The sequence below is a fragment of the Bidens hawaiensis genome, unplaced genomic scaffold (assembly GCF_021521415.1).
Source record: "Bidens hawaiensis isolate Kalapana, Puna unplaced genomic scaffold, B.hawaiensis_p1.1 tig00001206_1, whole genome shotgun sequence".
NCBI lineage: Eukaryota > Viridiplantae > Streptophyta > Magnoliopsida > Asterales > Asteraceae > Bidens > Bidens hawaiensis.
The window spans coordinates 4036688-4161830 of record NW_027491069.1 but is presented as its reverse complement, the minus strand read 5'-3'; the positions used below and the strand labels follow the sequence as shown (position 1 = coordinate 4161830).

At 39.1% G+C, this 125143-nt stretch overlaps 7 protein-coding genes and 3 pseudogenes across 9 annotated transcripts; 8 read left to right on the top strand and 2 right to left on the bottom strand.

The window, feature by feature from the left end:
* Positions 1–15708: 15708 nt before the first annotated feature.
* On the top strand, positions 15709–25395 carry LOC143565658 (uncharacterized). The gene is made up of 15 exons (XM_077052562.1): positions 15709–16043; positions 21872–22129; positions 22213–22337; positions 22425–22641; positions 22718–22843; positions 22925–23181; positions 23260–23367; positions 23560–23701; positions 23793–23958; positions 24043–24200; positions 24276–24599; positions 24670–24744; positions 24825–24894; positions 24989–25146; positions 25238–25395. The coding sequence occupies exons 1-15, from the start codon at positions 15765–15767 to the stop codon at positions 25385–25387; spliced, it is 2613 nt and encodes an 870-aa protein (XP_076908677.1). The 5' UTR covers positions 15709–15764; the 3' UTR covers positions 25388–25395.
* A 4349-nt stretch (positions 25396–29744) lies between these two features.
* On the top strand, positions 29745–43412 carry LOC143565344 (EPD1-interacting receptor-like cytoplasmic serine/threonine-protein kinase 5A; annotated as a pseudogene). Its single transcript, XR_013141052.1, has 6 exons — positions 29745–29988; positions 42220–42316; positions 42424–42583; positions 42630–42742; positions 42833–42956; positions 43043–43412. The product of XR_013141052.1 is annotated as an EPD1-interacting receptor-like cytoplasmic serine/threonine-protein kinase 5A (transcript).
* Positions 43413–44834: 1422 nt separating this feature from the next.
* LOC143565334 (uncharacterized) lies at positions 44835–48461 on the top strand. The gene is made up of 12 exons (XM_077052331.1): positions 44835–45164; positions 45453–45617; positions 45719–45931; positions 46192–46308; positions 46372–46641; positions 46722–46887; positions 46975–47052; positions 47404–47495; positions 47579–47749; positions 47825–47899; positions 47986–48090; positions 48162–48461. Exons 1-12 carry the CDS (start codon positions 44880–44882, stop codon positions 48459–48461), a joined length of 2037 nt encoding a protein of 678 aa, XP_076908446.1. The 5' UTR covers positions 44835–44879.
* On the bottom strand, positions 48331–58844 carry LOC143565324 (protein LAZ1 homolog 2-like). The gene is made up of 9 exons (XM_077052323.1): positions 58812–58844; positions 50741–50973; positions 50609–50654; positions 50383–50491; positions 50137–50309; positions 49828–49919; positions 49489–49735; positions 49174–49407; positions 48331–49099 (listed from the first exon to the last, which is right to left on the bottom strand). The coding sequence occupies exons 1-9, from the start codon at positions 58842–58844 to the stop codon at positions 48656–48658; spliced, it is 1611 nt and encodes a 536-aa protein (XP_076908438.1). The 3' UTR covers positions 48331–48655.
* A 3793-nt stretch (positions 58845–62637) lies between these two features.
* Positions 62638–63617, top strand: LOC143565315 (uncharacterized). Its single transcript, XM_077052316.1, has 5 exons — positions 62638–62704; positions 62783–62909; positions 62980–63093; positions 63173–63371; positions 63494–63617. Exons 1-5 carry the CDS (start codon positions 62648–62650, stop codon positions 63615–63617), a joined length of 621 nt encoding a protein of 206 aa, XP_076908431.1. The 5' UTR covers positions 62638–62647.
* A 4953-nt stretch (positions 63618–68570) lies between these two features.
* Positions 68571–79194, bottom strand: LOC143565305 (uncharacterized; annotated as a pseudogene).
* Positions 79195–81855: 2661 nt separating this feature from the next.
* LOC143565296 (putative polygalacturonase) lies at positions 81856–84808 on the top strand (annotated as a pseudogene). The gene is made up of 5 exons (XR_013141038.1): positions 81856–82172; positions 82868–82988; positions 83064–83312; positions 83405–83558; positions 84191–84808. The product of XR_013141038.1 is annotated as a putative polygalacturonase (transcript).
* Positions 84809–96923: 12115 nt separating this feature from the next.
* Positions 96924–107486, top strand: LOC143565025 (protein TIFY 10A-like). The gene is made up of 5 exons (XM_077052133.1): positions 96924–97096; positions 97519–97608; positions 106600–106743; positions 106839–106896; positions 107217–107486. Exons 1-5 carry the CDS (start codon positions 96958–96960, stop codon positions 107305–107307), a joined length of 522 nt encoding a protein of 173 aa, XP_076908248.1. The 5' UTR covers positions 96924–96957; the 3' UTR covers positions 107308–107486.
* A 4201-nt stretch (positions 107487–111687) lies between these two features.
* On the top strand, positions 111688–114616 carry LOC143565012 (oligouridylate-binding protein 1-like). The gene is made up of 12 exons (XM_077052126.1): positions 111688–111770; positions 112603–112671; positions 112806–112908; positions 113006–113082; positions 113172–113233; positions 113325–113412; positions 113509–113584; positions 113671–113701; positions 113778–113894; positions 113971–114066; positions 114135–114298; positions 114386–114616. The coding sequence occupies exons 1-12, from the start codon at positions 111688–111690 to the stop codon at positions 114614–114616; spliced, it is 1197 nt and encodes a 398-aa protein (XP_076908241.1).
* A 4057-nt stretch (positions 114617–118673) lies between these two features.
* LOC143565276 (uncharacterized) lies at positions 118674–119189 on the top strand. The gene has a single exon (XM_077052293.1). It carries the CDS (start codon positions 118674–118676, stop codon positions 119187–119189), a length of 516 nt encoding a protein of 171 aa, XP_076908408.1.
* Positions 119190–125143: the final 5954 nt, after the last annotated feature.

The window sequence follows — 125143 nt, the reverse complement described above, 5'->3', positions numbered from 1 at the left end:
TCGGATCGGGGCAGATGTCACAGTCTCCCCTACTTTAAGAAATTTCGTCCCGAAATTTATCTCGAAGTAGGTTGCGCAGAGAACAGGTGCGGGTACTTGATCTTCATTTGATCTTCCCTTTCCCATGTAAACTCGGCTCCGCGCTTGGACTCCCAGCGAACTTTCACGATAGGGATACGACTGCGCTTGGTTTGCTTAACCTCGCGATCCATAATCTCAACAGGCTTCTCAATGAAATGCATGGATTCATCAACTTGAACTTCATCAAGTGGAATGTGAAGGTTCTCGTCGGCTAAACACTTCTTGAGATTGGATACATGGAACGTTGGATGCACATTACTGAGCGCGGGCGGCAGGTCAAGTCTGTAGGCAACTTTTCCCACACGCGCGAGAATCTTGAATGGACCAACATAACGAGGAGCAAGCTTACCTTTCTTCCCAAAGCGGACAACACCCTTCCAGGGCGACACTTTGAGGAGAACAAGATCACCAACTTGAAATTCGAGAGGCTTCCGTCTACGATCTGCGTAACTCTTCTGTCGGCTTCTGGCAGTCAGCAGATGATCACGGATCTTGGCGATTTTATCGGTTGTCTCTTGAACAAGTTCGGGTCCTGTGATTTGAGTTTCACCCACTTCGCTCCAACAAATCGGGGAGCGGCATTTACGACCGTAAAGTGCTTCAAATGGGGCCATACCGATACTGGAATGATAGCTGTTGTTATAAGAAAACTCGATCAAAGGCAGGTGTGAATCCCAATTACCTCCAAAATCAAGAACACAAGATCGGAGCATATCCTCAAGAGTTTGAATAGTTCGCTCAGACTGACCGTCAGTCTGAGGATGATATGCCGTACTCATGTCCAAGCGAGTTCCTAGCGCAGATTGGAGAGATTTCCAAAAGCGAGATATAAAACGGCCATCGCGATCGGATATGATGCTCAAAGGAGTACCATGGCGGCAGACGATTTCCTTGACATAAAGCTGCGCGAGATGCTCAACACGGTAGTTTTCACGAATGGGCAGAAAGTGAGCAGATTTAGTCAATCGATCCACTATTACCCAAATGCTATCATGTTTGCTTGCTGTCAAAGGTAACTTGGTAATAAAGTCCATCGCTATACCTTCCCATTTCCACGTAGGAATTTCTGGTTGTTCGAGCAAACCAGATGGGCGTTGGTGTTCAGCTTTCACTTTAGAACAAGTCAGACATCTAGCTACGAACACAGCAATATCCTTTTTCATACCGGGCCACCAATAAGTAATGCGCAAATCCTTGTACATCTTATCAGCGCCGGGATGAATAGAATACCGAGATTTATGCGCTTCACTCAGGATATCAGCGCGAAGATTCTCATCAAAGGGAATCCAGATGCGATTGAGATAGCAGAGAATTCCACTCAGATTAGGGACAAAATGCGCTTCCGCGCCACACGCTAACTCGGCGCGAAGGTTTCCATTACTGATGGATGCGCGCTGCGCGTCACGAATACGCGATTCAAGGTTGCTTTGAATCGGCGCGAAGTGAAGCTGGGTGCGCGGCAAGATACAGTTAAGTTGGCAGGGTTTTCGGCTGAGCGCATCGGCTACCACGTTAGCCTTACCAGGATGATACCGGATCTCACAATCGTAATCGCTGATGAGTTCGTTCCATCGGCGTTGCCTCATGTTAAGTTCCTTTTGATCAAAGATATGCTGAAGGCTTTTATGGTCAGTGTAGAGGATACACTTAGTACCATAAAGGTAGTGTCTCCAGATCTTCAAGGCAAAAACAACTGCACCAAGCTCGAGGTCGTGAGTTGTATAATTCTTTTCATGAACCTTGAGTTGCCTTGATGCGTAAGCGATAACCTTGCCTCGTTGCATAAGAACACAACCGAGACCTTGGTTGGATGCATCGCAATACACGACAAAATCATCATTACCCTCAGGTAGCGCAAGAACAGGAGCTTCACACAACAAACGCTTGAGCGTCAGAAAGGCTTCTTCTTGCTTCGAGCCCCAAATATATGGTTTACCTTTGTGCGTAAGAGCTGTTAAAGGCAAAGCGATCTTTGAGAAGTTCGAAATGAAACGCCGGTAATAACCAGCTAAGCCCAGAAAGGAACGGATCTCAGAAGGAGAGGATGGCGTAATCCAGTTCTTGATTGCTTCAATCTTGGATGGGTCGACATGAATACCCATCTTGTTTACAACATGACCAAGAAACTGTACTTCATCCGACCAAAATTCACACTTGGAAAGCTTAGCATAGAGTTGCTCGGTTTGAAGCTTCTGCAACACCAACCGGAGATGTTGCTCATGCTCGGCCTTGGTCTTAGAATACACCAGAACATCATCGATAAACACGATCACGAATTTATCCAAGAAAGGCCTACACACCCGATTCATAAGATCCATGAAAACGGCGGGTGCGTTGGTTAAACCGAAGGACATGACCAAGAATTCAAAATGGCCATAACGAGTACGAAAAGCAGTCTTCGGAATATCTTCATCGCGGATGCGCAACTGGTGATAGCCAGAGCGGAGATCAATCTTCGAGAAACAAGAGGCACCTTGGAGTTGATCAAAGAGGTCGTCAATACGCGGTAAGGGATACCGGTTTTTAATGGTGAGTTTGTTCAACTCGCGGTAATCAATACACATGCGGAACGATCCATCTTTCTTTTTAACGAACAACACCGGAGCACCCCAGGGCGAAGAGCTAGGGCGAATGAATCCTTTAGCAGTCAACTCTTGAAGTTGGCTGGCCAATTCTTGCATCTCAGCGGGTGCAAGACGGTAAGGAGATTTAGCCACGGGGGAAGCACCAGGGACAAGATCAATACGGAACTCGACTTCACGAGCGGGAGGGATACCAGGAAGATCATCAGGAAAAACTTCAGGGAAATCACGCACAACAGGGATATCGCGAAGCTTCTTTCCTTCATCGGGTTTAACCACATGGGCTAGAAATGCAATACACTTCTTCCGCATGAGTCTTTGGGCTTCGGCGCAAGACATAAGTTTAAGACCACTGGAGGGTTTTTCGCCGTAAATATGAAGATCACCATTTTCTCGAGGTATGCGAATCAATTTCTTGGCGCAAATAACTTCGGCGCGATTCTTCGAGAGCCAGTCCATACCAATGATAACATCAAAGCTTCCAAGAGGCATAGGGATGAGGTCGATCAGAAAATCGTTTTCGTTAAGGTTAAGCGTGCAATCTTTAATTACCGAGTTTATTAAAACAGTTTCGCCATTAGCCAATTCAACTGAAAAATCTTCTTTTAAGTTATCGCGCGGTCGCGCAAGCTTCCGCTCAAAGGCGCGAGAGATAAAACTTCTATTGGCGCCAGTATCAAAAAGCATAGATGCATAAAATCCGTTAAGCAAAAATGTACCATTAACTACGTCGTTATTCGCTTGCGCTTGGTGCGCGGTTATGTTAAAAGCTCGGCCACGCGTCACTTGGTTCGAAATTTGGTTCACCGGATTCGCTTGAGTAATCTGAACTTGTAGCCTTGGGCACGCGTTCCGGAAATGACTTGGATCACCGCAGTTAAAGCACGATCTGGGTCGTGGGTTTTGGTAAGTTGGCTGTGGGTTCTGCGGGTAGGCTGGTGGTGTTGGCGCAATCGGATTGGAGGGAGGGGTTCTACAGTACTCAACGGAGTGACCTACGCGGCCACATCGGTTACATTGTCGACACGGGACTTGAGGTGGGTGATGAAGTCTACAGGTTGGGCAAAAGGGTTGGTTTCCTGTGTAAGGTTTCTTAGTTGGCGGGGCAGGAAGTGCTGGATTGGTTAAGGCATAGTTGTGGACTACAGGAGGTGCTGGGTAGGTTGACAGTGGGTTAGGCGCGTAAACTGGAGGTTGGTAAGCGGGTTGCTGGACAATGGGCGGGTTGGTAAGCGCATAGGCTTGTCTGCGCCTACGTTTCTGGTTATGGTTTGAGGGTTCTGGTTTGGTTTCTGTTGGTTCAGGGACAGTCTTGGTGGGTTTGGTCTTCTCAGTTCCCCGCAGGAACAGGGTTCCTGCTCTGACATGGTTGTCGCTGAGCACAGCGGCCAATTCGATGGCGTCAGAGAGGGTAACTGGGTTTCTGGCCCATACAGAATCTTGAATTTCCATGGGGAGACCCCCAAGGAATTTCTCGATGGCTCGGCGGGAAGGGGTAACAAGGTGAGGGACCAGTAAGCTTAGCTCGTGGAAGCGCGTCGCGTACTCGCGCGCTTCACCGCTGTATTGCTTCAAGTTCCAGAATTCTTCCTCCAGGCGCTTAACTTCGTTGGGAGGGCAGAATTCTCGCGTAAGAATTTCCTTGAATTCCTCCCATGTCATGCTAGAAGCAGCCTCTGCGCCACGCGCATGAGCTACTCCATTCCACCATGTAAGCGCTCTGGATTCCAGGACACTGGAAGCATATAGGGTTCGTCTTTCTGAGGGGCATTGGGTATGGAGGAAAGCGTTTTCAATCTTCTCAAGCCATTGGAGCATCACGGTGGCTCCTTCAAGACCTGTGAACTTCGGAGGGTTACCCGCATTAAAGGACTTAATGTTATAACTGGAGGTATTAGCATTGTTTTGGCTCAAAGCTTGGGCTATTGCGGCGGCCATTTCCTGGGAACGTTGCTGTCTACGCACGCGCGAGGCTTCTCTTCTCTGAAATCGGCGAGATAGCGGAGGCATTCTATAAAAGTTTTAATTTTAGTTAATATCTTGGTTTTTATCGCAAAGTTTAACTTTATAAAGCTTGGTTTCACGGAGTTAGATACTATCAAAAGTTAAAGTAAAATAAATGATCCTAAATGCAGACTTAATAGAGGTAACAAATTCGAATCAAGAATCGACAATTCATGTATCACCATGACTTTCCGAATTCCCAATTTAAAATATACGGGCAAACGAGTATTGGAGATTGACGATTCATGTATCACCATGACTTTTCAATCCTCAATATAAAACATACAAGAAAATGAGTATTGGAGGTTGACAATTCATGTATCACCATGACTTTTCAAGTCTCCAACCTCAGAACATAATCGTAAATGGAAATTGAAAATCAACTATTCATGTATCACCATGACTTTTCGGATTTTCAATCCCAACAAACGAATATGTAAGTAAAATCAATAAAAATCGAAATTCACAAAAATCGAAATATCGCGGAATAAAATCATATACTGCGCAAGCGCGAGCATATTCATAAATAACGAGTAATTAACAATAAGCGCGCAAACATGAGATTTCTCTCATGCGCGAGAAGGGACTCTTAGGTATTCTAGGCCGTTACGTCTAACCACCTATCCTAAAGTCAACGAGCTCTGATACCAATCTGTAACACCCCGACCAAAGGCGGATTATACATCGGGGCGCCACATATTGCTTCATTACTCGCGACACTATTGGTGTCAATATTTATTAATACACATTTTATCGCGCACAGCGCAGCGGGGAAAATAAAGAACATAAATCAAACATAAATCAATATATTATAAATTATAACATTCAAACAACATTAACTTGTCTTGATACATTTTAATTCTAGGTCCAAAAGTAAAAACGTCCTACGTGTCCACAAGCTCCAAAACAGCTACTGCAAACCTGAACATGTGTTAAAATAAACGTCAAACACTTGCGTGTTGGTGAGAAATCAAGTTTAATAGATAATCATAGATAATCATAGTAAATCTGCGCGCAACACGTGTATGTCTAGAGTTTAACAAGGGTGTAATCAGATTGTGATCAAGCCTAAGATAGTTCATAGATCATAGTTCAATCCATGCTCCCAATTGAGCATAAAAACGAGAAAACATCTGTGCAAGTGTAAACAAAGAAAACCGTAAACGATAGGTCTCCCGTGTTCAACTAATGGTACCAACGGAACTGCGGAATAGGCCGAACAAAGCGGTTAATGATACACACATACAAATAAACAGCCAAGTAAACGTCCTCAACACATGGGATACTGCGCGACTAAAGTTCATAAACAAGTTTAAGACTCAAGTTTTGTATGAACACATGAACATCCCAAAGCATTTAAAATAAAAAGGGATTAGATACGAGATAACTCACATGATAAACGATGCGGTGATAGATAAAGCAAGAACCAACTTTAAACAAGCACAAGTTAACCTATAAATAAGATTATTGTTTTAATGATTTGTTTTAAGTCTTGATTATAAGTTAGCATAATTAATAAGTAAATTATAATATATATTACCGGAAAAGCAGGAAGAACAAGGAGGAAGACGGAGGCAGAGAGGAAGACGGCAGAGAGCAAGGAGCAAGAGAACAGGAGAGATTAAGTGTTTTGTGTGTGATGTGCTATGAAATATTATTATTATTTATAGAAAAACCCTAGGAGACATAATCCCTAGAAAAGGGGAAAAGATCTCAAAAAGCAAAAGATTCCAAAAGCAAAAGATATCAAAAGATATGGCAGCTGCAGGGGGCAAGATAAAGCTGTCAGGGAACAGTAAAAAGCATGGGCGGATCAGATAAAGGTACTGGTCAAGCATGGCAAAAGCAGATCTCAAAAGATAATGTCAGTCACTTTTTCTACCAACCAATGGGGGTTGGTATGCATGCTGCGCCGAAAGTAACTATTCAGACATTAGATAGGTTAGGTCAACAGCACAACAGATAAGACAACACAAAAGCAAACGGCTAGATTAAACAGAAGAAAACTCAAAGGTTTAGCGCGAGAAGGCTGAGTGCGCGAGCGCGAAGGCTGGCACAAAAATCCTTAGCGCACTGCGGGAAGAATCACAAATCCTTAGCGTGCTGCGTGAAGAACAAGAATTCTAAGCGCATCGCGGGAGGAACATACATTCTTAGCGCATTGCGGGAAGAACATGCATTCTTAGCGCGCTGCGAGAAGAGCTCTCTTCACGCATCGCAGGAACAAGATGTCTTCACGCAGGCTTCCATATAAGGAGTCTGGCGCGTGGAGCTGCAGACATCCTTAGGCGGGAAGAACCAAAGGACAAGCAAAGAGGAGGGAAACAAGGCGTAAGGGCGGGACGGCGACAAGAGGGAAAAGAAGGCGGAAAGAGAGAAGGAAGAGGGACGGGACGGCGGAAAGAAAGAGAGAGAGAGAGGCGGGAAGGAAAATATATAGTATTATTAAAAGTAAAATATAAGTATAAATATTAAATAATAAAAGAGAGATCGGGTCAGAGAAACGGGTACCTGGGTCGGGTCGGATCGGGGCAGATGTCACATTGTGGGAGGGGTGAAATGGGCAAGGTAAAAGGGACAAATCATGACACGTAAGCGAAGAAATGGTAAAGGAGTTTTCACTTTTCACCTTTGACACTCACTAGAGGGTGTTGTACTGTTGTGGAAGGGGTGAGTGAAAGGGGCAATATATAATTGGGTGTGGTGAGTTGCAGATGTATTGTTAGTTAATAATTAATTTAAAATTAAAAGAATATTAAAAATATCAAAGGGAGGGGCGGTGTCCGTTAGCAGCACAACGGCCATAGGGACAACACCCTTTCACCTTGGATGTGTAATGTTGGACGCTAAAGTTGATGACCTGGCTAGTTTCACGTCATGTTTAGAGCCACATAAGTCCATCATAACACATGGTTTAATGATGATTATCTTTTAAGCTTCAAGTATGATAGTTTTAAGTAGGTATGATCCCCACATATAAGTTCAAATTGTAGTAAAAATTGGGGGGGGGGGGGGGGGGGGGGAACCACATGTGAATTTCAGGAAATTTATGATGCTTAGTATATTCAATAGCTTAAAAACATCGTGTTAAATGATTAGGACATGTTCGGTAGGTTTGACTTTGGATATGTATTATAACCAATAATTTCAATATAAGTGTTCTTAGTGGCTTTTGATCAATTCTAACCACTGTACATTGTTTGAAATGATTAGTTATAGTTCCACAAGTGTTTTTTGGACAAGAAATTCAAATTAATAGTGATTAAAGTGAACTTTGTAATTAACAGGTCGTTTTGGTTGAAGTTTAGTGAGTCCAACTCAAATCCACTATTAGAGTATTAGGTGTTAAATTTTTATTATTTATTGAATGACAAATTTATGTTATTTGGGAGAGCTGAGCTAAATACCTTCCAGCCCCTTAGTGTTTTAAAAGCTTTGCCTTTGCCAATGGATCACTGATTGCATTTGTAGGTGTTAAACATTATTGAATGACATTTATAGTTGGTTTAGAATAATTAAAATTAAAATTGGTTATTTGCTCTGGGTTGACTTGTGGATGGTTAACTGTTAGTGGGTAAGGATTACGAATTTGAGATACTCTTAATTTATATCACAATGTTAATTCTAACTCAAACCATTTTACAATGCATATTATATGAAAGTGTATATAAAAAAAATCTCATGATAGAAGTTTTAGTGTAAAGTAACAAAAATAACACAACACGAACCCATCAATCTTTGAATCATTTAGCATAAATAGTTAAATACTACATGGTGGAGGTGGATAAGAAGAAACTATGTGTCACGTCCAAATTTGCTAATCATATTCTCTTCACCTCAAAAGAAATGCCAAATATCACCAAGGCAATATGTAGGGATTAATATCATCGTCTGGACTAATTGTTTTCGAACTTTAACACACATTTATTATCTCACATCAAGACGGAAAGCAGTCTAGTTCGAAACATGCCACTTAAAAGTATTAATCTTGCTTGTGTTAGAACGAGTTCGAGCTAAAATAAGTTCAATTTAAAAAAAAAAAAACTTACATCAAATTTAAAAAAAAAAAGGTATTTATATAATAACTTAAACTCATAAAAAACTTCAAACCAAGTTTCAATAATTCTTGTTAAAATTTGCTATTGAGAATTTAACAATGGCGGGTTGCTATGAGAGACCTTCTGTCACCTTACACAAAATCATAAAATACTATATATTTTATAACTGAAAAAACAATAATAAAAGTTACAAACAACACATGGGAGATAGATGTTAGGGCCTAATCTGGTCCTACTACAACTCATTCATTTGTCGGAGTTAAATATGTTCTCTTTGTGTTACAGTTCATCTCAGACTCCAAAAGGACTAGATGTGGTCCATATGCCTGCTTCAACACATGACTTATAGATTCTAAAAACCACATTGACCTATAATAAGTTATTTATTTATTCCAACATTTAATCAGATAAGGTGGGTTAAGGGTAGTCATAGTGTCACACCCCAACCTAAGGCGGAAATACCAGGGCGTGATCCGATTGCTCACAGCTCGAAGATACTATCATAAATATAAATGACAATATCTAATTAATTATTTTGTTTAAATAATACACACAATAATCAAATACAACCAAACAATTCAAATAAATAAATACAACATGTTAAATTCATGGATGTCTTCCTTATAACCCTAAAGTCTTTCTAAGTGTCCATACTTTAACTTCAAGCAACCTGCATATGCGTAGAAAACAGAGTTTGTCAACAACACATGTTGAGTGAGTTTATCACCAGTTTTGTAATAAAATAAGGTTAATATAATAAATAAGCAAAACATAATAAATGCAGTAATGAAATCAAACCATAAGCAACTAAGTTGTTGACTAAACCATTGCCAAGCGAATCGGGCACCAGTAAATCAACTATGAGCAAATAAATAGAATAAGACCGTTGCCAAGCGAATCGGGCGGTGGTCAATAGAATGAGAACCCAATACATGGGGATATGCGGGACCTCTCCGAGCACGAATGCTCACATAAACAAGTAAGCACATAACAAGTAGATTTGATTAATCACACACAATTACACGTTTGCTATTTTTGATATGTATGTATATATAGATATGTATGTATAGTATGATATACGCATATGTCCCCAAAACGTTTGTGAAAATTGAGTAAAATAGGGAATGATAAAACTCACCTGATCGAATAAGCCAAACGAGAATGAACACGACAAGAAACGATAATCAAACTCCTTAAGAATTACCGACAATAATCCTAATTAAATAATGTTATGAGTGAGATATAATACGTATAACGAATTTAGGGTTTCGGTATGATTTGAGTTATATTTATAATTGGTACATTATGGATTGAACGATTGCCCTCTAAAGATTATTATTATTATTATTATTATTATTCAATTATAAAATTCATTGTTTGTCCAAAAATCGGGTTTTACGAATAATTAGTTTAAATAAATATGAATTGAGACATGTTATAATAATAAACGTTTAAATATATAATTATCATAAATTTTATATTTTAGAATCCTTAACAAAATGTGATGATAAAAATATAATTAACACGTTAAAAACGTTTATTATGATTTTGTTTTAAACAAATAATATATATATATATATATATATATGAAAACTCGTAACGAGATTATTTGACACGCAACGTTTAACTTTAGGATGTCGGTTTAAATAAATTATTGTTTATTTATTATTTAATATTAATTATAATATACTATAAACCATTTAAAATAGTTAAAACAATGAAAATAAAATAAAAATATCAAAACAGCATGGCAGGGACTCGAACCCAAGTGGGAGCCGGTCCAGGATCTTAACACACACACCCTAGCCATCTGTGCTAGGGTGTCAGTCGGTTAAGAGTTGAAAACAATTTAATTTATACAATACTGATTAGAAACCAATTTGAAACAAGAACCCTAATCCTGAAATCGATCAATCCGTTAACCGTTTGTTTAATTACTGTTAGGGCTATTGTAGAGCAGATTAAAACGATCTTATACATATAAATCATTACCTAATTGGATGTTTAAGCACGGTTCAATTGCGAAGTGATGTGTTGTAAAACACACTTATTTTCCGCACCTTTTATCTACGTTATTATATTATATTTTATGTATTTTAATTTGTTTTATATAAGTTTTACATAGTTTTAATTATCTTGTAGGTTATGGGTTAAAGAATGAAAAAACCGGACTTTTTGAGGAGCTTACGGGCCTTTTACGCATACGATTTCAAGACAAAGCTCAAAGCCTGGCCCATTTACATCATGGACAAGCCCAAGCCTTACATGTATTATAATTTAAAAAAATAAATAAAACCCTAAGCCACCAAGAACCTGCGATCGGCAGTTTTGGAGCAAGAAGAAAAAAAAAGAAAAGGCTAGGGTTTGGAGGTGGTGGCGGCTAAAGAAGGAAGAAGGAGTCAAGAACAAGTCTCGGGATCATTCACCATCAGTTTTTACAGCCAAGAGCAGCCCCAGTTCATCCATATCCTTTCTTTCATAACATTGTTCATCAAACTTTAATTTTCTTGTTCAATTGTTAATTTGTTTTGCAATTGCTTAAGGGATTGACTTGTTTATGAGTAGAATTGATTGTTGAATGATTGTTATGATAATTGGTATGAAGTATGTGATGCTTTTATTAATCAATAGCTGCTGTCCAAAAATTATGCTAGGCTAATTTTGTCGGTTCTACCTAGGAAAGATGATTATTGTTAGTGTTTGATGGGTTTATTGGATTGTTTGATTGATAGACTTGAATTGTTATTGTAAAGTTTGATTTAGACATGAAATAGGTTATGTTTAAGGGCTGGAAATTATATTAATTCATTGCTTAAACCTCTTGCGTTGGTTAATTAGTTTTGTATTGATTGATCGGTGCTTGTTTAATTCTAGACTTTGTGTTTAAGGTTTGTTTGTGACAGGTACAACCGTAGGATTTTGTTGCATTAATTGGTGGTTAAAGTACGGCGGTTAAACACCTTCTTAGAGACCGAGAGGTGATAAGAAGTTAGGGTTGTCTCATTGCCTTTGCATGCTAGAATTAGAATTGCGCGAGAGCAAGTTCGTTTCTTGTCCGGTTTAGGTGTTTTGAGCGACTAGTTGATCTATTTGGTTTAAGTTGAATTGTTCCTCTATCCTTGGTTGTGTAGTATTCATTACCACTAGGGTCGAGTGTTGGTGAGACCGAGAGGTGAGTCAACATTAGAACACGTTAACAATTGTTTTTCCGGTTTGGTCGTTTTAGCCGATTAAAAGTAGTTAAGGTTTATTGAGTGAGATCGAGAGGTAATCTAGTGAGCCTAAGCGATCCTTAGTCGTGTCATCTTTAGGAACCGGTGTCTTGATATCATCCAATCCATTTGCTTGTTAGACCTACAATTTGATTAAAACCTAGGTAGACGTTTTTCTCCATCCAAAGTCAACATAGTCAGTCTTCCGTTAAGTTTTCTATTTTAGGTAGCTTTTGTCGGTCAGTCCAGTTAGGCCATTAAATTATTTTATAAAAAGAAAAACCAAAAGTAAAGTCAATTAAATTTTATTCTTAGGTAGGTCTTTCTAGGGTTAGTGATCATTAGTGTCCTTACGTGTCCTCGTGTTCGATACTACTTGCGATCGGTACACTTGCCGGTTGCGTGTAGTTAGGATTTTCGTTTTACATTTAAAGCTTAGTTGTGAGGATCATTCTTTTAGACATATCCGACGCACATCACGAAGTGACAGTGTCGGCATAGATAACCACGAACAGGGTATTACAGGCTTCAACAACTCAATTAATCATAGGGTTTTGGTAGGCGCTGATATGAGGGGTGTACAGACGCGTTTAATTGAATTATAATCACCCTATATTATATATTTGATTCTAGGTTAAAGACGGTTTGCAGATCTCAATATAGGTTTGATTTGATCTTGTTTCTTAATTAAAGCAGTTGGTTAGGCCGATAATGGCAATAATAATCATAAACACAATTCAATTCTAAGTTTAGGACGAAAATTGTGGTTCAAGCAAGATAAACGGGTCATGGTTACGGGCATTCGGGTATAGATCATGGGTTACGGGTAAATGGTTTATAAAGGTAATATACAAAATTTGCAATTTAATCCTTATAGATTAAAGATGGAAACATTAGTGGGTTAAAGTTTAGCTTCGGGTTAAAAACAAACATTTTCTAAAGTTAAACATATATTAAATAAGTATGTAAATTTTATATTAATGTCTCGATAAACGTTCTTACTTTTTGTTGTTAAAATTTTCCGAGCATAAAACGGGTTGAGTAACGGGTTTGAATCAGTATGTGGAAAACTGAGTTGTTACACATAGACTGTCGAAACCAACCGAATCGGCCCAGACAAAGAAAGTTGGCTGGTTTGGTAGTTCGAAATATAAATTGCCGATTTCACGGTCTGACTTTAATTGTTTACACTTTAACACTTGGAACCAGTTGGGTTAACCTAACCGGCCGTTTAACTTCATATTTTTTTTAGAACGGCGACTTTCTTATATTTAGGCTACCGCACCCTCCAAATTTGGAGAGCCCCGATGCCCTACTCTGGCCAGACTAAAATAAACTAATGGACCAAAATTGATAATTTGAATAAACCACAGGGACCAAAATCGAAGTTCTCTCTTATTATTATTATTATTTTAGGAATATAAATTACTTATATATACTAATACTAGCTTTAGAAACCCGTGTATTACACGACATAAGTTAATGTATAAATTACAATGAATAATCTAAAACAAATAAAATAAAAGATAATTAAGTCTCTTTATATTATGGAAAAAATGTAGTACAAATATAGTCGCTTTATATGTCTATGATTTTTAAGACTTATTAAATATTGAATATTTGTAAAAAGTAAACAAAATATTACAATTTTCTTCAATATGAAGATGTCTCAAAAATTAAATGTTAGTGCACTCTTTAAACATAGTCTCTTTTATATACATTTTAATTTTAAAGAAAATATCTTTTGGCACGTAATTATTATATATATTAATATTTTTTTATATTAAAAATGTTTACAATATAATTTATAGTACTAACAATTCAATCAATGGAGATTGACCAATTAAAAAGGTATACTGAAATTATAATCAATACTATATTTAGAACCAATATTTTTTTTTCTTTTCCATCAATAGAAGATAAGTGATTTGGGTGGAAATTTGATAGTGAGAATTAATCTCAGAATTCATGTGTCCAGAATTATTTTCTTTTATTAGTACATAGGTAGATAGATAGGTAGATTCTGCTATTTAAAAAAAATTAATACAAAATTATGTTTTTGATTTTTTTTTATTTAAAACTATGAAAATAGACCAATTCCACTCGACGACCCAACCAACCAAAGTTTTAGTTGGGGGGGGGGGGTTTCCATTAAAACTGTACTTTTAACAAAAGGTGCAAATCCTAACCGGATAACCAAACTGAAACCGGTTAATAACTGATATAATACAAATTAGTTTGTAACTGATATTAACCGTAAGTTAGGAAACCAGTTAAAGATTTTCACATAGGAACCGACTAACCAGTAATAAAGTAATCAAGTTATTGTTAATAAGGTAATTTCAATAGGTTAATAAGGTTAACCAATTTTTAATTGAACCGAACCGGTTATATAGGTTAGGGGTTCTCCACTCAACAACCAGTTTGAAGCTAAGCCAATAACCAATCTGACCGTTTGACCAATAATCGTCATAGTTTCTAATCGATATTCCAAAAACCGGTATTTTAAAATGGGAAATTGGTTTTAAATAATCAAAAATATGCCTTATCAGCAAATGGCAGCCCAGATTGGTGGCGGTCCCAACCAAAGATGTACTTATCTACAATGGTCTACGATAACCCTAACGCCGTTAGTTGCATGTCGCCGGGAAAACTCACATTTTTCGTTGGAAAACTCAACCTGAACACCACCACCAACTGACTCACCACCAACCAATTGCAACCACCACTTGAGCACCACCAATCGACTCAAACGGTGATCTTAGGGTTTCGACGACCTCAATAACTAAGTCTTTTACTAGAAAATGTTTATAAATGTCTGATCTAATGTTATAAAGAAGTTGCGGTCTAAAAGATTGAGTTCCCAGTAAAACATTTTTCTGGTGACTTGCAACTAACGACGTTAGGGTTCTGTTAGTCGTGGACTGCTATAAACAAATACACCTTTAGTTAGGCCACCGCTAACCAAGTTTTAAGTTGGGACTGAGACTGCTATTTGCCAAAAAGGCATAATTGCAGGACTGTTCAAAGGGTAAGAACCTACCTTTTTACCTAATACCCTACCCATACCCTTTACCCTTTTAGGAAGAAATGTGAACCCGAGACCCTACCCTCTAAACAATAAAAGGGTCAGGTATAAATAAGGGTTTCAAGGGTCCAACCCTTTACCCTTTAAAGAAGTAATCGTAGCTCATTTTCTGCATTTACTAGTTGCATATCTCATATATAACTTTAATATATGAATCCTATAACAATTATACTTTCATTTAATAACACAGTAAACTATAACTTTGAAAGTTTATCAACCATTTGAACCGATGCAAATAATATTCACATTCACAAATTACATGTAGAGAACAATTCCGTGATTTTCACATATATATGTTTCCAATGAGTAGTACGGCCTTTTATTTTTATTAGTAGTTGAGAAATTTATGATTAATCATATATAAAATACAAACCTCTCATACATTTAAATTAATCGTGAATTTGATGTATATCTATCAAGAAACTAGTAAACGGGTAAAGGGTTTGAAAAATGGTCGGACCCTTGAAACCCTTTTACCATTTAAGATGAAATTTAAATACCTTTTACCTGACCCATATTATATAATCTGGTCTAATTAAGGGTTTTACGAGTCGGGTAAAAGGGTTTCAAGGGTGTGAATAATTGAGATAATTTAGAAACAATTATCCTTTCAAAATGAGACACAATTTAATTGCAGGCTTAAATATTAAGCCCAAATAGGTAATCCAACCCAATCATTTTTACGCCGGAAAAACCTTGTCTTAAACCCTGGCCGGCACACCGAATCACACAACACGAAATGGCCAACGCCGGAACTATCCAAACCTTTGAAGACTTCGTGAAGGTTCACGGCCTGCTACTGGCAGCTGCCGGTATACCGCCGTCACTCCACCGGAAACTCTTCGAAAAACTGTCATCTGAATCCTTCGACGGCGGAAACTACATCCAGGTGGAGCCCGTCGACGATGGCCGTCAACGGCGACTTGTTTTCACTGCGTCCGATTCCATGGCAAAGGAATCGAATATTTTTTTAGTTGATCATGCGGTGTCGTTTCGTCTATCGGATGCACCCAAACAGGTTCATTATTGAAAATTTTATTAGTTAATTATTATTATGCTCATACTGCTAGTTAAGGTTATATTATATAAGTTAAATTTGCAGTATATATATGTAAGCGACACTGATGTGATTCTATTCTACATTTGTGTAATTCATGTAGGGGTGCAATTCATACTTATTTTACAAGTGCTTGCTTGACCTTGGCTTGTTTTTACTTCTTTTTTCTAAACCTCGGGCTCAGCTTGTCTATTATTTATTAGTTAATTTATTATATATTTTGAACTGATTATTATATATAACAAATGGAAAGGCGCCGCATGGCCATGATTGGTCCATGTGGCGCCATTTGATTGGATCAAACTATTTTTTGTTTTCTTTTTAAATTTGATAACTAAACAGTTATTCATGTTGATTCGCCGTTGTATTGTCCGGGGCCGACAACGTTCGGGGTTTACCAACGACCGGGTTTTACCGACTTTTTTGTTTTAGTTTCGGTACAGTTGTGAACTGTAATCGAAATCGACTGAAATCGCATAGACTCACCGTGTTTTGTTTTAGTTCCGATACAACTAAAACCGACTAGATGCCCATTTTTTTAAAGTTATATTATCCTCACAAACGTGATGCAAACCGACAGAATTTGCGTAGACTCACCGCCTCAACGCCGAAATCAACAATGGTCGGTTTTACCAGCACTCTAATTTTACCGACCGACACCACCCCCATTGGTCCATCTCAATTTTTATAATTTTTTTGTATTATAACGCACGTAACTGAAATTGACCGAATTCGCGTCGACGTACCGCTTCAACGCTTGACCGACAACTCTTGACTTTTACCACCGTCCGAGTTTTACTGACCTGCTCCAGCGCAACGCGCCGGGCAAAACACTAGTTCTATATAATTTGAGAAAAAATTTAAATGAGCCTAAGCTCGGCTCTTTCTTTTCTAACTTTCGAGAGCTCGATCTTGGCTCGTTTGAGCTCTTTTTTCTAAAGCTCGGCTCGTGATTCGTTTTTTCAAACTTGGGCTTAGCGCGCCTATTATGTATTAGTTAATTTATATACGATTTTAACTCTTTTTATAAGTTGAACAAAGTAATTGTACGTGTATTGTATTATGATATTATGATGATTACATGGGATATATATAGAATTCATATTTACACTTTGTATCCATCTAATATTCAGTTATGTCATTAACTGTCTAATATTCCCCCGCAAGCTAAGGCCGGGTAACGACCTGTAGCTTGGAACGTAACTCGGAAAATCGTTGTGACGACAACGGCTTGGTAAAGATGTCTGCAATCTGGTCATGTGTGTAAATGAATTGCACGAGTTATCACACCATAGAACTGGAGCCGATGACCTAGGAACCTTAAGTTCTCGAAGAAAAGCCTCAAGCCAGGTGAGCTCGGCTACGGTATCAACTAAGGCTTTGTACTCAGATTCTGTTGATGACTGAGAGACAGTTTGTTGTTTCTTGGCTGACCATGAAATAAGATCGGAACCAAGATAGATTGCAAATCCCCCGGTGGATCGTCAGTCATCAGGACAACTAGCCCAGTCCGCATCCGAGAAGGCATTTAGAGAGGAATTATGATCATCAATATAGGCATGAAGAGTGGAACCTGAGGCTTGTTGGATAAGGAGACCATAATCAACCGTTCCTTAGAGATACCGAAGAATTCTTTTGACTGTGGACCAATGGTTTTCAGTTGGAGCATGCATAAATTGACAAACCTTATTAACTGCAAAAGTAATGTCCGGGCGAGACAAGGGAACATATTGTAGGCACCGACAATCTGACGATAGCGAACGGGATTGTCAAACAAAGGGCTGTCACCAAGAGACAAATTAGCAGTGGGAGTAATCGGGGGTGTGACTGGTCTTGCCTGTGAAAGACCGGCCCGATGCAGTAATTCCAAAATGTATTTCTTTTGAGATAGAATCATATTTGAACCCCGAGGAACAACTTCAATCCCCAAAAATATGAAAGATATCCCAAATCCTGTATGGCAAATGTTTGGCCCAAACATTGAATGACCTGATTAATCACATCAGGATTGTTGCTCGTAAGAATTATGTCATCAACGTAAACCAACATGTATAAGAGAGTTCCATGAGAGGAATAAATAAAAAGAGAGGGATCTGTTTTAGATCCTCTGAACCCAAGAAAATCTAAGGCCCGGGTTAGACGATTGAACCATGCACGCGGAGCCTGCTTGAGTCCATAAAGGGCTTTATGAAGCAGACAAACATGATTCGGTCTCTGTGGATCAATAAAGCCTTGTGGCTGTCTTAAATAAACTGGCTCAGTAAGGTCTCCTTGCAAAAATGCATTTTGAACATCCAATTGTCGAAGTGTCCACCGTTGTGTCACGGAAAGAGATAGAACCGTGCGAATGGTAGTGAACTTGACAATTGGACTAAATGTTTCATGATAGTCCACTCGTTGTTTAAACCCTTTGGCTACTAGACGTGCTTTGTGACGAGTAAAGGCACCTGTTTGATCCCGTTTGAGTTTGTTAACCCATTTTACAATCAACCACATTTGCATTAGAAACAGGTGGAACAAGGGACCATGTGGCATTCCTAATCAAGGCTGCATATTCTTCAGCCATGGCAGCCCGCCACCGAGGAGATTTGTTGGCAGCAGCAAAGGTGGTGGGTTCAATGCCGGAAGGAGTGGTAGAGGCAGTGTATGCTGATGGATTAAAGGGAACCTGCTTTTTAGGATTCTGGCGAAGATTGGCAGGTCGAGTACGTGGCGGGGAGGATGGGTCAGCAGCTGAGTCAGCCATTGTTGGTGGAGCTGAGTCGGCCACGGTTGGAGCAGGAGCTGGAGCAACCATTGAAGCAGGTGTGGTCTGGGCAGGTTGTGTGGGACGACGGCTATAGGTTCTAAGAGGAGGTGCGGGTTGATCGGTAACAGGAACATGTGTAGGAGATGGGGGAATTGGGGGTGAGGTAGCTTAGAGGGTCGATGGGTATAGTGGCCTAGTGGGTGAGGGATAGCTGGTGATATAAGGTTCTGGTGTGGGAGGGGAAGGTTATGGAGAGGATATTTGTAGAAAAGGAAAGTGAAGCTCGTTAAAACATACATGACGAGCGATATAGATGCGGTCAGTTTTCGGGTCAAAACATCGATACCCGTAGTGGATGGGGCTGTACCCGAGAAATACACATGAGAGGGAACGAAATTCCATTTTGTGTTTATTGTACGGACGTATGTGAGGGTAACATTGACAACCAAAAACACGCAGAAAGGAGAAATCGGGCTTGTGAGAAAAAACATGTTCAAATTGAGAAATTTGGGAGGAGGTACGAGAGGGCATTCGGTTGATAAGGTAAACAACCGTATCGAACGCAAAATGCCAAAAACAAGATGGAACATCGGATTGGGCAAGCAAGGTGAGGCCGGTTTCTACCACATGTCTATGACGGCGTTCAACGAAACCGTTTTGCTCACTAGTGTGTGGACATGAGCGTCGATGGATTATGCCAAGTTGAGAGAAGAAATTGGACAGGTTCCTAAATTCTCCACCCCAATCCGTTTGGACAGACATAAGTTTTGTTGTAAATTGCCATTCAACCATAGCAACAAATTGTGTAAAATTTGCAAATACATCTGATTTTCGTTTTAAAGGGAAAATCCACATAAAACGTGTAAAATGGTCATCACACAATAAAAAATAATTATGTCCATCATAAGAAGTAATAGGAGCCGGTCCCCAAACATCACAAAAAACCTAATCCAAGATAGAAGTGCTTTTGAAATTAGAGGATGACAGAGAGTTTCGATGATTTCCCGATATGACAAGCATTACAAGGAGTACTCGAACTTTTATTCAAAACAGGAAGACAATACTTAGATAACATGGAATGCAAAAGCTGTGGATGAGGGTGACCCAGTCGTTGATGCCAAGTGTGGACAGGAGCACGAACAACAGTGAAAGCAACTTTGGAGACCTGTTGAATTTGAGGAAGACGGATGGAATAGAGCCCATGCTCACTTGGACCCGTGAGGAGGGTAATGCGTGTAACCTTGTCCTTCACAGCAAAAAAAGAATCATGAAATTCAAAGAAAACATGATTATCGTGACAAAATTTTTGAACAGAAAGAAGATTTTTTTTTAATTTGTGGAACTTGAAGGACATTTAACAAGGAAAAGGTTTTGTTAGGTGAATAAAAGCGAGTGGAACCAACATGTAAAATAGGTAAACCCTCACCATTGCCAACATGAAGAGCATCCTCGCCATAGTACGGTTCAGCAGTACCAAGGCTAGAAAGGTCTGGGGTTACATGGCTATTAGAACCAGTGTTGGGAAGCCAAGAGGATGCTTGAGAACGATAGTCAGCGTGATTTGCCGAGGGCTGCTGCCTGGACCGAATGGTAGCAAGGTCACGATTAGGACAATCTGATGGTAAATGTCCAATTCCACACCGGTTGCACATGCCATATACTGTATGTTGGTTGGATGCCCAGCTGAACTGACTTCGGTTTCCCCCAGAACCAGAGTAACGATTGTTCGAACCACGACCACGGCCACGATTGTTGGTGGTATGATTTTGCCCACGGCTGTTCTGATTGTAGGAAGTAAAGAATGCCTGTGATTGCTGAGTTGTGGGTTGTAATTGAAAACCAAGTTGTCCAAGTTGTGAAGCAAGCTGAGTAAGAGCCTGCAAGGAATCCTGTTGTAAGGGTCCTGTTGCAAGAGGTGTTCTTGTGGCAGCTGTGACAAAAGCCTGTGGGGGTGGCACAACTGGTGCAGATTATTTGACCATGTAATCATGGTCCGAGAGCAGGCTATGGAGCTCGTTAAAGGCTGTGGGAACCTGTCGACGAAGAATAGTGGATTTGAATCCATTATACTCATCACGCAAGCCGGAAATCACAAACATAACGAGGTCTTTTTCTTTAAAAGGTTCACCAATATTAGCAAGGGCATCAGCATGTTCTTTTGCCCGGTTGAGATATGCAGAAGGGGTTTCATCACCCTTCTTCTGGAGCCATTGTTCAGCCAAACAGAAAAAAAAATTCGAAGATGTGAGGTTGTAAGAGTTGGCGGCAGTTAGGGTTAGGGTGGAACCTGGCTTTGATACGAAGTTGAACAAAGTAATTGTACGTGTATTGTATTATGATATTATGATGATTACATGGGATATATATAGAATACATATTTACACTTTGTATCCATCTAATATTAAGTTATGCCATTAACTGTCTAATATTATATGTTTTGACTTTTGAGAAAAAACATAAACGATTCAAATAGCTCTTTTTTCCAAAGCTTGGCTTGTGGGTCTTTTTTTTATGCTCGGGCTTAGCTCATTTATTATTTATTAGTTTATTTATATATGTTTTTAATTATTATTATTATTATATATTTTACCGGAAGCAGCCTCTCTATCCCTATGGGGTAGAGGTAAGGCTGCCTACATCTTACCCTCCTCAGACCCTACCATAGCTTTGCTATTGGTGGGATATACCGAGTACGATGATGATGATGATGATGATGATTTTGCGAAAAACTTTATACTAGCCTAAGCTCGCGTAGTACCTTAAACGAGCAAAAGCTCAGCTATAGTGTGAAATTAATACATTGAAGTTCAAAAGAGGTAAAATTTTAAATTACATAAGGCTCATTAAAGCTGGACGAGCCTAAACGAGCTTTCCATACAAGGCTCGAGTTTGGGCTTGATATCCAAACAACCTTTATTTCAGGACCGGATTGAGCTCGATAAAGCTTGGTTCGTTTTGAGCTATTTATTCACCAGCGACTTGGTTTGTTTACACCCTACTTGATCTACATTGAGTTGAACTATATTCATTGCTTTAACAGCTGCAAGAAGTTCCAGGATTGGTAGAGAGAATGGCTGCATTGATGTGTGTGGATATTGATTTGAATTCAGACCTAGAAGATGCAGATAGCACTGGCTCTGAATTGAAGGATAACAAATTAGGTGCTATAGAAATTGTGGAAAAAGAAGCACAGAAGGCTAAAGAAGAGGGCCATGGGGCGGTGGTGTGGCTGGAACTTGAAGATCTTGACATTGATGATGATGTGCTTCTATCACTCGATTTGCCTACTAAATTTCCTGTATGTAATCATCCCACAAATGCCAGTTTCTTTCTTATTTCATAATAGCATGCGGTTTGATTGGAAGCTCATAAATTTTCTAGGACTTGATTGCGCTTAGTCTGTGTGACAACAAGCTTAAATCCACTGAGACTGTAGTTAATGAAATTGTGAAGTTTAAGCATCTTAAAGCTTTCTGGTTAAACAATAATCCAATTGTACAGAACTTGTAAGCTTCTTTGTTGCATAAGTTGGCATTTTTATTAATTCATAGCTGTAAGAGTAACAGAGATGAACTGAAGTATTCTGTATACAGTGATGATTCTGTTGCAGATGTTATTATTAATAAATGCCCGAGTCTGGAAATTCTGAACTCCTCTTTTACATGTAAATACACGGGCTGGGCTTTGGGTTTCTGTGGAGGAATTTTTGACAAAGAAAATCCGGGCTGTGGACTAGAGATTGACCGGTCTTTGCAGGGTTTGACCTCTCTCGACCTTTCAAATAGGCGTATCCAAAGCTTACAAAACAAGGTATGATAATATGATCTGTTCATCTTTACGTTTGTTGTGTTTAAAATGGTTTAGTAACATATTATTATCTTTTTAGGGATTTACACCTGAAGCTATGCCATCTCTTTCCTATTTAAATCTTCGAGGCAATCCGCTAAACGATCACTCTGTTTCCGACTTACGGGAGCTTTTAAAAGTCTTTACCAGCTTACATGAACTAGAGGTATCCTTACTCAGAAAGCTTTTTTTTTTCTAATTTTGGTCGACAGATATTATTGATTTTATATTATTCCTTATGTGACAGGTGGATATCCCTGGTCCTCTTGGAGATAGCGCAGTTGAGATTGCTGAATCTATTCCTACTCTTTCTTTATTAAATGGTGTAAATACCACAAAGATTCTGGAATCTGGAAAGGATGTGATCGATTCACCGCTGCTTCCCCGGCTTCCTGAATGGACCTCTGGTGAACCCTTGATTGATCGTGTCTTGAATGCCATGTGGTTATACTTAATGTCTTATAGATTAGCAGATGAAGAGAAGATCGATGAGACGTCAATATGGTATGTGCTTCTGTTCACACACACACTCACTCTCTCTCTTCTGGAAATAACTTATTTTTTCTAATGCATTTTGTGTAGGTATGTGATGGATGAATTGGGCTCAGCACTGCGACACAGTGATGAGCCAAATTTCAGAGTATCACCATTCCTGTACATGCCTCAAGGAACACTGGAGTCAGCTGTGAGGTCCTCTATTCTTATCTTTCTGTTTTCCTATGCCTTTTGGTTACATAAGTATATGTATAAGCTGTGCTATATCATATTAAACAGATCATATAGTTAACTGTTATAGAACAGTAGATAGTGTTTGGACATGCTTCTATTCCTTATCTTTGTTTGTGATTAGCATGTGTATAAATAACTAAATTATAATTTCAGCTTTACAATTCTATGGCCTACCAAAAATATCGAATATGGTGACGAGTGTACTCGTGATTATCTATTTGGCATCGGAGAGGATAAACAACGTTCTGCCCGACTTACTGCTTGGTTTCACACCTCACAGCAGTACTTCATAAGAGTACGCTTGCTAACTTAACATAGCCTTTATAAGATCTTGAATTAGAATTACATCTACACCCTTTTTTGCTCAAATGTCATCAATTTTACAGGCATATGAAAAACATTGGCAGAATTTGAGGTCAGCAAGTTCTTCCTTAGTTAACAAGGCATCTGCTACATGTAGTAGTCTAGCACGTAGTGACGGGCATCCACTGCGTGTTTATACAGATATTCCATCAGTTGAAGAATTTTTGAGCCGCCCAGGATTCATAATCAGTATGTGCTGATATTGAGATCTTTAGTTTAGCTCTTCCTTGTTCATATCTCTAAGTCTTTCTTTCATGTTATATGGTTAAACAGCAACTGACCCGAAGGAAGCAGATATAATTTGGTCAAGTATGCAGGTGGATGATGAAGCAAAGAAGGCTATAGGGTTAAACGATAGACAATACATAAATCAGTTCCCTTTTGAAGCTTGTATTGTCATGAAACATCATTTGGCAGAAACAGTTCAAAAGGTAATATAATCATCTTTCAATTCCTTAATGTGTTTTCTGTTGTGATTTTGCTTAAATATGTTGTTACTTTTTCAGGCTTATGGATCTCCAGAATGGTTTCAGCCCACCTATAATCTTGAAACACAACTAACTCAATTTATTGGCGACTATTATGTACGCGAGAACAATAAAACCGACAATTTATGGATCTTGAAACCTTGGAATATGGCTAGAACCATAGATACAACAGTTACTGGAAATTTATCTGCAATCATACGCCTCATGGAAACTGGCCCCAAAATATGTCAAAAATATATTGAACAGCCAGCTTTATTCCAGGGGAGGAAATTTGATATTCGGTACATTGTCCTAGTTCGCAGTATTAGCCCATTGGAGTTATTCATCACCGATATTTTCTGGGTATGTAGAATAAACTCAAAAGTTTGTATTCATATTCTTTTATTTCCTCAACGGTTTCATACTATTTCAGGTTAGGCTGGCTAATAATACATACACTTTGGATAAGAAAAGTTTGTACGAGTATGAGACGCACTTCACTGTTATGGTAATCTTTTTGTCTTTTTAAGCAGTTAAAATATAATCAATCTTTATATAGTTACAATTACTGTTTTTTCAAAATATCAGAACTATAGGGGAACACTGAATCACATGAACACACCCGAGTTTGTTAAGGAGTTTGAGAAGGAGCATCAAGGTTTGTTTTGTTTGTTTGTTTTTAACATTTTTCGCATCTTGACATATTTTTGGCACGTGATTTGTAACATGGTGACTGTTTTTGAGAATTGCAGTTAAATGGTTGGAAATTCATTCGAGGGTAAAACAGATGATCCGAAAGGTTTTTGAGTCGGCTGCATTAGTTCATCCAGAGATGCACAGTTCAACGGCTAGGGCTATGTATGGTGTTGATGTCATGCTTGATAGTGATTTTAAACCCAAGTTATTGGAGGTATTTTGACTCGAGATTCGTTTTTATTTAGCACACATGCAGGCTAGACACATAGTTGTTTTTTATCGATATTTTATCTATGTAATTGCAGGTTACCTATTGTCCTGATTGCACCAGAGCCTGTAAATATGATATGGAAGCTGTTGTGGGTGGCGGAGAAATCGTCAAAGCACGAGATTTCTATAACTATGTTTTTGGTTGCCTGTTTTTGAATGAAACAGCACATGTATCCCCACTGTGAAATGGAACTATGATTATAGATTAGATATTTGATGTTTGTATTTGTATCAGTAGCTATGATGTGCTTAGCATATTTTTTTTAGCATTTCACAAGTATTACACTGAAGTCACATTTTTTCTGTTTGAACTCTTCTAAGTTCAATCAACTTGAAAAAATCTTCTAATTTCAATTTTCATGTTTCAACCATATCCAATCTCATGTTCTATTTTTCATGATTCCTGCCATTTGTATCATCATTCTATACCAATATTATTACATATGTATTTTATAGTGTGATCAGTCTAATATTCTGATTTTTTATATTACTATTTTTTTGAAGTAGTAGTACGTTTGTGAAGAAAAAAAGTGGTTTTTAGGTTACTGACATTGGGTTAAACGAATTTTAGATGTCCAGCCATTTTCTCTCTTCTAGTGGCGTTTCATGTAAGCGAAGACGTGGAATCTCGTGGCTGGATCAAGCTATCTCAGAAAGCTAGATCCAAGTTTATTCCCTTCAACACCACTCCGTCACGTGGTAACACAAGATATATTTCCAATCATTCCTAGCTAACGGGTCTCCTCTGAAGAGTTTTCTTTGAAGATGCAAATAGGATTTGAAAGCATGCCGTGTAAACAGTTGATGAAATGAAACATTTTAAACACTATACTCACTAGTAGACGTGCACAAATCGTGTATTTTTTGAATCCGGAACCGGGTACAAACTGAACCGGTTCTCGTCAGGAACCGAGTAGGAACCGGCCCGACCCGATAGGAAAGAATCAAACCCAGTGGAGCCGGGTAGGGTAGGAACCAGGTACGGGTTTTACCCGAAAACCAGGTACACCGGGTTTTTCCATTTTTAAACCTTTTTGGACCGCTGGGAACCGGTTTCAACTGCCATACATCTTTGTTGTGGTTATTGCGATGACCCGTACAACCTCAGGGGTCATCTTCAACACGGATTGGGTCAATAAAAACGGATGCATTCTTTTTGCCTTTGTTTTTGCTTGCCATAACAATGGTGGTGGTGGTGGTGGAAGTGAAAAAAAAATTGGAGGAGTAGGAAGTTGGGAGTGTAAAACGAGCATAAACTAAGAAGTTTTTTTGGTGTTCTTGACTTGGGTACTCAAAATATTGCTCAAGACCAATGTTATATAGTTGTAGGACCTCAAAAACCGGTTTCAACGATCGTAAAACCACTATAATGCCGTTGGAACTGGTTCCAACGACAAGATCTCAAATCTGAAGCTCATTTAATGCAATACCCGGTGGAACCGGTTATTCCGGGTACGAACCGGAACAGGGTAGGAACCGATTTCTAAAATAAAAGAGAGAAGCGAGTAGGGTTTTCAGGGTATAACTAACAGAAACCGGGTATTTATGTGTGTTATTTGAGAGGAAAAGAAAAATAAATAATATGTGTGCGTGTGTGATGATAGGGCTGGCCAAGAGAGGGGAGAGATTTTGTCAATCATAATATACCTAATTTACCTAGACAAAATTAGCTCATTAATTGCCACTGATTCACCATTGATTCTCCATAAATAAAATTTGACATTTATTAACTTATGATAACATATATTTAAATAAGAATGTGACATGGAACATGTATAATATTTATTTATAAGCATACCAAGTAACATCGACATGTTACAGGTCAAGTAACATGTAGCATGTAACATATGTAACAATGCTTATAATAAAACTATATTTAATTGCATTTCACTTTTTATTATTTTTAAATTATGTTCGTGTTAGGTCACCAACGTACGGAGATAGGCTCATGTGTGTCCTCGCGTGACAAGCATGCGTGTTTTCTAACGGAGTTAAAGAAAGAAACCAAGTTTAGTTAACAGAGTTAACCTAAAAATTGACAGTTGTCACATATGTGACACAGACAAAAGAGTTTGCGTAGATCTTTTAAAAAAAACAAACAACATCTCAAATATCATGGAAAAAATTCAAGAGTGTTTAGGAAATCTATAGAAGCAAAAAATTGTTTTCTTATAGATGATGTTAGGATTCAGTGGTAAGATATTTATAAAGATTTATGAAATGTTTTCTTTTGATTGATTTAAATATTTTTAAAAGGTTTTAATTTGAATAAATATATAAAAAAAAAAACAAATCAATTGCTCCAATTTACGGGAAACAGAGTCCAAAAAGTCAAACCTATTTGACATTCCAATTCAAATTGTAAAATAACTAACAATACAAGTCAATGTCAAAGGTGTGAAACCTCCATATATGTCTACACTCTTCTTTAGTAAGTCGCTATTCTAGACACAATATGTATACGTGTGTAGATGCATGCAATATACGTGTCTATATTTGTACATGAACGTGTATGCGTATTATTTAATACTTTCACGTTGACGAGTTCCATTTATGCATTATAGGTAAACATATATTCATTTCATGACTAGTTTTAAATACAATTTTAACAAATATTATTGGTGCATCACATATAACAAGAGAAAAGTGGCACCTTAAAAACCGTCATATGCATTGCACTTTGATATAAATAAACGTATAGGTAAAAGATCTAATACAATGATGTCTTATCATATATTACATACAAGACAACCTATGTCCGTGAAATCACATCACATAATCTCGAAATCGTCAATTTATATCCAATTAATCACCAGTTCATCCAAACAAACAGATTGGGATCCTCAATCGATCAACTTTTGACTTACTCTTAATGAAAAACTTTTTTGAGCGTAGGATTTGAGCGTGTAATTATGAAAAACAGATCCGGATTTGAGCATAATTGGATTTTAACCTTGAATGTAATTCACATACGTAATAGTAATAAACGATAATTGTAAAGTCACCGTCCCCTAATTGTGTATATGATTCTTACATTTTTCTATTTAAAATTGTTTATATGATTCTTACATATTTTCAGGTAAGTTTTTTATTCTTTTTTGTTTTTCTTAATTTAGAAAATTCAAATGTACCATCAAGTCATATTCATTACTTTTTGTAAAGCGTTGTTTTGTAATTTTTTGGGTTCTTAAAGTCTTTCAACATATGATTAGAAAAGAAAGGAAATTATGTCAAATAAGTGATTCTGAAACGTGCCAGCCTTCCTCCTTTGGACAACCTTCCAGACGCACCTATTTTTTAAAGTCGGCCAGTGAACGTGAAGAAATCTAAAGTTTTACAATTAAACAGCTTTCATAACTCTAAATTTAACTAATATATACTTATAAATATATCAATTAATTTTTTTAACTAGCACATGAAAACATTCATATACCAAAAGCACTTACAATCCAATGATATCATCCAAAGTAAGTGAGGGCTTAAGTACAACTGCGACCAATGTGATATAGTTTAGGAGTAAACTAGTTTGTGATGATAATAATAATAATAATAACAATAATAATAATAATAGTAATAATAATAATAATAATAATAATAATAATAATAATAATAATAATAATAATAATATAAACAGCCATGTATACACTAAAAAGCAAAACAGGTCCAACATGTGTCTGGATCATGAACAAACAAAGAAAGCCTAAAAGAAGACAGATTTAATGTTCGTTTGGAAACTATAGTTTAGCTTGTTATAAAAACTTTTGAAAAGAATAAAGCCAATATTTTTTAAGAGTTATAACATGTGTACTTAAACTCGTGTGCCTATCTTTATTTTATTAAGTATTTGCTTAAAATTACATTGTGCTCGAGAACAATCGCGTATATCAGTTTTTATCGAGTTCACGTTCGAACTTAAACATAAGAGCTTGAAATATAAATGGATCTAACTCAAGTGTGTAAAGCATGCATCGAGCTCCTATCAAGCTTTTTAAGACTTGTGTTAATGTATATTTATATTCAAGCTTGTAGAATATTTTTGATAATTGCCCAATAATATTATTGTAAGAATTTATTATTTGTAAATTCCTCTGAATAGGTTTAAACTTATAGTCTAGTCAGTTGCCATCGTTTATGCTTTCACAAATAGTCAAATGTACATGAAATTACTTCTCTTATTGACATTGACAACAATCATTCTACAAATACGGTAGCTTTTTGAGCCGATACTATTTTTTCGAGCGAAACATTTTAGCTTGTAACCAGCTAGAAAACTAGAGCAAATTAATTGTAGCTAATTTAAAAGATAGGTTAGAGCGCATTTATATTTATATAAATAGTAACCAAAACATCTACAAACAGGAAAAGCAAACGGCTCAACATGTGAATGTGTCACAAAATTATTCTAACATATAAAGGTTCATAAATATTAAAATAATAAAAAACTTTTAGTTACTTTTGTTGACGTTGACTATTCCAAAATCCTGATAATATATCCACCCACCCCCAAACCATTTCTTCATATTAATTTCAAACTCAAAATTTCAATCACCATCATGAGAATTAAGAAATCATCAAAATATTCCTGGTTGAACTGTTTCAAGAACCAAGAACCGGTTCAACCGAAAACGAGGAAGCCCGATGAACCCTTTTCGCCCGAGGACTTATCGAAGTCATTACCGGGATCAAACCTCTATGTTTTCACCCTAGCAGAGCTTAAACTCATCACACAGTCTTTTTCTTCATGCAACTTCTTGGGTCAAGGTGGGTTTGGACCGGTTCACAAAGGGTTCTGAAGAGGTAGGTCCCAGCAGAGCCCAGTTGGACCCGCAAGACTCACTTTGAACAGGGACGTCTGCGCAACGACCAACTGCTTCCGCAGGACCCACCATGCTCAGAGAAGACCTTACGCGCAGTACGCCAGCTGTACCCGCAGGGAAAGCCTCCCAATGGTGAAGTACCCCGCTTGTTCCCGCAGTTGCGGATACAAGCCATCAGGGAAGGCTACCCGCACTGATAGCAAGGCTACACGCACAAGGCACTAACTCTTGCTACTTCAGTAGTCACCTGAAGGAATGAGCAAGGCGGGAATACTCCCGCCCAAATGAGTCAGTCCGTATGCTTCTGGAAGATCTTTTGTACTATATCTACCAAGGTATGGGCAAAACAGACGATCTGACCAGAGCAGCCCATGAACCAATCACAGGGTGACAGCTCACCGACAACAGTACGAGGAGGAGCACCCTCTAGTACTGTGTGTCACTATTAGCCGCTGCCTACTCACTAACCCTTACTATGGGACGTGCGCAGCCTACAGTTGGTGGAACAGTGCATAGCCGGCAGTAAAGGAACAGTATACAGCCGACCTTGTCACTGTCGGCCGCAGCCTATCCACCAACCAGCATGGCTTGTGCGTAGCCCACTGTTGGTAGAACAGGAATACTATTCAGCCGGCTGTACCTTCTAGGAAACCTACCTTCGGTTATAAATACTCCAACACCTTGGAATGGTAAGGACATCATCGGATATCTCATTATCTTATCTTCTCTAGCAATCTCTTAATATACACTTATATTCAGAGCAATCTAGTCTGATTCTCACGCCGGAGGGTGGTCACAAGGAGGAACCCCCCCCCCTTCTCAGTGACGAGCTTACGGTGTCTGTTTTGCAGGTCCCCTGAAGAACAACTTTCTTTGCTGGATCTCATCCTCGTGGGAAACATTACTTAACCCCCAGATTATCTGTAATCTGCCTAGGGTCACTTAGTGTTTCTTCATTGGCGCCATCCGTGCATAAAAGCTAGAACTAATTCTTAGTTTTTTCAAAATTTCTGAAGAAATGGTTAACGTTACTCCGGTCCCAAGGCCAGTAAGTGACCAAGAAACCCCGGTGACCACAACCCCAGCAACTGGGAACACCGGCGGTTATACAAATTTTACGAACACTACCCCGGTTACTCAAGCCGGGACAATTGCAGTAAACAATATTTCACTGGGGTTCACTGATGCCCAGTTGGAGAAACGAACGAGGGTCCCTCGCCAAACACTAGATCAAGTTAAGGCGTGGGCCGAAGCACGTCAGAAAGAGTTCCAAGCTGAGTTGGATGAACGCTTGCGTTCACTTCAACAGGCTGAAGAATTCGGCAGTACTCGCCAACATCTCAACATGAACAGTGAGTGCGAGTACTCAGACGACGAGCGGGAAGAATCCGATACCGACGCAAACCCTCGCCATAAGGCAAAAGGGAAGCGTAAGGAAACGGACTTCCAACCGACAAGGAATTTTGGAGAAACCTTTAAACCAACGAACGCGGGGAGAAACCCGCGTGACTTCTCCAAAACCTTTAGACCAACTGCTGCAAATGCAGGAAAGTCTAAGTTTGCAAGGGACATTGCGGAAGCAATCGCCCCAAGAAGTGCCAAACAAATGTCCAACATCGGCACTTATGATGGTCTATCCGACCCAGACGACCACTTGAACAGATTCATTGCGGGGGCAACCGTCAGTAACTGGACGGAACCCACGTGGTGTTATATGTTCCAGATGACTCTGGTTGGAGCGGCCAGGGCATGGTTCGATCGTTTACCGGTCCACCACATCTATGATTGGGCGGACTTTCAGAACAAGTTCAGCCAACACTTCAGCCAACAAATGAAATATACTGAAGAACAGTGGACGATCCTCAACTGCGTTAGAGAGGAGGATGAATCTTTACTAGACTTCATCACTCGCTTCAACTCCAAAAAGCTAAGTCTGGGCAACATAAGTGAAGATCTTGTTCGCGCCGCTTTCATCCAGGGCGCCGAATACCCAGAGCTTATCCGCACATTGACGGGTAAGGACGGCATGCCATCCACATGGGATGCCATCATGACGGCGGCCAAGCGCTTTGCCGAGACGGAGAAGCAACTGGGAAGGGATCTTCCCCAGAGTACACACCTCTACACGCAAAGGACTAGAGAAAACAATGTTCGGATCGCCCGGCAGAACAAAAAGAGGAAGCTAGGTATTTGGCAGTCAAGGGTAAACTTTGACACCTCATCCAGCTCTCACCCTCTTGTTGGCGGAAGAGATAACACACACCCTTCAAGCCGAAAACACCGGTGGACGCCACTCACCAAAAGCGTCACGTAGATATTTGCCACCGAAAAACTACCATGGCCAAAAGCTCCAATGATCCGGCAGCGACCTAATGCGGATCAAAGCAAATCCTGTGACTTCCACGGGACAAAAGGTCATAGTACGGAGGAGTGTACATCCTTGAAGGATATTGTTGAAACATTCGTCAAGGATGGAAGACTTGCACACCTTGTGGCATCAATCAAGAAGGGAGGAAGGAATGATAACCGGTACAGAGGCAACGGACGAAAGCCCGTTGACATCAGCATCAACATGGTTCATGGTAAGATCAGAGGAAGAAAAAGGCGAGCGACAGAACCATGCGCTTGGAAGGAAGCTGAGGTGCGCTTCCCGCGAGTGCCAGGAGGACCCAGCAAAGAAGGCCCTATCGTCATCAAAAGCCAGCTGGGGCACTACATCACTTCTCGCACTCTTGCTGACAACGGCGCCTCGTCAACGGTGATGTACAGGCAGTTCTTCGACAAGTTAGATGACGAAGACAAGGAACGCCTGGAAACGATCTACGCCTCGATGGAAGGGTTCGACGGCAGCACAAACACCCCCCTGGGTATCCTATCTTTCCCCGTCACTCTTACGGACGGGAATCACTCACGCACAGAAGACGTGGATTTTGTCGTGATGAGGAAGCCACACCACACATACGACATTCTCTTCGGAAGAGACGGGATGGCAAGATTCAACGCCGTGGTATCTTCAGTCCACGGCATGATGGGATGGCCAACAGCTGAGGGTGTAGCGATGATCACCGGCATTCCCCAGGTATGCATCACATCTGTCTCATCTAAACCCAAACCAAAGATGGCTAAACCAACCATCACCGAACCGGAAAGATGGGCCTTCAACGGCAAATACCCTGACCAGGCCGTTTCCATTGGCCCAACAGTTGTTGATCCCACACGCACCTTACTCAAACGCTTATTACAGAAAAACGCTGACATCTTCGCGTGGACACCAGCTGACATGACTGGTGTACCCCGAAGTAAGGCAGAGCATAAGCTCAAGTGCGATCCGGCTGTTACGCCAGTCGTACAAAAGCGTAGAGTAATGGGGCCAGAACAAACTAACGCGTGTAGAACCCAAGTCAAGGAACTCCTTGACGCAGGCATCGTACGCGTTAGTAGATATCAAACATGGGTTGCAAATCCCGTTATGGTACCGAAGAATAACAAACAACGGCGCATGTGCATAGATTTCAAGGACTTAAACAAAGCATGCCCCAAAGATTGTTATCCGTTACCCGAAATTGATCTTAAGGTGGATTCGTTAGCACCGTTTCGCCTTAAATGCTTCCTGGATGCGTATAAGGGGTACCATCAAATCCACATGGCCGTTGATGATCAGGACAAAACCGCTTTTCGGACGCCCGATGGTACATTTTGTTACCAAATGATGCCATTTGGACTTAAGAATGCCGGGTCCACATACCAACGCCTGATGGACAACCAGTTTCATGCCCAAATTGGGAGGAACTAGGAAGTCTACATGGATGACTTGGTCATCAAAAGCCCTGACGCAGAAGCGATGTTGAAAGACATCGAAGAAACTTTCAACACGCTTAAGAAGATAAACATGAAACTCAACCCGAGCAAGTGTGCCTTTGGAATGGAAGAAGGGAAGTTCTTGGGGGTCATCGTCACTAAAGATGGCTTCAGAGCGAACCCTGAAAAGGTCGAAGCCATTATCAAAATGGAATCACCTACTACCATCAAACAGGCTCAGACACTGAATGGACGACTAGTGGCACTTAATCGCTTTTTGGCAAACCACGCGGATAAGTCGTTTCCTTTCGTGTCAACGTTGATAAACTGTTTAAAGAAACGCACTTCCGCTGGACACCAGAAGCGGAAGCAGCTTTTCAGGAGATTCGGTCACGCTTGATCGAACTCCCAATGCTCACAGCACCAAAACCGGGAGAGGAGTTAATCCTATACCTTTCTGCAACAGATAGAGCAACCGGGGCAGTCCTGCTAGTAGAGCGAAAAGGCATCCAGATGCCAATCTATTATGTCAGCCGTATCCTAACAGACGTAGAAACCCGGTACTCTACCCTCGAAAAATTAGTCTTAGCACTTATACACGCTTCACGCAGGTTAAGACGATATTTCCAGGGTCACCCAATCACCATTCTCTCCAACTTCAAACTTGCAAACGTTCTACGCAAACCTGAGTTATCGGGACGCCTAGCCAAATGGGCAATTGAGTTGGGGGAATACGCGATAAAGTATAAGCCAAGACCAGCCATAAAAGGCCAGGTTTTGGCCGACTTTATTGCGGAAGTGCCTGCATCGCGGGAAAAAGAGTGCCAGGAAGAGGCTCAACCCTCTCCAGCACAAGACATCAATGATGTCTGGCGACTCTACACTGATGGAGCAGCCAGTAACGAGGGTTCAGGCGCAGGACTGAAACTAACCAACCCAGCAGGCCAAGAATACACTTACGCTATTCGACTGGATTTACCAAGTACGAATAACGAAGCCGAGTATGAAGCATTCTTGGCCGGGCTGAGAATTGCGCGTAAGATGGGAGTGAAACACTTGGAAGCTCACGTGGATTCCATGTTAGTAGCCAATCAAATCAACGGGACGTACACGGCCGTGAACGACACAATGGCCCTGTACCTCGCACAAGCAAAAACCCTTATGCGCGATTTTAACGATTGCAAAGTTATACACGTCAAGCGTAGTGAAAACAAATCTGCGGATGCGTTAAGCAAGCTTGCATCATTAGCCTTCACCCATTTGGGAAAGGACATCCGCATTGAACTCCTCGAGGCACCTTCGGTCCCGCACAAGGAAATTTGTGTCATCCAAACCGGCATAGAAACGTGGATGACACCAATAATAAAATACCTCGCGGCAGGTACACTACCAGAGTAAAAAACACAGGCAAGAAAACTACGCAGTAAAGCACTGAATTATCAACTCATCGATGACATCCTTTACAGACGTAACTTTCTTGGCCCACTCTTAAGATGCGTGGACAACCAAGATGCTGACTACCTCCTAAGGGAAGTACACGAAGGCATCTGTGGAGTACACGCAGGTCCACGCGCTGTTGTAGCTAAGCTAAACAACGCGGGATACTTTTGGCCGGGGATGCATACGGATGCGCTGGCATACATCAGAAAATGCAGGTCCTGTCAGCTCTACGCACCCAACACGCACCGCCCGAAGAATGAACTTGTTCCAGTCACCTCTTCATGGCTATTTCAGAAGTGGGCCATCGATGTGACAGGCCCATTTCCTACAGCAGCAGGAAATGTTCAGTTCCTAGTGGTAGCCATCGACTACTTCACCAAGTGGATAGAAGCAAAACCCTTAGCCCAAACAACCGCGAAACATATCAAAAAATTTATTTGGGAATTTATTATTTGTCGTTTTGGACTTCCACAGAATTTGGTGAGCGATAACGGCACCAACTTTGCTGACAAGAAGCTACAAAAGTGGCTGGAAGAGCTTCAAATCACCCACACTTTTACCTCAGTGGCGCACCCGCAGGGTAATGGTGAGGTAGAAAGAGCAAATAAGAGCATCGTCGAAGGCATAAAGAAAAGACTCTTGGAACACAGATCCGGCTGGGTGGACGAGCTTCCGCACGTCCTTTGGGCAAACAGAACGCTGAAAAAGGCCAGTACGGGAGAAACCCCGTTCAGTCTCACTTATGGCACTGAAGCCATGGTCCCGGTCGAAATTGGTTTACCCTCACCAAGGGTCTTGATTCAGCCAGAAGACAATGATGCGGAAAGACGGTTAGACCTTATGCTAACCGAGGAACGCAGAGACTTAGCCGCAGTGCGTGAAGAAAACTACAAGCGAAAAATGCAAAAGTACTACAACACGCGGGTAAAACTCTGCAACTTCAATGTAGGAGACTACATACTGCGTAACAACGAGGCTTCGAACCAACAACGCCCAGGAAAACTGGCCCCGGTCTGGGAAGGGCCATACATTATCAAAGAAGTTCTGGGAAAGGGCGCATACCGGCTCGAAAGGCTCGATGGCACTCCCATCCCAAGAACATGGAATGGAGCTCAATTACGCAAATGTTATATGTAGATCAATTCCAAACTTGTAAAGAAAAGGCCTAGAGCCACTTCTAATGGAAATGATTCTCCTTTCACAATGTGTTGATAGCCTTACCTTTATACTTATGAACTTCCCACACTGATGTGCCGGTATTCACCGCATAAATAGGGGAAGAAGTAAGTCGTTACGTGTGGAAGGCGGCAAAACCCGCATAAACACAAAACGGTAAAAATTTCAAGTTTTAAGGAAAACCTCCACGCAGGTCAGAGGTAGGCAAAGTTTAGCCATCCTACTAAGTGCAAGTGACGGTCTTACCCGCACAATCACGAACAAGGAGGCAAAACTTCAACCTATTATCTACCACGTTCAAAGGTTAACTTATTCTGAACACTTAGAAAATTTCAAAGGAAAAGATGAGGAAAACTTCCACACAGGTCAGATATAAGTAAAGTTAAGCCATCCTACTAAGTGTAAGTGACGGTCATACCCGCACAATCATGAAAGAGGAAGCGAAACAAACTTATAATTTGCCACGTTAAAAAGTTAACTTATCTAAGTACTAAAGAAATTGCTAAATTAAATCAAAACATGCGTAAAATAAACAAGGCAAGGAATTAACACAATCTTTATTCCATCAAAATTCAAATATTACAAAGATTGCTGGGTGCATACCCGCATACAAAAGAAGCTATACAAAAACAAAAATCTACGCTAATGGTGGAAAGGGATCTTCAGGATCATGCTTCAGGACCACTTCCACTTGGACCCGCACCATCAGTAGAGCGTGGCGGTTCAAGAAAAGCTTTAAGGATAGCTAGCCCATCATCAGCAGCAGCGACTTCGTTTACCTTCTCCACCACCGGATGCGGGAAGGCGGCATACTGATTCACTGCTTGGTCATAAACAGCTTCAGTATCCACATCATACAAAGGGAAGTTGGAAGGCGGGATGCCTTTCTCAACAAACCCTAGACCAAGCAGGAAGCCGGCCTTTTCCCCATCCTCATGAGTAGCGTTGAGGGCTGCGCTCATAGCATCGTCATAAGACGTCTCTGTGAAGACCCGATGCACAACCTACAAAAAAGAAAAAATACAAGTATCAAAACCTTTTCTATTTACAAAGAAAAGCGTAAAGACATTATGAAGTTAAACTTACCTGAGACAACGCTTCTCGAAGAAGCCATTCCTTGGCAACCAGAGCTTATTGGAGGGCGGCTTGAGCTTGGTTACGGGCGCGTTCGGCTTCACTTTGGTTGAGGTTGGCAAGCAACACTTCTTTAGCCGCAGCCTCTTCAACGCCCTTTAGCTTCCGCTCAGTCTGGTCAAGCACCCCCCTCTGGTCCAGGATCTCTTGAAGCTTCTTCGCGTCTTCCATCGCCAAGGCATCATGAGCCTGTTGGAGCGCCTCTAGTTTAGCTTTAAGTTCTTCATTCTCGAGGCGTAGAGGCTCAGCAACAGCTTCAGCCTTGGTGGCCCTTTCAGTTGCGTTCCTAGCGGTTTCCTTAGCCAGCCGAAGCTGTTCGTTAACAGCTTGGGCAGCCTTGGAACGGGCCTCGAGACGGGCCTAAACTTCAACTTCAAGGGCCTTGAACGCCTTCTCCTTCTCCGCAGCAGCCGCGGAGAGCCTCCTATTCTCCTCCCGGACAGCCCGCGCCTGAGCTACTTCTTGGATTCGAGCTGCTTTTAACTTGTCGTTTTCACGACAAAGCAGCTCGACTCGCGGCTGCATCCGGGCCAGGAGAACGCGAAGCTCATTGGTTAGCCTACCTTCCTGGTAGCTAGCCATGGCTTCCCCCAACGCACCACTGGGAGCTGCGTGACGAGCCCACTCCACGCATTCCACAGGTGTGCGAAGGGTTGTTCCTCGGCGGATGTTCCATCGTGGAACATACACTTCATTGGAATCCGACACTGCAAATAACAAAAGGCAGTTAGAAAAAGATGATAAAAAAAAGGAGGCCAAAAGAACCCTACGCACCTGTAGGGTCAACAACAGGCCGATAGCCGCCAAACCCATCACCTGAACCCAAGGGAAATCCGTCCAAGAGATCAGGTAGATGGGAAGGAGGCAGAGGTTGGCGAGAAGCCCCATGCATACCTGAAGGATCGGCCGTCGTTGCCGATGACGGAGGAGGCATGGTGAAGGCCGCCGCGGTCGCCGCTGCGGAGTCCGCAGAAAAAGTAACCACCGGCTCAGTGAAAGATGCGGTAAATATGGCACTGACAGCCGGCGGTGATGTCACAGCTGGAACAGTTGGCTCAACGGAGTGAGCAACTGAACCAGCGGAAACAGGCGCAGCCGCCTGGGTCGTCGCCTCAGGTAGGCTGACCAAGCCTGCCGTCATGGGTCCGGAGGTACTCCTCCCCGCTTCACCCTGGAATGCGGTAGCATCCACGCCTGCACAAAGAAGATAAGTATTAATGATGGAATGATATGAAGTTAAAAATAAAGTTTGTACTTACGGGTTTTCTTGAGCCTGAAAGTGCGGACAGGCGGGGATGAACCCGATGGAGCCGGCCTCTTCACGCCGCTCACCGTTGTCTTCCTGGGCTCTCCGGAGGTGACAGTCGTCGCAGCCTCAGGAGCAGTGGTCTTATCACCACCGGGGTTCCCCGCCACCTCCTCGCTCTCGGTCTCTGAATCAGACCGAGGCACCGGATCGGCAGTGGAGGCCACCTTCGCCTACCCCTTCCCGCCGGCAGCCTTCTTCTTCCGCACCAACGAAGGACCATCTGCGGATTCCTCATCAGAACACAGGATTAGAGGAATTCCAGCAGAGGTTTCAACATTGAGGGGTCGAGAGTTGAATAACGCCTTACCTGGCCGCCTGGCTCTCAGGATCTCGTGGCCTGGCGGGTAGACCTCCACGAACCGATCCGCCGTCTGTGCAAGGATGGGCAACTCGTTCTCATATAGAGCACGAGTACCCATCCGAGCGGGACTATTAGCCTCCCCCGGATACAGGAGCGACTGCAAGTCGTTCCCCTCTGAAATAAAAGAAAAACAGTTAGAAGACAAACATATATAAATAAAGAAGACAGACCGTACCGTAAGGGACAGAATTCAAACCGTATTCAAGGATGATTGGGATCTTTTGCGCATCCGAATCCTTCCACACCCGGCTCATCCCGAGCATCACCATCCCGGACTCCGCAAAGCGGTAAACCGGAGATTGGACTCGGGATATCTTTGAGAACCATTCCGCCTCCTGGTAGTTGGAGGCGTGAAGGCTGGGGAGTGCTTGCCCATTCTTGAATTTCATGGCAAGTGGGATGGCGCGAGCGGAGATAAAAAAGAACTCCCGCTTCCATGAACGAAGACTGCGCTCGGTTGTGCAAATCTTCAAACCTTTGATCCGGGTTATCAGAGTATACCACCCTTGGATGCACCTCCAAGAGTAGAAGGTCATCAGGCGGTCGACGAAGGGCTCAACGCCCAGAATTCGGCACACCCACTCGAAGTGGCGAATCTTCGCGATCGCCATCGGGTGCACCTCGGTCAGGTGCACACCGTGCCTCTCCAGGACACGGTACACAAACTTTGTCAATGGGAACCTAAGATTCCCATAGACAAAGAATGCGACATATACCTCGATCTTGCCTCTGGGGGCATCATACACCGTCTGATGAGGTTCAGGAAACTCAGGCTCGAGAGACTCAAGCATGAACTTCCTGACGATGTACTGATATAGATCGACAGGCAGAGCACACTGGCACTCGCCAGCAGTACTCTTGTCATCCTTGTCGGACGTGGATGACGGGTGCTCGGCGTACACCCCAGCCTCCTGGGCTGTAGCCTCAAGATCATGAACAGAAGACATCTTGCAGGTGTGAAAAAGAGAACGATTTCAAGAGAATGCTCGACTGAAAAGGTGAGTATTCGCCGGAAATCGTTTTGAAGATGAAGAGAAAAGTGAAAGTGTGGATTACAAAGGACCCTCTCCCCCTTTATATACTAATCGCAATTAATGCGATGAATTTAATGCGGAAGAGAGAGAAATCGCAGGTGCAATGAAACTATGACACGTGGCAAAAAGCAAGCTGGCAACAGCTGTTGAAAGGACGCGTGCCAGTAATTTCGCGGCCACGCGCCCGAAAATTCGCGCCCACGCGCCTGAAAAAGCGCCTGGAATGACCATATACTGTCACGTCGCCATAACTTCCTGCACGTCCTGACACTGTCAGAAGAAACCGTCGGACGACGTTTCAATAGTTTGGACTGTTCTTATCCTTTCACCAACTCTTCGAATTTCAAAATTTTAAAAAGATTCAAAAGCGGGAAAATACCCCTTACCTTGGCAACCAAGTAACTATAAGACAGGTGCGAGTAAAGTGTTAAGGGAAAACCCTTCACATACTTAGCACCCGCAGGGAATTGACGCCAGGAATACCTTGGAAGTAAAGTAACCGTAAGACGAGTGCGGGTACAGTGTCAAGGCAAAACCCTTCACATACTTAGCGCTCCGCAGGGAATTCAAACCAAGAAGGATCTTCTGGGCCATGCTTGCGGAAACGGGAATAACATCCCCGCATGGCGGGAACGTCGAGAACTATATTGTTTGAAACTCCAAGATGGAATTGGTGGTTTTAACATAATTGATCACTATGTTGAAAACTACCAAAACCCTATGGAGAATCCACACAAGTGGGACTCAACGCTCCTGACTTGCGAGGAGGTTACAGACCTACCCGCTTCATACCCAAAGATCAAGCAGAAAAGTCGGGAATTTCTGCATGACATTAGGAAAACCGCCGGAAGAATCCCCACGGAAAACCTTAAAACTAAAAACCCTTTTCAAAACCCCTTGCTAGTCCAAAAGTTCACCTCACTTATTAATAATTCATGAGAAGAACATTGGACTGGGGGGACTTGAAGAGGTAGGTCCCAGCAGAGCCCAGTTGGAACCGCAAGACTCACCTTGAACATGGACGTCTGCGCAACGACCAACTGCTTCCTCAGGACCCACCATGCTCAGAGAAGACCTTACGCGCAGTACGCCAGCTGTACCCGCAGGGAAAGCCTCCCAATGGTGAAGTACCCCGCTTGTTCCCGCAGTTGCGGATACAAGCCATCAGGGAAGGCTACCCGCACTGATAGCAAGGCTACACGCACAAGGCACTAACTCTTGCTACTTCAGTAGTCACCTGAAGGAATGAGCAAGGCGGGAATACTCCCGCCCAAATGAGTCAGTCCGTATGCTTCTGGAAGATCTTTTGTACTATACCTACCAAGGTATGGGCAAAACAGACGATCTGACCAGAGCAGCCCATGAACCAATCACAGGGTGACAGCTCACCGACAACAGTACGAGGAGGAGCACCCTCTAGTACTGTGTGTCACTATTAGCCGCTGCCTACTCACTAACCCTTACTATGGGACGTGCGCAGCCTACAGTTGGTGGAACACTGCATAGCCGGCAGTAAAGGAACAGTATACAGCCGACCTTGTCACTGTCGGCCGCAGCCTATCCACCAACCAGCATGGCTTGTGCGTAGCCCACTGTTGGTAGAACAGAAATACTATTCAGCCGGCTGTACCTTCTAGGAAACCTACATTCGGCTATAAATACTCCAACACCTTGGAATGGTAAGGACATCATCGGATATCTCATTATCTTATCTTCTCTAGCAATCTCTTAATATACACTTATATTCAGAGCAATCTAGTCTGATTCTCACGCCGGAGGGTGGTCACAAGGAGGAACCCCCCCCCCCTTCTCAGTGACGAGCTTACGGTGTCTGTTTTGCAGGTCCCCTGAAGAACAACTTTCTTTGCTGGATCTCATCCTCGTGGGAAACATTACTTAACCCCCAGATTATCCGTAATCTGCCCAGGGTCACTCAGTGTTTCTTCAGGTTCATAGATGACAAGCTTAGACCTGGTCTCAAGCCACAGCCTGTGGCTGTTAAACTCCTCAATGTAGAAGGTGCACAGGGTCATAGAGAATGGCTGGTACGTATTATTAATCAAATGTTGCCTATATTTATTAACTTTATAATTTAAAATGCTTAAGTGGTATTTTAATATTAATTAATTAGTGAATTGCATGGATTTGACAGACAGAAGTGGTGTTTCTTGGACAATTAAGACATGCACATTTGGTGAAGTTGATCGGATACTGCTGTGAAGATGAACACAGGTTGCTGGTTTACGAGTACATGCCACGTGGCAGCTTAGAAAGTCAACTCTTTCAAAGTGAGTTTGACTACTTCATATATATTTTAATTTATTTTTTTCAGTTTTTACTTTTAGTACATATTTATTTATAAACGAATGAAAATCGCTCTAGGAGCTGCAAAAGGGCTTGCATTCCTTCATGAAGCGAAAAAACCTATCATATATCGTGATTTCAAAACATCCAATATTTTGTTGGACTCTGTAAGCTCTTTATGTTCTTAGATGTCTTATTAAAGTGTCATTATTTTTTTGTTTTATGGTACTAATTGAACATGTTTGTGATGTTTCAAGGACTACACCGCTAAACTTTCGGATTTTGGTTTGGCAAAGGATGGCCCCAAGGGAGATGATACGCACGTTTCGACTCGAGTCATGGGCACACATGGATACACGGCTCCTGAATATCTCATGACAGGTAACTATTACATGTGTATCTATTTGTTAATTGTTATAACTTTTAAGTACACTTATAATAATATGTAGTTTTTCTTTTACTTTTAGGCCGTTTGACGGCAGCAAGCGATGCTTACAGCTTCGGAGTTGTACTTGTTGAGCTCCTAACAGCCGAAGATCAATAGACAAAAGCTGTAGAAACCGAGAACACGACCTAGCCGAGTGGGCTAGGCCACTACTAAAGAATGCTCGAAAACTCAGCCGCATAATGGACCCAAGACTCGAAGGCCAATACTCAGAAACCGGTGCACAAAAAGCAGCCGAAATAGCTTACCAATGCTTGAGCCATAGGCCAAAGGAAAGACCAACCATGGCCATAATTGTTGACACCCTCGAACCATTAACACACTTTAACGACACACCCATTGAAACTTTCGTGTACACAGTCCAAACCGTGCCCAAGAGTCCAAAAAATTAAATACATAAAGATGGTAAAAAAAACATCAATGGACATAATCAAAGGCGCTACTAAACCAAATTTTTAGTGGTTCATTCCGTAACAGATTTAAATTGAAACCTTAGTACCATAACGAATTCACTTCAGATACCATTTAGAACATGTACTTATGTGTGTAACAACAAACTTATGACTATGTACGTATTACCTTAATAAAATCTGAATCTTGTTTTTTTATGTTATGTTTTTTTTCTCTATTAAACAAGTGACTTGATTATCCCCTACTTGTGGCCTAGTGGTAAAAAGCTTGGGTTCTCCAGTGGAGACTCAAGTTCGATTCTCACTTGTGTCACTTTGATTGGATATTGGCAATGAAGATTTGACCTAGGCCTTGCGCAAAGATTGCCAGTTCGAACCCCAAGCCCGCCTGAGTTTTCGTCCAACCGTGTGTTACACCAGAGAGTTATGCTTTTGTGGTGGTACAACGACTGTTAAGTGCCAGTCGTCGGTATGGTTTCCCGGGGGGAACACCCAAGCCAAATTTTGAAGCCAGCGTGGGCCAGGTTAAAATAACATGGTTTGAAAACTGAACCGACCCGACCTGAAAACTAAACCGAAACCGAACTGGTTTGAAACCGATTATGTAGAAACCGGGTTGGAACCGATTGAAATCGTAGTTTCGGAACTGTTTGTATTTTTCTCCATCAAACCGACTAACCGAACCAAAACCGGGCAAAAACCCAAACCAAAACCAATCAAAACCCGAACCGAAACCGATTGTAACATGGTAATAAACCGGTTTCAACCCGAACCGAAACCAATTATAAACTGGTTTTGACTTTTGTTAATCAAACAGAACCGGTTTTAACCCAAACCGGTTTTAAAATTTAAACCGGTTGTGCACCTCTAGGCCAAAATAGGACAACATAACTTTTGAAATTAAAAAAAAGTACGATAACCTAAATAGAAACGAAATCTTCGTTTAAAAAAAAATGAGTTGATTGGAGCAAAAGAAAGATCGGTGACGTTCACTTTACTAAAAAAAAGTCAGATAAAGTAACTGTAAAAGAGGAGGTAACAAAAGATGAACACGTGGCATTACCCAGACACTAGTAACCGTAGATATAGATAGAAGTAACTATAATTTAAAATCTGGCTCGTTATAGTTACAATTTACAAACAACCGAAAAACATCGTTAATAATAATTTGATGATTGATGCATCATTCAAACTCGACCGTTGGATCCCCGTCACTTTCTACGGCCAAAACATCATCACCCAACACCCACCCACACAACACAATTAACCACCATAGCTCCGCCTCCACCTCCACCTCCACCTCCGCCCTGAAACCCTCGTTGACCCTAGTCAACAACAATGTACCACCCCGACGACTTCACCACCGGCCTCCAAGACGGCCTCCGCCTTGCCAAGCGCATATACTACGGTAACGACCGCTCCGTGGCCGCCCCCAAACCGATCACCGCCATGGAGAAGGCCACGCGGTCGCTTTACCCGACGTCTCCGATGGTGTACGCCGTCATCTACGACCCCGCGATTGTCGATAACCCTGATATGCCGAGTTATCAGCCGCATGTGCACGGACGGTGTGATCCGCCTGCGTTGATTCCGCTCCAGATGAATGCGATCTCGTTTGAGATTGATTGTTATTTGGACACCGCGTTTGTCACGATGAGCGGGTCGTGGCGTGTGCATTGTGTCACGGGGAATGCTGATTGCGGTTGTCGTGTTGCGGTTCCTATGGGTGAAGAGGTATTGAAAGATAATTGGCACCGAAACCTAACAAACACGAAAAGATAATTAGGGATACAATTAATGCAATGTCCCTTCAATTTGTAGAATGATGATCAACTATATAATATATAAGAGCAAAATACAGATAAATACAAGGAAACATAATCAAATACGATCTAATGATATATTCTATAATATTTTATAATACAATTGAATCAAACAATTGTGAAAAGTGAGTTCACATTGTTTGAATTTTGTTGTTTTTTTCAGAGTTTTGAACTTAGTTTATGTATCATTTGCTAACAGGGTTCAATTCTAGGTGCGGAGGTTGAAGTAGCACGAAAAACATGTTCAACTGAACTAGCTCCGGTTCCAGTGGATGTAAATAGAGAGAACGAAAGCGAAAGCATACCCGAAGCTGAAGATGGAGGTCTTTTGAAACCACACATATTTACTTTGACAGTACCACAGGTTAACACATGTATAAACAAACTATCAAACAAAGATCTTTTAGTTTCCCTTTGTATAATCGGTTAGGATATTATTGAAGTTTCATGATATTTTTTTTGCAGGTTGATGGCGGTTCGATTCTTTCTGTTAAAGTTAGATGGTCACAGAAGGTTGTTTATAAAAACGGTGAGTTCATATTGAATGTGCCTTATAGCTTCCCGGAGTATGTTACTCCTGCTTCGAAGAAACTCCCCAAATTTGAAAAGATACAACTAAATGTTAATTGTGGCGGGAGTGATGCTATCGCGTGTAACACAACCAGTCATCCATTAAAGGTGTGATTTCAATCAATCTTTGATTAGTTCATGCTCTTTAATCTTACCATGAGAGAGACTTGCTGACTTGCTGCACTCTAGGAACGAAAAGAAGGACCGGGAAAGTTGAATTTGTTATATGAAGCACAAGTTATCACATGGTCGAGTATAGATTTTGTCTTCAAATACCATGTAAGATTATCATAAAAGTTGTGTGGACTTTGGACATATAAGTTTTAAAAGTTTACAGCTGAAGTGATATGGTCATCAATATGTTTCAGGCTTCTACGCCCAATCCATTTGGTAGGGTCCTCTTGAAGCCTCCATCAACACAAAGTAGCGATCAAAGCGAAATATTTTCCTTATATCTTTTTGCAGGACCTGATAAGAGACGAAAGGTTGGTTCAAAATCTGTTGATTTGATTGTATTTGAATGTTAATATTTGCAATTTATTTGATAGGTGTTCAGGAAAGAAGTTGTATTTGTGGTTGATATAAGTGAAAGCATGAAAGGGAACACAATTGAGGTTACGAAGAATGCGCTGATTGCAGCACTCACAAAGTTAGATCAAGATGACTCGTTTTGTATAATGGCATTCAACGATCAGACTCACTTATATTCACCGACTTTGGAGTTAGCGACTCATGAATCACTCGAAAAAGCAAACGAGTGGATTAACACACGGTTCATTGCCAGTGGTGGGACAAACATGTCACTTGCTTTAGATCAGGTTATTGCTTGTTACTAAAGGTGATTTATCTATGATGTTCAACATGTTTAATTTCAAATATCAGCTTTGTCGATTTTCAGGCCCTAGAGATACTCTCACTCTCGGGGACCAACAAGTCGATTCCTATGGTTTTCTTTATCACTGATGGGGCTGTCGAAAATGAAAGACAGATCTGCGAAGTTATGCAGAAACAACAAAGCATCAAAGGGTCAGATCTGTTTCCGCGTATTCACACGTTTGGTATAGGTAAATCTTATGATTCATGGAATCATGTAAGCACAAATAAATAATATCATTGAGGTCTCATTATCTTGCCATCTTGTTAACTTGCAGGTTCATTCTGCAATCATTACTTCTTGCGAATGCTTGCTATGATGAGCAAGGGCCATTATGATGCCTCTTATGACGCAGGTATCTGATACAAACATGGTTCTTTTAGTTGAGGCTAATTTGTAGGAGGTTGAGTAGTGGGCAGTTTTTTATTAACTGCAGAAAGATTAGTATTAATAGTTTGACATTTGTTTGTAATAGGGATGGATATTATTATTATAGAATTAGGGTTTCTTTAACCTTGTGTTTAGAGAATTGCCATCTCGAATTGGCTAATCAGAGATCAAGCCAATCTCGAATGTGGCTAGTTATGTTAGTTTCATTACTTTAGATTTCCGGTTTCTATCAGTATCTCTCTCATCCTTTTCACGTAATTTTTCGTTTTAAGTGTTTAAACACGATTCTGATTATTGTGGATATGTGTTTGGTCAGATTCGATTGAAACTCAAATGCAAATATGGGTATCTAAAGCTACTTCTTCAATCATGGCCAACATTGTAATCGATTGTCCGGATGATCTGGAAGTATGCTGTTCATGCACCACCCTTTTTTTTTCTCTCTGGTTTGTGGTTGCATTTCATCATTTTCACTCACATCATTTTCACAGATTTATCCTTCAACCATTCCAGATGTTTGTTATGATAGACCATTGATCATATCAGGGAGATACAAAGGCAACTTCCCTGACAAACTGGAAGCTAAAGGCACCCTTGCTGATATGACCAATTTCATTATTGACATAGAAGTACAACACACACAAGACATACCTCTTGAAAAGGTATCAACTTTAATGCTTAAAATTTATGAAAACAAGAAACCAAGTTAGACTTTTATTATTATTATGATCTATCAGGTTCTTGCAAAGAAACAGATTGAAGCATACACCACACAGGCATGGTTATCACAAGATAAAAGCCTTGAGGATAAGGTCAACAACATAAAGCAACTTTTGGACTTTAAATTGAATATGTTTCAATGAATAATACTTCTTTAGATTTAATGTTTTGTGGGCAGGTAACAAAGATCAGCTTACAAACTGGTACTGTGTCTGAATATACACAAATGATCTTGTTAAAGACAGAACCACAAGTTAAACCTTCCAAAACTGGGAAAAAACAGGCAACCTTTTGTAAACTTTTCTTTCATTTGTTCATATCAGAGTGAATATTATGTTGTATAAATACCTGTAGGGAAAAAAGGAGCCTGATCAAGAAATTCTGAAAACCGAAAGAATTAACGTGTTGCGTCAGTTAGGGCTAGGGTTTGGTGACATGGTTGCAACATTTGAAAACATCCCACCAGGTTTCGGACCGAGGCCACCGAGCCATGCAGACAAGTTTGTTAAAGGGGCTGGTAATTGCTGTGTAGATTTGTTTGGCAAATGCTGTTGTATGTGCTGCATTCAAGCTTGTTCCAAAATCAACAATGGTTGTTCGGTTGTGTTGACCCAAATATGTGGTGTGTTGACCTGTACCGCCTGCTGTGAATGAAACTTGAAGCTAAAATATGGCGTGCTATGGTGAAAAAGCAGGATCGTGTATGCGAGTTTGTAAAAAGAATACAAGATGGCATGTACGAAAACAGTGGGACTTGATTACCCGATCCGCATTGTAAATAATGAAACGTATGGAATAAGGAACCGATCGGCATGTAAAAGGAAATAATATACAGTTAAAACTGTTTCTTATTCATGTTTATATTCCTCAACACTTACTTCAGAAGATTTTACAGTTCTGTTTCTAGAAACTTCTTTGTTTTCCTCGACTCTTACTTCGAGTGTTTCTTTATCGTCATCAGTTGACCCGTCAGACACGACTCTTGTAACATCTTTTTCATATTCATCAACTTCAATTTCTGATTTGTTATCATCGTCACCGACCCTGTCAGACACGACTCTTGTAACATCTTTTTCATATTCATCAACATCAACTTCTGATTTGTTATCATCGTCACCAACCCCGCCAGACACGACTCTTGTAACATCTTTTTCATATTCATCAACCTCAACTTCTGATTTATTATCATCGTCACCAACCGACAAATGATGGATTGTTTCTTGAATCTTTGTCATACCTTTGCCGACAGGTTCGATTGCTTGATTTATGGTCAGTTTAACATCATCAACAACCTACAAACACCAATAGACATGTAAGAACTTTATTTGGTAAATTTGATTTGTTTTTTGTGTCACATGAGACTTGCATGCTGACTGCCTTCAACAACTATTTCCTGCACACTTTCTGCCAAACTTGTTCCCGGAGCCTCGACTTTTGTTTCTGTTTTTTCAACAATAGCTGGTTTTTCTTCATCACCTTCTTCTACTTTCACAACTTCTTTGATTGTTTTGGTGGATATGTTTCCATACTCAGATATAGGCAAATAATGGTACCGTTTTGCTGAGAACACAAAAACATGAGCAACAGCTGCAATCGCCATCTGTTGGGGATAACAATACTTAAATAGTTAAACTATCGAACAATTTTATAAGTAGTTTAAAATAGTAGCAAAGAAACTAACTTCAATACAGATCAAAAAGTCCTGCAACTCGGTTTCAAAGTGTCCCCAGTTTGGTAGAACTTCATAGTAACATAATAATGCAATGCCAACACCTTGCCACCACGTCGCAAAAACAATGGCTTTAAAACTGATGAATTTTGCAAGGGGTCGTATTGGTTGAAGCTTTTCATGAGTCACATGGTAGAATTTCACCAGGCAGTATAATGCCCACATCTGGCTGAAGTTTATTACAACAGCAATATGAAAAATGGGGAGTACCTGCAATCAGGCCAGTATTACATTTTTTGAAAATTAATAGAAATTTATTGAGATTTTAGTTATGAAAAATGGTCAAATACTTACCCGTAATACCATTTGAACTCGCCATTACCGTATGCTCCCAAAAGCTCTAATACCATTGCCAAAAACGAAGTGAACGTCTTTAAAATCATCTAATACACACAAAAAAAAAATACAAATATTATAATGTATCAAATAAGGTATTGGTTATGATGGGGAGTGTTCAATACATAACCAATATTAAGTACAGAACTTGAGAACCTCATGAAGACATGTATCACAGTTGAAACAATATCTACAAGTGCTTACGCAGATTTCTAGTTATGATATACACATATGTTTTAATAAAGAGACGGTTTTGTAACTAACATATTGTACTAGTCCAAATTTCTCTATTTGTAGCAATCCTTCACCAAGAGCACGCGGTTGTCTGAAGAACTTGCATAACGATGTTCGGTTCAAATCCTTCCCATCTAACAACGGCTTTTTCAGCAGCGTTTCTTTCTCGTCCTCAAGTAATTCAACAACTTTCCTTTCACCACCTAAGATAATAGCATTCCCATCACTAAATAGGTTTAACTAACACGTATATACGTATATAACGTCTCTTCTTACCAAGACATGCAATCAAATAACTTCCAAAGGAATATAGAGCAAACGCTTCATAGCAACTTCTTAATATGTCACAAGCAACGGCAAACTTCGGTTTCCACAAGGAAAAAATCTGGCCAACAACAACATGATTATTAATTAACTACTTCACACTTTTGTTTCTTTGGATTAGTGTCACAACAATCATTTTAGTATAACTGGATTTACTCGTTTAATGATGGATACGTACCGACTCGGTGGCATAGACTGGAACCATAAAGAGAACATTTTTGCTCCTATGGAAACATAACCATAAGATTTACAAAAACAACATGCGAATGTAAGTTGTAGAGTGTAGACTAGTGATACATTATTATGAGACATACTAACCTCAGGATTGGTGTAAAATTTGAGGTGCTGAACAATGGTAACAGATGATAGAATCAAGGCTATTAGGACAAAGCATGGTGCAATAATAATGGCTATTGTGTGGTAATCTCTCTCGGAATCACGCCCGCTAACATCATTCGATTCATCAAACAAAACTTCTGCAACAAAATTTTGAACTGAATTCCAAGTTTCAGATGACAGAAGTCGAAATATGCTGGTTCCAAGCTATGTTACATACAGTTATAGCATAAATTTAAATGTTAGAAGCCGGAATATAAAGGTGTAAAGGATGGAAATAGAGGTATAGAATAGGGATAAACACATTCAGTTAAAATTGGTAGACACGTTAACCGTAACCATAACAGAATGGTTTTCGATTTCCGATTATGGTTCACTTTTGTCAAGGCTAGAATTAAGTACGTATATATATATCATTTAATTGTTTGTACTAAAACGGGATGATTTTAGAAAGAAGAAGGCGACAATTGTTAATTACTTTAGTTTTGAGTAGTGAATTCAAATCAAATGAATAATAAAAAGATATAATTTACAGCAAGCAACTGACCTGTGGTATGGTATTGAAAAAGCGTCAAATAGGAAGCCTTCACGTTGAGGAATTGAAACCCTAAATTGGGTAATAAACTAATAATAATAATAATAATGCATCCATACATGTGTGAATTAGTTTAGAAGACGAGTCGACGGATATGCATCAGGGACGTGGTTCTTCACCCTGAACCGGAAATGGACGTGTCAACCGCATGGGAATTAGAGAGTGACACGTTGCCGTTTAATTTGTCCTATCATATGTACTTGCTGCTACTTTTGTTTTATTATATTTTTATTTTATTCCAAACAACAAATTTCATTAACCGAAAGAATGGAGGCCACCAACCTAGATAAAGCTGCCCAGACTACTTGTCACTTGCTTGAAAAATTTTTGTTGGATTTTGGCTCGGTTTAGAAGTGAGTCGTTCAATTAAAACCAAGCCAAGCACAAGCAAAGCTTTGCTCAGTTTGGTTTGGTTCGTTTTATTCAAATTATTTTTTGTTTATTAGTTTTATACATACATAAAAAAGTATACTATTTTTTTTTTTAGTTTTTAACATTTCTCTCTTTTGTATTGACTTCAAAGTTCAAGTTAAACCCTAACCGCTTGTTTTATATATGTTTTGTTGTTAACTTTGAGGTTTAGAGATTTTGAAGTTGGAAGTTTAGACATTTTAGAGTTAAAACTCTTGAATTAATGATATTTTGAAGTTTTATAAATTTAAAATTGAAAACTTTGTACGAAATCAAGCAAAACCAAGTCGCCCGGTTTCAAACCAAACCAAGTTCAAGCATAAAAATATCACTCGTTTATTTAAATTCAATTCACTCGGTTTGGTTTGCTTTCAAACGAAACCAAATATGAGCAAGTCTGCGTTCGGTTCAACTCGGTTCGTGAATAACCCTACACCAACCTGATATAGAAGCTAGCGAGAGGAACACAAACAACAAACAGAAACATAGAATTGCGAGAAAATTATAATTTTTGTTCTTTTGAATTAACTAAATTATGGAACTAGTCCTTTTCAAAAATAACTTTCTCTTTTTTTCATTTATATGCATGTTTGGCTAGGTTTTAGAAATTTACACCAACATATATTAAGTTTTTCAATTATGTAACCTCATGTGTACTACACATGAGAACATTTTTATCTTTTTACACTTTAAATACTATATGTGACTAAAATTCATAAATATTTATATTCTTTTGAGACTAAAATTAAGTATTCACAATTTCATACATATAATGCTTAAGAGTGTTGATTTCAGTGTAGAGTTCTTTAACAATTAATGATTCTTTTGATTAACCTAAAGTATTTAATAGACAGAACATTAAAAAATGTGTATACACCTCGAAATTTAAAAATAAAAACTAACCTCTATGCTATTCTTGATGCTTTTAGACTAATTTGCATATGGGTCCTACTAGGAACATTCAAACACCCTCCAATATGTCCCTTATACGGGGAGTTATACAGCCCTATTGTAACATCTCGAATTTTTCGTATTTGTTTAAACCGATTCAAAAATGTAATTCGAATCTTTTGAACTAATTAAAACTTGTATTTAACTTATTTTATAATTTCATAACTTTCAATCATGCCAAATAATCCTTAGAAACCTTTAAAATCGCTTAAAATGGCTAAAAATCGCATTTTCAGGAACTACAGGGACTAATTTTGTCAATTCTTTCCTATTTTCGATTAATTAACGAAACTTAAACTCTAAGAAATGTTATAGCTGGTCCAATTTCGTTTTCTTGGTGTCCGAGCCAAATTTTGTTAATTATTGTACTAAATTTTCTCATTAAATAGCTTATTTTGTTTCATAATTTGTTTTTAGCATCCAAATCGTTTTTTTTGTATAAATCAAATAAATTAAGGTCCAAGAAAACTAATATAATTAAAATACATGTCCATATACATAACCCCTTGATCAAGAACGAAATCTACAGCTTATTTCATTGATTTAGTCATTAAATGCTTATTCAGTTTCCTAAACGAGTAAATTAACCTTAATTAGTTCGTTTTAATTAGGGGTGTTCTTCGGGTTCGTTTTTTGGGTTTCAGGTTTTTCGGGTTGGGTTCTTCGGGTTTCAAAATTTTGAATCTTGACCTGAAACCCACCCCAAATCTCTCATGGGTTTTTCGGGTTCGGGTTTTTTCGGGTTGGGTTAATCGGGTTTCGAGTATCCTAGAAAACAAACAAACAAAAGAAAAAAAACAAAAAAACAAAAAAAAAATTAAAAACTACAATGCTAAAATTAAAACAAGATATTCTTCTTTACTTATAACACAAATAATTATATAAAAAACCAACATAACTTGATAAAACAATTCAAAAGAAGAGTAAAACTAACTCGAGTCTTAATCGTATTCAATCGGGCGTGATTTTGTTGTTCGATTTCGATTGCTATTAGTAATAAACAGAAAACATACATTAATAATAAACAATCGATCCATAATAGTTAGAATGACAACAGTCGATCAGAGCTAGATTATGATAACTTTAGTGGTTAAGACTTAGCTTCTTATACATAAAAATATATTTAATTTTGAAACTAGAAGTTTCTTCGGGTTTTTCGGGTTGACCCGAAACTCATAAATCAAACCCGAGAACCAACCCAAATTACTTCGGTTCGGGTTCGGGTTAGTATTTTTTCGGGTTTGGGTTCTTCGGGTCGGGTTAGTTCGGTTTCGGGTACGGGTTTTTCGGGTCGGGTTTCGGGTAAAAGTGACAGCCCTAGTTTTAGTGTTTCCTATATAAACAATCCTTATAATCTCTGCCATAAACTTTCCCTAAACTCTAATTAACATTACCCAGCTGTCACCTACCTTTAATCTTCATAAACTTATTCGGTTTGGCCATTGTTCTTGAAGAAACACGCTTGAAGTTTGACTTTGCTTATCAATCGACCTTTGACTCATCTTCTTGATCGATCCTTTCACTTTCCAGGTAAGTTGTAAACATAGGAATCGTTCATATATATTCTCTAGTCAATAACCTTCAATCAATTTCAGTGGTTGAAGGGTGTTGATTGGTCAATTCGTTTAAAACTCTTTAAAGGGCAAAACAGTCAACAAGTTTGACTTTACATTTTCTCATACTTCTGATCTGATTCAACGTTCGGTCTAGAAGACTTTTATTCTCGTAACGAAATTTTAAGGCTACTGATCAAAACCCGACTTCCGACTCGCTGTTCAAATTCTGGTCAGTACCAGCTCGCTTAAATCTTAAATATAACGTAACTTGAGTTCTAAACGTCCGTTTGGATTGATTCAAGTGGCCACGAGTTCGTTTTTACTTATATTATCATATCTCAAAGTTTCAGGTTCTGATAATTTATCTTGCTCGACGCGTAGTGGACAACTCGCTTAATCTTTAGTTCGTTTATCTTAATTAATAATCACTTGCCTTTCATCTAAGGTGAGTTTTATCATTCCCCTATTTTACTCAGTTTTCTAAAACATTTTGGGGGACATATGCGTATATCATACTATATATATATATATATCAAAAATAGCAAACGTGTAATTGTGTGTGATTAATCAGATATACTTGTTATGTGCTTACTTGTTTATGTGCATTTGTTTGACATATTCCCTTGTGGAGGGTTCTCATTGACCAACGCCCGATTCGCTTGGAAACGGTCTTACTATTATTTGCTCATGGTTTATTAGCGGCGCCCGATTCGCTTGGCAATGGTTTAATCGACAACTTATTTGCTCATGGTTTGATTTCATTACCACATTTATTACGTTTTGCTTATTTCTCTTATTTATTATATTAACATTATTTTATTACAAAACTGGTGGTAAACTCACTCAACATGTGTTGTTGACAAACTCTGTTTTCTACGCATATGCAGTCATGAGTTGTAGTTCGGACACTTAGAAAGACATTAGGGTTATTGAAGACAAACATAAATTTAACTTGTTATATATACCTTTATTTGAATTGTTTGTTGTATTTGAATATTGTGTGCACATTTGAAATAAAATAATTAAATAGATATTGTCACATTTATATTATGATAGTATCTTCGAGCTGTGAGCAATCGAAGCACGCCCCAGCATTTCCGCCTTAGGTTGGAGTGTGACACCCATACGCCCTGTATAGTCATATACGGGACATATTGATGTTTTTTTTAACGAAAATGGGGTGGTATCCCTAGAACTCTCCTTGAAGAAACATTCAAAAATGAAAATGAGTGAAAATATAAAATGAATATCATATTGATTTTATTGGTTCTATATCAAACTTTTAATAGGATGTGTAAATGGAAAGTTTAAAGAAACATACAAAGTGAAAACCAGTGAAAATATAAAATGAACAGCATATTGATTTTATTGGTTCGATATCAAACTGTATCAAAAGCATTGAAAATACCAAAAATACAAATAGAATGGTACCGATACCGAAAATATTAGAAATGAATACCGCACCAATTATGTTAGTTACGATTAGGTACCCGATACGAAGTTGCTCATCTCTACAAGAAATATCTTACATGTCTTTTCCTTAAAAAAAAAATACACAGCGTATGATAGGGTGAAAAAAGGGAATACGACCGTATGACCTTTTCTCACCTTATGACACGACCCATTCCTTTATCAGAGGTTACATAATTTATTTCTTTCTTAGTCAAAAAATTATACGACCCATATGATTTGATCCTCATACGACCTATATGATATTTTTTCATCACTTCATACAGCTCGTATGACTATCAAAACGACGTGTTTGGTTGCTTGTTGCCTTGTCAGATCACTCACATGCATCGTGTATTTTGTTGGTGGCCATATTAAAATTATTATTACTTTTTATTTTTATTTTTTTAATAATATAAGAGAGAACTTCAGTGTTGGTCCTTGTGGTTTTTTAAAATTATCAATTTTGATCTAATAGTTTATTTTGGGCTTTTATAGTACAATACTTTCATTTGACTATCAATTTTAGTCCACCACATTAACGACATCCACCAACCGTTAGTTAATAAAACTTCGAGGGTTTTTTTTGTCCTTTTCACATACTTTTAATCATACAATGTCATATTAGCAAAAACATTATATGGTCAATTGGACTGTAAATGAAGACTTGTTTGACATAATACCGTAGGGTTGTAAACGAAACGAACGTCCTACGAATCGTTTGGCTGGAAGTTTTTTTATATTTGTTCATTTAATAAATGAACGAACATGAACATAAAAATTTTGTTCGGTAAGTTTAACGAACGAACATGAACAGATGTCGCGCTCGTTCAGTAGTGTTCGTGAACAGTTCAGTAACGTGTTTGTTTGCGTCCGCTCGGCTACATCCGTTTACATACATCCAACTAGGTTCGTAACTCATTTATGCACGTCCAATTAGGTTCATCAATTAACAATTTTATGTATTTGTTTTTCTACTATTTCAAATTAATATGTAATCGGTTACTATTACAATTATTATTTGTTATGACATTATATGATTAAAAGTTTGTAAAAAGAAAAAAAAAAAGAAAAAAACCCTCAAAACTATAGTAACTAACGGTTGATAGAAGAAGTTACTAGATTAAGCTAAAACTAATAGTCAAAATAAAAATATTGTTCCGTAAAAACCTAAAATAAACCATTAGAAGTTCTCTTCTAACATATAAAGATTAAAGGGGTGTTTGGAAATCCTTATAAAAACTCTTTACAACTTTTCAATAAGTTCATAAACTACAAAAGCATAACTTATTTATTTTTTCCTCTCATACAAAAACAATCCCAAACACTTTATCCCTTTAAAAAAGAAAAAAATGAAAAAAAGTGAAAAATACACCCACTAAAAATGAAGAGGGTGTTTGGAATTAAATTATAACTAGCATTTCGACCCCGCGTTGCGGGGGGTTGTGAAACCATAGGCAAATACATATACAAAAAAAACGGCATTTCATCGAATACATATAAAAAAAACGGCATTTCATCGAACACATGGTGCACACCAGAACCAAAACAACAATTGAGTCGATTTTGACGAACTTAAATGCGTCGCGGGGCCTTGCACGCACCAAAACAAAAAACGATCCCATTTTTTATTTTGCTTTATTCAATTATTCAATACCATTTTGAGCATTTGACTTTACCAATTCATCCACTGTTGTCAAGATTTGACTTATCCTTCACTTCAAGGTATTGAGGGGTTGTTTTAACTGTTCATGTGATTTAAAACACGAAGAATCGTTCGGCAGTGAAGTGAAAGGCAAAGAGAAGAGAATCTTGATAACAAATTCTTGGTAAACAATTTTGAAATTATGATATTTCCAAATTTCCAATAGTCGTTTATCAAATTGTTTTAACTGAAAACTATTTAGACACAAACCAAATCAGCACTTCTTATAGAACGACCTGATTTGTTGAATCCAACAATCGTCTGAAGAACATAAGGGGGTGTTTGGTAGAGGGATTTGATTGGGGAGAAATGGAATTAGAAATATTTCTTTTGTTTGTTTTCCACTTTTCATTTCTATTTCTCTAAAACTAGAGAATTCCATTTCTCTTTAAAACAAAGAGAAATCCATTTCTCAGCAGCCTCCTCATAGCATGTCACCACCTCGTCTCCGGCCACCACCTCGTCTCCGACCACCACCCCGTCTCCGGCCACCACCTCGTCTCCAAGTCTGCAACCGCCACCTCGTCTCCAAGTCTGCAACCACCACCCCGTCTCCGCCGTTCGCAGTGGTGAACACAGAGATGGTAACCGGTTGTAGGTTGCAGGTGGTACGGGTGAACGGAGATTAGGGTTTCAAGTGGTGGTTCGTGGTAGGTTAGGGTTTTCAGATGGTCGGGTGATTGTGGTCGCAGGTGGGTGACAGTGGTGGTGGAAATCGGCGGTGGTCGCAGGTGGCTTCTGATTATCATCATCATCATCATCATCATCGCCACCACAACCACCACCACAAAATCTCCAAAGAGGCAGTGATGACAGATCTGAGCCTCCTTTTTCTATATCTTATGTTCCAAAAATTTGAATATTTTTAATTTCTTGTGTACTGTGGTTGAAGAAGGGGATTTGGTGGCGGCAGCCGGTGGTGGTGGGCTGTGGTGGTGGTGCTGGTGGTGTGGGGCTGTGGTGGTGGGGCTGTGGTGGTGGTGCTGTGGTGGTGGGGCTGCGGTGGTGAGTGGTGTCAGGTTGGGTGGAGGTGGGGTTGGGTATGGTAGAGTTCTCTGTTTATTTTCTCGTGTACCAAACAAGAGAAATGATTCTCATTCTCCATACCAATTCTCTTTCTCTACAATTCCATTTCCATTTCTATTTTCTCTCATTTTCCATTCTCTGTACCAAACACCCCCTAAGTCTCATCGAATACGGTTTTACACATCGGACTAACAGGAAAAATCAAGATGAATGTCTAAGAAACGAAAAATTAGTGTTATGCAACACAATGATCTGTTTAATAATTAATGAAAACAATGGACACTAAAAAATTGACTCGGACATGCTAAGTAGCTGATAATAATCATAGCCGACTAAGACAATTCGTCATTACCATCGCCAACAAAGTACAGCTCAGTGCCGCCATAGCTGCAACCGAGGTTGCCACTGTCACACCCCAACCTAAGGCGGAAATGCCGGGGCGTGATCCGATTGCTCACAGCTCGAAGATACTATCATATATAAAATGTGACAATATCTAATTAATTATTTAATTTAAATAATACACAATATTCAAATACAACAACACAATTCAAATAAATAAATACAATCAATTAAATTTAAGTTTGTCTTCAATATAACCCGGAGGTCTTTCTAAGTATCCATCATTCAACTCAGTCAACCTGCATATGCGTATAAAATGGAGTTTTGGTCAACAACACATGTTGAGTGAGTTTACCACCAGTTTTGCAATAAAGTAAGGATAATATAATAAATAAGCAAAACGTAATAAATGCGGCAATGAAATCAACCATAAGCATATAAGTTGTCGATTAAACCACTGCCAAGCGAATCGGACGCCGGTAAATCAACCATAAGCATATAAGAATAAGACTGTTGCCAAGCGAATCTGGCGGTGGTCAATAATAAGAACCCAATACATGGGGATATGATGGACCTCTCCGAATACGAATGCGCACATAAGCAAGTAAGCACATAACAAGTATATTTGATCAATCACGCACAATTACACGTTTGCTATTTTTGATATATATGTATATATAGATATGTATGTATAGCATGATATACGCATATGTCCCCAAAACGTTTGTGAAAATTGAGTAAAATAGGGGAATGATAAAACTCACCTGATCGATTAAGCCAAACGGGAATTATTACGACAAGAAAGCGATAATCACGATCTTCGAGAATTACCGACAAGAATCCTAATTAAATGACATTACGAGTGAATTATAGATGATATAATACAAAAATGAATTTAGGATTCGATATGATTTGAGTTACAATTATGTTTGGTACGTTATGGATTGAACGATTGATCTCTACGGATTATTGTTATTTTTTAATTATAATAATCATGGTTTGTCATAAATCGGGTTTGCAAATAATTAGTTTAAATAAATATGAGTCGAGATCTTCTATAAAAATATACGTTTAAATATATAATTATCTTAAAATTTATATCTTGGAAATCTTAACGTAATTTGATGGTTAAATATAATTAACACTTTTAAATACGTTAATGCGTTTATAATGATTTTGTTTAAAATAAATAATACATACATATATACATATATATATATATATTTATATATATACATACATAATATATATTTATTAAGTATGATGAATTTATAAAGACATTTTTACAACGAGAAGCATAACATCAGCGTCGGTTTTTAATAAAATAATAATAATGATTTGTTATTAATAAAGTCTATGTGTATATATATGTGTGTGTGTATATATCATCATCATCATCATCATCATCGTACTCAGTATATCCCACCAATAGCAATGTTATGGTAGGGTCTGAGGAGGGTAAGATGTAGACAGCCTTACCTCTATTCCATAGGGATAGAGAGGCTGCTTCCGGTGAGACCCCCGGCTCGATAATAGTTTTGCATCAAGCCTTGGACATAAGGCACATAGCACTCAATCATCGGGACACCGGCTGATCGGTGCATGTGCCCTTGTCTTTCGGCTATCAACGCCACCACATGATGCCTGATTAACCTTCCGCCACTTTTAACGTTATTTTCACGAGATTAGTAAAATAACGTCAAAATTAGTGCAATTTTACTTTTGCCCACCCGAGGGTTCACACATATATACATTATATGCGCGCACCGCAAGCAGGGCGTGATATATGTGTGTGTATATATATATATAAATATATACACGAACTTGTAACGAGCTATTTGACACGAAACCTTAACTTACGATGTCGGTTTAACAAAAATATTGTTTATTTAATAATTAATATTAATTATAATATATTAAAAATCATTAAAACCAATTTAACCATCATCAAAAACAAAATACCAAAAAATAGGGCCGGCCGGGACTCGAACCCGCGCCTATGGCCGGCTCACAGGGAAACACACACACCCTAGCCAACTGAGCTAGGGTGTCAGTTGGTTAAGATATGTAAATGCATTTATAATTCATAAAACCCGATTTTGATTATAAACCCTAGCGTATGAAATCGATTGATCCGCTCATTATTCATTCAATTCATGTCAGGGCTTAGATTATACGATGTTAGACGAACCATATGCATGCTTTAGGTACCTGAATTGTTGATTAATCATGGGCTAATCGTGATTTAACGTTGCCGGCGAAGACGATGTTGAACGGGGTGTTTCCAGACTTCAAAAATCCAATTAACTATAGGGGTTTAGGTCGTTGGATTGTAAAGGAGCTCCAGACACGATGAATTGAATTGTTATGAACCCTAGATTATATAATCGAATCCTAGGTTAGGACGATTTGTTAAACAAATCAATTCTTGCTATATAAGATCTTGTTTTCTTAATTAAAAGAGACGGTTAGGACTAGAATGGCAAGAATAATCATAATCAAGATTCAATTCCGAGTTTAGATCGTTAATTGTGGCTCAAGTAATCTAAATGGGTCACCAATTTGGGTATATGGATACGGGTTACTGGTTACGGGTTTTGGGTAAATGGTTTATATATAATAATTGCATTTCAGTCCCTAGAGAGTCGATGTGGATACAATGAAGGTTTAAAGTTTAGATTTGGGCTAAAAGTGTACGTTTTTGAAAGTTAAATGTATTTTAAATAAATATATAAATAAATATAACCCGTATAAATATTTCTCGTTAAACGTGATACTTTCATCGTTAAAATTTCCCAATCCTAAGACGGGTCGGGTTATAGATATAAGTGGTATGTGGAAAACCCGGGTTGTTATAGCCACGCCGAGTGGCTGACCAAAATCATCGCCAACGAAGAGAGAGAGAGAAACCGAATCTTGCCATGCTGCAATCAGCCACATACACCACCAAGGAAAACACCAAAAACATGGACTTTTAAGGCATCATTCATTAATTTGTAGAAACCGATGAACAACGAACCTCTAATGGAAATATAATGCAATAGATCTTGAATCCCACTAAATATTATTCTTCAGATAAAATACATCAGGTCTAGTGTTTCTACAATTTGGGGGGTTTCAAGATTTTGAATAGGGTTGTGTTTGTGGCAGGAGCAAAGCGATGATACACAAAGAAAAGAAATAATGAGAAAAGATGATATATTAAACATTAAAGCTCCATCCCACAATTGAAGCCTACAAAATAAACACCGACAACCGATTAAAGAACATCCTTACAAACACAACTTCATAAAGTACAAACAAATGATTGAATGAAGCATGATTAAAGGGAACTGTAGGCATCCAGTCATCGCCTAGGGGAACCCGACAACAGTAGAAGGCAGCCATAAAACGTACAACATAAGCAGCCATAGATGCAATTTGTAAAGCCCAATTTACAACAGAATAAACCAAAGTTACAACTTTTAATGCACGTTTTTAGTTAAGAAAGTTCAAAATTAATATATAGTATAATATAATATAATATAATACAGTAACTTTTTTTTATAAGTAACCAGGTGTTTTGAGATTGTTATAGTGCTGGTAAGTAGGAAAGTAAGGAGGTAAAATAACCCTATGATAGATATTTGACAAGTCCGCCGCTGCCACCTGCCGGACCACCTCGCCGCCGGTAACACCCTTCACTTTCTACCATCTTTGATTTATGGGGTTTGCTGTGAATTATGCATAACCTAGGTTTCGATTTTCATCCTCTTAATCTCTAGGGTTTAACTCTTTCTTTGAACACTAATCTTCACTTTTTCATTCACTATTGAATATCAGGTGACATTATATATACTGATAACAATGGACATCAGCCCTTTTAAACTTGACATTGATGATCTCATTAATGAGTTTGCAGAGGTACTCTCCTACACCTTCTTTTTAATCATTTATTTAATTTCACCAAATTGTTTTTGTTTAAATGCTATTATCATTCAGGGTAACATGACCTTGTTGGATGATATGAAGCGACTATGGCTTTCCAAGAAGTTCTCCTGCATCTTTGAAGCAAAACCTACCTCAAAGTTCGGGTTTTTTATGCAATCTTTGTATGCCCGTTGCATAGGTATCGTTTGCCCTCAAATTTTCAACTTAATTGAATCCCATAGTAATTAATATTGTATACTTTTTTGCAGGTTACATGACGTCTACTGCTTCTATATCACAAAGGCTTGGGGGTCTTTATTGTCTTTACTGTCTACATGAAACGCAACCGTTTAAACGGCCCTTTAAAATTTATTTATGTCTACGTATACTATCACTTCCTCTTTAAGTTTGTTGCTTTTTAAAAGTAAAAAAAAAATATACTGAAACTATATAATTTGGTAGGGGAAATGAAGAGACTGAAGGAACTGGTTATTGATGCAAAGAAAGAAAGTATATCAGTTGTACCTGTTTTAGTTAATAGTATGGTAGAAAGGAATTTGTTCCTCTACGGGGCTATTGATTTGAAGGAAGATTCTGTTGAAGACAGAGTGAATGAACTAACGTATATGCAGAATGCGCGTATTGAACATGCAAATAAAAGGTCAGTCTTTAATTCGTTTTTTACCGTTTTTGCAGTAAACTAGTTTTCCCACATATGCAGCCACTGATGTTTTTCCACCAATGTTTTACCCTTTTTAACTGTGTTTTTGATATTCGGAATAGGTTATTTGTAGACACACAGATTGAACGGTACATTCACATGGACATGGTGAGTATACATCAATACTGTTATAAGCAATATATACTGGACGTGTTTGAATGTTTATTTTCAAAGCGGTTTATGTGATTTTAAGAATCAGAATCAGATTGTTACGAATAGGGTTAGATGTAACAGATGAGATTAACTAATCAATCGCTGACTGTTATTGATCATTAAGACTGGTTAAAGTACAGTTGACAAACTAACAAAACAAGCTGAATTAGGACTTCTAACAATCTAGTCCTCTTAACTATCTGAGCAGTACAATTTGGTCTTTAGACTATTTAAATTTTAACAATACTTTTTTGACCCCAAAATCAAAACTTGAAATCCGGGAAGCGGGCTTGCATCTCTTCCAAGTTCTCCCAGGTTGATTCAGAAACAGGTAAGTCTTTCTAACGAATTAAAACATCAACACTTGCACGGTTTTCTTTTTTCATCATTCTTCGATACACAATTGCAGCCGAAGTGTACAAAAATCTTCGTTGAGTTGGCAAGGGAATTACAGTTGAATGATGACCCGAGCTAATTTGAGCAGTGACACATGGAATGTGTGGTGAATCTGAGCTTCAACTGTTAAAAGTCTAAGCGGAAGCCGCTTGTCCCACTCTTTCTACAATCAGGATTGGCCCAAAATATTTAGGTGCTAGCTTAGAATTGGACCTGGTATTGTTTAGAGTTGATTGGCAATAAGGATGTAATTTCAGAAACACCCAATTCTCCACCTCAAATTCCCTTTCTGTACCATTCTTCTCTGACTGCTGCTTCATGCAATTTGAGCTGTATGCAATGATTGTTTGAAAACTTTAATAGCCTCTTCTCTTTCACATAACATCTTATCAACTGCTTCCACTTGACAGTCTTTATGGATATAGGGAACAAACAGGGTGGAGGGTACCTGTATAGAGCTTGAAAAGGTGCTAGGTTAAGTGCAGAATGGAGGTTAGTGTTATACCACCACTTTGCTAATGACACACATTTGAGCCATCAGTAAACATGTTCACAACTTCATTCTGGTCATCTCATTGAGGATGGTACACTGTAGACGTTGATAGCTGAACCCCTTGTAATCTACTAAAGGCTTTCCTGAAATTACTAACAAATATTGGGTCTTTATTAGAAACTATGGTTTGAGACTTTTGAGGCCAGCCATGCAGTTCAAAAATATTGTCTAAAAACACCTGAGCTACTACTGTGGCTGTAATATAAGGATGAACCAAAGGTGTAAAATGACCATTTTTTAGTGACCACCAAAACGGTATGTTTACCATTAGCCCTAGGAGAACCACCAACAAAGTCCATAGAAATGTCAGAAAAGACATATTTAGGGACTGGCAAGGGCTGCAAAAGGCCAGGAGAAACCAAATTCTCATTCATTGTTTGTTGACAAATATCACAAGTCGTTTAGTCAAGCTCTTCTATTGGAACATACTCTTAATTCTCCAAGTAGTAGCATGTACACCAGATTGCCATCCCAGAGCAGAGTCATGACACAACTTGATCTTTTCTTGTAAAGCTGCATTGTTGCTCACTATTAGTTTGTCTTTCTTTGTAAGTCGCACACCATCCCACTTGTATCTAGGGATCACACCACCTTGAGAGAGCCTTCAATTCTTTTCTTTAGTACTTGAATCTTCCTGCCATGTAACTTGATTTTTTCTGACAAAGTACCATCTAAGGTAGATAGAGAAATAGTAAACAGAGCTGGTCCATGCACTCTAGAAAATGCATCAGCAACCTGATTCTCTACCCTCTTTTTGTAAACAATCTCATAATCATATCCCAGTAGTTTAGATAGCCACACATGCTGTAGAGTAGTGGTTGGCTTCTGATGTTTCAGGCTTTTTTGAATCACTTTTAATCATAAAATGACCTAGGGACAAATTATGGTGTCAATGTTTTACAGCAAAAATGATAGCTAGTAACTCCTCATATACTGAATATGCTTGTTGCCTTGGTGATAATGCCTTGCTAATAAAAGCAAGAGGATGATTATCCTGCATTAACACCACTCCAATTCCCGTATTTGAGGCGTCGGTCTCAAGAATGAAGGGTTTGGAAAAGTTAGACAAAGTGAACAGACAGCCTGCTTCAACTTATTAAAAACTAAAGAAGCTTTTTCATCCCAAGAAAAAGAGTCTTTTTTGAGTAAATTGGTAAAGAGGTTCAGCAAGAATGCCATATGCACGGATAAACCTTCTATAGTATCCAGATAACCCCTAGAAACCTCTTAACTGTTTGATGTAGGGGTAGGCCAACATATAAGTTTCCCTCATTGTCTTAGGATCCAATAACCTAACTACACCACTAATTTCAGGTTTTAATCCTTTTAAGAAAATACAGATTGCATATTCTTCCACAATAGTAACCCTAAGTAGATTCTCATTAAATTGATCACAATAGTCGTCTAATGAACCCACTTAAACAGTAGAAGTAAGAAAACCCATGCCATCTTTGAATAATGAAGTTGAAAATCGATCAATGGTTTTAGAATACTCACACCAAGTTACACTAGCAATTTGTCTAGTTTATGCCACTTCATCTCTTTCCCCTCTAGATTGATAACCGTGTAACGTACCTTGAAATTCTCTGGTGTCTCGTTGACATTGAAGAAGTGCTCGCGTTTGCAAATCCAATCTTCGACATCCTCTGTTCCATTGAATTTTGGAAATTCAAATTTGGCTAATCGAAGAATTGTTGAAATCCTGATTCGCTGATAGATTCGTATCCAAACTGGTCGACGAATTGCTGTTTGAATTCTTGCTGCTCATTAATTTGTCAAGAATCTGACAAATAGCGGTGAACGCCTGCTCTGGTTTCTTCACTAACGCATCAAACTTAAGCAGGGGCGTGTGATTTTGTCCATCTCAGCTTGACTTCTCGTAGTCGCCATCTTGAAATTGAATGATCTCTGGTACAAATTGGAACATGAAAGAAAATTGAACTCTGGTGATCGGAGTTCAAGGATAAGTTCGTAATCGGAATAAGCATAAGAAGCTCGATGGCTTTGATACCGATGTTACGAACAGAATTAGAGAGAGAATGAATTGAGAGAAGTGTAACAGATGAGATTAACTAACCAATGAGTGTTATTAATCGTAAAGATTGGTTAAGTACACTGACAAACTAACAAACTGAGTTAGGACTTCTAACAATCTAGTCTTCTAACTATCTAAAAAGTACAATTTGGTCTTTAGACTATTTAACATGTAACACAGATAGTTATTTAGGTGTTTGACTAGGAGGTATTTGAAGTTGCGCTTTCATGTCAGATTATTAGATTAAAAAAATAAAAATCAGAATCGGTTTTGTCAGACACTGCAAAGTTGACTGTTTTGCTGCATATCTTATTATTTATACAACTTATTAAACAAGACAAACTCATTATATGTAATATGTGTTTGTGATTCAGGGAAAGGAACTGGAAGTTGAATCACTCAAGAAATTGTCAAGAGATTATTCTCTGGCTAAAGAGCAAGCTATCAAAGGTTTTCTTTTCTTTCTCATGCTGATATAATCTTGAACATCTTAATTAAGTGAAGAATCTCACGTCTCGTGTCAAATGTTAAATCAGCTAGTGTTTAGCAATAAAAGTTTGATAATTTGATACAAGAGCATGGAAATTTTCAGAAGAAAGATCCATTAATATAGGTCCTAGCAGATTTTGAAACTAAAAGGTCACAAATTTGACATTAACAGTAAAAACACAAGTCTTATGATGGAATTTTATTTTCATGGAGTCTTTTGGTTTCTTTCATTTTAAAAAGGCTGAAAGTGTTTTCATCTTTTGAAGAAATATCCGTAAGTCCGTAACCATGTGGTCACATGTTGTCAGATTTTGAATCTTAAAAGTCACATGTTTGATCTCAAAAGTCAAATATAAGATTTCTATAAGGTTTATTACTTTCATGGTGTTTTTTTTACCAGGTTTTATGTTAAGTAATAAATAAACCTAATGATAAAGACTGATTACAAATGTCAAAATTACAGATTTGACATTAACTGCCAAATGCTAAGTCCTTGGAAGCGTTTCTAATTTCTTTTTATGTTTACATTCTAAAGGAGCTGAAAAGGTGATAGATACAAAAGATGTAAACCACATTGCAAAAGACAATAAACTAATCGGAGATGTAGTCGAGAAAACAACTGAAGATTGGAATACGCAGAAAGATTTATTTTATCAAAAAACGGGACTCAACCCGTTGGAAAACCAAGACTCTGAGCAAGACAGGAACTTTAATGCAACCGAGGAAGAAAATGATGACGGTTTCGGTGATGTACTAGAGCAGTTATTATCTTTCTCAGATTCTGTTACAGACCAGCAGACCACCGTAGCTGCGTCAACGGATACTGATAGCGGGTCCTCGAAGAGGCGCCCCAGAAGAGAAACAAGGAGGCCGGCCCGGCTAGATTAGTAAGCCAAGCTCTAGTCAGAGAAAGTAAACATACCAGCAGCTTTGTATGAGTTTATTGACTAGAAATATTTAAACCTGAAGGAACCTAATGATGTTTATATTCTAGCATTTTGCAGTTGCTCATGATGCTTATCATAGTTTTATATATATTTAATTAGGGTCCGAAAAGAGTCAAAAAAGGCCGATTAATCGAATCAGTAAAGACCGAAAACCGAAAAAGCGGCAAAATCAATCCAAACTAGTAACCGATGGTTTGGTTTTGTTGGTTCTTTCTAAAACCGAAAACTACTGTTTGGTTTTGGTGATGCCTTGCTCCAAAATCGAACGGAACTATAGAACTGAGCTGCACCGAACTTGTTAAATCCTTGTTAGCACCAAAGGCATAAATTCTGAAAACGGGTTCTGAAATACACCAATTTTAATATTTTATTCGCACTTGTTTTTTTTATGATACCTTACAAAAAAAGATAGAAAAAAATCTACACATGATTGCAGTCTAAAGCATGAAACTAGTAATGCATTTCAATCATCATCATCATGATCATCATCATCGTACTCAGTATATCCCACCAATAGCAAAGCTATGGTAGGGTCTGAGGAGGGTAAGATGTAGGCAGCCTTACCTCTACCCCATAGGGATAGAGAGGTCAGAAGGCGTAATAATTGATATGAGAGATTCTAGAGCAGGAAACCGAGAAACGAGTTGAGAACGATTAGCCAACATAAAGTCATCAGACTCGAAAGCAGGCGCAACTGTTGTTCCCACCAAAGAAAAGTGTTTTTCTGCATCCCTTGGTGCCCTTTTCACAACTCGGTTGTTGGCTAATATGTCATAGTCTCTTGTCGGGAAAGCATCAAACCACACGTCTGGCGGGACCGTATACTGAACTCGTTGACCTTCAAGGATATTTTGTCCCATGTTAGTGACTTTGACAGCCCTGTCTTTATCATTGATTTCTAGTATCTGTTGAAGAAGATGGTATAAATATCAAGAAAATATTACTACATAGTATTAGTTAGTTTAGTATGTACCGTAAGGGGTTCGCCTAAATAGAAATGCCATGTTTCTGCACTTGGAATACGGTGGAGGTTTGAGACCTTCCCGAATGGAAGGAAGAAGTATATGGCTGTACTAATAGGACGATCAACACTGTTTCGAGTTTCAAAGCGAAGAACAATGTAAAATGTTAATGCCACACTAAATGAGTAAATATAAGTTATTTATCAAACTATTATGAAGTATAATGCATCAACTAGGGTGAATATTATTTGATAAATTCTTTCTACTTGGTTAACTATGATGGTTTTAGAACGTCTAGCATATTTCACCATAACAATTATGGATAATGAACTGATTCAAGAGTCTAGGAGTCATATATGGTCCCAATTATGTAAAGTGTAAACTCAAAAGGCTTAGAAAACGACCCAACTTAAAACAGACATAACGTTTAGTTTAAGGACCGGACCTATAAGATGCGATCGAAACCTTTCAACCTTTTTCATGCACTTGAACAAATCATGATAATTTGATAAATAGTTTTCTCTACTCACAAACTCATATTCTTTCATATAGAGAATTAGAGCCTTGATGTTAACTCTAAAAGCTTTCCCGAAAATTTCCCGCAATCTTGGATTTCATTAATTCACATATTTAATCTGACTTTTATTTAGAATGAATCTCTAAGCTTTAAGTTTTATATTAATGGAAGAGATACAAGCGAGATATGGTCATGATTCTTGGGATATTTCTCATTGTCTTAATTATTCGGTTACTGTATTTAGTATCGTTTATTTTGGAAACAATCTATCTATACTAATAAAAGAATACCACTTTGTGCCACTTGTCACTCTCTTTCCCTCCTCACAATTTTAAACCCATTTTCAATGTATGATTTCTTTTTCGGATCCCGCGTGGGTCTTACCCGACTCAACTATTCATTTCTGGATCTATATATTGTTATAACTTTATTTGTTTTTATAACAATTGCAACCCTCCCCGATTAGAAACCCAAGATCCGCCTTTCTTTCCAAAATGTCTTCTTCGTATGATAAATTTTAGGGATTCTTACATACTAATTAAACACAAAGAATCTCGACGTACGAATTTGTTTAAGGATTCTTCATCTGATAAAGTTAGGGCTTCTTACATAATTCAATGCTACATGAAGTTAGACCTTCAAGTGCGTTCTTGTATCTCGCTACAAGGATTTAGGGCTTGAGGTGTGTTCCTCAACGCTGGATTTGTTAAGATTTTTGGTATATACTTTTATGAAATTCAGTGATCGATAGTTGTTTAGAATATTTAGTATCTGATTTCATTTTTTATTAGTCTAATTCACTGATGGAGTAACACTGTTTTGGTTATAAGTTTGTTAGAATAAACAATATAAGGTTAATCCATTTTACTCTATTATGTTGCTAGATCGCGTGCAGGGATAAACACATTTTACTCTATTAGTCTATTTGATGGAGTTCCTAATCTTATGTTTTTGGATTATATACTCAAATAGTTATAGAATTATTGTTCTTTAAAATGGTATATATAGCATGAATGATATGTTTTAATAGCTTCACTTTATAAGTATTGCTTACTTAAGAAGGTGTCACAAGTTATCTACTTATGCTTTGCATTGAAGAAACATGCAGTACTTGGATGTTGATACGATTTTGGATATTGTTTATTAATTTTAAGTTTATGTTGATTGATAGGGATTTGGTGGAAGTTTTAGAACCAAAACCCGAGGTGGTTTTCCTCCAAGAATATGGAAAATCAGAAAATCGATCTAACTCATCCAGATGCAAACCCACCCTAGCTCCGCCTCAACAGTCGGAAGCTCTATTGATTTCAAAGTAAAACTCATGAATAACATACTTTCGATTGTTTTTCTTTGGCGTTTCGCATGATTTACAAACATTTTAGTACGAACAAACCATAACTTTCGAAATATTAGGGTTTTTGAATGGTTCGTTTTGATTTACGCAACATATCGATTTAGTACCTCAAGTTTTTTTTTACTTCAATGGTAGGTAGTAAATTGATTTGATTTTGTCTTTCTTTCAAGAAGCGTCAACCCTAAATATATTTGTTTGTTGTTCCTTCTTATTGGCCCATGTTATGTAAACCCTCAATCTTGAATTTTTGGTATATTTCGTCAATTTTAATACATAATTTTGAGTTCATTGTAAACTATCAGCCAAGATTTTGATTTAATGTTTAGTGATTACATAAAAAGATGTATAATTAATTGGATTTATTCTTATTTTTTAAAAAGTTATACAATTTATGAAAAAAAAAACTCTCAAGGTCAAAAGCATAAAGAAAGGCATACAGTTTCTTAGCCTCAATATGTTACTTTTAATTTAATCACTTGATTGAATCTTATTTCTATGTTTTTCAATCTATTTCTATAAAATGTCAATTTTAGGTTAACATTTTATTGATTTTGTTATGTGTGTAGCAGAATAGGCAATGATGGAATCAATGCAAGCATTGTCAATAGTAATAAAAAAAACTTCAATATACAAATTTGTTGGTTCTGTGGTTTTTATTCTTTTGCAGAGTCGAGTATAGTTTCATAATTTTAACTTCTTTTTTTATTTCAGCCATTTAATTTATATATTTATTTTAAATGAATACAAGGATTACGATCTGCACAAGGAATTGGAGTTGTGTTAGTGTTATCTTCCTTGTTATTTGGGCACAAGAAGAAACGCCTTACTTGAATTTATTCTCTATCAGGTAGATACTTATGACAACCACCTATCTATTTATCTACCTTTTTATTTATTATGATAATAGCATTACCTATTTATTAGTACATTATTAAGGTGTTTAGTATGATTTATATTCAAAATATGAAATCTATACACAAAATTTTAAAATAATACAATTAGTACAAATCATATCTGTAGTATGGTTTAATTCACAACCCCTGTTAATGTACTTTGTTTTATTTTTACACGATGGGCTTAAAGTTCTATCATCAATTGATGTTATGCTTATGAACTTATGATGGTAAGTATCAAAATTTGATTATGATATGCTTTCTAAAATTCACATCTATATTCGTCAAACTATAAGTCAAATATGCAGTCCAACTTTGCGTTTAACATTATGATTTCCATTAGCTGACCTTTAACATTAGTATGTCTTTTTCATTTATCCTGGAAATTACATTCATATGAAGAATGTATATTGACTAATGCGAGAGTTTTATTAAGATTATGAATGGCCTTATCAAAAGTTCCAAGCATACATTGACAAAAGATACTGATTCTTTATAAGCAAGGTATTAATCAATACAACCACAAATATAAACTACAAAGAAATTTTTACTAATTTGTAGCATATTTGTGTAAAATTATTGTTTTGTAATTCATGTAATTTTAATGTAAATTGTCACTGTTTTAACAATATATGATAATTGTGTTGTTGAATGTATTTCGCTTAATGCTCAATTTTGAAATTTTCATCTAGTACCCGTGTAATACACGGGCCTCAAACTAGTGTTCAACATATACCAATTGTATTATTTGTGAATGCAAGGAAAGATACAGGTTAATCATTCTTTCATGGTACCAGAGCTTCGGTTCTAACACAATTTTTTTCTTTTCTCTTTCCGATCCCCAGTCATGGCTAGGGACGATACCTCCAAACCTCCGGCCGGTGACCCAAAACCTACCCTTCACTCCGCATACACCGTTACCAACATTCAAAATGAAATGCGTACCCTCGATGGAACCGATACAACCTACTCGGCATGGGTCAAGCTGTTTAAACTCCACGCCAAGGCATACAAAGTACTCAATCACATCGACGGTACCCCGGCACCTGTCCACGATGACCCGGCCTACCCTCAATGGGTTGAAATTGATGCTCTTGTTCTTCAATGGATCTATTGTAACATCTCAGATTTTTCGAACCCATATTCGTTTATATAAAATCCGAGCCTGATGCATTTTTGGATATTTGATAGTAATCAAATTAAACAAATTTAAGTAATAAAGATTTATATTTACCATTAATACCCTTTAAGTTCTTTAAGTTGTCTGTGTTTTGCTTAAACTTTAAAATAAACAAGAAATGGATTTTATACAAAGTACATGGACTAATAATGTCAAAAACCCAAACATGCCCTCCCTTAGCTGGAGCGCCGCGCGTTGGGTGGCCTAGGCCCACCGCGCGCCGCCGTGGATGAACTGCATAGATTTCAAGCACCGAACTTCCTTCCTAGTTCGTTTCTGGCCCGAAATCACTTATTTTAGGACATAATCGAGTGTTTTAAGACCCAAGAAGACTAATATAGCTTAGATACATGTCCATACTCATTAACCCTTGATCAAGAACAAAATTTACTTGTTATAATGTTGATTTGATCATTAAAGGCCCATCTGGCTCTAAAACAAGTAAGTTACCATATTTAGTTTGTTTTAGTGAATCCTATATAAACATATAATATATTCTCTACCACAAATCATCCCTAAACCCTAACTCACCTACTCCAGCCATCCTCCATCTTTTCATCACCAATCTTCTTCGGTTTTTGCATTATTGTTGAAGATACACTCATAAAAAACGATTGACTTTGCATACATGTGGACCTTTGACTATTTGTTTCTCTTGATTCTTTCACTTTCCGGATAAGTTGTAAACATAGGAATCATTCATATATATTTCCTAGTCAATAACCTTCAATCAATTTCGGTGGTTGGAGGGTTTTGACTGGTCAAATCGTTTAAAACTCGTTAAAGGGCAAAATAGTCAACTAGTTTGACTTAACGTTTTCTCATACTTCTGGTCAGATTCAACGTTCGGTCCAGAAGAATTTTATTCTTGAAACGTAATTTAAGGTTACTGGCCAAAACCTGAATTCTGACTCGCTGTTCGGATTTTGGTCAGTACCAGCTCGCTTAATTCTTAAAACAAACTTAACTGAAATTCTAAACGTCCGTTTGGATTGGTTCCAGCGGCAACGAGTTCGTTTTTATATATATTATCATATCTTAAAGTCTCATATTCTGAATTGCTTATATCATTTGATGTGTAGTGGACGACTCGCTTATTCGTTAGCTCACTTATTCATATTTATATTCGTTTCTCATTAATCTAAGGTGAGTTTATCATTCCCCTATTTTACTCAACTTTTCTAAATGTTTTGGGGACATATGCGTACGTATTCGTATTTCATACTATATATATATATATATATATATATTCAAACAAATACATACGTGTTATTGTGAGTGATTTAATCAAACATACGTGCTACTTACTTACTTGTGTTACCATTCAATCAATCGTATATTGGGATTACTATTCAATCAATCATATAGCGGGTGTTCCTGCTGGTGACCAAAGCTCGATTCGCTTGGCAACGGTCTACATACTTGTTTATGGTTTGATTATATTTATCGCACTTATCACGTTATGCTTATTTATATTGTTGTATAAAACTGGTGATATTCTCACTCAACTTTATGTTGACAAAAACCATTTTCTACGCATATGCAGGTTGCTTGTATTGAAGATTGAAGTTGGACACGTAGACAAGACCTTAGGATATAATCAAGATAATTATAATTTAAGCTTATATTTATATATTTGAATTGTTGGTTGTATTTGGATATTGTGTGTAGTATTTTAAATAAATAATTAATTAGATATTGTCACATTTATATTATGAGAGTATCTTCGAGCTGTGAGCAATCGGATCACGCCCCGACATTTCCGCCTTAGGTTGGGGTGTGACATCTATGGTACGATCAACGGTGACTTACTTTCCCGCACTCTTGAAGATAACAGTACCGCCCATCAAGCTTGGACCAAAATCCAGGATGTATTCATGTTCAACAAACAATCCCGAGCCGCTACCCTCGAACATGAATTCACCAACACAACCTTAGCAAGCTGTGGCGGTCTCGATGACTATTGCAAGAAACTAAAAGAAATCGCTCGACAACTGGGTGATTTGGAACAACCGGTTAGCAAAACTCGACTAGTTATGCAAATGGTTCGCGGTTTACCAGTCGAGCTAGATACCATCGGCACCATCATCAACAACAGTTGCCCTACGTGGGATGCCGCACGCCAGATGGTTCAGAAGGAGCAACGCCAAGCCGCGCGGCCCGGAAAAACGTCCGATCAATCCCGTGATTCACTGTTGCTCACCACCAAGAACCCTAACAAGACATCTCAGCCACCGTCGAATTCGAATTATAAAGGCAATAATTATGACCCGAATTATAGAAGGAGGGGGCGCGGTGGTGGTGCAGGCCGCGGCGGCGGTAAATACCGGGGAAAAGGAGGCTGCAGATCCTCTGGCTTTAGAACATGGCAAAGTGGGTAAACTGGATGGCAATCTGGTCCCCCTCAAACTGGATGGAAATCTGGTTTTTCACCTCCATCCCAGGCCCACTCAAATCAAAATTACAATTGGCTCCACCTCCTACTCCATATCAATCAGGTCCATTTGCTCATCCACACCAGGCCCATATAGCTTCGGCCCAGTATTCGCATCCGGGGTTTGGACCGCCTTATCTTAACGCGCTCAGCCCAAGTTTCATCGGCACCGCCCTCAACAATATGAATTTAAACAATGCGGAACCGTATTGGAACATGGACACCGGAGCATCATCTCAAATTACCTCGAACGTTGGTAAAATCACTTCCCCTTTGTCATTATTTTCTAACACTATTTTTGTTGGTAATGGCCAGCGTTTGCAGACAAACGGATCCGGTAATGGCTTACACGTCCTCCCAAATAAAACCTACAACTTAAACCAAATAATATACTCACCATAAGTCATAAAAGACCTAATTTCCGTTCGTAAATTTACCATTGATAACCAAGTTTCTGTTGAATTTGACCATTTTGGTTTTTCTTTGAAGGATCTCAAGGATGGACGCCTCCTTTCCCGTCACAATAGCTCCGGTGATCTCTACTCATTCACACCACCCGCATTCACTTTGCTTTCGTCGTCATCAACCGTTCCTTGGCATGATCATCTCGGGCATCCCGGTGCGACCGTGCTAGATTATCTTAGTCTTTTTTTCAATTTTAAATGTAATAAACATGTTGACTCTCTTTTTTGTTCTTCGTGTCATATTTCTAATAGTAAACGGTTACCTTTTTTTGAATCTTTATCTATTACACTTAAACCGTTTGATATTATACATTGTGACATTTGGACTTCACCCGTCCCCAGTAATTCAGGTTACAAATATTATATGCTTCTCATTGATAATTACACAAATTACATATGGGTTTACCCATTAAAATTTAAATATGAATCTTTTCCTACATTTGTCAAATTTCATAAACTTGTCCAAACCCAATTTAACACGAACATTAAAACATTCTAATGTGACATTGGCGTTGAATTTGACAACAACTTCAAATCATTCGCTCACACAAATGGGTTAGTTTTTCGTTTTTCTTGCCCCCAAACTTCTCAACAAAACGAACGTGCCGAACGCATGATCCGACGCGTTAATGATATCATTCGTGCTCTTCTTATCCATGCTCGTCTTCCAGCTCCTTTTTGGGTAGAAGCTTTTCACACCGCTGCTTATCTTCACAACATTCTTCCCACTAAACGACTTCATTTCTAAACCCCCGCCTTTGTCCTCTACCACCGGCACCCTTCTTACGATCACTTACGAGTGTTCGGGTGCGAATGCTATCCAAACATGTCAGCTACCCAACCCAATAAACTCTCTCCCCAATCCACTCGTTGTATTTTCCTAGGCTACCCATCGGACTTTCTTGGCTACCGGTGCTACTATCCCATTACAGGTCGCGTCCACATCTCCCGTCATGTCAAATTCAACGAACAATCCTTTCCCTTTACCACCATCACCCCACCACACACATCCTACTCCTTTCCAGATGACCCCAACCCAACTTTACTTTCACCTTATCACCTCTCACCCCATCCTCCACCGTCACACTCTCCACACACATCACCTAGCCCAACACCTTCCACCCCATCGGCCCAAACCCAACAAACTCCAATCATCCCACCTAGCTCACCCCCTCCTAGCCTTGCAAACGTACAACCTCCTTAAACACCTACACCGAATCCGATGTCACCCTCCACCCACGCACCAAACCATGCTCCACCCACCACCACTACCCAACCAGATCACCCTATTAACACTCACCATATGCATACTAGAGCCAAAACTGGTATTATATAACCTAATCCTAAATACAATCTCGCGGCCACTGCTAATGTCTCACCCATACCTACATCCTACCTAAAAGCCTTATCGGATCCTAATTGGCTGCGTGCCATGAACGATGAATTTAGTGCATTGCAGGGAAATCAGACATGGGATTTGGTTCCCCGACCAACGAACAACCCAGTTATCCGATCCAGGTGGCTTTTTCGTCACAAGTTCAAAGCAGATGGCTCGTTGGATCGATATAAAGCTAGATTGGTTTGCAATGGTAAATCGCAAACTGTGGGAATTTACTACACAGAAACATTTAGCCCCATTATCAAACCGACAACCATCCGTACGGTTCTTTCTCTGGCAGTCTCACGATGTTGGCCGATACATTAGTTAGATGTTAAAAATGCCTTCTTACATGGCCACTTACAGGAAACCATGTTCGTTCAACAACAACCCGACATCGTTCATCCGCAAATTCCCGAACCACGTGTGTAAGTTGAATAAATCGCTCTATGGTTTAAAACAGGCACCTCGCGCATGGTATCACAGGTTCTCGACATTTTTGCTTTCGTTGGGGGTTCAAAAACAGTGTTTGTGAATTGTGACACATCTTTGTTTGTGTATAATCGAGGTGACCAAATGGCATATTTGCTTCTCTATGTTGACGATATTGTCCTAACCGCATCGACCACCGCACTTCGCAATCAAATTATTACCCGATTATGCGATGAGTTTGCCATGACAGATTTGGGCCCGCTTCACCACTTTCTCGGCATTTCGGTCACTAGAGATAATCAGGATATGTTTTTGTCTCAAACGCAGTATGCGTGGGACATTCTACATTGCGCGTCCATGACGGCTTGTAAACCGTGCCACACACCGGTGGAAACCAACTCTAAGCTAAGTGCTACTACGAGGGAACTCTTAACTGATGGCACGTTCTATCGTAGCATTGTTGGGGCATTCAATATCTCACATTCACCCGTCCGGATATATCTTACGCGGTCCAACAATTATGCCTCTTCATGCATGCCCTTCGCGACTCACATCTTACTTTCCTCAAACGTTTATTGAGGTACATTCATGGAACAATCAATCTGGGTATTCGTATTACACCATCTTCCGTGCCATGCACTCACGTCATTCTCCGATGCGGACTGGGGCGGGTGCCCTAATACACGTTGTTCTACCTCGAGGTACTGCATATTCCTCGGTGATAATCTGGTCTCTTGGTCCTCAAAACGCCAACCGACCATGTCTCGATCCAGTGCAGAGGCCGAATACAGGGGGGTAGCCAATGCAGTTGCCGAGGCTACATGGTTTCGGAACCTAATATTGGAACTTCGGGTGCCCGTACGAAAAGCAACTATTGTTTATTGTGACAATGTTTCTGCTATATACCTCTCGGGTAATCCGGTCCAACATCAATGCACGAAACATGTCGAAATGGACATACACTTTGTTCGGGAAAAGGTTCAAATAGGCCATGTTCGGGTCCTTCATGTTCCGTCAGAGTTTCAGTTTGCAAGCATTTTTACCAAGGGGCTTACATGGCGATTGTTCGAGTCTTTCACGTCCAGTTTAAACGTTCGACCTTACTCCCGTTAAAACTGCGGGGGAATATTAATGGAAGAGATACAAGAGATATGGTCATGATTCTTGGGATATTTCTCATTGTCTTAATTATTTGGTTGTGTTTAGTATAGTTTATTTTGGAAACAATGTTCAATATATACCAATTGTATTATTTGTGAATGCAAGGAAAGATACAGGTTAACCATTCTTTCATTTTACAATTTGAAGTTATTTATTTGTTCAGAAAACATAATCCGGTTTTCGATCCTCTAAAACATATGAAATATGTTACTTACATCTGGAGGGAAGTTGAGAAGTGGAAAGGTTGATGGAAGTGTCTGAATGTTTCTATAAAAAAACCACCTTCTGGATTTGGTGCTAGATTCAACTTGGCAATGATCTCTGATGTAGTTAGCTTCTTATGGTGATCACTGGATTGAATACCATTAATGAAATACACAACAAGAAACACACAAATCTTGATTGCTACTTCCATTATTGTTATAATATAAAAAAATGAAAGGGGGCACAAACATATATATTTGTGAAATAATCTCAGCCTACTACTTCCATGACTTTGACCCAGTGCCTTCTTTTTAAATATCTTTTTCAAAAGGTAATGATTCAAAGCAAGAAACTTTAAAAATATATAATCCTAGAAACAGTCGAGATGAGAAAAACAAATGTTACACTTACAGTAATCACAGAATAATTTTTCTATTTCTAACCACAACTTACGCTACAATACGATGGAATATCAGCTTTTACTCGCCTATCATTGTTTGCGTCTAATCACAATACACAAACACATGTTACTCAAATATAACTCGTGTGTGAATAAATTTGTACTTCCATATATGTTTTATGGTACTAAAGAAGTAAAGATCACACAAAGTAAATACATGTGTGAGTTACGTATATACTAATTGGCAAAGTGCTTCATACTCATTATTCATACCATTTATAAGATGTACATATTTTACCGCCTGGAGTATTAGTTTGTTATACACTTGAATTCTGCCACGTACATGCGTGTCCTAGACTCTTAGAATTTTTTGTACTTATAGGTGGTTTAGAAAAACTTTGTATTTCTAGGTGGTTTGCTAACTTTTTTGTAAAAATGGATAACTCCTTACACTAATATCCCTTCAAATTATCTTACACTAATATTCTCTGCATGTCTTAGTGTAAGAACCTTACACTCTTTCAAATTGTAAGTTTTGGTTCCTTGCGTATAATTGATATATCAAATCCTACAACTTAATATTCCTTTACATGTTTTGGGTGAAATTCTTGGTCAAACAAAAAGAAGTCACGTGATTGCGTGGTTTGGAAAGCTCACCTGCAAATATATAAACCCAACTTCACATGCAAAAATCTAAATCTTGTTTTGAAGAGAGAAACCCAATCTTATGGTCAAAAATATTTTTGTTGTTTTGAATATGGGGTACTTTTTAAAAATCTAAAACTTGTTTTAAAACTAGTATTACAAAAATGAGTTTGAGGGTGAATCCGGGTCCACTAGAAAATGATATTTTATTTGACTAATGCACACCAAGCTTATTCTTTGTTTACATGATACTTAAAAGAAAAATAGTGTATTGAATGTTGAGCGAGGTGATGAAAAATTTTGGGAGTCTCTTAGAGAGAAAACATGTTTCAGATTTTCTTTAAAGTCGTCGTCCCCTTACGAGTTTATAGTTTGTTGTTAAAACTTACAAGCCCCCTTACGAGTTATCCATTTTTACATAAAAGTTAGCAAACTACCTAAAAATAGAAAGGGCTTCTCTAAATCATCTACAAGTAAAAAAAAATTCATACTCCTATCTACCTTTCTTTTTTTCTTTGCTCCTAAAATTTTTACTATTTGAAATCTTATTTTGTTGTTCAATTTACTACTTTTATTAAAATTCAGGCATGGCCCTACACTCCTAATATTATTATATACAATAATTAAATGTTTGGTGTCGTTAGTTTTGATTGGGCCACTTGATGATACCTTATTGTCCTTTGTATTTGGGTTTTTATGTTATATTTTTTCGTTTTAGTTATGATACCGTAATAAACATAACAGAAGCCGACTGAACATCAATTTTGCGATTTTTTAATTCCTGTGTGGTAAAGAACGTGATGGAAACTGACAGGATGTCAATTTTGTGTTTCTTTGAATTTTGGTACGGTAACGAACATGACGGAAACCGACCGAATTCGTGTACACTCACAACCTCAACGTTGGAGTTTTACCAACGCCCAATTTGACCGACCAATGCTACCCTATTGGTTCATCTCAATTTTTATATTTCTTCGATTTTAGCTCATGTACCATAACGAACGTATCCGAAACCGACTGAATTCGTGTCGACTTACCGCCTCAATACCCGGGACCGACAACGCTTGGATTTTACCACCACCCAAGTTTACGAACCAAATAATTGTTGAATATTTTGGTGTTAGTTATGGTACAACAACACATGTAATCAAAACCAAACGAACTCGCGTCGACTCAACGCTTGGGTTTAACCATCGTCTAGATTTTATCGACCTGTCCGACGCAACACACCGGGTAAGACACTAGTTATAACTAAACATAAAGTTGCATGTATCTTTGTAAGTGTTTGACTGATTTTAAATTTAGGTAGTTTAAATAATAATAATAATAATAATAATAGTATATCTGTTTTGCAGGTTACTCTAACACATTAAACATTTTATTTGTATGTAAGACTAATTTAAATTCTAACACTAACATATTAAACGTTTTAGAATAAATTAATTTCATATTAATGTGTATGATTTTGAATTAAGGTAATATAGATATCAAGAAAAGTGATTTCATACACGATCTAGTAAATAATCCAGCCTTTGTTGTCGCGGTTCTTTTTCAATCTTCCTTTTTCTACCCTTATTTCTAACCATCATTTTAGTTTCCCTCCAACATAAGTTAATCCAAACAAACAATTTTTGTAAAAGCATAAGCTAATAAGTCTTTTTTGTTAAAAGTTGTTATTTAACTTAAAAAAGCAAATCCCAGGCACACCCATCATGTTCCTTTGCATGAGGTGTTTTCTGATACGTACATACAGATCGATCGTCCGTCCGTCCTTCCTAACAACTGCTACTGAACTTAACCTAACTCACATCACCAAACCCCCAATTCATGCAATCCAATCTTACACTATTATCAACCTCCGCCGTTGGATCTCATCCTACCAAACCCTACTCTCGTCACTCTTCTTCATCTCCTCACCGGCCACCTCTTCCCGCCCGCCCGTTTCCTCGTCTCCGGCCGGTCTCATTCAATCTCACACATTTCGGAGATGGCGTCACCCTCAATACATTGGCTTTCGAGAAGGCGGTGTTTGCCATATCGAAGCTAGGCGGCGCTCAACTCAATGTTCCCGCCGGCAACCGTTTAATTTGACCAGTCATATGACTTTGTTTCTTGATCAAGATGCTGTGATACTTGGTGTAAATGTGAGTGCTTTACACTTTACAAAATCTGTTTTTGATTTTAATTTGATTAAATTGTGTAGCTTTTGGCAAGCCAGGGTTTGGGTTAGAGGATGATTAGGGATACTTAAATAGCATAAAAGTTTGGGTGTGCACGGTTCAGTTTGAGTTGGTTTTGGGCTAAAACCGTATAAAAAACTGAAATTTTGGTTTATGAAAACCGTTCAGTTTTGGTTGTTTTCGGTTCCGTTTCGGTTCTTTTTCCAGTTTTGCCAATTGGGCTTGAAAATTTCGGGAAGGAAAGAAAATGTCTCAAAACAATGAATTTGGGCCTAAATTATTAATTAATAATAAAAAAGATGAAAATCTGTAAATTCGATTCGGTTTTTATTGTATGCAAAACCAAAATTGAGCTATAAGTTTACTCTCTACAAAAACATAAAACCAAACCGTGAGTTTTTGTTTCAGTTTGGTTTTTTCGAGTTAAATTATGCAAAACCAAAACCGAACCATAATTTAGTTTTTACAAAAACACAAAATCGAACCGCGAGTTTTTGTTTCGGTTTGGCTTTTTCCGTTTCGGATCTGTTTTTTTGGTTTAATGCACCCCTTACATGAAAGGAGGCATTTTTTGATTAGTAAAACATTTTGTTAATCGCATTATATGATCACAAATGGATCTGATAATTAGTTATGAAATCTTTATTTTGTTTTAACAGGATGAAAAATATTGGACTTTAATGCCTCCTTTGCCTTCTTATGGTTATGGTATAGAGCATCCTGGACCGAGATATGGGAGTTTAATTCGTGGTCAAAATCTCCGAGATGTTGTGATCACAGGTCAACGCAATTTTGATCATTTTTATTGTATGTTGCATATTGAGCTTATGATATGTATGCTAATCATGATAACAGGGTATAATGGTACTATTGATGGGCAGGGTGAAAGATGGTGGAAAAGGTATCGGCAAAAGCTTCATAACTATACACGAGGCCCGCTTGTGCAGATAGTGTATTCAAGTGACATTGTGATATCTAATGTTACTTTAAGAAATCCACCATTTTGGACACTTCATCCGTATGATTGTAAGAATGTAACCATAAGAAATATGACAATTTTGGCTCCCCTTTTTGAAGCTCCTAATACAGATGGTATCGATCCTGGTATGTACTATGTACGTATTTTGTTTCTCCATTTATTATTTTTATATGCTAGAAAGTTTTTGTTTATACCGTGGATGCTATGGTTTTAACAGATTCATGCGAAGATATGGTAATAGAAGACAGCTACATAAGTGTGGGTGATGATGCCATTGCAATAAAAAGTGGTTGGGATCAATATGGTATTGCTTATGGGAAACCATCAAAGGATATTCTTATTCGTAATCTTATGGTTCGTTCCATGGTGAGGTGAGATTTGTATGCAATTTCGTTCATCTTTTATGGCCTAAACTAATAATAATTGTATGCCATGGTGCTTGCATCAAATTTGCAGACTAGAATGTTTTCTCACTAGGGGGTTGTTATGTGTGTTTTGAAAGTAAGCATACACAAGTTAGAATAAGATAATCAGGTGTAATAAAATTGGCTTTAGGAATTAAGAAATAGAGTTTGGATGTGCTTGTGTAAATTTAATAACTTGGTGTTTTAATGTATTATAATACTGATTAATTAAAATTGATAGATAAAATAACCAAACATGCCCTTTTTTTCTGAAAGAGAAGTACAGCTTGTAAAATGTGAATAAAAGTTTTCAAATTAGGACAAAGAAAGGTTAAAAGAGTAATTTTACTTTGCATTTTGTATGAATTTTGATTATTTAACACCTAAACAGTCAAATAATCAGATTTATAGATAAATAAGCAAAATGACCCCTTTTAGGAAAAAGTGAAGATGGGTTGGAAAATTGGAATAAAAGTCTCAAGTTAGGACAAATTACCATTTACCCTCAGATAATCATGCTGCAATAGCGCAATTAGTATAACCTGCTTATTAATCAAATAAAAGTCTAACATGGATCCAAATTTGGTCGACTTCAACAGTGCTGGACTATCAATCGGGAGTGAAATGTCTGGTGGGATATCAAACGTGACAGTTGAAAACGTTCTTGTGTGGAACTCAAGACGCGTGATTAGAATAAAAACAGCTGCAGTCAGAGGGGCATACATCCGAGACATCAAATACAACAATCTTACACTTGAAAACGTACGGGTGGGAATAGTAATCAAAACCGATTACAATGAGCACCCCGATTCAGGTTTCGACCCTAAGGCGTTTCCTGTGATCAGTAACATAAGCTATAACAACGTTCATGGTGAAGGCGTGCGTGTGCCCGTTAGAATACATGGCAGTGCAGATATTCCAGTGAGGAATGTTACATTTAAGGATATGTCGGTAGGGACCACGTACAAGAAGAAACATATATTCCAGTGTTCGTATGTTTCAGGACGGGTGATTGGGAGTATTTTTCCGAAACCATGTGGGAATCTTGATCTTTATGATGAACATGGAACACTTGTCAAAAAATCTGTTTCTGAAAGTGCTTCAGATATAGACTATGATATCTGATCATGTATTCGACTTTTTTATTTTTTCCTTTTTGTATGTATCTTTTTTAGTGTAGGAATGTTGATATAGGAGGTGTGGTGATCTAATGTTGTTCCTGCTTTTGGTTTTGTAATACATGTTTATATGAACGAAAATATTTAAGGTGTACAGAAAATTTTGTAAATTTAAAGCACGTCAAACATTATCCTTAAATGAGTTCCAAGTTTGGTTGCCTATTATTTGTAAAGTTTCGAAGAAGTAAATATTGAAACGAGTAGGCGTAACTTTGAATTTTATTATTAATAAAGTGTTTGCGTTTTAATAATATAAATTCTTTAAGTTATTGTAGTTTTATTGTTATTTTAATAATAAAAATAAAAGATATGTTTAGTATTTTTGTATTTTCAAAAGAAAATTAAAAACATGAAAACCGGGATAAATTGGGACGACATCTTGCTGTTTAGGGAAAAGTGGAAAGAAACTAGAAGAAAGTAGGAAAGACTAATCATGTGATATGCGAGATAAAATGGGGAAAATAGGAGGGCTTCCTCTCATCTAATGCATGTTAAACATAAAAAAATTGTGTATGAATTATTTATATCAATTGCATTATCTAATTAACAAAATTGTTGATATGGTTAACTAAAATTTCAAAGTTACATTAAAATAATGTTACTTAGACTAAACGACTCTACTCATTTCATTCTACTACTTAGATTACTGAAGAGGTAGGGTCTCAGACCCACCTGAAAAGAGTTGAAGCCACCGTGAGAGGGTCCGCACCTTCCGCGGAGCATTGCTACTTACCAGTATATCCGACAACTTAGAAAGAATATGACGTGGGCGGAGGTCCCACCTTACGCCACATGCCACCACCGACATTCTAGAAGGATTGATTAAAAGATCATCTTAGGCATGGCACAAAAATTGGAGTAACTTGGTGAAAGAGATCTCCAACCAATAAGAGGGCGACAACACATCATCAATAGTACTACACATTACAAACATCACAATCAGTCAGCTGTCTTATCCACCAACTCTTCTTGAGCATGTGCAAGCTCGCTGATTGGTGGATCCCCTGACAACGCAGCCGACCCGCTTATTCTCTCCTCACATTCGGATATAAATACCACCCTAACACCAACGGTAAAAGGATTCTAATTCACGCACAAGTATTCACTAGTACTTAGCTCTCATATATTTTATCAGTCATCCATACTGATTCTCACGCTAGAGGGTGATTACGATAAGACCCCCCCCCCCCCTTTCCTTTTCGTAACAAGCTTACGGTGTTCTGTTTTCCAGGTTACTCCGTTCAGATCAACCAGATTGTGTATTACCCCCGTGGGAAAGACTAATTTTAACCTAAGGGCTAGTTATCTAAACCAAGGGCTAAACTAGTGTTTCTTCAATTACATACCCTTGATTACAAGATAACGGGTATGTTTGGCAAAACTAGCTGGTAGCTGTAGCTGGAGGCTGATGGCTGGTGGCTGGTGGTTTGAAGCTAGAAGCTTGTGGCTGGTGGTTTGAAGTTGGAAGTTGGTGGCTGGTGGCTTGAAGCTGGTAGCTGTAGCTTTTTAGATATATTTAGATGTTTGACAGAGTAGCTGTAGCTTTTAATAAAATGTATAAAATGACCAAAATGAGCATAACTAAAAAAATATAATAGTAAATGTATCTATTTTGAAAGGTTATTTAAGTAATTTAAAATGCTAAAAGATTGTAGCTTTTTTTAAACGCTACTAGTGAAAGATTTGTTTTGGTCAACATTATAATTCTTTCCATATTGACTTGCCTTTTATTACTCCTTAATTCTCGCTGCTCGTTATTATTTTGAGGCTCCTACCATGTTTAGTTTGATTACTTCCATGTATTTGTATGGTGGCTCTCATATTATGTATTTACAAAAATAATACCACAGAATATGAATACAAAAGAATTGTCTCTATCATAATTCTAGATGGTATCAAAGTGGTTCTAAGTATCCAAAAACCATAACGATGAAACCGACACCTAGCCTTATACCCGGCCTCACAAATGATCAGTACCAACCCTTTCTGAAGCATTTCGCAGGTTCGGTAAACGTCTCGCAAGATGAAAGTCAAGCCACTGCCAACATGACAAATAAGCCCGATCAAGATGAAGAGATCTTCTTGAAAACAAAAGAAAAAAAATACATACGAGCCTCCTATTATAATACCAAATGGGGAAACTATTCCTGTTGAGGGAAGGGGTGACTGCATATTACCAGGAGGCATTAAACTGAAGGGAGTACTAAACGTCCCTGAATTTAATTACAATCTTCTTTCGGTTAATCGACTAACCAATGATCTTCAGTGTGCCGTGACCTTTTTTCCTTATTTTTGTGTTATGTTGGGGCTCTGTTCGAGGGACTTGATTGGTGCGGGTAAGTGGAAGAGAGGTTTGTACCGAATGGGGATGATAGGGAATGAAAGAAAAGCCTTATCCACAACAATAAGTACATGGCACAAGAGGTTGGGCCATGCTTCAGAAGGTAAACTAATCAAGTTGATTTCTTGCAAAATATTTCTGTTAAGAATAAGAATAAGGTTTGTGATGCTTGTGCTAAGGCAAAACATACTAGTTTACCTTTTCCAATCATTACTATAAAAACACATGAATGTTTTGAACTCTTACATTGTGACATCTGGGGTAAGTATCGCACACCCTCCTATTCTCGAGCAAATTATTTTCTCACTATAGTAGATGACTATAGTAGATCTGTTTGGGTTTTCCTTATCAAACAAAAACATGAGGCTAGTGCTTGCTTGGTTAATTTCCACAGAATGATAGAAGTGCAGTTTGGGAAATCTATCAAAAGAATTAGATGCGACAATGGAGATGAATTCACATCTAATCTTATGATTGATTTTTATGGTAAACAAGGAATTTTATTAGAAACTACGTGCCCTCACACGCCCCAACAAAATGGGGTGGTAGAACGCAAGCATATGCATTTACTCGAAACAGCCCGAGCATTACGATTTGAAGCTAACATGCCTAAACGTTTTTGGGGTGAGTGTGTCTTAACAGCAGCGTACATTATAAATCGTCTACCTTCCTCAGTTGTTGAAAACAAAAATCCCTATGAGTTAGTTTTCAATAAAAAACCGGAATACAATCATATGAGAGTATTTGGTTGTCTTGCATATTTTAAAAGCAATGACACAAAGGGAGATAAGTTCACAATGAGGGGGAGGCCCGGGGTTTTTATGGGTTACCCACCAGGAACAAAAGGGTATAAAGTCTATGATATAACAAGTGGCAAAATAATTAGCTCTAGAAATGGCATGTTTTATGAAGAAAACTTTCCGTTTGCTGCTGTTTCTCAAGAAACAAATAAAGTTGATCCTTTTGATCATCCATGTGGGCCAATCCATGACTTTCATGGATCAATCTATTATTTATACAAAAGAAAATAGACGTGCACAAAAAAAACCGGTTCCGGAACCTAACTGGTGGAACCGCACCGGAACCGGTTCCAGTTCCAACCCGGTTGGAACAATACCCGGTTTGGGTATTTTTGTACCCGAAAATCGTACCCGGTTCTCCTATTTGTATGTCAGTACCAGTTCCAACCCGGTTCCTACCCGGTTCTTAATTGGAACCGGTTCGGTTCGTACCCGGAAAAACCGGTTCCGACGGGTTTTTTTTGAAGGGTCAAACAAAAGTCAAACTAGCCGTTGGAACCGGTTCCAACGGTAATATAGCCGTTGGAACCGGTTTTTTAGACACCAATTAGCCGTTGGAACCGGTTCCAACGGTAATATAGCCGTTGGAACCGGTTTTTGAGACAATAGATCCGTTGGAACCGGTTCCAACGGTAATATAGCCGTTGGAACCGATTTTTGATGCCCAAACCTATATATAACTTGTTTCCATTAAAAACTAACTATTACAAACCTATATATAACTTGTTTCCTATATTTAAAAACTAACTATTACAAACATTATTAAAACATAAACGATACTAAACATAACAACTAAAACATAAAAAACAAAGTCCGTCGTTTTAATCCGGGAATACTTATTTTTGGGTTGTAGAGCCGGACGACTCTCCCACTTCCGTTTTTTTAGCTTCCAATCTTCTTTTCTCTCGACAATACTTATTCGTATGTTTTCGTAATGTCGAGTTGGATCCTGCTTTAAGAAACTTCGAGCAATATTTGCAACGTGCCAACTCATGTGAGTCGGTCATGAGACACAAATCGTAATGAACCCAAACATCGGGGCATCTTGTTGTTTCGATCACCATAACAACGTCATCATTGGTTGCCATTTGTTGTCGGTTTAAGGTTAATTGTGGTTTGGAGTGTGTTTTATAGTTTTGGAAGTGGTTTAACAAGTAAACAAACAAACCTTGCTATTTATAGTAAGAAAATAACCTATTTATAGTTAAAAAACCGGTTCCAACGGTCAAAAACGGCTATATAGCCGTTGGAACCGGTTCCTAACGGCTCTAATATTTAAATTTCAAAAAAAAACGGTGGAACCGGTTTTTACGTAAAAACCGGTTCCGGTTCATACCCTACCCGGTTCTTAAAAGTTCGCATATCTAGGCATCAGTTCGGGTCGGGAACCGAACCGGTTCTAGATTGGAACCGGTGCCATTTTACAACCTGGTGTGAAAAAACCGGTTTGGAACCGGTTCGGGTTTTCCATTTGAACCCGATTTGTGCACCTCTAAAAGAAAAGATGGCAGTACCCAATTTGATAAAAGGCAAAACGAAGAAAATGACCAAAGCCCAACCAACCATAACTCAATTAATGATGACATTCAAAGCCCATCAAGTGAGGCCCACCAAAAGGTTGATGACTCGGTTGCCCAGCAAGAAACAACAACCACTAATAAGCCTAATGAAGATGCTGATCAACACCTAAACAATCAACCTGATGAAAATGTTGGCCCAATCGGACCAACAAGCCAAGACGAGCCTAAAGCTGTGGAAACCAGGCCCAAACGGAACCGAACACATCCGAAACATCTAAACGACTTTATCGATCGACACTACACAACCCGCTTCCAACCAAGAAACATCCACGGTACACCCTATTGCCAACTTTATTTCATATGAAAAATTTTCTAATTCTCACAAGGCTTTCCTAACGGCCATCACATCCCATGATGAGCCAAAACATTTTAAGGAAGCCATGCAGGATAAAAGATGGATAGAAGCCATGAAAACCGAAATACGAGCTCTCGAAGAGAACAAAACATGGACACTTGAAACATTACCTAATGGGAAACATGCCATAGACTCCAAATGGGTCTACAAAATGAAGTACAAGCCAAACGGGAAAGTTGAACGACATAAAGCTCGGCTCATCGCAAAAGGATTTACACAATTAGAAGGGGTGGATTTTCATAACACCTTTGCCCCAGTTGCAAAATTGGTCACGGTGAGGGCCCTTCTGGCCGTTGCTGTAAAAAAGGAATGGATCATTCACTAACTTGATGTTAATAATGCCTTTTTGCACGGCGATTTGGATGAGGAAGTATATATGAAGATTCCTCAGGGATTCTCTAAAGAAAATGAAACTCGTGTGTGCCGTCTTAGAAAGTCACTTTATGGCCTTAAACAAGTCTCTTGTAATTGGTATCACAAATTTACTACTGTCCTACTTAGTTTCGGTTTCTCCCAATCTAAGTCAGACCATTCCCTTTTTATACATCATCGAGAAGGCATCTTTGTAGCCGCCCTCATTTATGTTGATGACGTAATTCTAGTGGGAAATGATCCGGTTTTCATCCAGCAAACGACGACTCACCTCGACAATAAATTCAGTATTAAAGACCTTGGTGTACTAAAGTATTTCCTTGGTATTGAAGTGGCACGTACCTCAAAAGGTTTAGTCCTAAGTCAAAGAAAATACACTCTTGACATTTTGGAAGTTTGTGGGATGCTAGGTTGTTGCCCGAGCGCCTTTCCGATGGAGCAAAATTTAAGGTTAAAAAAGAATGAGACGGAACCACGAGTAGATGCAAATCAATTCAGACGCTTAGTTGGGAGGCTTTTGTACTTGCAGGCTACTAGACCTGACATCGCTTACTCTGTTAATGTGCTAAGCCAATTTGTTAGCGACCCACGACAAAGCCACATGGAAGCCGCTACTCGAGTTTTACGGTATTTAAAAACAACTCCTGGTCAAGGCATCATTCTCACTCGAGAAGGCGGAACCAAACTAACCGCCTATTGTGACGCCGATATCGATTGGCTTGATTGCCCCTTCACTAGGCAATCAAGAACAGGTTATCTTATCCTCTTGGGTGATGCCCCCATATCATGGAAAACTAAAAAGCAGTCTGTTGTTTCTCCCTCATCAGCAGAAGCGGAATATAGGGCCATGGCTGCAACGGTAAGTGAAGTTCTATGAATGCGATGGCTACTAAAAGAACTCGACATCGCCCCTACTGGTCCAACTCCCCTATTTTGTGATAACCAAGCTGCTCGCCACATTGCAAATAATCCAGTTTATCACGAACGAACCAAGCATGTAGAAATGGACTGCTATTTTGTTCGTGAAAGAGTGGAGTCTCGAGACATTCAACCAATGAACATTGACACGAAAATGCAGATTGCCGGCTTGTTTACAAAGGCATTGGGAGCCCAACAACTACGTTTTCTACTCGACAAGATGGGCATTCGAAATCTCCATGCTCCATCTTGAGGGGGAGTGAAAGATTTGTTTTGGTCAACATTATAATTCTTTCCATATTGACTTGCCTTTTGTTCCACCTTAATTCTTGCTGCTCGTTATTATTTTGAGGCTCCTACCATGTTTAGTTTGATTACTTCCAGGTATTTATATGGTGGCTCTCATATTATGTATTTACAAAAATAAGACCACATAATATGAATACAAAAGAATTGTCTTGTTGACACTATCATAATTCTAGAACTAGTAGGAGCTTCAAGCTTTAAGCTTTTTCTCATGACCTAAAAGCTTCAAGCTCCTTCAATCAAACAAGGCTTTTAATTGAGTAGGAGCTTTTTCTTAAAAGCTTGAAGCTAGAAGTTCTTAAAAGCCCCTAAAAGCTCTCTGCCAATCATGCCCAACATCTATCAACTATTGGATTCATTAAATATGTACCAAACGTTAGAGGGGATGATCTTTATCTCGTCATTGTTAAAACATAATTGCAACTCATGATCCATCATGAAGATAATGTCGATCAACAATTATTATGTTAACTCAAGTTACTTTATAATCTTGAGTACACAAATATAATGTTGTTTGATGAATATTAGGCTTTTAATGACACTAACATTCTCAACACTACAAAGCTAAAGCTTGGTTGTAATCCATTTTTGTCCAAAAGAAAAGGAAAAACTTAAGGGATGGATTGATGGATGGAGGGTAAATAATCGGTCTACTAGAAGCATATACCAACATATTTTGCCAAGGAACACTCATACTAGAGTTCTATTACAACCAAGCCATGTATGATGCGAACGTTACGTCATATGTTGATACATGGCACTTACCATTCAGCTGAAAGCTACTAGTAACATAAGTCACTAGTGAGGGTTGAAGCCTTTTATCACTTGGTTGAGAGGATTCACAGGTATAATTAGGCCAAACGTCTCTCGGAATTAATTGCTCCTGGAATAGTTTATCAAATAGGAACATGCTGGTAACAAGCTAAGTCTTTCTAAATTAATGTTACCCATAGATTAAAACAAGAACAAAAAGTGGAAGACTAGGGCAGTGTTTGGTATACAGAAATGACAGTAAGAATGAAATGATTCATTACGTAGGAATGAAAAAAGTGGTGTTTGGTTACTCAATGAAATGGAATAATCCATTACACATGGAATCACATTCCATCAAAACCATTCCTTCTCATCCCCATTCTTTTTTTTCATTCAATTCCTCCTTCACCCTACTTTCTTAACACCATCACCTAACAACCACCACCACCACCACCACCGCCGCCGACGCCGTCACCATCACCACCGCCGCCACCATTTTCATCGCCGGAGCTACCACTGTCGCTATTGTAGGGGTGTTTTTTTTTGTGTAAAAAGTATTTTGAGATAGAAGTGTTTTTATTATTTCTATCTCATTTCTACAATTTTTTGGATACCAAACAATAAACATTAATAATTGATTTCATTCTTATAGGTTAACCAAACAAGAAAAATGAATGATAATGATCTATTTCATTATATTGTCCATTTTATTCCTTCTCCTATTTCATTTCCCCTTCATTCCATTACTTTTAACCAAACATACCCTAGAAGAAGTACTACGGGAGAAATAAATAATAAAGGGGACATAACATGTATTGAACTTTGAAAAAGTAGAAAAAAATAAATAAAAGATATGTACCCTTAAAGTTAAAGTTGTTGGTAGTGGCAATAATTAAAACAAGTGGCAACTAATATCAAAGAAAAAATCGTTAATTTAACTAACACGTTTACTTAGTCTTCAATTCAGTCAATAATAATTAGCCTAACCACAGTCAAGTCTCTTGGATATTTAAATAAAATATTATTCTGACCTGCTCAATTTCCAGTTTTCCACAACGAAATGACTTGAAAAATGGGCCAAACTAGAATATAAAACCATGTGTCACATTCGGTTCGTATCTGTTGGAGTACCGAGTACGTGTTTGAGAGTATTTATGTGCGCATTTGTGTATTATAGCTAGAGGGGTAGTGTAGTCCTTTTTCATTTGTTTGACACAAACTGTCCTGTGGTCCTCCATATGAAGTCGCCATGATATATTCTTTTTGCTTCCTATATTTTGAGGAGTTTTTTTTAATCATAATGAAAACACCTATTACACACATTTCTCTAACATGTGCGGTATGGATATCTATTATTACGCTTAGGTTTTGTGAACCGTATGTTTGTTGTCTCATGCTGTTTTAAAATACTTGTTGGAATGCTCATTACTCAATATCCGATGTTGGATTCACCTAAAACAATGACTTTAAATAGTCAATTCTCATTTATATGTATAATAACATCAAAGTTATTTAACAACTTTAGCATTCTATTTACAATATTTTTAAAATTATATAATATATTAGGTTGGATAAACAGGTTCAATAATGAGTCGGGTGTTATCTAACACTTTACCTGTCTTATATCCATGAAAAATTATAAACCTCAATCACATATTTAGTCACAAAACTTGGGTTCTTTTTACTATTCTTAATTCAAATGTGATAGTGGTGTTAATTAAAAAATACGAGTGTGAGAAAACTTAAAAAGTAATTGCTTTTATAAATCCATACAAAGGGTTGGTGTAATTATTTGATATTTTGGCTGTCATTAGATGGGAGACGGCAATTTCCAATTTTCCACTCTTCCCCTGCCACATTCTTTAATCCTTTTTCTATGCATGTCTATCCATAGCTACAATATTTAATCAAAACTCTCCTATTTTGACCCTTAAAAGCACCTCATGTAACATGCTATTCTAAAATATGACTGTATCCTCACAACTTACATAACTCAATATCAAGATTGAGTTCGTAATCTAATTATAGTAATAAAGACACTATATCAAGATATTGTTTTCCGCCTTCAATCAACAAAATGATAAATATTCTTCTAAATAATCACTATAGCAATCTCTAGTGATGCCCTTTAATAATATAAGATCGAATAATTGATGATGTAGGTTTTTTTCTTTAGTTTTTAATCTTGATATCTTCTTCAATTGGATGCTTAAATAATGCTATAATCAATAAAGAGACTATGCATTTGTGTATATGTGTTTTACTAGAGCAAAGGGGAAAGTTCAAAGTGTTGAATGAGTTTGGTATATAAAGACAAGGTTGAATATAACTCCGACAACTTTATGCCGATCACATAGTTGCTTCCACGATAACTTGCATAAGCATTTTGTAATTTATGTTTTAAAACGTTGTGAAGTGTCTTTTCCATATTTCTTCACTTTATTTGCAAAGGAATCTCATGCCTATACATACCTAGATGCTTAGTCTTGAACTTGTAACATCTTTCAAGGATTAACACTCAAATGGGCTAATTTCTTTATAGTTTATTTAACCCAAATCACCATACACTTCTTCTTTGTTTGACACCATATTTTCATCAAAACTGGGAATTCTATATGTAGATTTGAATGGAAGGCATACCCTAATTGATCAAGGTTCTTTGCAGATCAAGTGTTTTTGTTGATTAAGGTTTGTTCTTGATCATTATTTTTTTCTTGATCAATTTCACTATTTTCATTCGGCCTGTATGCTTATAATATATTATGCAATAATTATGGATGATTATGGCCTTTTGTAGTAGGACTGTTGGTTTTTATTGGTCCCAAGTATTTCATTTTTGCCGGCGCTGGTCCCAACTATCACTTTAACTGCCGACGGTCCCAACTTTCACACATGTGTCTGCCACCAGTCCACGACTAACCGAGTACTAACTCCGTTATGTTTTAGATGACGTGTCCATCCTACGTGTTAAAAAACCTTGACGTGGCTGCTTGCGTGTATATTAATAACAAAAAACCAATTTCCTTTTCTCTTTTCTGTTTTGTCTCCAGTCCCAGGCCCCCCGTTTCCCGGCGTTGCTCTCCGGCTGCTGGAATCAGTAGCTACGTGTCCACCCTATTATCTCCTCATTCACAAAATGCTTCCAAACTCCAATTTTATTCATCCCCAAACACCCCTCACCATATGGCCGTCGCCGCTGCCGCTGCTGTCACCGTCGCTTCTGCCACCACCACTCTTCAAAAATATCCGGTCACATTTCAATCTCGATACCCACAAATCCATTCCGTCAATTCACCAACTCTCTCATTCTCCGGCGGCCTCAGGCTCCGTGACCTAACCATCAAAACCAAACCCAGATCTCACCGCCTTCCACAGTCAACGCCATCGCCGCCTTCCATGGCCGACTCCACCATCGCCCTCGACAACCGATGGATTCGAGTTCAGTTGAGGCGACGGAGAGGGTGTCTCAGTCGGAGGGTTTGGTGAGGCTGCCAATCAACACATATAAATTGGGTTTTTTGTTATTAATATACACGCAGGCAGCTACGTCAAGGTTTTTTAACACGTAGGATGGACACGTCATCTAAAACATAACGGAGTTAGTACTCGGTTAGTCGTGGACTGGTGGCAGACACATGTGTGAAAGTTGGGACCGTTGGCAGTTAAAGTGATAGTTGGGACCAGCGCCGGCAAAAATGAAATACTTGGGATCAATAAAAACCAATAGTCCTTTGTAGTATGATGGTAATATTATGGCTATTTTAGGATGATTATGGATAATTTTGGATGGTTAAAAAATGTAAATGATTATTAGAATTTTGTTAATTTTTTTTTATTTAGAGGGAAATATAGACGGGAGGACTGAAAGTGCATACTTGAATACCACAAGAACACATTTGGAATGACATAAAAGGCATAAAAGTCTTTTCATATGATTTTTGGAAGGAGAGACTTGTAGTGATCATGTTCAAAAACCACATGGACTTAATCAATTCAAAATTTGCAAGGAGACGCAGTCTTCTTCCACCACCAAATAACATGAACACAATTTGCAATTCTCTCTATATGTAATGAACATGGGAATAAGAAATAAAGTTTTTTAGAAATAAAATAATTGGGATGATGAATCACTCAGAATGGCCAATAATCCTCATTCATGCCCTAAGGGTAGCAAGACTTGGGTTCTCCAGTGAACATTCAAATTCGACCCCTCTCATGTCATCATTTTTGATGGATTATGATAATGAAGGATTTGAGCCAGGCTTTGTGAGGTTGGCAGTTCTAATCCTAAGCCCACCCGGTTTCGTCCCAACGTGTGTTATGCCAAAAAAATTCTGCTCTTATGGTGGCACAACGACTGTCAAGTGACAGCCGGCGGTATGGTTTTCTGGGAAAACGTTCAAACCAAACTCTGCCAATGTGAAGACAAAATAGTCTGGCTTTAATGAGACAACGAGACCCTTCAAAATTTGAGAAGCGCAATGATAACATACAAGAAAGTCGTTGAAAAAGAAAAAGAAAACTCTGAAGTTAGTGATCGAAATAAGATATTTTAACATGGAATATTTTATGGGAAATAATACAGAAAAGAGGTCGACTATTTGAGTATAGATCACGTGGGAAATTAAAAAAAAAGATATTAATATTATAGGGGGACAAGGTAGGTTCCTGCAAGTTGCCAACAACGTGATTCCTACGTGTATATATAATATGTATATGTATATTTAACTTCCAACTTTATCATTCTCTTTAAATTTAAGTTCATGTCTTCTTCATCGGAAATCCAAGACTCCACTAGTTTTTCCGGCCAAAACATGCCGGCCAACTCCACCTTTACCCAGACCTTTAATCTTTTCTCCCAGTACTTGAAGCAAAACTCCACTTTCCCAGATCTAACCCTCGGTAAGTTTTTAATTGAAATATTCAAATTCATTTTGGTTCTTGATGATGTTTTATCGAGGTAAATATTGAATTAGGAGTGTGTGCCGTCCGGTTTGGGTCAGTTTTTTGGGCTATAAACCGAACTTTTGGTTTTTGAATTTTTGAAAACTGAGTTTTCTGTTTGGGTTTGGGCTCGGTTTTTCCAATTTGTCAATCGAGCTTGAAAATTTTGGTTAGAAAAAAAATCATTTTTTAATCAATAAATAATTTATTGTTATGCATTTAAAATAAAATATTTGAGTTATATTCGGTTGACCTTTTCAGACTTTATTATATCAGTTTTTACAAAAACATAAAACGATTGTAGGTTTTTGTTAGGATTCATAATTTTTTTCAGTTTCATATGCACCCATAAAAAAATAAAAATGCTTTAATCTGTTTAGGTAGGAGAGTCCCACTAGCTGCCACCATGAATCTGTTCCCGGTGGTCGAAACTCCACGTGAGAAGCAGCAAGATCAGTCGAGAACGATGACTATATTTGAAGAGGTAGGTCCCAGCAGAGCCCAGTTGGACCCGCAAGACTCACCTTGAACAGGGACGTCTGCGCAGAAACCAACTGGATCCGCAGGACCAACCATGCTCAGAGACGTGACGTCCTTACGCGCAGTACGCAAGCTGTTCCCGCAGGAAATGCCTCCCAATGGTGAAGGACTCCGCCTGTCCCCGCAGCCTCGGATACAAGCCATTAGGGAAGGCCACCCACGCAGCAAGGCTACACGCACAAGGCACTTAGCTCTCGATCATTCAGTGTCACCTGAAGGAATGAGCAAAGCCGGGAACAATCCCGCACAGTGGCGGGAGGGGGAATACTCCCGCCCAAATAAGCCAGTCCGTACGATACGGGAAGATCTTCTGTACTGTACCTGACGAGGTATGGGAAAAAGATCTGACTAAAGATACGACAGCTTATGGACAACAGTATGGCGAGCAGCATGCTCCTACACTGTACGTCACTATTAGCCGCTGCCTACTCACCAACTCTTGTCACACCACGTGCGTAGCCGGCAGTTGGTGGAAAAGGAATAGTATACAGCAGGCCTGGTCGCTATCAGCCGCTACCTACCCACCAACTACCAGCAGGGCACGTGCGTAGGCTACTGTTGGTAGAACAGGAACACTGTTGCAGCCGGCCATACCTCCTTGGAAACCTACCTTCGGCTATAAATACCACAAATGGTATGACCATCATATCTTATCTTATATCATCATATTATACCTGATATCTGCTCTAGCAATCTCTTAATATACATTTATATTTAAAGAGCAATCTAGTCTGATTCTCACGCCGGAGGGTGGTCACAAGGAGGAACCCCCCCCCCCCTTCTCAGTGACAAGCTCACGGTGTCTGTTTTGCAGGTTATCAGAAGAACCATCTTCTCTGGGTCTAACCCCTCGTGGGAAACATCTATCTAACCCCCAGGTTACCCGTAATCTGCCCGGGGTCCGGTTAGTGTTTCTTCATTGGCGCCATCCGTGCATAAAGCTAGAACTACATTTTTCTCCAGTTTTTTCAAACTTCTACAAAGATGGTTAGAGAAATTCCGGTAACCACAACCCCAGCTACTGGGGGGAATACCGGCAACACAGTTTTTACAAACACTACCCCGGTTACCCAAGCCGGGGCAAGTGAAGTAAATTTTACGAACACTACCCCAGTTACTCAAGCTGGGGCAAGTGCAGTAAATGATCGCTTACTGGGATCCACCGATACCCAGTTTGAAAAACGAAGACTCCCCCGCCAAACTCTTGATGAAGTTAAGGCATGGGCGGAGGCACGACAAAAGGAATTCCAGGCTGAGTTGGATGAACGCTTGCGTTCCGTACAACAGGCCGACGAATTCGAATACTTGGAGGATGACTCGGAGGAATCCGACTCCGACGCGAAACCTCGCCATAGGGCAAAAGGGAAGCGTAAGGAAACGGAATCCCAACCGAAAAGGCATTTTGGACAAGCCTTCAAACCAAAAAGCACAGGCGGAAGTCCACGAGACTTCTCCAAAACGTTCAGACCAAACGTTGCAAATGCGGGAACGTCCAAATTTGCAAGGGACATTGCGGAAGCAATCGCCCCAAAAAGTGCCAAACAAATGTCAAGCATAGGCACATACGATGGTATATCCGACCCCGATGATCATTTGAACAGATTCATAGCGGGGGCAACCGTCAGTAGTTGGACGGAACCTACGTGGTGTTACATGTTCCAAATGACATTGGTTGAGGCTGCTAGAGCGTGGTTCGATCGTCTACCGGTCAACCACATTTACGACTGGGCAGACTTCCAACAGAAGTTTAGCCAGCACTTCAGCCAGCAAAGAAAGTATACAGAGGAGCAATGGACAATCCTCAAATGCGTTCGAGAGACAGATGAATCTTTGCTGGACTTCATCACTCGCTTCAACTCGAAGAAGCTAAGTCTGGGTAACATTAGCGAAGATCTTGTTCGCGCTGCTTTCATACAGGGCGCGAACGACCCAGAGCTCATCCGCACCTTAACAGGTAAAGATGGCATGCCATCCACATGGGATGCCATCATGACAGCAGCTAAACGCTTCGCGGAAACTGAGAAGCAACTGGGTAGAGATCTCCCACAGAGCACAAACCTCTACACCCAGAAAACAAGAGAGGACAACGTTCTCACCGCCCGATTAAACAAAAAGCGGAAGCTAGGCATTTGGCAGTCAAGGGTAAACTTTGACACCTCATCCGGCTTGCAGCATCGGTTAGGCGGAAGGGATAACGTACAGTCCAACACGAACTCCAGATGGACGCCACTCACCAAAAGCGTCACCGAGATATTCGCCACCGAGGCCAAAGCCTCAAATAATCCGACATCGCCACAATGCTGATCGGAGCAAGTACTGTGACTTTCACAGGACAAAAGGCAAAAACACCGAAGAATGCATAGACGTGAAGGACATGGTCGAAGCATTCGTCAGAGATGGGACGCTCGCGCACCTCGTGGCGCAATGAACGCTGAGCAGGCTGATGCGTGTAGAACCCCAGCTGGGGAAAACACGAATAAAATTCCAGCTACAATGTGGAGACTACATGCTGCGTAAAGAACGAGATCCCGAACCAGGTGCGTATCGGCTCGATGGCACTCCCATCCCAACAACATGGAAGGGAGCTCATTTACACAGTTTGCATGTAAATCAATTCCAAATTTGTAAAGAAAAGGCCAAGAGCCACTTCTAATGGAAATGATTCTCCTTAAAAACATTGACGCTGATGATTTTACATTTACATTTTTATGAACTATCAACACTAATATGCCGGTTTTCACCGCATAATTACGTGAAAAGACGTTGGCTGGGGAAGGCGGCAAAACCCGCATAAACCCAAAAAACGGCAAACCTTCACGCAGGTCAGTTGAAGGGGAAAAGTTCAGTTATCCCATTAAATGAAAGTGCCGGTCTATCCGCATGAATCATGAAAGGAAACTGAACACTAACCTATTGACAACCGCGCGTCGAACGGTTCAAAACAAAATTCTTAAAAGGATGAGGAAAACCTACACGCAGGTCAGATATGGGTAAAGTTTAGCCATCCTACTAAGTGCAAGTGACGGTTCTACCCGCACAATCACGAAAGAGGAAGCAAAACTTCACACCTATTATCAACCACGTTCAAAGGTTAACTTATCCTCAAAAGATGAGGAAAACCTACACGCAGGTCAGATATGGGTAAAGTTTAGCCATCCTACTAAGTGCAAGTGACGGTCCTACCCGCACAATCACTAAGGAGGAAGCAAAACTTCACACCTATTATCTACCACGTTCAAAGGTTAACTTATTCTAAACACTTGGAAAATTGCTAATCTAAACTAAAGTATGCAAGTCATATAACGTTTATAAAGCAAGGAATCCAATAAAAGAAACGGTCTTACCCGCACAAAAGATTTATATTTCATAAATATTCGTTACAAGGATGGCCGGGTAACTACCTGCCTACAAGAAAGTAAATCTATACAACTATATCTATCCTAGCAGCGGGAAGGGATCTTCAGGATCAGGCTTCAGGGCCACTTCCACTTGGACCAGCCCCATCAGTAGAGCGTGGCAGTTCAAGGAAAGCTCTGAGGATAGCTAGCCCGTCATCAGCAGCAGCAACTTCATTCACCTTCTCCACCACTGGATGCGGGAAGGCGGCGTATTGATTTACTGCTTGGTCGTATACAGCTTCGGTATCTACATCGAATAAAGGGAAGTTGGAAGGCGGGATGCCTTTCTCAACGAACCCTAGACCAAGCAGAAAGCCGGCCTTTTCCCCATCCTCGTGAGAAGCGTTGAGGGCTGCGCTCATAGCATCGTCGTAAGATGTCTCTGAGAAGACCCGATGCACAACCTACAAAAGAAAATATACAAGTGTTAAAACCTTTTCTATTTACAAAGAAAAGCGTGAAGACATGAAAACATACCTGAGACAACGCTTCTCGAAGAAGCCATTCCTTGGCAGCCAGAGCTTCTTGGAGGGCAGCTTGAGCTTCGTTACGGGCGCGATCGGCTTCACTCTTGTTGAGGTTGGCAAGCAACACCTCTTTAGCCGCAGCCTCTTCGACGCCCTTTAGCTTACGCTCGGTATGGTCAAGCACCCCCCTCTGGTCCAGGATTTCTTGAAGCTTCTTAGCATCCTCCATCGCCAAGGCATCATGAGCCTGCTGGAGAGCCTCTAATTTTGCTTTAAGCTCTTCATTCTCCATGCGTAGAGGCTCAGCAACAGCTTCAGCCTTGGTGGCCCTCTCGGTTGCGTTCCTCGCAGTTTCCTTCGCCAGCCGAAGCTGTTCATTAACAGCTTGGGCAGCTTTGGAACGGGCCTCGAGTCGAGCCTGAACTTCAACCTCAAGGGCCTTGAAGGCCTTCTCCTTCTCCGCAGCCGCTGCGGAGAGTTTTTGGTTCTCCTCCCGGATAGCCCGCGCCTGAGCTACTTCTTTAGTGCGAGCTGCTTTTAACTTGTCGTTTTCACGACAAAGCAGCTCGACGCGCGGCTGCATCCGGGCGAGGAGAACCCGAAGCTCATTGCTTAGCCTACCCTCCTGGTAGCTAGCCATGGCTTCCCCCAACGCACCACTGGGAGCAGCGTGACGAGCCCATTCCACGCACTCCACAGGGGTACGAAGGGTTGTTCCTCGGCGTATGTTCCATCGCGGAACATACACTTAATTGGAATCCGAAACTGCAGAAAACAAAAAGCAGTTAGAAAAAGATGATAAAAAATATATAAGTGAAAAAGGGCCAAAGGAACCCTACGCACATGTAGGGTCTATAACAGGCCGATAGCCGCCGAACCCATCACCTGAACCCAAAGGAAACCCATCCAAAAGGTCAGGCAGATGGGAAGGTAGCAAAGATTGGCGAGAACCCCCACGCGTACCTGATGGACCGGCCGTCGTTGCCGATGGCGGGGGCATAGTAGCAGCCGCCGTGGTCGCCGCCGCAGTCACTGCCGCAGATTCCGCAGCAATGGTAACCGCCGGCTCGGTGAAGGATGCTGTAAAAATCGCACTCACCGCCGGCGGAGACGTCAACTCGGCTGGAACAGTCGGCTCAGAGTGAGCAACTGGACCAGCGGAAGCAGGCGCAGGCGCCTGGGTCGTCGCCTCTGGTAGGCTGACCAAGCCTATCGTCATCGGCGGGGAAATACTACTCGGCACTCCACCCTGGAATGCGTCAACATCCACGCCTGCGTAAAGAAGATAAGTGTTAAAAGGATATTAAACTATTAGTTGTAAGTTGTACTTACAACTTCCTTCAGCTTTTGAGCCTGAAAGTACGGACGGGCGGGGATGAACCCGATGGAGCCGGCCTCTTTGCGCCGGTCACCGTCGTCTTCTTGGGCTCTCCGGAGGTGACAGTCGCAACCTCCGGAGCAGTGGTCTTATCACCACCGGGATTCCCCGCCACCTCTTCGCTCTCAGTCTCCGAGTCAGACAGAGGCACCGGATCGGCAGTGGAGGCCACCTTCTCCTTCCCCTTCCCGCCGGCAGCCTTTTCTTCCGCACCAACGGAGGACCATCTGCGGATTCCTCATCAGAACAGACGATTAGAGGAATTTTAGCAGAGGTTTCAACATTGAGGGGTCGAGGGTTGAAGAGCGCCTTACCTGGCCGCCTGGCGCTAAGGATCTCATGGCCTAGCGGATAGACCTCCACGAACCGATCCGCAGTTTGTTCGAGGATGGGCAACTCGTTCTCGTCCAGAGCGCGAGTACCCATCCGTGCGGGACCGTCAGCCTCCGGCGGGTTAAGGACGACTGCAGGTCGTTCCCCTCTGAAATAAACAGGGAAAAAGTTAGAAGAAATTTAAAATCAACAAAAGGAAAGAAAGCATACCGTAAGGAACAGAGTTCGAACCGTATTCGAGGACGATCGGAACCTTCTGCGCGTCCGCCGCCTTCCAGACCCGGCTCATCCCCAACATGACCATCCCGGACTCCGCAAACCGGTAAACCGGAGATTGGATCCGAGATATCCTCGAAAACCATTCCGCCTCCTGGTAGTTGGAGGCGTGAAGGCTTGGGAGAGCTTGCCCATTCTTAAACTTCATGGCAAGGGGAATGGCGCGAGCGGAGATAAAGAAGAACTCCCGCTTCCACGCGCGAAGCCTGCGCTCGGTCGCGCAAATCTTCAAACCCTTGATACGGGTTGTCAGGGTATATCACCCCTGGATGCACCTCCAAGTGTAGAAGGTCATCAGGCGGTCAACATGGGGATCGATGCCCAGAATCCGGCACACCCACTCGAAGTGGCGAATCTTGGCGATCGCCATAGGGTGCAGCTCGGTCAGATGAACACCATGCCTCTCAAGGACACGGTAAACAAACTTTGTCAATGGGAACCTAAGATTCCCATAGACAAAGAATGCTGCATAAACCCCGATCTTGCCTCTGGGGGCATCGTACATGGTCTGATGGGGTTCAGGAAACTCAGGCTCGAGAGACTCGAGCATGAACTTCTTGACAACATACCGGTACAGATCGCCGGGCAGAGCACACTGGCACTCGCCAATAGTACTCTTGTCATCGGCCGAAGACTCGAGATCACGTGAAGACATCTTGCAGAAAAGAAGAACGATTTCGGGAAAATGCTTGCCTGAAAAGGGGAGTATTTGCCGGAAATCGCTAAGAAGAAGAGAAGGGTGAAAGTGTGGATTATAAAGAGCCCTCTCCCCCTTTATATACTAATCGCAATTAATGCGATGAATTTAATGCGGAGGAGAGAAAAATCGAAGGTGCAATGAAACTATGACACGTGGCAAAAAGCAAGCTGGCAACAGCTGTTGACAGGACGCGTACCATTAATTTCGCGGCCACGCGCCCGAAAAATCGCGCCCACGCGCAAGAAAAAGCGTCTGGAATGACAAAGTACTGTCACGTCACCATAACTTCCTGCACGTCCTGACACAGTCAGAAGAAACCGTCGCACGACGTTTCAGAGGTTTGGACTGTTCCTATCTTTCCACCAACCTCTCGAATTTCAAAATTCAAAATTTAAAAATATTAAAAAGTAAGGGGGAAAATACCCCTTACCTTGGCGAACAAGTAACCGTAAGACGGATGCGGGTACAGTGTAAAGGCAAAATCCTTCACATACCTAGCACCCGCAGGGAATTGAAGCCAAGTAAACCTTGGCGAACAAGTAACCGTAAAGACGGATGCGGGTACAGTGTAAAGGCAAAACCCTTCACATACCTAGCACCCGCAGGGAATTGAAGCCGAGAACCTTGGCGAACAAGTAACCGTAAGACGGATGCGGATACAGTGTAAAGGCAAAACCCTTCACATACCTAGCACCCGCAGGGAATTGAAGCCAAGTAAACCTTGGCGAACAAGTAACCGTAAGACGGATGCGGGTACAGTGTAAAGGCAAAACCCTTCACATACCTAGCACCCGCAGGGAATTGAAGCCAAATATTCCTCGGCAACCAAGTAACTATAAGACGGGTGCGGGTACAGTGTAAAGGCAAAACCCTTCACATACCTAGCACCCGCAGGGAATTGACGCCAGGAATACCTTGGAAGTAAAGTAACCGTAAGACGAGCGCTGGTACAGTGTTAAGGCAAAACCCTTCACATACCTAGCGCTCCGCTGGGAATTGAAACCAAGAAGGATCTTCTGGGCAATGCTTGCGGAAACGGAAATAACATCCCCGCATAGCGGGAACGTCGAGAACTACGTTGTTTGAAGCTCCAGGATGGAATTGGTGGTTTTAACATAATTGATCACTATGTTCAAAACTACCAAAACCTCATGAAGAATCCACACAAGTGGGACTCAACGCTCCTGAATTGCGAGGAGGTTACAGACCTACCCGCATCATACCCAAAGACCAAGCAGGAAACTCGGGAATTTCTGCAAGTGACAAGGACTTCCGCGGGAGGAATCCCCATGGAAAACCTTAAAAAACCGCTTTTCAAAACCCTTTGCTTAAGTCCAAAAGTTCACATCACTTTATTAAACACGCATGAGAAGAACATTGGACTGGGGGGACTTGAAGAGGTAGGTCCCAGCAGAGCCCAGTTGGACCCGCAAGACTCACCTTGAACAGGGACGTCTGCGCAGAAACCAACTGGATCCGCAGGACCAACCATGCTCAGAGACGTGACGTCCTTACGCGAAGTACGCAAGCTGTTCCCGCAGGAAATGCCTCCCAATGGTGAAGGACTCCGCCTGTCCCCGCAGCCTCGGATACAAGCCATTAGGGAAGGCCACCCGCGCAACAAGGCTACACGCACAAGGCACTTAGCTCTCGATCATTCAGTGTCACCTGAAGGAATGAGCAAAGCCGGGAACAATCCCGCACAGTGGCGGGAGGGGGAATACTCCCGCCCAAATAAGCCAGTCCGTACGATACGGGAAGATCTTCTGTACTGTACCTGACGAGGTATGGGAAAAAGATCTGACTAAAGATACGACAGCTTATGGACAACAGTATGGCGAGCAGCATGCTCCTACACTGTACGTCACTATTAGCCGCTGCCTACTCACCAACTCTTGTCACACCACGTGCGTAGCCGGCAGTTGGTGGAAAAGGAATAGTATACAGCAGGCCTGGTCGCTATCAGCCGCTACCTACCCACCAACTACCAGCAGGGCACGTGCGTAGGCTACTGTTGGTAGAACAGGAACACTGTTGCAGCCGGCCATACCTCCTTGGAAACCTACCTTCGGCTATAAATACCACAAATGGTATGACCATCATATCTTATCTTATATCATCATATTATACCTGATATCTGCTCTAGCAATCTCTTAATATACATTTATATTTAAAGAGCAATCTAGTCTGATTCTCACGCCGGAGGGTGGTCACAAGGAGGAACCCCCCCCTTCTCAGTGACAAGCTCACGGTGTCTGTTTTGCAGGTTATCAGAAGAACCATCTTCTCTGGGTCTAACCCCTCGTGGGAAACATCTATCTAACCCCCAGGTTACCCGTAATCTGCTCGGGGTCCGGTTAGTGTTTCTTCAATATTCTACAACGGTCAGGTTGTCGTGTTCGGTGATTTAGCTCCTGAGAAGGTTAAGGAAATCATGACATTAGCTGAGCAAGGGGCTGCACAGAAAGCAAAACCAGCAGAACCTACCAAGAATATTGTTGCGTCAGATTCTGGTAATTAACAAAATCTCTGTTTCAAATTGGTAGAAAGTAACTTAAGATTAAAATTTGAAAAAAAAAATGATTTTGTTTTTGTATGTCTGTTGCAGGTCTTCCTATTGCTAGAAGAAATTCCATTGCTAGATTCTTTGAGAAGAGAAAAGATAGGTAACTAAATTCGGTTCGGTTTTCAGTTTTCGACCCTATAAATTTTTTTTTTACCTTTTTTTAATGTTTAATAATATTAACTTACCGGATTGGTTTGAGTAAAATAAAATTGAGCAAAAGGTGTACTTGTATTGCCTTAAATGATAAAACTTAAATAAACTTTATTTGATATTTATTTTATTTGTCAAGAACCAAATTCTGATTTCTGAAACCGAAAACCAAATTTATAATTCAGTTTGGTTTAATGGTTGAAGCTGAATAGTGAACAATCATGCTAGTTTGGTTTGTAAGATTCTAACGGATTTGCGAAACTATGACAGAATCTTGGCTCGAGCGCCATACCAAGCTAAGGATGTTTCAAAGCAAGATGACAACAAGACATGGTTGGGACTAGGTGCACAATCTCAATGATCGATGAAGCATATTTTATATATCTAGGCTGGTGTTTTATATTTAGGATGGTGTAACTTATAGTTATGTTCGTACGGATGGATGGCTGGGTTAATTGTAGAATATGTAACCTGTTTTTACGTCTTTCTTATTCCGAAAGATGTTTTGTAATGGATTTTCTACATGTGATATGTATGGTATATTGTTATTCTTGTAAAGTTGATTGTTTAGTGTATATGAGTTATATACATTATAATATCTATTTTAAAACTGAGTTGGCTCGTGTAACTTTAAACTCAAGTCAAAAGTTCAATTTGCCTCCACTTGAACTTGACTAGTAAACAACCTTTCATCCAACCCAAGGAGATATCTATTGATATCGTTAAAAGTCGTTATGACTCAAAAGAATTATAATGTGATCTTGGTTCCTTTTAATTTTTTTTTTTGTGTATTTGACAGTCACTTTAATCCGTTATCTATATGTATAAAGTAAAAGTGGTGATTCGTTTTACAAACTTTAAGCTTGATGTTTTGACTTTTAGATATGTTATTTGGAAAGCTAATTAATATGATGTGTTGGTCTGGTGATTGATGTTCGATTTGTTAAAACTTTGGTTAGATAGGGCGCATGTTCGAATCAGGTTTTAAGCAGGTTTTTAGCGATATTATTATTTGTTAACGCTTTATGTTTATGGCTCGTGTTTTACTAGCACTCGTGTTTTACCGACCAAATAAATGTTTTTTTTTAATATTTTAATTTTTTATATGCTAATCAACCAAGCACACATTCATGCTGCAAAGCGACAGGTATATAAACGGTTCCGACCCACCCAACGCATTATTCGATCTGCTCGTCGCAAAGCGTCATGTAAAACACTGGTTTTGTTTTTTAAGTAAATCTCAAAGTTCTTAATCAACTATAAGTAAAATCCAAAGTTCTAAAGGTTTGTTTTTAAAAACTTAGCCTTTTAATTTTTAGATTAAAACTGTGGATGACATTTATATCGTGTGACGGGTTTTGGATTGAATAATTGAATTGCTCAACCCTAATACGAGCCAAATATTTATTTGTGTCGGACATGCTTAAATTGTGTTATGTTTTGGGTAATTTTATTTGCTAATACGAGTAACACTTAGGCTAACTCGTATATACCGGTGGAGACCAGAGAATGATCCTACGTAGCCCCCCCCCCTCCCTGCATGAGACCGGTGAACACCGCCCCCCCCCCCCCATATTTCATGTAACGCATTACATGAGCCGTAGGACCATGGTCACGCGACTCATTTCCAAGTTTTTATGGGGCTAGGTCGTTCAATGATTGTTTTTTTTAAATCAATTAATCATATATATATAAATCATTTCCAAACCAAAACAACATACCAAATTTAACAAAACACTCTCTATTTCTCTACTCTTCTACAACTCCAAAAAATGGATCCCAACTCTAACCCGATCTCGGAGGGAACGCAAGGTTCGGTTTAAGCTTACGAAGAATGAGTCAAAGTATAATGCATACCTCGCTTCACAAGGTTGTTCAAGTCAAACCCTTCAAATCGAAGAAGATATTCAAGAGGTGGTGCCAGAAACCCAAGTCGGACGCGCGAAGAAGAAGTCGAAAAAACAAGCCACTAAAGAGGCTGTAACAATCAAGTTTTATCAAATTTTACAAGTATTGACTTATCGATCACATGGTTCCCTAAACGGAAAGTGAAGGGAGATGGGTAGAAAGTTAGGATGGTTTAACACGCTTTACCTCAACGCTAAGAGAAATCCAAAATAGTAGTAGTAGTGACGTCGTCTTTACAAGTTGGCAAACGAACGATATGTTACCAAACATAAGCATGCCTTTCCGTACCCACAAGTTTGGGAAACTGTTCGGGTTTGTTCGAAGTGGCATCCGGTGCCGAATGAAGTTGAGTCAGCAAAGCGGAAAAAACATCCGAAAGTGGAGAGTATAGCACAGGTGGTTCAGATGCCCATTGTAACCACGATCTTAATATGGATTTTAGCGATGGCAATCTGGTTAGACTGGAATGCTTGACTGGGAGGGCAAGGCAAAGGCAAACGCAAAGGAAAAGAGAACAGGATCACCTACAAACACAATCGACGACACAAAACTAGTTGTTATAAAGGATAAGTTTGTAAGTTTTTTGAGTTGCAAATTGAGAAGATGAAAATGAAACAAATAATAAGGGAAGAGGCGGCCGAGATCGAATGAAAAAAATTCATTCAAAGAAGGCCGGGTGGAAAGATTTCGATCTCTTAACGCGATATCTTAGCCATCTTCATGGAGAAGAGCTCGAGTTTGCGTTGGCATTGAAATGAATAGTACGAAAAAAATATAACATAACTTTCTAGTTTTTAGTTTTTTTTTAATTATTTATGTTTAGTTTTAGTGGATAAACTGTTTGTTTTACACCGTGGAATGATTATGCTTCTCATTTTTTCAAATAATTAAAATAGGTTATGAGAAAAAAGTGTGTTCAGGTCAAATAGGGCCATTCAATTCGTATTTAATAAGAATGAAACTTTTATAAACAACATTCAGTTCAGTTCAATTCGATTTCGACATGCAAAATCGAGTAAACTCCTATTCATAAAATTAATGACTTAGAGATGAAATTGACAATACTATCTCATAAAGTTAAATAAATGCCAAAAATGAAATATGACAATGTCTTTTGAGTTTTAATATGTGTTTTTGTTGTTGGTGTAGCCCGAACGGAATCACTGAGCATAAAAATGAGGAATAGATAGTTTCAAATCGGATTTTTAAAATGAGTACTAAGCTTTTTATAAAATTGCTTTAGTTCAGTATAGTGACTTTGATTTTGTGAACATTTTAGCTTTCTTCTTTGTAGGTATGAAAAATTACAACGTATTTGTTTCTATTTTAGAGATTGTATAAGAAAAAAAACCTAATTTAGATCTCAGATCGGTGATGGAACCCTGCAACTCGATTTGCCGGTGACGTGGATTCAAAATTACGGTGATTGATTATAGATCTTATGAGAGAGAGAAAGATAAGGAGAGAAGGGACTATTGTGAATCAAGAGGGATAAAGCGGCGAGGGTTCCGCCCCATGTTTGGTGGCTCAACGTTAGCCAACATTAGCGGTAGAAGGGCTGAGGCGAATGACAGTGGTAGTTTTTTTAGCATAAGGCCGGTGATGGTGGTTGGAGGATTCAGATAAGTGGACCACGTTTCACTAATACCTGAACCGAGGTTTCCTATGGGGCTGGCAGTGGCTAGAAAAATTAAGCAATGGTGGTGAACGGTTGGTGGTGGTTGTGTGTTGAAGATGGTGTACGGGAGAATGAGAGATGAAGTGGTGGTAAAATAATCTTTTAATATATTATTATATAATATATTTATAAATAATTCAAAGAGCCACATACCATGTAAGCTGCCACGTAAGCAATTTTTGACAACTAGGCGTGCCACGTAAGCATCAAACTAACGGAGTTAAAATTTCGTTAGTCGCGGACCATTGGAAACAAATACACCTTTAGTTGGGACCGCCACCAGCCAAGTGCTAAGTTGGAACTGTTATTTGTCAATAGGTCATAGTTGGGATTATTTAAAACCAATTTTCCAATTTTTTTGGCATATAACACATGACTTTATCAGATAATGTGCTTTTTATTAATATATCCTTTTGGTTTTATAGTTTAAATTAGAAAGATGTTTTAAATTGTCATTTTACTCTGTTTGTATTTGTTTTTTTTTATTCTAATAAACACAACAACGTAATACATTATAATTAATGTAAATTATCCGTTCTTAAAAATGCGACATTTACAATTCATTAAAATATATAGCATACACATATATATTATGTTTTTTTTACACATGGGTAACTAAACTCGTGATAATGGTATAGAAATGCATATTTAATTGATATGAAAGAGATAATGTAATAATTTTTAGTATAATTTTATATATATATTTTTTTATGATAGAAGAAAGGACGTGGACTCTTAAAACGTTATATGGCGCACTATTACTCCACCAAACTGCCCCCAACCACTGCCTTAACCAACGTAACACCTTTGTATACCAAACAAGATAGTTCTAATGCAATTAACACTTTTAAATGAAACTTCTTTACTGCTTTTGTCATTGAAAATCAAATCAAATAAAAAACAAAAGATCTAACGGTGTAGACTTAAAGGGACATAACATCAGCCCATGAAACACATATGCAGATTAGAAGATCTGACAGTACTCATGATAACATTAACACCATCTCTCTCTTTTAAATGCTCACCCCTCTCCTTTTTGTTTCTAACTTTTTCTTTTTCCCTTTTTTCTTCACTTTCTTTTGATATCTTGGTTAAACAAGACTCTAACTTTGCTTTCTATATTATCATCATCATCATCATCATCATCATCAAAAGATGATGCAACATCAAAGGATAAGACAACAACAAGCTCTAATGCAGCAATCACTCTATCACCCAGGTCTTTTAACACACCCCAGGTAAGTTATATTCATTTTTCTTGAGTTCTTGTAATTTCATTTCAATCTTTTTGTGTCAAAGGTGTAACCTTTTTAGATGGGTAGAACACAAAACATGCTTTATTGGGATTTATGTAATTTGCATTACTGGTGATGATGTAGTATACCAGTATGATTTTGTAAAATTGTTATCCTGTCTTTTTTCCTGTCTTTTTATTATTTTTTTATAAAAGATATAGAACTCAATAGTCATGCCAAAATGTACCTATGTTTTTTATTAGATGTTTTAGTCATTGTTTAAAAATTCACTAAATTTCAATAAAAACTGTTTATGTGGTTATGAATGAGCTTAGGATCAATAACAACTAAACACAAATTTATCAAGATAACAGAAGCAGGGTTAAACACAAATACTAGATTCGCTTTACCGACAAACCAACATGATTGTGAATAATACAGGATTCTGTTTTGTTGATAAAGTTTGTGTCATTTTGTTTGAGAATCATATTATTTGGCACCTATGTTTCTCTATTACATGTGACCGGGCCTTTACCTTTTGCACCACTATAATCGATTATTCTTTGCTTTAAAAAGTTGTGCTAAATGCAATTCTTTTTGTATGAAGTTTATATGTAAAATTCCAAAGGGATTAAAAAAGTATGAATGTTTACTTGACAAATAGGCTGATATGTAAAACATATGAGAGGCACAATTTCAGGCAGTAAATAAAGCTTATTTTGTGGTACATAGATGCGCGCCTAACATAGGTGTATAGAGCCAATCTTTATGGTAGTAAATCAAGCTTATTTACTAATCTCATTCTTTTTTCTTAAATTTTGATTTCTTTATGGAGTTTTCAGATAGAGCCGATCTTGAGTGGAAATTTACCTCCCGGTTTGGATTCAACTACATGCCGCAGTGTGTGAGTGTCTTCATTTTATCAATTAATTTAATGTTGGTACCAGATTGGCTGTTAAATTAAATAACAAAAACTCTTCTATTTTCTTAAAGCACTTCATGCTGCATTTGTAATAATAAAGATCTGACTTGAAATAGGTATGTAGGGAGCATCCACCCGCAAGTCACGGAACCGCTACTTGAAGAAATTTTTTCAAGCACTGGTGCTCTTGAAGGATGCAAGCTCATTAGGAAAGACAAAGTATGATTAATTCGTGTTTTTCAAACAGATTATTATTTCTTTTAGTTTGTCTTTCGTCACTTATAATATCTTCGGTTCGTTTTTATTTGGATTTCAGTCATCATATGGGTTCGTGGATTACTTTGACCGCCGTTTTGCTGCTCTTGCTATTGTAACCCTTAATGGAAGGCATTTGTAAGTTAAAAAAAAACATTAATCACTGTCTATTTTTCATTCTTGTTAATTAGTTGTTACCAATTGGTTTCAAAATCATGTATTTGCAGGTTCGGGCAGCCAATTAAAGTTAATTGGGCATATGCGAGTAGCCAAAGGGAAGATACATCAGGTTTTTAAATATAATGTTAATAACTTAATATATAACTATATATGTCACTTCTTTGATTTGTTTGTGATATCTTTAATCTTTGGTTTTGCAGGTCATTTTAACATATTTGTAGGTGACCTTAGCCCTGAAGTTACTGATGCCACATTGTTTTCTTGTTTCTCTATTTACCCTACGTGCTCGTAAGCCCTAACTTAAATTAAAGTGTGACATGATATATGATGTATGCTCGTTTTTTTATTTCGTTTATTACTGATTTTATTTTGGATGCTGGTAAGTGATGCAAGAGTTATGTGGGATCAGAAGACGGGGCGCTCTAGGGGATTTGGATTTGTTTCATTTAGGAACCAACAGGCAAGTCAAAGATATAAAAGTCCTTCATGCCCTCACACTTCCTTATAAGATGCTAATACAGTTATAGTTTCATATTTCTTTGACAGGATGCCGAAAGTGCAATTAGTGATTTAAACGGTGAGAAATATCTGATTGTTACGTACTTGTATTTTGACTTATTATTTTGTGTAAATTAGTTGAGTTTATATTGTAGGAAACTGGCTCGGAAGTAGGCAAATTCGATGCAATTGGGCCGCAAAGGGTGCTGGTTTGGATGACAAACAGAGGTCGGATACCAAAAATGTTGTTGAATTGACAAATGGAACATCAGGTTAGTGTGTTACAAATTGATATACAATTTTTTAGAATATTTAATGATATGATTTTGGCATTTGATGTATGTGCAGATGACAGTCAAGAAAAGGTCAATGAAGATGCTCCAGAAAATAATCCTCAATACACAACTGTTTATGTCGGTAACCTGGCTCCTGAGGTTAGTCAAAGTTTTTACATAAACGGTTCATGTTAACAACATATGCTGACATGGCCTGTCTGTTGTAGGTTACATCAGGCGATCTCCACTGTCACTTCCATGCTCTCGGTGCTGGTGTTATCGAAGATGTAAGAATTCAACGGGACAAAGGTTTTGGTTTCATAAGATACAACTCCCATGCTGAGTCAGCACGCGCAATACAGTTGGGAAACACACGTTATCTCTATGGCAAACCACTTAAGGTAGTTTTAATGTTTTATCTACTTACGATATTCATCATTCATGTTTATGATAACATTTATAAATGTGACTTGATTTGTGCAAAACAGTGTTCATGGGGTAGTAAACCGACACCTCCGGGTAGCACCTCAACACCTCTGGCGCTGCCAGTTGCCGGAAATAATATTGGTTTTTCAGCTATGGATATTGCAGCTTATAAAAGACTAATGGCTCTTAGTAAAATGACGGCTCTGATGGGTGGAGCCGCTAACCAGGGAGCAATGCATGATGGTGGTTACTCAGGTATTGCCGGCACGCAGGCCCCTATGTACTACCAGTGATTATAATGCTTGTTTTTATGGTTTTTGAGGATGTATATGGAAGCATTACCACGTGTATCTCTTTTACCTAAAAATTATACTCCATATATCTGCTGATTATTTATTCTAAAGTGGCACAATATTTCAACCAACCCCAATCCGTTTTAGTCAACCTGCTTTGACCCAAACCCGGTATAACTCATCACCCAACTGACTTGAACTGCTCGTTTAGCTAGTATGATCATTGCAATCTTGGATTATGCATGCGATTTATTTGTCATCAAGTCGGTCATAGATGGTTAACATTTGGCTAAATTGCAAGTTCTACATTCAAATTTAGAGGTGCACAAACCAGGTATTCTCAGGAACCGGCACCGGATATAGTCGGGTATTTGACTGGTTCCATCGGGTTTCGGGCAGGGTATGGCCGGGTTTTGACCGGGTATTTGCGGAACCGGTTCCACCGGGTTCAGGTCGGTTCTGGTTCCGGGTACAGTTTCTGAGGGAAACCCAAAGCCCGGTCCATACCCGTGGGTAGGATAGGGTCGGGTCCGGTTCCGAGTAGGAACCGCCGGGTCGGGTTCGGAGATCGGTTGTTTTGTGCACCTCTATTCAAATTCCTTTGACCAAGCAATGCACCCATTTGCATCTCCCACCAGGTGAAATCCCTACCGATAAAGTTGTCAATCATAACATTCCTGTTTTCGGCCATCTTAAACAAATAAACAAGAATATGATTCACACAAAAACGGTATCCCGAAACACGTCTGACAATTAAGTAGTTAAAACACGAATTCAGAAAGCAAGTCCTAACCCGAACACTTGAATCCAACCATAGATCAAAGCATGCCCGGAAAACAAACCCGAATATAACCGAAACCTGAATACTCAAAAATGCCCAGGTGGAAACATGGGAACGCGAGAGATTGTAATATTGTATATCATCACACAGTAACACAAGAGAAACACTAAAAACTAGCTGAAAAATGATATAATGTCAATAAAAAAATATTTACATATTCGATACAAGTTATGAGTGAAATCAAGCATATAAAACAATTATAATTATTTAAAAATATTCATAATGCCAAATAATTTTGTAAGGTGTAACAATTTCTCATAAATTAAATTATATATTACAGTATTTATAATAGTGACAAAGGATTTAAACATAAATTATTCATAAAGAAAATAATTCAATGGAAAAAGTACTTCAAACTAAATATACAATATGGGTGGCTGAATCCACCGAACTGTTTGTTTTTGGGTAATCTTTTTGTTATTACTCTTTCGACTCCGTGGACACGCTTAGATACATGGGGTGTGCTTATGCCAACACAACGAGTCGCGTATTTGTTAAATAGGATTACCAGCATGAATGTATGCTTACTGTTATATGCTTAGATGTATATTAAGGTCACTTCGCCGCAACGTACGTTTGTTGGGGGAGGGGGGATTGAGCATTGGACAAAAAATTTTGATCTCATCCCCTCGCAATGTGGGGGGTCTTAATACTAGTTATAATATAATTTTAAGAAAATAATAATTGGTTTAATTGAGGTAATTAATAATTATTATTAGGTAAATATTAAAAAATTATAAAAAATTAACTTTCCTATTAAAAAATTATACGATGTGAATAGTAAAACCCCAAATTTAACTTTCCTATATAACATTTTCTCTCTCCTCTACTCATAACCACCCATAACCATGCCATATAATTTACAAAACTTCCTAACAAAAATATAAGGAATAGGCTGAGAATGTTCTTAAAAGATCACCTATAAAGTTTGTGAGATTTAAAGGCTTTGTCTCAAATAAAACGCATTAGTGTGATGGTGCATTATGTTGTGTGCAAGTAACCGTTAAAAGATGCAATTCACATGAGTCCACGTCCAAACCTACTGACGAGTATCGTTCTGCCCAAATGAACGCCTTGTCACAAGGGCATTCAAGAATCCAATAATGACTTTGAATATTTACATCTAGTAGTCGAATTGGGACCGTGGTTGGCTCGACCAACCTTGGATGGGGGTGTCAACCCGAATAGTAATATCCAAACTATCCACCAGCTTCATCCAAGAGTTAAATGTGCATTGTTGAATCAAAGAAAAGGGGACATAAGTATGCATGACAAAATAAAGAATAACTCATGCAATTAACAATCAATTAACCACTAACATTACAAACATGAATAGCGTGTAAAGATTAAAACAAGACTAAATTGCAGTTTAGGTCTCTGTGATAAGACTCAAAGCGCAGGACACAACTTCGTGGTGAATTTTTCACAGATATGATCCATGTGGTGGTACCTTTACTTTTTATAAGGAACAAAACCCATATGTCGGTTTCTTCCAGTTTGCAACAATCCGTGAACATTTGTGACCTAGGGTTTCGAACTACTTTGGGGTTTTTCAAACTTGGAGCTTGGAATCAATTCAATACTAGTTTTTCATCATCTATACACTCAAGGATCATGGCGCGAGGTAAAGACCTAGTTACAAGAGGTAAAAGTAAGGATACTTCTAGTGATGCTGAGCTCATCGGGGAAAAAATGGTTGGTGGAGGATTTTGGAGGGTGAATTTGCCTTAATGAGTAGGTCTGGTTAATGGGAATTAGTTTGTGATTTGAAAATTTTATGAATCGGGTCAATGATTTGATGGTTTTTATATGGTTTGATGTGTGGGTAATGTGGTGCTCGATTGATCCAGTGATGGCAACAGGTAGTGGAGGTGGGGTGGCAAAGACGGTGATGGTGCAGATGAAGTAGGTGGGTTTGGTTTGAATGGTGGTGGGGGAAAGGGTTAGGGGTTGGGGGTTGTTGATGATTATCTCATCCTTAATAGCCGATCCACAAGACACTAACACCACCATCTTTTTCCGGTAGCACCCCAACCCACCTTCTCTTTGGACCGTAACCACCAAACCAATGACGACTCCCCCTCCCACCAAAACATAGATGGACGGTTTTGGTGGTGTTGACCTGAGAAATTGTTGGTGGTGGTAGTGGCCTAGTGGGGAAGAAATGGAGGTTGGCGAGAAGTTTGGGGAGGAAGAGTTTTATTATTATTATTATTATTATTATGCATGAAAAGACGATTTTGCCCTTCGTTTTAACGGTCAACCAATCGGTCAAACAAACGGAAAACCCGTTTGAAAAAAAGGTACCACCATAGGAACCGTACTGGGAAAAATCCACCACGGGGTTGTATTCTGCGTTTTGTGTCTCACCATAGGGACCTAAACTGCAATTAAGACTTAAAAAGAATAAAGAGTATACAGGTTTAAAATAAAAGGTTTATGATGCTAGACTGCCGCTATCTAGTAAAAAACAATTATAATCATTGTTCCTAATCACCTAAGCAAGCTATAGGGTGTCGAACCAAGAGGAGTATATGGTCAGTGTACGTGCAACTAATTTCTAGAGTTATGAAGTGAATGCCAAAAGTGCTGACCACACTAGCAAAGGATTTGGTTTAATATTAAACAAGTATATTAAGCAAGTTCAAACAATTAATAAAGACAAATCACATCCGGGGGTTCAAGTAAGCAAATTAACAGTAATATCATATTATCATAACAGATTAATTATCAATGATCAATTACAGATTGACTAACTAGGCAAACCTTATGCATCAACAATCGCTAGCACACGACATTGGTTATTAACAGTCCCTGCCAGTGTGACCCAACTAAGGGCGACTGTATGCTTCATCATATTTAAACTAGTCAAAACAACCCTAAGCATTTATCATAACAGTTGGAAGACTAATCGTTTTGATTGAAATAAACCTAGACCGACTGAATTAACATCAATATTAGACATCAATACTCATAGATTAATCAAAGACAGTTACAATTAGTTCGTTCTTTAACACATGAGAAAACTGAAAAATTACAAACTCTACATCTCGTGTATGATTCGAGAAGACTAGACGAGCATTGACATCGAAAGCCTACATGCTGACACAAGAAAAATCCAAACAGATCCCAGATGTTGTGACTAGTACGTTTCTAGTAAACGGTGTTTCCGATTCTGTGTTATTTGATTCCGGTGCAAATAGAAGTTTTATAGATATGGCATTTTGTAAGTTAGCAAAAATGAAATGTTGTCGTGTGTCCGAAACTTTTATAATAGAAACCGCTAGTGAAACCTCTGTTACAGTAATGCGAATGGTTAAGGGTTGTATAATAGAGTTAGAAAGGCGTGAGTTCCCTGCTGCCCTGTATGTGATAACCCTAGAAGGGTTCGATGTAGTATTGGGCATGGATTGGCTGTCTGAGTTTGAAGCTCAGATAGTGTGTAAAAGTAGGCTGATAAGGTTGAAATCTGCAGATGGTGATACAGTGACGGTTTATGGTGATAAGGAAAGTTCAGGGCTTAACATCATCTCGATGATCAAAGCCGAAGGCTTGTTAAGGCAAGGGTGCATTGCCTACCTATCGTATCTTGTCAAAGCTACGGCTGATGAGAGAGAAGTTAAAGATGTTCTTGTAATGTGTAACTATCCCGAAGTGTTCCCTGATGACCTTCTAAGGTTACCAACGAAACGAGAAGTGGAATTCCAGATAGACTTAATACTAGGAGCATAGCCTATCGCGAAAGCGCCTTACCGCCTGGTGCCGTCCGAGTTGACGGAATTGATGTCCCAACTGCACTCGATAAAGGTTTCATAAGGCCGAGTGTTTCTCGTGGGGTGCGCCAATGCTATTTGTTAAAAAGAAAGATGGAAGTATGAGAATGTGTATAGACTACGGGAGTTGAACAAGCTTACGGTAAAGAATAGATATCCATCGTCACAGATTGACGATTTTTTTGATCAATTGCAAGGCGCTACCTGGTTCTCGCGAATAGACCTCAGATCAGGCTATCATCAGTTGAAAGTAAGGAGGCGGACGTTCCCAAGACAACGTTTCGGACGCAGATGGACACTACGAGTTGCTCGTTATGTCATTTGGATTGACGAATGCTCCAGCAGCATTTATGGATATGATGAATAGGGTATGTCGGCCGATGTTGGACAAATTAGTTATCGTTTTCATTGACGATATATTGATTTATTCGAAGAGCGAGTCTGACTATGCTGAGCATCTAAGGGAAGTGTTGGAGGTTTTGAATAAATAGTAACTATATGCTAAGTTTTCGAAGTGCGCCTTTTGGTTGCGAGAAGTACAGTTACTAGGCCACATAATTAATCCTGAAGGGATTACTGTGGACCCAGCTAAGATCGAAGCGATAAAGAGTTGTAAGACTTCGCAAAACCCAACTGAGATACGCAGCTTCCTAGGATTGGATGGCTATTATAGGAGAATCATTTCGGGCTTCTCCAAGGTAGCCGCACCGTTGACCGGCATGACCCGGAAGACTGTGGTATTCAATTGCAAGAAGAGTTTGAAGAATTGAAGAAAAGACTCATGCATGCTCCAATTCTTGTTTTACCTGATGGTGATGAAGATTTAGTAGTTTGTACTGATGCTTCGTATCGTGGGTTAGGTTGCATGTTGATGCAACGAGGTAAAGTCATAGCGTATGCGTCAAGACAGCTGAAAGTTCATGAAAGTACACACCCAACGCACGAATTGGAGCTAGCATCAGTAGTGCATGCTCTCAAGATTTGGAGACATTACCTGTATGACATTAAGTGTACAATTTATACGGACCATAAGAGTTTGAAGTACTTCTTCGAGCAGAAAGAGTTGAATATGAGATAGAGAAGATGGTTAGAATTGATAAAGGATTATGATTATGATATCAAGTACTATCCTGGAAAGGCTAATGTGGTCGCTGACGCCTTAATCCAGAAGAACGAAGAAGTTATAGCGACAGTGAAGTCTTATAAGTTGATCATTAACTCAGATTTCTCTGGAGAGATTAGCAAGGTGCAGTAAGAAGTTCTTAAGAATGAGGGATTAATGAAGAAGGAAAGAATCTTTGGGCAGCAGAATGATTTGATAGATAACATTCGTGGTGTAAAGGCCAGATTCGACCGTATGTGGATTCCGTGCCATGGGAACCTTAGAGGTCGAATCCTGGATGAAGCCCATAAGTCAAGATACTCGATTCATCTGGGATCCCCCAAGATGTGTCAGGACCTGTAGAGAGACTACTGGTGCCCGGGTTTGAAGAATGAGGTAGTAGATTATGTCATTAAGGGCTTAACTTACTTGCAAGTCAAAGCAGAACATCAGAAACAGTATGGAAAGATGCAGCCATTAGAGATACCCGAATGGAAATCGAAACACATCACCATAGATTTCATAACAAAGCTACCGAGAACAACTAGAAATCATGATACCATATGGGTGATTGTGGATCGGTTAACGAAAGTGCTCACTTTCTGACTATATAAGAGGCCATCTTGTCAGAAATGTTAGCTAATGCGTTCATATGGGAGTTTGTGGCTAAGCATGGAGTTCCGTTGTCGATCGTATCTGACAGAGACACTCGCTTCACTTCAAGATTTTGGAAGAAGTTCCATGAAGCTATGGGAACAAGACTGAACATTAATACGGCGTATCATCCTCAAACAGACGGGCAGTCTGAAAGGACTATCCAAACCCTTGAGGATATGCTACGTGCTTGTGTGTTAAACTTTGGAGGAAGCTCGGATGATCATTTGCACTTGGCAGAATTCTCGTACAACAATAGCTACCATTCAAATATTAGTATGTCGCCGTTCGAGATGTTGTATGGTAGACGTTGCAGAACTCCTGTATGTTGGGGAGAGATTGGTTAGAAAGAAGTCGGAAGTTTAGAAGTTGTGCAAGAAACCTCTTCAAGGTTCGATCAGATTAAGGCAAGGATGAAAGATTCTCAAGATCGTCAAAAGTCCTATGCCGATAAGCGGCGACCGCCGATTGAGTTTAATGTTGATCTACCCGATGAGCTAGCGGAATTCACTCTACCTTTCACGTCTCTCACTTGAGAAAATGTCTAGCTGATGGCATGTCACATGTGCGATTATTGGACTTTGAGGTCGATGAACTGTTGAATTATGTTGAACAACCTGTAAAGATAGTCGACCGCAAGGAGAGACAGCTTCGTCATAAAGTTATTCCCTTGGTGAAAGTTATATGGAAGCACCGTAAAGGATCAGACGCTACTTGGGAAGTTGAAGAAGAGATGCGCAAGTTTTACCCAGATTTATTTAAGTAGTAGTTAGGTTTCGGGGATAAAACCTCTTTTAAGGAGGGTAGACTTGTAACATCTTACTTTTGTTGATAATAAATAAAGGAAATTTTGTTAATTGATTGGTGTGTTAGTGCTTGATTATGTGGGTATAGACTTAGGAATGGGCTAGGGAATGAGTATGGGCCTTAAGGCCCGTAGACTAGGAGTATATAAACTCCAAACATAACACTCTCACTCATTTCCATCACTTTATTTTCACAAGCACTCTCAAGAACACACACAAACACTCTCTTTAAACCTGGATCCAAATCCGAGTTGAAAGAAGGAATCTTGCTCAACTATCCTTAAACAACAAGAACCACGCCTAGATCCACGAGATTGGTCCAGATCCGAACTAAACCCGAAACCTATGAGGTATGTTTTGATGAGAAGGGCAAGTTTTAGACATCGGTTGGTCTTAAGATTTGATATGAAGGCAAATCGGACCTTGTAGTGGTAGATAAATAAATTTACAACCCAAACCCATTAAAAGAAGGGTCACTGAGGAAAATGGCTGAAAATGGTATAATAAAGAAAACAAGGATTCTGATCGCACAGAGAAGAATGGCATCGCACATGCATGCGACGCGATTAGTTTAGGGAAATGCGATGCGATTAGAATTCATCATGCGATGAGATTCATTTGCTCCCATGCAATGCGACTAGTTGCTCCCATGCGATACGACTGGTTTGCATCCATGCGATGCGACTGGTTTGCGTCCATGCGATGCGACTGGTTTGCGTCCATGCGATGCGACTGGTTTGCCTCAATGCGATGCGATTAAAATGTATCCATGCGAATGATTTCTTATGCGATCCAAATAGTTTGTATAACTCAATTCGATTCGTTTTTCTGATGAATTTTTTATAAAGACTTATTAATGAAAATAAAATTTTTTTCAATCTGACTTGACAGCTCGACCCCAGCCAAGGGCTCTACCCCTTGGACCCTACTAGGGGCTGCCGCCCCTAGAACCCCACTGCCAGGGGCCCTGCCCCCGGACCCCCGTTCGTTAGGGACTTCACTACCCTAGAGATATGATATAATTAGGAGTAGTTAAGTGTGACACAATCAATTCCGAAAGAAAACAGGATTCAGGTGAGTTTCTAGCCCCTTTCCTTGTCATGTTTTCCGGGGCTGTGTGCATACTCCTATACGATTAGTTAACGTACTTACCTTAAGTGGTAAGAGTGTGCCACATGTATGTTTTATATATGATATTGCATGTGATAGATAAAGTCAAGAGTGTGTACATGAAGGTATGTGAAAGATTATAATTAAAAGTATGGGATGAATGCATGGTTTAATGATGGTTATATGGAACGAATGGACCATACCCTTATAATATCTGTGATGATAGGGACCAGACCCTCATAATATCTGTGATGATAGGGACCAGACCCTCATAATATATGTTATGATAGGGTCCAGACCCTCATAATATCTGTGACCGTAGGGACCAGACCCTTACAATATCTGTGTGGAATAGGGCGAAATGCTCTTAAAAACGTATGGATAATTATACATGTAATATGGAAGTTAAAACAAGAAGGAATGAAAGAACGCAAGCACGAATGTATGAAAGTATGAATGAAAAGAAAGTATGTATGAATGAAATATAAGCATGTTAAGTATGTAATATGTATCTTCGGATGCGTATGTGTAAGTGTGTGTATGTAATGTAAGTTGCCTGATTAACTATAATTCACTTAGCGTAGCTGACTTTTATTATGCACACATGTGAATATGTTGAAGCAGTTGGCTTGAGAGGAGACACATGGCATGGACCAAAGAGGCTAACATCTATGAAGAAGTCTCATGATGTACTATGTTAATGTTTATGATGAGACAATCTAAATGTTTAAGACAAAAATTAATATTTTGTAACATAATGTTTGAAGTTTTAATTACGCGAAAGGTTTAATTAACTCCGATATTTAGAACTGTGTTTATGCGAAATCCAACACCAAATGTAGGGCACAGATACCAGGGCCTTACAACGAGCAAGGAGATAAATTGATTTGTGTGATAAACGAATATTCGACTCTAATACCACGTGTTAGGTATCGAGTAGCGCTAGTGACAAAGAGGAGATAACTATCACACATACACACAAACAAAAGACTAAACATGCAACAACATGAGTTCGGTCAAAACGACCTAAGTCCACGAGTTGCAAATAAGGTTGAATTCTTTATTGTCTAACACACAAAAAAGTATAATTATAATGATATGATATATATGAAGAACAATTGAGGTTTCTAATTTAATCCCCAAGAAACATCGAAATGGATCTAACTAGAAAAGCCCAAAGGCCTTCACGAACCTAACGTCGACTTCAGTAACGTCTATGAATAAATCATTGTTGACTTGGGTTGTGGGAAGGTGGCAAAGAAGATTTAGGCCCATGGGTATAACTTAGGTCCTTAAAGCCTAGAGCGTTAAAGCTGAGTTGACAAGGGTTAATGAGTGGCACGCCACTCCCTTCATGGGTTAAGGGGTGTCAACTGCAAGGTGAGTTAAAATGTTAAAAGGCTTTAAAATCCCCAACACACACAATAATTTAAGAATCGATTATTTTTTAATAAAAAGATGTAAATGTAACAATTTCTTGAAGGTGAGGTGGAGTAAAATGGGATTAAAAAAAAAGATGATATGATGCTTGGGTAGAGTTAGAAAAACGTGAATATTACCCACATATTATAGACAAATAAGAGGCTGAGAATAACTAGCTAGTTAGTGGTAGACACCCTTTTAATTTAGACCACAAATTTTAAAGTTAGGAATTATACGATCTAATTTTTCATTACATGTCGTATGAAATGAGAAGCATAATTTGATGCCATTTGCGACAAATAAGTCATCAAGAGTGTTTATAACCTTATAATATTTCACGATAAAATGTGAATCAGGTGGATTTTTGTTACTTTTCAAATCTTTCTTGTGATAATAAAATAGTAAAAATGCTCTAAAGAAGACGGCACATGGAAAACCAGAAAAATCACAAAATAACACTAATTTGACAAATCATATTTTCGAAAATAAATAGAGAATTTGAAAATCTGAAAATCGACTTCTCACATTTAGTGTGAAAAAGTCGGCCACGATGACCTTTGCATGAATATTCACTTCGCATGGCTACATTATGAACTGATATGTGTACTCTTAGTGCGAAAATGACCTTAAAGAAAACTCTTTTAGTAGGGACTTGTCGATGGCCATACGAATCGTAATGCGAAAAAGACCATGGAGAAAACTTTTTAGGCGAGGTCCGTAACCGCCCATAGTCGTACGCCCATACAAATCGTCATGTGGTCCCGTTCGAGGCCGTACGAGTCTTTGTGATGTCCCATCGGTGGCCAAACAAATCTCGGT

Bases quoted from the DNA above. Each gene is read 5' to 3' on its own strand.
- LOC143565658 (XM_077052562.1), top strand. From the start codon at position 15,765: ATGGCCAACGCCGGAACTATCCAAACCTTTGAAGACTTCGTGAAGGTT. The intron at 22,642-22,717 runs GTATGATAATAT...TTATCTTTTTAG, and splicing joins TCCAAAGCTTACAAAACAAG to GGATTTACACCTGAAGCTAT. The intron at 24,201-24,275 runs GTAATATAATCA...TTACTTTTTCAG, and splicing joins TGGCAGAAACAGTTCAAAAG to GCTTATGGATCTCCAGAATG.
- LOC143565334 (XM_077052331.1), top strand. From the start codon at position 44,880: ATGGAGAAGGCCACGCGGTCGCTTTACCCGACGTCTCCGATGGTGTAC. The intron at 46,309-46,371 runs GTTGGTTCAAAA...TTTATTTGATAG, and splicing joins GACCTGATAAGAGACGAAAG to GTGTTCAGGAAAGAAGTTGT. The intron at 46,888-46,974 runs GTAAATCTTATG...GTTAACTTGCAG, and splicing joins TATTCACACGTTTGGTATAG to GTTCATTCTGCAATCATTAC.
- LOC143565324 (XM_077052323.1), bottom strand. From the start codon at position 58,844: ATGGCGGCACTGAGCTGTACTTTGTTGGCGATG. The intron at 50,974-58,811 runs GTAATGACGAAT...TATGTAACATAG, and splicing joins GCTGTACTTTGTTGGCGATG to CTTGGAACCAGCATATTTCG. The intron at 50,310-50,382 runs GTAAGAAGAGAC...CTATTATCTTAG, and splicing joins TTATTTGATTGCATGTCTTG to GTGGTGAAAGGAAAGTTGTT.
- LOC143565315 (XM_077052316.1), top strand. From the start codon at position 62,648: ATGGACATCAGCCCTTTTAAACTTGACATTGATGATCTCATTAATGAG. The intron at 63,094-63,172 runs GTATACTATCAC...ATAATTTGGTAG, and splicing joins TAAAATTTATTTATGTCTAC to GGGAAATGAAGAGACTGAAG. The intron at 63,372-63,493 runs GTCAGTCTTTAA...TATTCGGAATAG, and splicing joins ATTGAACATGCAAATAAAAG to GTTATTTGTAGACACACAGA.
- LOC143565025 (XM_077052133.1), top strand. From the start codon at position 96,958: ATGTCTTCTTCATCGGAAATCCAAGACTCCACTAGTTTTTCCGGCCAA. The intron at 97,097-97,518 runs GTAAGTTTTTAA...TAATCTGTTTAG, and splicing joins TTTCCCAGATCTAACCCTCG to GTAGGAGAGTCCCACTAGCT. The intron at 106,897-107,216 runs GTAACTAAATTC...AAACTATGACAG, and splicing joins TTTGAGAAGAGAAAAGATAG to AATCTTGGCTCGAGCGCCAT.
- LOC143565012 (XM_077052126.1), top strand. From the start codon at position 111,688: ATGATGCAACATCAAAGGATAAGACAACAACAAGCTCTAATGCAGCAA. The intron at 114,067-114,134 runs GTTTTTACATAA...AGGTTACATCAG, and splicing joins GGCTCCTGAGGTTAGTCAAA to GCGATCTCCACTGTCACTTC. The intron at 114,299-114,385 runs GTAGTTTTAATG...TGTGCAAAACAG, and splicing joins TCTATGGCAAACCACTTAAG to TGTTCATGGGGTAGTAAACC.
- LOC143565276 (XM_077052293.1), top strand. From the start codon at position 118,674: ATGGCATTTTGTAAGTTAGCAAAAATGAAATGTTGTCGTGTGTCCGAA.